Source organism: Mesoplodon bidens (assembly GCF_964165515.1).
Source record: "Mesoplodon bidens genome assembly, chromosome: 6".
In the NCBI taxonomy this organism is placed as follows: Eukaryota; Metazoa; Chordata; class Mammalia; order Artiodactyla; family Ziphiidae; genus Mesoplodon; species Mesoplodon bidens.
This window is the reverse complement of record NC_138162.1, coordinates 13567521-13689416: the sequence shown is the minus strand read 5'-3', so window position 1 is coordinate 13689416 and position 121896 is coordinate 13567521. Positions and strand designations below refer to the sequence as shown.

At 39.5% G+C, this 121896-nt stretch overlaps 2 protein-coding genes across 7 annotated transcripts; one reads left to right on the top strand and one right to left on the bottom strand.

The window, feature by feature from the left end:
• Window positions 1–2303: 2303 nt before the first annotated feature.
• Window positions 2304–87189, top strand: CNTRL (centriolin). Of its 5 annotated transcripts, none has more exons than XM_081237398.1 (45): window positions 2304–2419; window positions 5500–5575; window positions 9181–9428; window positions 11975–12105; window positions 15468–15598; window positions 17411–17552; window positions 19512–19698; window positions 23718–23911; window positions 30025–30144; window positions 31126–31354; window positions 32702–32811; window positions 35247–35441; window positions 40198–40351; window positions 41570–41790; window positions 44850–45026; window positions 48155–48289; window positions 51864–52009; window positions 52617–52824; window positions 53567–53746; window positions 55361–55540; window positions 56309–56425; window positions 56719–56863; window positions 57329–57477; window positions 59167–59347; window positions 61016–61329; window positions 62803–63008; window positions 65131–65323; window positions 67919–68049; window positions 68189–68329; window positions 68433–68559; window positions 69335–69499; window positions 70269–70428; window positions 71819–71934; window positions 72017–72234; window positions 74855–75012; window positions 76135–76208; window positions 78081–78269; window positions 78709–78934; window positions 80240–80445; window positions 81428–81568; window positions 83185–83457; window positions 83634–83696; window positions 84826–85032; window positions 86432–86515; window positions 86784–87189. In XM_081237398.1, the coding sequence occupies exons 3-44, from the start codon at window positions 9212–9214 to the stop codon at window positions 86486–86488; spliced, it is 7014 nt and encodes a 2337-aa protein (XP_081093524.1). In that variant the 5' UTR covers window positions 2304–2419; window positions 5500–5575; window positions 9181–9211; the 3' UTR covers window positions 86489–86515; window positions 86784–87189. The 5 variants fall into 5 exon arrangements, with proteins under 5 accessions (XP_081093524.1, XP_081093522.1, XP_081093523.1 ...); XM_081237396.1 differs by having other exon boundaries at window positions 23715–23911; XM_081237397.1 differs by lacking the exon at window positions 5500–5575 and having other exon boundaries at window positions 23715–23911.
• A 1731-nt stretch (window positions 87190–88920) lies between these two features.
• On the bottom strand, window positions 88921–114786 carry RAB14 (RAB14, member RAS oncogene family). Of its 2 annotated transcripts, XM_081236585.1 has the most exons (9): window positions 114510–114786; window positions 111954–112048; window positions 104894–104952; window positions 103725–103778; window positions 102040–102217; window positions 96311–96377; window positions 92597–92684; window positions 92214–92244; window positions 88921–91217 (listed from the first exon to the last, which is right to left on the bottom strand). In XM_081236585.1, exons 3-9 carry the CDS (start codon window positions 104943–104945, stop codon window positions 91040–91042), a joined length of 648 nt encoding a protein of 215 aa, XP_081092711.1. In that variant the 5' UTR covers window positions 104946–104952; window positions 111954–112048; window positions 114510–114786; the 3' UTR covers window positions 88921–91039. The 2 variants fall into 2 exon arrangements, with proteins under 2 accessions (XP_081092711.1, XP_081092710.1); XM_081236584.1 differs by lacking the exon at window positions 111954–112048.
• Between the last annotated feature and the right edge of the window lie 7110 nt (window positions 114787–121896).

Sequence of the window (121896 nt, the reverse complement as noted above, 5' to 3'; positions counted from 1 at the left end):
AAGCAAATCTGCAAAATTATTAAACTGGATTGTGAAACATGAGGCAAGTGACAATAAACAGAATAGCTTTCTATCATTTGGAGAAAAGAACTGAGGGATAGCTAAGTCACTCTGCTATGGTTAGTATCTGTATTGTAAATGCAACTCAGAAGAGTAACAACTTCATATTATCAGATAAATACAAATTAGTGTGGAATCAAAGAGTTGCCCTCACTCCTTTCCTATTCTCACTCCTGCTTTGGGGAAAGAGGTTCTTTTAGCATGCTAAGAGAGGCAGTTAATATTCAAATTAGCTAGAGAAAGGTTTCACCTCTGACTGCTCTAAGGCCTGAGGTCTATCCAAGGCCTTCATCGTGCTAGACACCAGCAGAGGATCTGGTTGAAGGAGGAGAACTGGCCAAGAAGGAACTGGCAAGTAGCCACCCAAGGTTAACTGGATAGGGAGTGAGAGACTACCCAAGGGAAAAATAAGTGTTTTGCACCATCCTCTGGATTTTGTGTATATTTTTACCAGCTACTTATCAGATTGATAATGAACTACACCAGCATACCATGATTTGATAATGGATCCCACCTAAATATCATTACAGACTTTGAGGGACATAGCAGTGAGGTGACACCATAAATCCAATTCTCTGTTGGAAAAGAGAAAAAGAAACGAGTGTCAAAACAAAAAGACAAAAAATAATAGAACTGAAATTCAGCAAGGTACACATTCCAAATAAATATCATCTGAACTTAGATTTTTTTAAAAAAAGGATACATCTTCCTTTCAATTTAAAACGTGGAGCTTTTAATGAATTTTGACTTTTCTACAACTCCAAGGGCCTCCTTCCGTGTTGCATAAATAGTGGGGGAGAGGGGAGCATCATTCACATAAATGTGAGTGTGAATGGCGCCCCCTGTTGGAAGCCACCTGAACTTCCTATTCCTGAATCCATCTCTGCCTTCAGGAAAAATTACAAGTGCCTAATATGGTTCATAAGGTCCCTCTTCCTGCTTTAGCTTCTACACTCCAGATTTTTGGCTGTATCCTGATCTGCTTAACGTCCAGCTCATTGCCAAGCTCTTTTTTCCCCCTTCTCCTGGGGTTTGCAGAAGTTGTTCCCTTTGCCAAGCAAATTCTTCCCCACTCCCATACTCCTTGAACTAAGTTCTTTGCTTCTTCCAGGACTTAGGATGAGGCGTCACTTCTTCTGGGAAACCTTTGCCTAATGCTAAAATAACTGAAACATATTGAGAACATATTATAGGGCATGTGAGAGAACTTAGAACTGTTCTAAGTTCTTTCACATACATGAACATTTATAACTATCAGGATAACTGTGGGAAGTAGGTAGGATTATCCCATTTCACAGATGAGGAAACTGAGGCACAGACAGGGGAAATTCCTAAAATAGTGTTACACAGATGGGCCATGAACTGTGAGAAAACGGTAAGAACAAGGGATTGGAGGTCACAGTGAAGTGAATTGTGCTGGGACGGGGGTCTTCCGAGCAAGCAAGCTGTTAAGATTGGAGAACTATGGTAAGGGAGAGGTGGTGCCTGCGTTGGCGATTTCTGGAGATGGTGCAACCACTGATGGTGACACTGTCCAGGGTACCAACTTGGAAATGGGAGGCTGGAGTGCAGGAATGGTGTCCTCGGCGACAACGTTTTTTAAAAGAATTCACTGTATTTCCCTGGCATCCAGCACAGTATGTTCTAAATTCTCAAACTATCTGTTGAATATACGTGGTGAAATGCAGCCCTTCCAGGCAAGCCCCAACCGAAGTTTCTTCAACCGCTTCTGGCTTTGGCTTCCCTCTCACAACCAGAGCACTAGTCTCTGCCAGGACTCCCAGGTTGCTCTCTCTCCCTTAACCTCGGGGGCAGCTGGAGCCCAAGCTGCGTTCCCTCAGCGGTTTATCCACGTCTGCCCCCTGAAGCAGAGAATTCGCCTCAGAAATGGGCCTCGAGAAGGAGGAGCGTGGGGCGAGGCACACTAGTTCAAACCCAGACGGCTGGCACTGGAAGTAAGGGAGCTTGGCGACAGCGCCACATCGGTCTCTTAGGTCGTCCTCAGGCCCAGCCCCCACGGAGCGAGTCGAAGCCTGGCCTTGAGGCGGCCGCTTCGCCTCAGAGAAAAGCGCTAGGCCTCTAGCCAGCTACCACAGGGAACCTCCTCTCCCGCCGACTCCCGCGCGCCTTTGCGCGCCCGCGGCCCTGGTGTCCTAGGCGGCGGGAAGCTCGGCCCCGCCCCCATGCTCCGGGGAGGGGCGCGACCGCAGCAGGCCCCGCCCACGCCGCACGCACTGCCCCTCGGCAACCGGCACAACACAACAAAATGGCCGCCGCGCCGCTGAGCGCCTGAAGGGAGCGACCAGCGCCTCTCCGTCCGGCGTCGGCCCGCGAGCTCGCTCGGCCCGGCTCCTCCGTGGTGAGTGGCCCTGGTCGAGGCCGTTCTCCGGCATCCAGACGGAGCGGTGGGGGTGAGGGGCGAAGGCGGGAAGGCCTGAACCGAGCGTGGGATGGATTCGGGGCGGGGGCGTGTGCCTGGGAATTGGGATTGGATGGGAAGGAGGGGAGGGCCCGGAACGGGCGTGGGGAGGAGGAGGAGGATGGAGGGAGGTTTGGATGGGAAATGAGGAGGTCAGGGGTGGGGTGCGGCGTGGAGGAAGATGGGGTCCCGCCACCGAGCGGAGGAGGGAGGAGGTGTGCCAGGTGTATGCGGGGAATGACAGGGGTACAGGATGGTTTGAGTATCCTGACGGGCGTCCTGGGATCGGGCGGAATACAGTACATGGAGAAAAATGAGAGTTAGGATATTGGGAAGAAATATTTGAAGGAGGGGAAGAGCAAATACTTTGTTGTATAACGGTTAAGGGACAGGTGCATTTTGAAGTCAAAACTTGGCTTCACGTCTTGATTCGGCCACCTGTGTTACCGGCTCTGAGATTTGGGCGTGGTCCTTAACCTTCCCGAGCAAATGTTTTCTTGTTTGTAAAAAATAATCGCTAATTACTTTCGAGTGTACACTGTGTGCCAGATTCAGTTCTGAGTCCTTTAGTCCTTTGCGTTAACTGATTTAGAATTTAAAATAACTTGTATGAGGTTTTCATCCCCATTTCAAAAGTGATGAAACTGTGGATCAGAGAGGTTAAATAATTTGCCCGTGTCACACAGAAAGTGGAAAATTAACATTTGAACTCAGGTTGCTTAGTTCCAGAGTCCAAGCTCTTAATTCTCAATGATACCCTGTCGCTTATCAATGAGGTTAATAATTTTGACCTTACACACCATCTGCGAGAACTTAAATTTGGTAATGTCTTTAGAGTGCTTAGCACAGTCCTTTCTTCACTCATTCAACAAATATTTCTTGTGCGCCAAACAATAAACAGATAGAGTCCTTACTGTCTTGTAGCATAAACTCTAGAAGGAGAAACAAGCGATAATCAAGTCGTTTCACAAATAATCATTTAATTCTAATTGTAAGGTGTTGTAAAGGATGCTATTTGGTGCAGAGACCTAATCCTGTTGTGCGTCTTGAGTGTAGAAACCCTGCCTTCTCAGCCCTGTATTCTTAGAGCCTAACACAGTTCTTGGTGCATAAAAGTTGCCGAATAAAATTGGATGACTGAATAAATAAAATACTGGAAAGGGATGGGGAGCTTGATTTTTTGGGTACCTGAGTAGAATGGAGAGAGATGTGAGAGGAGAGTTCAGGATGTTAATAGGATGCAGAGGGACACAGATGTCAGGGTGTTGGAAGAGAAAGGCAAATAGATAGGCAGTTGGGTTGAGATGAAGAGGAATGGGTGGAGGTTTGATTATTTTGTTTGAAGAGGGGTTAATTAGAAGTCAGAGTATTGGAATGGATTAGGATGTTAGAATATTTGCTGTGATGAGCAGTTTGGGAAATCAAGATGGATATAGAAGTGTTGAGTCAGGGTACTGGAAAGAACTATAGAGAAATGGAGGAGACTAATACAGTGTTAGGGAATTGGAACAGAATTTGTGGGAGAATTTGGCAATCGGAATAGGATGAAGGACGGGAGGCAGAGGTTGACGAGCACAGGATGGAGAATTGCCATTAGAGAGGAATAGGAGTCAGGATATTTGAAAGGACTAGTTAGAGAGTAATATGTTTAAATGGGTGAGGGTATGGGATGAAGTCGAATTGTAGGGAAAGTACTGAGATGTGATTAAAGGGCTAAGGGATGCAGTGGAGAGGATTTGGAGGTCAAGAAATGGGGATGGATATTTGCGTATTGGAGTGGCTGGGAAGAGAGAAGGAAGGTTTGAGAATTATTGAGGTCTGCTTCATTGGAAAAGATCAGAGAAGAAGGTGGAAAGTTAGGAATGTTGGGAAAGGCTGGATAGAGGTGGAGGTGCGGTCTCTACTAAGCTGTGATGGAGGGGATTGTTAGATCAAGGCAAGTATCTGAGTCTGAGAATGACAGGATGCCCGGTCATATGATTCGGATGATCACATCATCCAACAGCTTTCCTTACTCTGCAGACTACCTTCTGGACCTTCAAAATGTGTCTCCAGCTCTGGACTTGTTTTGCTTGTTTTGTTTTCTCTTTATCCTGCCCTTCACACACTCTAACCCTACATCTCAGCTCTATCTTCTCTTTTCTATTGCTTAGTCTTTGTTTATATTATTGCAAACTACAGCCTAGGTCAAACAACATCCATATCTGTCTCTTTAAATTGTGGTTCAAGGTGTCACTACCCGCAGGTGATCGTCTCTGAAATAATGCCAGCCTTTCTCAAGCACAGTAAATCCCTAACCTCATTTCACTGAGTTAGCTGTTGTATGAGACCCTATGTCCAGGCTTTACAGGAGCTATGGCAACCAAGGGAGGGGGTCTGGCAATGCACTGTGACTTTGGAACCATCATTTAATCTTTCAGGTTACAGTTCATTAAAGGAAAGAGTTGATTTCAATTTCTGGAATCCATTCTAATATATTTCTTTAACTCTATAAATGAGTAAGGCAGAGTTTTTCTAATCAGGTGAGGTAACAAAGGACTGCATGATATTCTAGTGAGGCCCAAAGAGTCTTGGTTATTAGGATGTTCTGAGAGGAATTCAGGATGGTTCAATATTTTAAGAATTTAGAGATAAGACTAAGGTGCAGGATACAGAATAATTGCATTGCATAAAAATATAGGATGTGCATTTTTAAACCAAGAAACTAAAAAAATATGTAAGCTATATCTCTGTAACATGTACCATACTATCATTCTAATTTTATAATTTTCTATCATGCTATGGGATAGAGAAAGACATGTACAAGTGGGAACTGGGCCCTGTGCCTCTCCTCTTTTATCTTTTAAATCTCTTGCCTTTATGAAAACTATATTTAATTCAGGAATGAATTAAATTATACTATTAAAGTACATGCCTCTTAGCTCTTCTCAACCTTGAGTATATTATTATTTAGAAAGAGCGCACCAGTGCAGCTTAACACAGAATGAGGAGTATTACTAAGAGACTTTTTGCCTTGGCAGAATGGTGAGACAAAAATTGTTTACCACGCTTCTGAAATTAAGACCTAAAACCTTGTGGCTGTGGCATAAATAGCAGGTACGTGAATTGGGGGAAAGCTTTTCTGACCTATGGGGATGATATGACATGAAAAAGTGAAAGAGAAAGTAAAGAAATAGATTTGCACTTTAAAGTGACCTAGACTACTGGAACAAGGTAGTTGGCCATGTTGTACTGTATACCTGTGAAATAATAGTCACTTTTTAAAAATTTCGCAGGTTTTTGTTACCTTCAAACTAGTCACCTTAAGAAGCTAGATCATGAGTTCAGTGATGCTATTATTGTATTAAATTTTCTGTTTTTCCTTCAGGAATAGTTTTTATAGTGTATGTCGTCCATTAATCAAGGTTGTTTAGTGGCACTTGTTTATGATCTGTTTTGTCTAAGGCACTATCCTAGGCCCTACAGAGTGAATCAAACATGATCTGGCCTCCAGAAAACTCAGTCAGCAGTATGACATGGTAATGAAGTCATGGGCTTTGGAATCAGATCAAGATTCAAGTCTTGGCTTAACCAATTAGTTATGGGACTTTGAACAAATTATTTAACCTCTTAATCTTTAAAATGGGAGATAATAACACCTATTTCATAGAGTTGTTTTGTTTAATCCTTCTAATGTGATGATACATACAAGAGCTTATCACAATATTTGGCACATCGTAAAGTTAATAATCAAACTGGGAAAATAAGAACAAAATGTAGTTGAAGTGATGGATCTAGTTTTCTTGTGAGAATTATAAATTAATTCTGAAAGCAGGACCCAAAGAGGAATTCCAGAAATGTTTTGGGCAAGATCAGCATTCCTAGAATGACTATATAGTCATTGAAAGGTACTAACATCTGTTAAATGTTGGTTAATTGATTCAATATATTAATGGCAGCCCTCCTTTACATATATTGTATGTGTTCTAAGCATTTAAAAAATAAGTTTCTTTAAAATCCCAGCCTGTATAATAATACCCATGTACATACCTGTGAAGGTGTATTTATTATATATGAAGATGTTCACACATCAAACCACTATAATATCTCTTTCTAATACCAATTTATATGGCATTAAGATTTTTTTTAGACTTTCGTGGTGGTTCAATGGTTAAGATTCCATGCTTCCAATGCAGCAGGCGCGGGTTCGATCCCTGGTTGGGGAACTAAGATCCACACGCTGCCACACTGCGCGGCACAGCCAACAACAAAAAAATTAAAATAAGATTTTTTTTTTAAGCTACGATTTATTATTATTATTTCTTTCTTTTTTTTTTTTTGGCCATGCTGTACGCAGCATGTGGGATCTTAGTTCCCCAATCAGGGATCAAACCCGCGGCCCCTGCAGTGGAAGCATGGAGTCTTAACCACTGGACCACCAGGGAAGTCCCTGGCATTAAGATTGGAGCTATCCAAAAACTTTGGATTGCAAACTACTTTTCTAAAAAAAGAATTTGTGTTTTATCTTCACATTTTAAGTAGTGAGAGTAGGGGAGATTGTGGATATTGAGCAAAAATAGAATCATTGTTAATGCAGCTTTGTTCAAGACCTATGCTTCTTATAAGATTTTTTGGTCTAAAAGTTTGTCAAATTTATAATTTATGCAATGTACTTATAAGAGCAATTGTATAACATGAAAATGTTTTTTGCATAAACCTAACTTGTAAGTTAGGGCTCTTGGTATTGAGAACTAATACTACTCATGAAGATATCCTATGGCTGAAGTACTAAATAGCATTTTATTGGTTCCAAGTTCTTTATGAATAAATCATTCCATAAGTAGTAATTATCTACTATCTTTAAGGCTCTGTTCTAGGCCTGGAATACATCAGTGAACAATATCCCTACTTTCATGGAACTTATATTCTACTAGATTAATTATGTGATTTGACTTACAAATTAATTTGAGAGGAGAACTGATGCCAGCTAGCATTGTGTCTGACCAAGTCATTTACCATTCTGGGCCTTAATTTTCTTACATAACAAGTAAAGGAATTTGGTCAAATGATTTTTGACAAGGGTACCAAGATCATTCAATGGAGAAAGGGAAGTCTTCAGAAATCGTGCTGGGAAAACTGGATATCCACATGCAAAAGAATGAATTTGGACCTTTACCTAATACCATGTATAAAAATTAACTCAAAATGGATCAAAGACCTAAATGTAAGAGCTAAAATTATAAACCTCTTAGAAGAAAACATAGGGCAAAGCTTCATGGCATTGGATTTGGCAGTGACTTCTTGTATATGACACCAAAGGCACAGGCAACAAAAGAAAACATAGACAAATGGGACTTCTTAAAAAGTTTTAAATGAGCATCAAAAGACAGTATCACAGAGTAAAAAGGAAACCACAGAATGGGAGAAAATTTTTGCAAATCATATATCTGATTAGGGTTAATATCCAGATTATATGGAGAGAATTTCTGAAAAGTTTTAAAAAAGGAAAAGACAAGACTGAGGACAAGCATTTACAGCAGAAGAAATTAGATGTAGAGGTCCGTATGGCTGGAGCCACAGAGTTGAGGGAACCAGTGACAGATGTGAGGCTAGAGACAAGGCTGTATCATGGGGGACCTCATAGGTCATGTTAAATATTTCATTTATTACAGACAGATAGATTAACTTTTAAAATAGATCAGTCTGGCTGCAATGTAGTGATGGAGGAGGAAGGCAAGAGAGCTTGTAGACAGATCAGTTAGAAGCTATTATTAGTAGTTTGATGAGGGCGTGGATTAGAGTAGACGACAGTGGAGATGGAAAGAATGGACTATTTTGAGAGATATTTAGGAGGTCGAATTGACAAAACTTGGTGATTGTTTGGTTATGGGAAAAAGGGAAAGGGAATCATCAAGAATGACTCCCAGGTTTCTGTCTTATTCCCAAGAGCATTGTTCATAGTTAGGGAACAGTGGAGGAGGAACAGGATGGGAGGAAAATGAGGAAGGAGTGAGAGAAATGATAAATTCAGTTTGGACATGTTGATTCAGGATGCCAATGAGATATCAGGTAGCAGTTGGGAATAGGTGTCTGGAACTCGGAGAAAGGTTGGATTGAAAATATAAATATTAGTATACAGGTGGCGTTGGGAACCATGGGTGTGCATTAGATTGTCTAAATTAAGATTAGAAAGACCAGAAGAGACTTGAGGAGCTCTGACATTTAAAGATTGAATAAGAGAGCCTTGGCCAGCAAAGGAGGCCAAGGAGTGGCCAGGGAGACGGGAGGATACCAGGAGAGTATGGTGTCCCAGAAGCCAAAGGAAAAAACTGTTTCAGGAAGGAGAGACTGCCCCTATATTTCATTATCAGTATGAAATACTGCTGGTTGCCAAATATTTCCACCTTCCTGCAATCTAGGACCCCTTATGGGTAGAAGAGACATTGTGACCAGTTTGGCCCAATAAACTGAGAACTGTAATGACAGGTAAGGCTTCTGTCTGGAGTATGTGTCAGTACAGGACCCTCAAGAGGTCTCTTTTCCCTCTGGTAAAGTAATCAGCAATGTCTGAAATAGTGTCTTCTCCCATCACCTTGGAGTAGTTTAGGTTCTAGCATCTATAACTTCTGAGTTTATAACTTTGTAGTATTGAAAATTCTAGAAATAAATAGTTTGATAGCTCTAAAAATTAACCTTGTTAAATATACTGGAAACTCTTACAGGTTTTGATGGATACCTGGCTTTATTCTTGCAATGAAGAAAGGTCCTCAGCAAAAAATTTCCAAAGCAAAGATGCCACCATCATCTCACTCTCCTAGTCCATCATCTCTTACGTCCAATATGAGATCTAGGTCACTTTCACCTTTAAGTGGATCCGAGACTCTACCTTTTCATTCTGGAAGACAGTGGTATGAGCAAGTTGAGATTATAGGTGAAAACACTATGCTTTTGGACTACCAAGACCATCAAGGTATTGCTTTTAATCTAAGAATTTCACCAAATACTCTTAAGTACAGATGGAAAATATTCAACTTACATTTTTGGTCCAAATGTAACATATATCCAACTACTAACTTGAACCATTGTTTTTATTGACAGAAATTGTGTAGGGACAGTGGAGGCTGGAGGCTTCTGGGTGAGGGTGAAGATGTCTGAAAGGGTTAGGAGAAGGGAGTTTCCTGAAAGAGGAAGCTTTATTTCCTGTGGTGGGAGAGTGCCTTAAAGCTCATATGCCAAATTTACCATAATCCTTGTCTGGGGGGAGGGCATATCTGTTCACTTCAGAATGGAGTGCCTTAATTCAGTATAAAAATGCTATCCACCCCTGGGCTATTCCAGTCTGCTTATTAGCATCTTGCTTATTAGCAATCTGTGAATGGACTGATTTCCACATAAGGGAGATATAAATGTTCCACCAAGGTTTTTATTTTTTCTTAAAAGCGTTCTGTTAGTCTGGGAATCTATAATGTGATTAAGTGTGAAAGAACACTTTGTGATTTCTTTGCTAAGTCATGAAATCACAGTCATCAAACTGTTGACCTGAATATTGATCAGTGTTTATTAATAAACATTATCAGCCTTGAGTTGACTGTACCCTTGCTGCCTGTTGGTACATTGTTATTTCTAATTTGATTAATATTTTAGAATATGTTCTTTCCTAGAATGGCCCAAATTTTAAAAATTATTTTATTTTGAACCAAAATAAATGTAATATTAACTTATTATAAGTAATCATAGGGAAACTTTGGCCCACAGCCTGGATCTGAACCCAGGATTAATTATCTTTGATTCATAAAGAAAGAACCAAGAGGCAATTTTCTTTTATTGGATGCTTTTGCAGAATTTAACATAGCTTTCTTTAAAATAATTTTTTTAATTGGAGTATAGTTGATTTACAATGTTGTGTTAGTTTCATATGTACAACAAAATGAATCAGTTATTCATATACATGCATCCACTGTTTTTTAGATTCTTTTCCCATATAGGCCATTACAGAGTACTGAGTAGAGTTCCCTGTGCTATACTAACATGGCTTTAACAAGCTGTGACTGCAATATCCAGGAAGGTCTTAAGATAGGGTGTGCTATCCACTAAGTTAGTACTTTATCTCTATAAAATATGTTATGATCCTCTATATTTAAAAGAGCAACAAATTTGAGTTTCCTACCGTAAAAAAGAAATAGGAAAAGAGGTGTCGTGGTCTGAACGTGGGTTGGAAAAGAATTTCCAGACTCAAGGCAGAGTGTAAAGAAGATAGAATTTATTAGAGGGAAGGGTTGCTGCCAGAACAGCGGGCCGACTTCCTAGTAGTCTGGGAGAGTCGAGCCCAAACATGTGCTATCGATCAGCTTTTATAGCCAGAAAGCAAAGGAATGGTCCGAGGTGAAAATTTCATTTACTGATTGGTCAAGGCACATCTACCTTCCTTCTATAGGGTGGAAGTGGGAAAGGGCAGATGCCTTTCCTTATTTGGGACAGGCCCTGTAGCCCAGGTGGGCGTCGCCCAGGTGGGCTCAGGAATTTCGTAACCATGGCAACATGGTGGGGAAGGAGATTAAGAGTCGGTAGAGGGTATAACGGGGTATAACGCTGAAACTTTCTGAAAGAGGGTCATTCTTTGTCCTTGAAGCACCATTGTCCTTGGAGCACCACAAGAGGATTTTTAAGAATTCCAGTGTTTTTGAACTGTAGATAAGAATTTTAAAAAACAAACAAATAATGCCAATATATATATATTTTTAAAATAGCTAACATTAAAATACTGTTAAAAACCTCAGTGCTGCATATAATTAAAAGTATAAGTTTTAGATGCATCTGCCTAGGTTCAAGTCCTAGATTTGCACATTTCTAGCTGCAAGATCTTGAATAAATTATTATAATTTCTTTTATAAAGGGGAACAGTAATTTCTATCCCAAAAGTTTGTTGTACAAATTAAACTTTTTAAATTAATTAATTAATCTTATTTTTGGCTGCGTTGGGTCTTCATTGCTGCACGCGGGCTTTCTCTAGTTGCGGCGAGTGGGGGCTACTCTTCGTTGCGGTGCGTGGGCTTCTCATTTGCGGTGGCTTCTCTTGTTGCAGAGTATGGGCTCTAGACGCACGGGCTTCAGTAGTTGCAGCACGTGGGCTCAGTAGCTGTGGCGCGCAGGCTTAGTTGCTCCGCAGCATGTGGGATCTTCCCGGACCAGGACTCGAACCCGTGTTCCCTACATTGGCAGGCAGATTCTTAACCACTGCGCCACCAGGGAAGTCCCTAGATTAAATTTTTAAATGTAAAGTATTTAGCACAAAGCTTGCACACAATATTTATAGAGTATAACTGTTATTGTCATTATTATGAAATGCTACATAAAGTAAAATATTATTATTAAAACGTTGCAATTAGAACTAGCCAGCTGTTTTTACATTTGCATGGCTTAAATTTTTTTTTTTTTGTTATATAACATCAAGACAATTTGTTTTTCAAAGTATTCGTGTCTTCTTCTACTGATAATGATCTGTTTGTGTAATTTCAGAAGCTGATTCACATGAAGGAGTTCGATATATTACTGAGGCCCTGGTTAAAAAACTTACTAAACAGGACAATTTGGCTTTGGTAAAATCTCTGAACCTTTCACTTTCTAAAGATGGTGGCAAGAAATTTAGGGTAGGTTACCAACATTTCTGAATACAGACATTGTTTTTAATTTCTATGTGCTTTAAAATTTTTTTAAAAGAGTATATTAGATTTACAGCACCCTAATATCACCGAATTTGTTGCAGATCTTTTATTGCTTCTAGTAAAAGTTCTCCATCAGAAGTGTGACATCTTCAAATTCATAAGCTCCTATTATCCTACACATTATTGATTCTCTCTAGAATGAGTCAGCAAACTACAGCCTGTAGGCCACATTGGGCCTACTGCCTATTTTTGTTAATAAAGTTTTATTGGAGCAGAGCTACACTCATTTGTTTACATATTGTCTGTGGCTGTTTTTGCACTACAATGGCAGAGGTAAGTGGTTGTCAAAGAGACTGTCTCACAAAGCCAAAAATATTTACTATTTGGCCTTTTACAGAAGTTTGCTGATCCCTGCTCTAGACTGTTTACTACTTTATTCAAAAACTATACAACATGAGCACATTATAATGACAACTTAATTTTTTAATTGGAAATAATATAAACTTAGATGCCTACTACATTAGTCAAAAAATTAATTCCAGAAGATTGAAAATCTTAATGAAAATGAAACAAAAGTCAACCAACAAAAGTGCTATAAAATTATTAGGAAAGAATATAGGAGAATATATTTTTAAATCTTAGAGTTGGGAAGGCCTTTCTAAGCAAACACCAACCCTAATACCACAAAGAAAAATATTGACAGGTTTAGCTTACTTAAAAAACTTAAAAAGTTGTGTTTAATGAACGATGTCTTTTAAAAAGTTAAAGCAAAACAACAAGCTGGGAGATAGTGTTTCCAGCCTATGTAACAATATCCACATAATATATACAGTACCTACAGTTCAATAGAAAGAGACAGCTAAATGGAAAATGTGCAAAGGATATGAACAGTTTGTTCACAAAAATATTATAAATGGCTAATGTTAACATGAAAATATGTTCAATTTCATTAATGTCAAGGAGATGTGAAATAGAACAATAGTTTGATTCCATTTTCCATCTTGTATGTCTGATGGACAATAATTAAAAAGATTATTTCAGTGTTCAAAAAGGTGTGAGAAATAGGTATTCTCATATGGTCTTAGTGGATGTATAGATCAAATGTATTTGTTTGATCTAGCAATTGAGTTTATACTTACTGAGTTTATACTCACCAACACAGCAGTTCTACTCCTTGATATCTATTAATATTTGCACACGTATCCAAAAGTGTCTGAATAGTCATGTTTATTAAGCATTATTTAAGGTGGAAAAATTGGAAATAACCGAATGTCTGTCAATAGGGGATTGCTTAAAAAAATTATGGTGCAATATACCATGAAATACTATCAAGTTTCTTAAAAGACAAGAACAAAACCCAAAAAACCCCAGAACTCTATGTATTAATGAGGGAAAATGTTCCAGTATATTTAAATGCAACAAACAAATTCTAAAATATTTTGTGTAGTAAGGTCTCAAAATATATTTTTAAAAATTCTGTTTTTCTATATATGTATATATAGATGTAAATGAATAGAAAGGCCTGTGTGTATATACACCAGCCTCTTAACAATGGTTACTTTTGAGCACTGAGATTTTTTATGGGGGCTTGGAGACCTGATGCAGAGAGCTTTTTATGTTTTGTTTGAAATTTTTATTAGAATATATTTATGTCTTGTGTAATTAAAAAGGAAAAAAGGAGACATCCTGGAGTTTAAAGGGTGTGAAAATGAAATATCAAGTTAGTAAATCTTTACTGTGTGGTTATTATATGCCAGGCATTATGTTTGGCTGTGGGAATAGATACAGAAGTCAATAAGCTTAAGTTTCTGATCTCTGGGAATGTAGAGCTTAGTGTGAAGAATGCCTAGGATTAAGAGGAGAAATAGTGAGAGGGAATCAGAGAAAGAGAGTGAGCCCGTGGGAGAGACAGACCCAGTGAAAAAGTCCAAAGGGGCTGTTGGAATAGAAGATCCAGGAGTATGATGAACGGGGGCCAAAGTTGAGAGAACGTCAGGCAGAAAGGATATGCTATCAAATGTCACCGAATCAGCAAATAGGATGAAAACTTGGAAGAAGTTACTTGATTTGGCCGTTAAAACAGCCCTTCCTTCTATTTCTCCAACCAACCAGGTTCATTCTTTTAGGGTCATTGCATTTGTTTCTCTGCCTGGTATTCTCTGTCCGCAGATGTTCACGCGACTGGCTGACTATTAGGGTCTCAACTCCACGCACTTCCTCTCCCTGTGAAGCCTTCTCTTACCAACCCGACTGCAGTTAGCCACCTTCTCCTCAGCCACACCCTCTCACTCTTTCACTCAGTAGATAGTTCGCACCTACCCTGTGCCAGGCACTAGTACTGTGGCCGTGAGCGCAGCAGACAAAATCTGCCCTCTTGGTGCCTTGCACTCTGTCACATCACGTTACCTTTATTTTCTTGTTAATGTGCTTCAGTGCCTGACAGTTTTGTTTCTCTATTTGTTTATTGGCTTCCCCTGTGAATGAGATCAAGAACCTTGTTTTCCTTATTCACGACTGTTTTTCCATGTTTCCAGTACCTAGAACAGCTCCTGAGTCATGATCAATCCGTGTTTGATAAGTATTTGTTGCAATGGATGAATGAATGGTGATCTTGGAGAGAACTTTTTGAATACATAGTAAGGGTGGAAGATATATTTGCCTTTGCCAATAGAATAACAGTGAATGGAAGGCCTCAGAGTGAGCAAATAGTCACAACTTTTATGAGACCATGGTGGCAAATAAGGGTGATAAAATGAAAGCTTGGTAGGAAGCAAGTTGGGTGTGAGGTGATTTGTATTATGTAGAGGAGACTGAGCATGTAGAACATAGGCTCCTGCAGCAGGGAAATTGTCTGGTTCACCGGTATATCGCCATTGCCCAGTGCCACATCTGACATGGAGTGAGCGGGAAATGAATATCTGTTGAAAAGTGACTGTTTTTAAACTTGAGGGGAAGATCCAGGAGAGAGAAAGAGGTTGGAGATACAGGAACACAAGGAGAAGAGATGGGTAAGGTTATGCGAGAGCGGAAGTACCTAGTTGAACTCTGAAGAGGGGAGGAAGGGAGAGGCATAGAAAAGTCGAGGTGGAGAAAAGGACTGATGGGGAAATTCTCATTGGATAGTCTTCAGTTTCTTAGTGCGTAGGAAGTGTTGTCCACTGAGGGGCAAGGAGGGTTTGGCGACCTGGGGAGAGTGGCCACCCCTGGCCAAGGAGAGCCACACCAGGGGATTTTCCGGGGAAGCAGTAAAGGCTTAGTCTCCAGTGACTGATCAGCACATGCTTATATGTCGTGCTTACGTCGAGGCATCTGTTATATAAAGTGTTTATTCATTTCTTTCCAATTAGTATATCGAAAATTTGGAAAAATGTGTTAAACTTGAAATACTGAATCTCAGCCATAATCTAATAGGGAAGATTGAGAAGGTAGACAAGCTGGTGAAATTACGTGAGCTCAACTTATCATATAACAGAATCTGGTAAGTAAATACTTCTCTGGGTGGCACTGCAGGGTCGTCCTCTTTGTTAAAGAGGTAGATTAATGCCGCCGTGTTACTGAAAGAATCCTTTGAAAGAGCAGGCACTTTGATCCTTATTCATTTGTAGTCTAGTCCTTCACATATGATAGCTGTCATATTTTGGCATTACTAAGGTACAGAATAATGTCTGTCATTATCAAAGAAGGAGATACATTTTTTGAGTACCAAATTTTATCTTAATTCCATTTTTGACAGGAAGTTTTCCCAGATATAGTCTGATTAACTGCTTTATTTCCTTAAAAAAGGTAGCATGAAGCACAATGTTTTAACCCTGTCATTTTGATCCTAAAGATATTTCAACCTGTTTTGAGCCTATGTATTTATCCTAATGTTCTTTGCTCATTGCTGTAATAAATACACACTACCTTGTTTCCACTTCATAATATATATTACTCTGAGAAATAAACATAATAAAACTGACAGTTGGCTAAAAGTGCACATAGAAAACTTGTTATAGGCAAAATGATACAATTATCAAATCTTGAAAATCTTTATATCTATGTATTTTCCCTCCACATAAGACTTGGTATATATAATGGCCAGAGAACAAAACAACTAACAGTAGCAGAACCTCTAATATGGCAAAAATGAAATGGGAAAAAAAGTGATTAATGAATCAAATCCTTAATGTAAAGTATGTATAAAAAAATTGATCCTGATGAAAATAATTTCAACAAAATAAAACTGAAAATAAAGAAGCTTGGAAATATTTGCCTAGTATAGAGAACTGACCAAGGAATTAAATTGGAATCAACTTGGGAAAATATTTCATCAATAAAAATTCATCAATATGTGTGATAATGTTTTATTAACTTAAATATTCTGATTAAGATATTTTTGGGGCTTCCCTGGTGGCGCAGTGGTTGAGAGTCCGCCTGCTGATGCAGGGGACACGGGTTCGTGCCCCGGTCCGGGAGGATCCCACATGCCACGGAGCGGCTGGGCCCGTGAGCCATGGCCGCTGAGCCTGCGCGTCCGGAGCCTGTGCTTCGCAACAGGAGAGGCCACAACAGTGAGAGGCCCGCATACCGCCAAAAAAAAAAAAAAATTTTGTTCATAAATACAGTATCATTCTGGGGGTCCACTAGCTCAAAATGGCAGCCATATCCTGCTGGCATAGCTAATCTTTTGGTGATGATTTAAGGTAATAGTTAAGGACATCTTGTTCTTATGCAGGGCTGTAGCACATAGCACAGTGTGTGCTGTTGAACTTTCTAGCTTTCCCCTTGCTGTCCACTAGTAGTCTTCACAGTGGTTAGTGAGAATGCTACGGACAGACTCTTCTGTGTTGTGGGATCTTAAAGTCTGATAGTAAGATAGGTACGATTCCTGGGCACAGACAGTAATGAAGAGTTTACCAGAGCTGTTCTGGTAAATTTGTTTTTAGCCACTCTTTTTTTTTTTTTTTTTTTTTCGGTACGCGGGCCTCTCACTGTTGTGGCCTCTCCCGTTGCGGAGCACAGCCTCTGGACGCGCAGGCCCAGCGGCCATGGCTCACGGGCCCAGCCGCTCCGCGGCACGTGGGATCCTCCCGGACCAGGGCACGAACCCGTGTCCCCTGCATCGGCAGGCGGACTCTCAACCACTGCGCCACCAGGGAAGCCCTAGCCACTCTTTTAAAATTCTCATTTATAAATTATAATTATGGAAAGTAACTCCACATAAAACCAAGCCTGTTTATTTTTAAAATACAATGGAGGGGCACTGTCGTTGTACTTATTACTAAGTTTGATTTTACCCTTTGGTTTCCAGCAAAATTGAAGGTATAGAAAATATGCATAATCTGCAAAAGCTAAACCTTGCGGGAAATGAAATTGAACATATTCCAGTATGGTTAGGGAAGAAGTTAAAATGTTTGCGAGTCCTCAATCTGAAAGGCAACAAGATATCATCGGTAAGTTATTCAAAGTAGCAAGAATACTTTTAAAATTTTTGGACTTGTTGAAGCAAAAAATTAAAATCTAAGTTTTTTTTAAAAATGGGACTTCTTCTAATGTCCTTGGTCCTTTGACGAAACATCAAATTCAGACATAACCTAGTATTCTCTATGGTAATTAAATATAGGCAGTCCTGGTTTTGCGTGGTTCCATGGTAACTAAAAGTTGACCTCTTAGCATTTTCCCATCTTTCATTTCATTTGAGCCTCAGAATACTCTTGTTAAGGAGACAGTGCAGGGATTATTTTTATAATTCTGTGAGTTAGGTACCATTGTCTTATTCCCATTTTCAAGTAAAATCTCAGAGAGGGTAACTCTCTTACCCAAAGTCATTCAACTTGTTCCAGAATCCATGTCACTGAATGCCTAGAGCAGAGTTCCTTTTTTTCAAACTTGTGAATTAATCTGCATTAATCTTGATTACAGTGTTAGGGGTTACAAGAAGTGTTAATCACTAGCTTTTTATAGTAGGGCAACTTTGTTTTCGTGGTTCACATAAGCTCATAATGATGTGTATTTTTCTCTGGAGTATATTTTATGATTTCCTTGTGATATTTATACAGTTACATATTCAATAAGCATTGAAAAGTAAAAACATTAATTTACTTAAATATTAAAATTGGTACAATCCTGCTATAATTTAAAGAACTTAAGTCTTAGAATAGAAAATAAAAGATGTGACTTCCAGTATGGGTCTAGACTTTGCTTCTGTGACCTTTGGAGAATCTTTCATCTCTCTAAAACTCACTGTTTAAATTAGAGAAAACAGTTCCTGCCCTGCCTTCTTTACAGAAGTGGTATGGGGCTCAGATGAAATGATAGATGTGAAAATACTTTAAAAACTGTAAGGAATACAGCATTAGAGTTTTTAGTATTTTAAACTTTCACCAGTAGAAGCCAATAATAATAAATAACATTTGTTTAATGCTGTGCAATGTTTATGCTTTCTCATTTCATCTTTATAAAGATGTGGTTAGGTGACTCTACCATGTCACTGTGACAGCCCAAGAGCCTCAGAGCCCAAGCCCCATGCCATGTTACACAGCATCACCTTGGAGCTCTTGGAGCTTATGGGGTGATGGGAGGAGGTAGCCATGAATCTATTTAAAATTTGCCACACATGTTCCAAAAGTAGTTGATCCCTAGATAGGACTGTTAACAGGAAAATCATTTATTAAATATTTATTATTATTTCTAATTTTATAAGACCTTCTCATCCCAGTTCATATTTGACATTGGCTTCAGTAAGAGGGCACATCCACTTGAGAGAGATTTATTTATACTAGCTATTAGTAGTAGTGTTTCTCAACCTTTTAAAATTCCTCTTTGGGTAAATATAAAAATCTTACTTCAGAACCGTGAGTGTCTCTACATATCCTTATTTCTTTTAACTATCAAGTATAACTGTTACCTGAAGATTTACCAAACTCCTTTTTTATAGCCATTTATATTTTTGATTTGTTCAGTCAGCATACTGAAAAGATAATAGGATTAGAGTTTCACAGTCTTGAATTCAAATCCTATTTCATTCACATATAACCTCTGAGCTTTGAGCAAGTCACCTAAATTCTTTGGACCTCAGTTTCATCATCTAGAAAATTAAGATGGTTCTTATATCATAGGTTTTTGTGAGGAGTCACAGATAAAATGGTATATGGAAAATGCCTAATATTGCCCTTGATACATTTTAGATTCTCAAATATTCCTTTCTTTTCCACCCTTCAAATCACTACTTTTGGATAATAGGTTTCATGAATAGGTTCCTTGCCATGTTAATAGCAACTTCCTTGATTTATTACTTCCCTTAGGTATGTTTATGATTTTTATTTTATTTATTTATTTATTTGTTTTAACATCTTGATGTTTATGATTTTTAAATACAGTTATACCAATTATAATGTTACCTATCATTTCAGCTCCAAGATGTAAGCAAATTGAAACCACTTCAAGATTTGACTTCTGTGATCCTAGCTGAAAATCCAGTTGTGACCCTTCCTCATTACCTCCAGTTCACCATTTTTCACCTCCGTTCACTGGAAAGTTTGGAAGGTCAGCCAGTAACCGCTCAGGACAGACAGGAAGCTTTTGAGAGATTCAGTTTAGGTGAGGTGACATATTTTTAAAAGACTAAATTTGGGTGGGAGAGGAATTTATTTTCAGAAATTATCCAGAAAAAATATATTTATTATGACCTTTATAATGCTATTAAAATTTGCATAGACAATGGCACCATAAATCAGTGAACTCAGCAAATATTCATTAGGCATGTACTGTGAGCCAGGCACTGTATCTGGCACTAAAGATATAATGATGATCAAGACATAAGGTACTGGCCTTCGTGCAGCTTGTGTTTTAGTGGAGAGAAGATAGACAAAAAAAACAAGTAAACCCAGATAAAGTAACAGAGGAGAACCCCCTTTTTGGAAAGTGGTGTAAAGGAATGGCTCTCTGAGGAAGTGACATATAAGCTGAAGGCAAAGGCAGGAGAGGATTAGTCATGTGAAGAAAGGCCTGAGGGAGAGGGAGCAGCTTGTACTTTTAGATGGAAAGACCCTGGTGAGTTGAGAGACAGAAAGAAGATCAGTATGACTGGAGGATAGCCCAGGTAAAAGTTTGGAGAGATGGGGAGGGGAGAGATGGCACAGGGCCTTGGGGTTTGGATTTTATTCCAGGTGCAGTGGAAAGCCACTGACAACTTTTAAGCAGGGGTTTATATATTAAGATTATTTTTGATGTTGGATGGAGAATGATTTGAAGCAGGGCAAAATAGAGATAAAGGGACATGTTAGAAGGCTATTGCCTTAGAAATGTTGGTGGCCTGTATTTAGGTGGTAGATGTGGAACAGACAGATCAGCTTTGGGAGTAGAATCAGCAGCACTCTCTAATGGATTGGATAATCCTCAAGCTTCTGGCTGGAGTAAGTGGTTGGATGGTAGTATTGTTTTGGAAAATGGGAGAACTCAGAATGCTGAGTTTGAATGTCTGTGAGACAACCAAGAATAGAATCAGAAATATGAGTCTGGAGTTTAAGAGATCTGTCCTAGAGATATAAATTTTGGATTCATCAGCATAAAAATAATATTTAATTCCACCGGAATCAGCTAGCTCACTCAGGCAGGGGTTTGGAAGAACATGAAGAGGAGCCAGTTAAGAAAACTGAGAAAAAGAGGCCAGCAAAGTAGGAGAAAACCAGGAAATAGTAGGTTGCAGAAGCCCAGGGAAGATTTCAAAAGAGAAAGTGGTCAGCTATGCTGAATGTTGCTGAGACATGAAGAAGAAAGATGATCACAGAGAAGTGCTTTAGATTGACAACATGATGATAAGCTTGCCAAGAGCAGTTAAGGAGTGGCTGGGACAAATGCTAGATTATAGATTGAAGACTGAATGGGAGGGAGACATTTGGGTCAAGATTTGAAATTGCCTCCTACAGTTTCCTCCCCTAGTACCTAATAAATGAATTTTTTAAAATAAGTTTAAAAAAATTTCACCTGTAGCTTCCAACCAGGAAATGGAGGAGCAAGTGCAATAAACCTCAAAGCTAGTAATCAAAGCAACAGAAAATATTCAAGAGCGGAGTGGAGAGACAAATCATGGCTTAGTTCTTTTGGTCCCTAAGAAGACAAGGAGATGAGATTAGAAAAAAAGAGGAAAGATTGTCTGTTGATAAGAGGGATGGGACACTTTCTCCGTCAGAAGGGAGAGAAGATGCGTGTAGGTATGGGTAGTTTTGTTGCCTTGGTGGTAGGAAGATGAGGAAGTTCCCACTGGTGGGGTCTGTTTTCTCAATAAAATAAGAGGTCATCAGCTGAGAAAGAAAATAGAAGGAGTACAACATTGCAAAGCAACTATACTCCAATAAAAATTAATTTTAAAAAAAGATTGGAAATAAAAGAAAATAGAAGGAATATGGGAGGTTTGAAGGGAAGAGGAAGGCATGAAATAGCCTAACATGATAACGTTAGGGCATGAGCCTGTATGTTCAACCATTTGAAATTGATGTTAGTCCATTTTGACTTATAAAAACAGCAGTTTCATATGGTTTGATCCAATACTTGAGAAATGTGGTAGATTTTTATTTGTTTCGGATCCCCCTAACTCAACATTTGTTACCCAGAAGTTGATGTTTTGGAATCACTAAAAAATATAAATAATGCAAAGGGAATTCATTATATAAATATACTGTTGGGGGAAATGTTTAAAGTACTTATAATTCATTCACAACTTTGAATGTTAGTTAAGAGCTTTTAGTTATGCTGAGCTCTTGGGATCCAGTGCTAATACAGATAGATGCAGTTTCTGCTTTTGCAAAACTTTAGTGGAGAAGGCAGACAGCCAAGCTATTTGATCACATTTTCCAACTCCCTCTGTGAGGAGGACTGCAGCAGAGGTGCAGGGTGGCATCATAGCATCCCTGAGGAGCATCCAGCTGGGGGAGGGTAGAGTCAGGGCAGGCTTCTCAGAATGGTTTTTAAAACTAAGACCTGGAGGATGCAAAATAGGCCAGGAGGAGATAGAGGAAGACAATTCCAGGGAGAAGGTGTGAATAAAAGCCTGCAGGTGGACAAAGTTTTCGACAAAATTCAACACCCATTTATGATAAAAAGCTTCTAAAAAGTAGGCATAGAGGGAGCTTACCTCAACATAATAAAGGCCATATATGACAAACCCACAGCCAACATCATTCTCAATGGTGAAAAACTGAAACCATTTCCTCTAAGATCAGGAACAAGACAAGGTTGCCCACTCTCACCACTGTTATTCAACATAGTTTTGGAAGTTTTAGCCACAGCAATCAGAAGAAAAAGGAATCCAAATTGGAAAAGGTGAAGTAAAGCTGTCACTGTTTGCAGATGACATGATACTATACATAGAGAATCCTAAGGATGCTACCAGAAAACTGTTAGAGCTAATCAATGAATTTGGTAAAGTAGCAGGATACAAAGTTAATGCACAGAAATCTCTTGCATTCCTATACACTAATGATGAAAAATCTGAAAGAGAAATTAAGGAAACACTCCCATTTACCATTGCAACAAACAGAATAAAATACCTAGGAATAAACCTACCTAAGGAGACAAAAGACCTGTATGCAGAAAACTATTAGACACTGATGAAAGAAGTTAAAGATGATACAAACAGATGGAGAGATATACCATGTTCTTGGATTGGAAGAATGAACATTGTGGAAATGACTCTACTACCCAAAGCAATCTACAGATTCAATGCAATCCGTATCAACCTACCAATGGCATTTTTCACAGAACTAGAACAAAAAATTTCACAATTTGTATGGAAACACAAGAGACCCCAAATAGCCAAAGCAGTCTTTTCTTTTTAAGAAGTTGTTTTTTTTTTAATTTTACATTTATTATTTATTTATTTATTTTTGGCTGCATTGGGTCTTTGTTGCTGCGTGCTGCCTTTCTCTAGTTGCAGCGAGCGGGGGCTACCCTTTGTTGTGGTGCGCAGACTTCTCATTGCAGTGGCTTCTCTTGTTGCAGAGCACGGGCTCTAGGCATGCAGGCTTCAGTAGTTGTGGCACACAGGCTCAGTAGTTGTGACTCATGGGCTCTAGAGCACAGGCTCAGTAGTTGTGGTGCACAGGCTTAGTTGCTCTGCGACATGTGGGATCTTCCCAGGCCAGGGCTCAAACCCGTGTCACCTGCATTGGCAGACAGATTCTTAACCACTGTGCCACTGGGGAAGCCCCAAAGCAATCTTGAGAAAGAAAAACGGAGCTGGAGGAGTCAGGCTCCCGGACTTCAGACTATACTGCAAAGCTACAGTAATCAAGACAGTATGGTACTGGCACAAAAACAGAAATATAGATCAACAGAACAGGATAGAAACCCCAGAGATAAACCCACGCACCTATAGTCACCTTATTTTTGTGTTATCTTTTAAAATTGTTATCCACATGGTAATACCTTCTTACATCTAAACAGAAATCACTTTCTAGCTCAAAATAATCTTTTTTTCCAAAACCATAGTGAATAATTTTAAAAGTAGAATTGTATATATACTATTCTAAGACTTCTTTTGCTATTATTTGAGAAATAGTCTTATGTTTCTTCAAATAGAAAATATAATGATCAATAAAATATTAAATTTGTACTAGCAGAAGAGGTAGAAAGACTGGAAAGAGACCTGGAGAAGAAGGTGATGGAAACTGAAGAGCTTAAAAGCAAACAAACAGGGTTCCTCGAGGAAATTAAAAATCAAGATAAGTTGAACAAATCATTAAAAGAGGAGGCCATGTTACAAAAACAGAGCTGTGAGGAGCTAGAGAGTAACCTAAACACGAAAAATGAACTGGTAAGTCCGTATTTTACATTGCTTTGACTATATTCTCTTGAAATAGAAAATTCTTTGTTCTTAGGTCTGAAAACACAACTTCCTGACTATAAAATGGGGAAGATGTGGTTTAACAGAAATATGTGCAACAGGTTTGACAGGTTTCAGTTGACTGCACACTGTATGGTATGGCTGCCCAAAAGATGCATACTATCTTGAGCCGTGTTATGTGAAAGTATGATATCCAGAACAAATGAGGAAGATGAAGCCCCACACCATGGGTAGTTGGTCAGACTGCCGTTAGATGTCTGTATTTTTTTAAACAACAACACTGTTGGTGAGACTGTACGTTGGCAAAAACTTTTAGAAAGCAATTTGGCAAAATTATCCAAATTTAAATGGATGTACCCTATGTCCTGTATATTGGAAATATTGTATATAATATTTATATTATTTATTGGTTAGTATGTAATAGTTATAGTATAATATAATATATTTCTAATAATATAGTCTGTAGAAATGGTAGCAAGAATGTATAAAGATATTATATATGTGGATACATGCATATATGTATATAAATATACATATACACATATATATACAAGGACATTGACTACATTATTGTCTATATTAGCAAAATATTGAGAATAACTAAAATGTCCCTCAGTGGATATCCATGTGGTAGAATAATAGTGTTCTTATCAAAGGAAGGTAGAGCTGTATATCCTCATATGGAAAGATGTCTAACATATATTGCTATATGAAAAAAAGCAAGCTGTATATCAAGTATGGTCCTATATATAAAGGAAGTATATAATAGTATAAGTATGTGTAAGTCAAATGGTAGAATGTCTACCAAGTTCTTGACAGCAGTTATTTTAAGGGAGTAGAATTATAGAGCACTTTCAAATTGCCATATATGCATATCTTTAATGTTTAACTTTTAAATAATTTGGCTTTACGGTTGAAATAGGTAGAAAAGATATCCTAAAAGAGAAAGATTCAGACAGACTAGATAGCATATCTTCAGAAGGTACCTGACCCAGAGGCTTCAAAGGTCTTGAGACCATGTCTGAAAAGTGGCCAGAGCAACAGGGGTGTCCAGGCTGGAGAAGAGGAGACCCAGTGAGCTCTGACGATTGCCTTCAGATAGTCAAAGGACTGTTTCATGGAAGAGGGACAGGAGTTATTGATGAAGGTACCAAGAGATAAAATTAAGAAATGGCAAATAGAATTATAGGAAAACAGTTTTTCATTTAGTAATGTAGAAGAAATCTATATAATAGCTGTCTTGAGATAAAATGTGATAACTCTGGAATGTGTTTGCTATCGCTGAATCAGGCCATGTGCTCAGGGTTTAGGGAAAAGATTAAAAAAAAAACATTGGTCAGGGAGATGGACTAAATCACCTTAAAAGCCCTTTTCAACCTAGATAATTTGATTCCGTAAAATTATTAGTCTACTTTCCTTGAAGAAAAAAATAGCTATTGGTACTCTCTTTTCTTTTTCTTTTGACAGTTCTTCTTCTGATCTGTGCATAACTTAGAGAATTGTATTTCTCATATAATTAATAGAATCCTTGATACAGTTATCTTTTTTTTTTTTTTTTTGCATCCCCCTTTCAAGATTGGCATTCTGGCTTAATTACTTGATTTGTTGACAAGAATCCTGCCTAAGCACTTATATTTTTAAGCAAGACAAAAGAGCGTTCCCTCCTCTGTATAGAGAGGGAAATTGTTACTTGAAATCCAAATACTACTTAATTACCTCTTTCTTGAGCTCTTCTTTGTCAGGGGGACATGATAAAAGACAGGGCAGCTTTCCCAGCTCTGTTAGTCAAACATTCGGAGCATTTGTGGCTTCCTTCATATGCCTCTTATTTGAAGGTAGTTTTCAAATTTGTCTGCTGTGTTCTGAAGGCATATTATATATGATGTTAATAACCCAGTGATTATCAGTGGTCTTATAATATGCATAGATCTGTTGCACTCCATTCCATAATAGAGTGGACTGATGAGTAATTAAATTATTGAAGACATATTACAATCAGTTTTATTTTAGCAGTGAACTCTTTGTGCCATCACTTAACAGTTGTATTTAAAATACAAAAATAAAACAGTACTTAAAAAAAACACAGTACTTACTTTGGTATCACTTGATATTTGTGAACATTTAATAAATTTTCCTGAGTTATTGATCTTTTTTGTAGTGTAGAATTCATCTTGTATTATTAAGACAAAAAAACATTATGATTTCCATATGCTGACTCCCTGGTGCACGTTAAGTCAACCGATTGAAAATCATGGCAAAATATTTTATTTTATATTTGTGTGCTATCCCAAAATTATGGATTATTATAGTTGCCTAGTTTTCTCTTTTGTTCGTTTATTATGTTGATATGTTTATGCTGTAAATAAATGTTTTGTAAATTGTCAACAGTTTTTGTTCTTTTTTTTTCCTGTAACTGTTTTCAGTTAGAAGACAGACTGTGCTCTTTCTGAGTCATTATGTTACTTTTATCATTAACTATTTAAAAACACTTTATATACAAAGTTACTATATGTTTATTATAACAAATTCAGATAACACAAATGTATACAGTAGAAAATGAAGGTTTCACTCTTCCCCTGCCACATTCCTTGGAGGTTAGTATGTATCCTTTTTGTTTTCTATGCTTATACAATATATATATATAATTACATAGTGTATATGTAATTAAATATATATTTTTTTGAATGTTTTGTGATTAAAAAAAATTTCACTATATGTTTTTTTTAATTCTGCCATCTTATTTTTTACAAAACAGTATATCATTGGACAGCTGTCCAAGTTAAAAAAATACATACACGTGTGTATGTGTGCACACATATATACACAAACACATAAATTCTTTTCAAAGTCTATATTGTGTTCCACTATACGGATTTTCCATGATTTATTTAACCTTCTCTTATTGATGAATATTTAAGTTGCTTCCACTTTTTTGTTATTAGAAACAATACTATAGAGAAAATCTTTATATATATGTATCTTATGCATTCATACTAGTACTTCCTTAGCATAATCACTATAAGTTTTAAATTTTTAAATTTTGATAGCTATTAACGTTACCACTCAAAAAGCTTATAACTGCTTCACACTTCTATAGCAGTGGGTGAAGGAGCCCAACCCCAACTTGATAGTATTATTTTGAACTTGTAAATAGGATAGAAAAAAATGGAATCTCATTGCTTTTATTTCGCATTTCTTTAGGTATTGGAGAGCTGAGTACTGCATATGTATTTCTTAGCTATTCTGTATTTCTTCTTCAAATTCATATTGTTTTGCCAGTTCTTTTATTATTCCAAAGGACTATTCTATGTTAAAAAAAAAAGAATTCTGTGTCTTATTCTAAGAGCCTACATTTGAAAAACATTTTCCATTATCTTATGCAGAATATCTGGTGATAATATCACCTATAGTTGTATAATGTTTTCTAGTTTCATATAATAATTCCTCATGTAGTAAGTCAATTAACTTATAAATGAAGCATAGTAACGTTGAAGGAAAACTTCTGGTGGCCATTTAACCTGTAGTAGTCCCCCTCTTCTGCCACCAACAAATGTTAACTTTAATATTAATGTTACTCATTATCTTTTTGCAAGTTATTTAAACTCCTGTACTTGTTTCCTCATTTTTAAAATGAGGATGATTTACCTGTCCTGCCAGCCCCACAGAGTTGTGAGGACTAAGTGAGGTTATGAATGTGAAAATGATTTGAAATGAATCAAGCTAAGTAATGGAAGGTGCTAAATATGAAACTCCACTAGAATGATGATAAAGTGTGTCCATGTAAGAATAATGCAGGTATTAATAACCATATCTTCCTAAGGTAAGTTGTCAGTAAAGAGCAGCTTACGTTGTTATAGCCTCGCTCTCTAGAATTCTCCAGGTGATGGTATCTGTTTGATTCTTTCTCCTTTTAGCCCTTGTTTTGGTTTCTTGCAGACCCTTTTCTGCTGATTCTTTATTCTTCCTTAAAGGTAGTTTGTTCAGGACTGAATTGTATACTATGTTTTTCATGGTTTGCATGAAAACTTGTATGAATATCCTTATGTACATTTTAAGTTTTGAAACTGGCTTGCCTTTTGAGAAATGTGCTTGTGTGTATGTATAATTTTTTTTAATGATTGTTTACATAGGAGAGTGAATTTGAATGTGGGGGAAAGAATTTGTATCATTTTTCCTATTGGTAAATATGTTAACTGCAGTCAGCTCTTGATTATCCACAGCTAATACTGTAAGTAGCCTACTTTCCCGGGCTTTGACTCCCAATTTGCTCCCATTTATGCATTTCTTCAAAGGACATTTATTGAATGCTTACTATATGCTAAGCCTACTGCTGTAAAAGACACAAAGGTACTTTAAGATGCACAGAGTATTCATTATTAGAGTTGAGCCTTGAACAACACAGGGGTTAGTCCACGTATAACTTATAGTTGGTCCTCAATATCCTTAGTTCCTCGGCATCCACAGATTCAAACAACCACCGACTGTCTAGTACTATAGTATTTACTATTGAAAAGTATGAGTAAGTGAACCTGCTCAGTTTGAACCCACATTGTTCAAGGGTCAACTGTATTTGCCTGCGGAGACCAGTCCCTATAGCCTTCATGGTTCAGTCACATTTGCCTTTGTTTGTCCCCACTGCCACCGATCTTTAGGGAGAGAAGCGCAAGATTAGTTGACATAGTTGGTTGTGAGTTGCCTTCTAGAGAGTCAGGGACTTGTGAGCATTCAGTGAAAGCATCAGTGTGGGTAATGTGCTTGACACCCTGCAGCAGGACATCAAAGGCAGTGTAGTATAATAGAGTGTCGGATTTGAAATCGGGAAACTTGGAACTGAACTCTGCCTCTTCCACTACCAGCTGTGCAATTGGACAAGTTATTTAACCTCTCTGTACAGCTTTTATCATCTCATAGGGTAGTTGTGAAGATTCAGTGAGATAACATATGTCAAATGCTTAGCGTGGTGTCTGGCATACAGTGAGTACTCAGTCAGAATTACCTGTTATCCAGGTTAGCCTTACTTCCACTCAGATGGATAATCAGGAGGTGACTGAAAGCTAAATGCACGACTTTGATTTCACGGGCCTTGTAAAATGTTCATGTTTGTTTATGTTTTATTTTCTTCAGCTTGCATTTTTATATTAAAGAAGTTTTTCTGCATGCCTTTTTTTGTCTGGTATCTACTGTCAGACGCTGGGGGGAATGAAAAAGCAGAAATCACTTAGTGGACCTTTGAAATGAACTCAAGGATTGCTTTAGTAGAAAGGGGACTGGTACTGGTAGTTAATAAAATATTTAACTTGTGCCACCAATCTAATTATGTAACTTTTGACAAGTCAGTTCACCAATCTGGGACTCAGTTTCTTTATTTATAAATTCAGGGGGTTAGATTAGATGATTTTTCTTCTAGCTCCTAAAATTCCTAAGAATAACTAAAAAGTTGTAATTACAGTAGGATTACTTTATTAAAAATTTAATATCCCACATTTGGATCTGATTGAGCTTATTCACATCGCTTATCCTCCATTACAAAGAATAATGTTCTGAACACTTAAAACTGAGATGCCATTAGCCAAAATACTACAGCAACATCAGTACAACAATTAAAACCAATCTCCTATTTTCATCCTTCTCACTCCTTCTAATTTCTTAGTAATAAATGTCAAATATCATTTCTATCCATGATTTGAAACTATCATGAGTCAGTTAAATAAATTAGTACCAGTTATTGGGAAATCAGGAAGCAGGTACTTAGTAGACTAGTTACTTAAAAATAATTGATACAGAGTTATTTTCATGTTTGGATAAAGCAAATTTAAATGATTTTTAAAACTTTTATTCATTGTATCCTGAAATAACATATAAACTTCAAAGGTCTTTTATGTGATCTCTTATGAAATGATAATTTTGTATTTCATTCTTTGTAATACTTTAGAATTAAGATAAAATGCTCTTAATGTTATTCTATTTGCTGTGGGATTTCTAAAAATCTAATTATCAGTTATGATTAGAGCTTGCCACACCACTGTACCTTTATACTAACTTACTGAATCTGTGTGTTGTTTCATATCAAATTGGGCCAATAGCTAAGACAGAAGACCATGGAACTAACTCGAGCATGTCAGAAACAGTATGAACTGGAACAGGAATTGGCTTTTTATAAAATTGATGCTAAATTTGAGCCACTGAATTATTATCCATCAGAGGTGAGTTATTTTGATTTCGTAGTAATCCACAGTTAAAGCCAGCATAGAATGGGGCAGGGGAGGGCAGGGTGGTGGAGATGTTCAAATGCTTTTATCAATAACCACTCCATGTTTTTCTTATAAAGATATCAGCAGAGTATTTTGGTTGAATCTGTGAATTATTTGGCTCAGTGAAGTAGAGCAGTGTCCAAAAGAGGTTAAAAGCCCCAAGAGGATATTTGCCCACATCCATATTCGTAACCATAAGCAGCCCTTCTAATCCTCAGTTACCTCACTCAAGAGTGTGGTTGATCAGCTTCGTTAAATCCAAACCTCCAGGAAAAGTGCACTGCCTGCTTCAGTGACCATGGAATAGACATCTCCCTACATCGTTTTTTCAATAATCAGTGGGTTCACTATTAGTCAACCATTATTTGTACAAATACCATAAATGCCACTGCAACAGGGAACTGTTTAACTTCCAAGCTCCAGTCAATATCATATAAAATAATATATGATAATAAAATGTCATATCAAATATGATTTAGTAAAAATTTAGTATTTAGTAAATACTAAATACTAAATTTTTACGAAAAATTATTTTAGTAAAAATTCAACATTTAAAATTTATTAGACTGAGATTTTACTTATATATCAGCCAAGAAACCAAAATAAAACATGTAGATTTCTGATCTGAGAGATATAGCAGTGCTAAAAACAACAACAACAAAAAACACATAACTGTAGGCACTTCCTTAGTCAATCCAGCTCACTGTTTGGGGATAGGAGGAGTAATCCTTTTGAGACCATTTTTTGTTCTAGTTCCTTTTTAGTATATTAAGAATAAGATAAAAGGATTACATATATTTTTTAACTTCTGTGTATGTAGGATTACTGTTTAGGCAATTCTGTGATATATTCTTCATTAATAAAATGAATAATGTCACTTGACTGCATAGCAGTTACTTATTAAGTCACAAGATTTATTTATTTTGTTTTTAGTATGTTGACATTGATAAAGCCCCAGACGAAAGCCCTTACATTGGCAAATCCAGATACAAGAGAAATATGTTTGCCACAGAGAGTTATATTACCGATAATGCCCAGCTAGTAGAGATCAAGAGGATGGATCCAGATGAAGGGGAACAACTTAGAAACGAACATGTGAACTTGAGAGCCCATACGCCACTGGACACACAACTGGAAGACAAAGAAAACAAAATAAGTGCAGGTTAAAAAAAGTTACTTTTAATTCTTTAAAAAGACAAAAGAATTGAATATATAAGCAAATTTTGTTTTTTGATTCTTCTAGTTAAACATGCTGAAGTTATTTATTATATTGTTGTTTACATGAGACGTCTAAAACAAAAACAGTGATTCATTGAGCAGATTATTTTTTAATGATCCCTGTTATGAAGAATGGGGTTTTTGACTGTTATTTGATAGCAGCATGTCCAGGGGCTCCAAGAATGTTTAAATTTCATCCTGCCAACAGGTGCTTCTCACCATTGGACTTATACATTCAAAGGCATCATTAGTAATAATTGAAGCAAGTAAAGTTATTGATTCCTATACATGTCGCCAAAACCTAAAGTAGTGCTTTGGATAAACTGGATCAGAGTGTACTCTCCTTAGGCTTAGGCCTGAGGATGGCCTCTGACTCTTCTTGACCTGCCCCACACTCCACCTCGTCAACCGCACCCTGCCCCCAGTCATCTAATTCAAGGAATCTTACTACTTCCTGGCAAGTCACAAAGAGGAAGAAATCAATCCAAGGGGACACTTAGAGACCTTCCAAATGGCAAACTTTGGACACACTTCCCCACTTAGCTGTATGCATATGGCGGAAGGAGAAAGCAGACCTGAGTTCATTCATCTCACTAGTAATCGTGGCCCATTGTGGGGATCTCAAGCAATGAGATTAGTTGCCCATCCCTTGGTTGGCAGCTAAATGGAATACATGGAAGGCCAATAGAGGTTGACTTGGAGAGGGGAGAAAAGAGGCCGAGTTGTCCGTGCCTGCGTATATATGCAAGGCTCTGGAAGGGGAAAGCGAAACTAAATCACACCAGCCTCAAGGGGCTCATAGTTTTATAGGAGGCAGGGAGGGAGAGAGAAATCAGGAATTTGAGGTGGAAAGTCACTGATTTGGGATTACCAAATCAGTAGTGAATTTCTTGATATTGAATCCCATCATAAAGCATTTGCTCTAACACAGGTTTTTGTTTAATACTCTAAACCTAATTATAACTTAGTGACATGTAAGCACATATTTACAAATAAAATCCTTATTCTTTCAAAAGAGTTCTTTAATGTTGGGAGTGTCAAGTAGAGCCCCTTTTATGTTAGGAATTTTACAAATAAATGGATCAATTATAGCTCTATGGCATATCATGAAACTATTCTAGAGATTAACTAATAGAGAGGAAAACAATCATAAGAAATTACTTTTTTTAATTCCTGTGTTGTATAATTGCAGAATTTAATTGGAGGAAGTTATTGCTAAGAAAAAGGTAGAAATTTGAGAATTCAAGATTTTTCTTGTGTGTGTCTGTGTGCGTGGTTTTTAAATTTGCAGCACAAGCTCGACTATCAGGACTGCATGATGAAATAGAAAAGGCAGAACAACAAATTTTAAGAGCTACTGAAGAATTTAAACAATTGGAAGAAGCTATACAACTTAAAAAAGTAAGTAAAAGTAAAGTTGCATTGCTAAGAGAAAATGCCAAAAATGAAATGTGTTTCCCTCTTCATAACCGTGTAAAACAATCTTTAAATCAGTGCTGCCTAATTAATTACAGAATAACAAATTTCAGAGTCAGATATGGTTCTAGCATTTTCCAATTTCATTTCCTTCCATTCACGATGACATCCTATTAGCATTTAATAGAGTGTATAGATACATGTTACTTAACCATTTATGTAAAAAGATATATTCGGTCTACTCTATTATGAAAGTGTCCAATTTACCCAGGGAAGCTGCTTCCTAATATATCTCTCCTAATTTAATTAAGCACTCACCACCTTTAAGATCCTGGAACCTAGATTAAGAGCCAGAAAACACCTCTACAATGAACATTATTAAACATGAGCAGCAAAAATATAAATGATATAAGATATGGTATACAAAAAGATGATGTCATGAAGAAGCAAGCAGCTCAAACCCATGATGTAGTTGCATAGGGAGAAAGTTCAAGAAAGGAAGTATTTTGACATTTTAGTTTTTAAGTAAGTAAAAGGTTTTAGTTATTTGCAACTTTTAAAAATCAGTATTTCAAAATTGTGATGGTAATGTATTCATACCATAGTAGGAAGAAAAGAAGGTGAAGTCCAAATTATATATTCTTTAAAAAAGATAACCCTGTGTCATTAGTTTCAAATTACTTAGTAACTAGAAATTGATTCAAGTTTATGTGGCAGTTGCTGACTGAGCTGGGCCCTGAGTAATGAAAAAAACAGATGTGTTCCTCTCTTATGGGCAGGAAGTAGGCAAAAAAATAAGTAAAAATAAGTTTAAAAGAAATGTGCAGTTAAACAACATAAGTTCTAGGGGGGAAAAAAAAGAAAATTAGGAGAGACAGTAAAGAGGATGTAGATTGCTGCAACCCACAAAGGCCTCGCTGAGGAAGTGACATTTAGGCTGAGACCCAAAGGATGAAAAGAAGCCAGTGAGGCAGAATTAAGGGCAAGCTTATTCCAGGCAGAGGTGACAGTGTGTGCAAAAGACTTCAGACTAAAGATTCCTCTGCAGGGTGAGGGAGAGTATAGTGGAAGATGAGGTTAAAGCTCATGCCAGGCACCATAGGCCATTTTAAGGGGTTTGAATTTTATTCTGAATGTAATGGGAAACCTTTGAAGGACTTCAGGTGGTAGCATGGCTGATCCTATTTGTATTTTTTTTTTTTTTTCTTTTTGTGGTATGCGGGCCTCTCACTGTTGTGGCCTCTCCCGTTGCGGAGCACAGGCTCCGGACGCGCAGGCCCAGCGGCCATGGCTCACGGGCCCAGCCGCTCCGCGGCATATGGGATCCTCCCAGACCGGGGCACGAACCCGTATCCCCTGCATCGGCAGGCGGACTCTCAACCACTGCGCCACCAGGGAGGCCCCCTATTTGTATTTTTATAAGGTCACTCTGGCTACTTGATGAGAGTGAAATGGGTTGAGAGAGATGGAAAAAATGGAGATGTGTACATCGGTTAGGAGGCTATTGTTTAGTACAGGCAAGACATGATAATGGCTTGGACTACAAAGGTGATGGTGGACATGGAGAGAAAGAAGACTAGGTAAAATCTGGCAGTAGAATTGACAGGACTTAAAGATGGATTGAAAATGGGAGATGAGGTGGATGGAGCTATTAAGAATGATTTTAATAAATAAGAATGTTTTATAACAGTACTGGCGAAAGCTTTATATAGATAAGTTGGTAGAAGTAAATAATGTACATAATTTTTAAGTAAATGGATGCTTACAAAATGTGCTTGGAAAAAATAGTTATTTTAAATGAGTAAGTACAATATAGCCTAAATTTTTCATTACATTGTCAGTTGGCTTGATATTCTAGTACAAGGGTAAGTGCTGTGTAAAGTCAGCTACCATTAATATTATGGTTATTATTATTAATAATTTATAAATTATACTAATATGACAACTTCATTTCTACCTGCTATTGTTTTCATAAGCTTTTATAAAATAAAATTTTCTATATATAATAAGGATAAAAGTATAAGATATGAATGGAGTGCCTAGGTATCTCCTGCATTTTACTTTATTTTTTTTTATTTTTATTTTTTTGCGGTACATGGGCCTCTCAGTTTTGTGGCCTCTCCCGTTGCGGAGCACAGGCTCCGGATGCACAGGCTCAGTGGCCATGGCTCACGGGCCTAGCCGTTCCACGGCATGTGGCATCTTCCCAGACCGGGGCATGAACCCGTGTCCCCTGCATGGGCAGGCAGACTCTCAACCACTGTGCCACCAGGGAAGCCCCTGCATTTTACTTATATTATTAAAAAAAAACTGATAGGGCATGGAATACCTTTTTAAATTGTACTAGTTGTTTTCTGTAAATTTGTAAATCAGTGTTGCTGTCCTCTGTTAATTGTATGTTGGGGTGTGGGGGGAATTAGATTTCAGAAGCGGAGAAAGACTTTCTTTTCAAGCAGTTGAGTGGTAGGATACAACTTCTAAATAAATTACGCCAAGAAGCTCTGGATCTAGAAATGCAGATGGAAAAGCAAAGAGGAGAAATTTCTGAAAAGCAGAAGGAGATCAAGGACCTGCAAATAGGTATTGATAGTCTGGATTCCAAAGACCCAAAACATGTAAGTAAATGAAGAGATCTTTGGCTTGTTCTATGGGGATGAGCATATCATTCTTTCTAGGTATTATGTCTTATCGTTTTTAGCTTCAGAGTCCTTTCTGAAAATCTCTTTTAGTTTGATGCACAAATCTGAGCGATACATATGTTTATATGTGTGTGTGTATATATATATAATATGAGTGTATGTATGTGTATTATATATATACATATGTGTGTATATACATACACACACATATATATAAAGTGTGTGTGTGTTTAAAACAAAACAACCTAGGGCTTGATGGAGATAGCTTTCAGTAGAACAATTGATGAATGATATACTTATTTTTTTTAAGTAATTGAATTTCATTATATTTCAGATCAAGAGAAACCTGCTCTAAGGTGCTCTCCAAACCTCTTACTCTTTCTCTCTCCTTGTTTTATTTTCTTCTTTCTTAACAGCAAGGTGGCAAGATGGGAGAGCTGAGGGGGTTCAGAATCCTTTTTCTACCTCTTCTTTAATCCTTTATGCAAATATTCCACTAAAGCTATTTGTTGTTTCATATTGTTTTGTTTTGTCCTTAAAAAGAAAACATTTCTCTAGAGTGTGTCTTCCTAAAAGGTGGCCAGAGGTGGTCAGGTGGCTGGATGATGGAGTTAGGTTCTTGTCTCTTTCTGTCTCTACTCTGAAAAGTCTTACTAATGGTTTATATTTTAGCCAATATTTGTAAAATAGAAATAAGGATATTTCCTGCATATTTTACTGGTATACTTTGAATAATAAGGTTATTTTAAAAAAAAGCTTTAAAATCTCTGGATTATGAGAAACCATAGTTTAACATGGTAAAGACAATGCACTAAAATTGCTTTATGTACTTGACAAGTTATTTAGTTATCCCTTTAAACATCTTAGTAAAATATCATAGATATTTTTTGGAGGCCAGCTAATTTTGACAAAGGGTGACCTGACCATATCATCACAGATATAAGGTCTTTTCTAACAAAAGCCTAAGACTTAGTATTAAAATTGAAACCAGGGCTTCCCTGGTGGCGCAGTGGTTGAGAGTCCGCCTGCCGATGCAGGGGACACGGGTTCGTGCCCCGGTCCGGGAAGATCCCACATGCCGTGGAGCGGCTGGGCCCGTGAGCCATGGCTGCTGAGCCTGTGCGTCCGGAACCTGTGCTCTGCAACAGGAGAGGCCATAACAGTGAGAGGCCCGCATACCGCAAAAAAAAAAAAAAAAAAAAAAAAATTGAAACCAAAAGTAGTCTTGATTATCTTGAAGAATTTTCATTACATGAAAAATTAGAGATTTTAAATAATATATAATATGGTCTATGATATCTTCGCATATCATATTTATTTGTTCAGAAGTCAGTGCTATGTTTATGAATGCTTGCATTAAGGAAAGTAGGGAAGAACTGGCCTATAGGCACTACCCAAAGCTCCTTTACTCCCTCTTGTAGTTCTGTGATCTATGAGTGTGATCAGAACCTAGATTGTCTGTTTGCTTTCAACTTAGGACTGTGATAGTCTTGGCATACAGGGAGTCTAATACACACTGGATTTCTGTAAAGAATTACATATAGAAAGGAGTTAAATGAGAAGTAGGAAAGGCATCCAAGTTTTGAAGGTAGTCAAAATCAATCTGTAATAGTGGAGATGAAACGTACAAGCCAGATTTTGAAGTTCCTTTTTGGTATTGTTAAAACTCGTGAAGGTTACTTCTTAGGATTACAGTCTTAGTCTGAGCACCAGAGGATGTCTCTTTTTAATTTGTTCACCTGGAAGGCGCATCTTTTTCTAATTTGCACAAAGCCACCTTAATGCCTAGTGTTAGGCACCCCATTTTAGGCTGCAAAATGTGAACATTTTAGCAAGAGGGAAAGAATCAAGAATGGTATTCTGCATATTTTTCTGCAGATACAGGCTTTTATTTAACTTTTATTATCTAATCAGATGAAGTATCTTTCTGAATAGCAAATAGAATTTAAAGTAAAAGCTTGAGAGATTAGGAAACAGTAAATGACTGAGATATGATGGAAAACAAGTATGTTAAGTGCCAGTGATGTGTCTTGCATTGCACTTGGTTTTAGGCACATATGGTGAGGAACTTTATTTTATTACACTATCCAAATGAGATTGGTGACTTTTTAAATTTGCATAAAATGAAAATGTGATTTAGAAAGATTAAATGATTTCCCAAAGTACCCTTTTTAGGAAGAGGCAGAGCCTCACAAAGGAGTTACAGGTCTAAAGAGATTAATTATTTTTAAAATTAGCTCAGAGCCAAGCCTAGTCAAGTTTTCAACAGACATAAGCATTTAACTAGTTTTCAAAAGGAAAAGGTACTATATAAAAATCAACTCCCATTTTAGTTCTAGAAAACATTCACAGTTAGAAGCAGAAATACCACAGGAGCAAACATAATAAAGGAAGATTTGTATCCCTGTTCCCTATCTAGCGATGCTCTATGGGAGCAAACTGTATGCTAAAGGCAATTAATCTGTAGTAATCTGTTGCAAAGGTTGTGCGTGATTGGCCTGTGGGAGCTTCCTGTGTTGTGATTTAAAGCGCAGAGGGTGTGGCCTGCCTGCAGAGGCTGCTTGTGATTGGACGGGCTGGGCTGCCGCTCAATCTCTGCCAGGAATGTGGTTTGAAGCGCTGGGAGGTTAGAGGCTCAGAGGCGTTTACAAAATTGTGGCTGTCAGAGAGGGAAGTGCACATGAATTTCAAGACAGCATTAGAAAGCGTTCCGCCCACAGTTCCTCTGTTCTCAACGGCTCAGTTTTAACAGGACAAATTCTAAATTAAGGTATGATCATTTTCTCTCTCTGTGTATAAAGGATTTAAAAAGGAGGAGGAGTGAGAGATGTAAGTTCCTGTTTTTACAGTACCTCTATTGTGAGCTCCATGGTAGTGAAAATCGCTGAATCTACTTTTGCTCCCATGTGTTTAATGCAGGTCATTGGTGTATTGAACTAATTTTTTGTCCTGCATGTAGAGGTTTCAGTGGAAGTTTTAATGGTGAATTTTTAAGATTTATTGATACAGATATGAGTGTAGAACTTTTTGAAAATTCTTTCTTGAGCCATAAAAATCCTAAATTTACTTAGAATTTAAGGTTTTATCTGCAGTTACCTTTTCAGAAAGACTTCAGATGGGTGTTTTGGGAGAGTAGAAGGGTTTTGAACATCCATTACGTTTTACCAGTAGTAAAATAAAAACCTTCCAATCAAGCTGCCTCTCATTTATTCTTCAGAAATGAAGAGACTTTCTTTCTTGTCTTTGGAGGCAACAGACTTGTAAAATTGAGAAATGTTCTTTTATAATCAAATTATAGTCCTAGACTTGAGACGCGTGGAGTTCATTGTTCAGACGAATATTGTTCTTTCTCCTGGTAACTTTCTCTTGATTTATTATTGTTCTGTTCCTCTGATCCTGTGGGGGCAAACTAGAGCTGCAAAGGTGTGATGTGAGTGGGAGGGCACAGGTTCTCTTGGGGAATTATTTTGTCTCCATATGAACAGTTGCTTAAGGAGACCTGGGCAAGTCATTTGATGGATCTGAGATTCAGTTTTCTCACATGTAAAAGGAAGAGTTAGACTAGGTCATCAATTTTCAGTTTTTTCCCCCAGCACACCTGAGAAATACAATCCAATCCTTTCAGTTAACAGTAGCTCCCTAAAGCGATGACTGTCAGAGTGTGTGTGGGTGTGTGAAAGCTCTTTCCACCAGGGGCATATGTAGTGGTTGCAGTTGTATGTAGTGGTTGTAGGGGTGTGCCTCCATAGGGCCCTCCATCTTGAGAATCACTGGGCTAAATGGTCTTCGAGGACCCTCTCAACTCCCAGTTTATGGAACTTAAAAGCAAAATGTTTCTTTGCATAAGGAATTGAAAATAAACTCGTTGAGGACACGGAGAGGGGGAAGGGTAAGCTGGGACAAAGTGAGAGAGTGGCATGGACACATATACACTACCAAATGTAAAATAGATAGCTAGTGGGAAGCAGCCACATAGCACAGGGAGATCAGCTCGGTGCTTTGTGACCACCTAGAGGGGTGGGATAGGGAGGGTGGGAGGGAGATGCAAGAGGGAGGAGATATGGGGATATATGTATATGTATAGCTGATTCACTTTGTTATAAAGCAGAAACTAACACACCATTGTAAAGCAATTATACTCCAATAATAAAGATATTAAAAAAAAGAAAATAAACTTGAATTCTAAGGAAGTATTTATTTCATGTCGCTATTTCCCCCAAAAAACCTTTTTAAAAATTATACTTAATGTTTTTTAATAAAAAGTTATTACTTGTCTATTATAAAAATTTTTAGCTAAAAAAACTTATTAAAAATCTCCTGTAATCTTTCCACCCAGATATAACCTTTGTTAACATTTTAGAATATAGCCTTTTCCTATGGGTATATGTATATATAATCAATTAACTTCTTGGAAACCTTTTGGAAAGATACATTTTAGTGCAGTGCAGAGAACACTGAAATTGGCTACATTAACTACTAGCTGTTACCTGGGAAAAATCACTTAACCTTCCTGAGCCTCAGTTTGCTCATCTGTAAAATGGAGATGATTTCCACATCAAGTTATCATGAGGTTTAAATGAAAACTATTCATGTGAAAACAACAGTGTCTGACACAAAACAGATGCAAATTGTTACAGTTTCTTTTCCACTCTTCCCTAGAAATGTTATTAAGGATTATTATTTTTATAAGAGTGTAAAGAATTTGGGCTTTTAATTTTTTTTTTCAATTCAGTGCCATATGAAGGCTCAGAAAAGGGGTAAAGAACAACAGCTTGACATTATGAACAAGCAGTACAAACAACTTGAAAGCCGTTTGGATGAGATACTTTCTAGAATTGCTAAAGAAACTGAAGAGATTAAGGACCTTGAACAACAGCTTACTGAAGGTGAGAATTTAAGTATGATTTAAGGTAAATCAGATTCAGTGTTAATAAAAGACAAATAACAGGCATTAATCAAGATATTAGCTGAATATGCTTCAGCTGTTAGTACTAGTATTTGATAGGGAAATATTTGCAGAGTACTCAAAAATGTTTAATAAAATTTAAAATTTTTATTTTAGTTTTCTTGGGTTGATGTCCTAGTGAGTCAGGTCACTATGGCAAGAAGTCCATACATTATCATGATAAACTCTGGCATGTGATTGTCTTCTTCTAAGTCCTAAAATCTTTTCAGGAGCGAAGAGTCCGTTGATATCAGGCATTCGGTGTCTGGTTATAAGGAGACTGTAGAAAGAATTTTAGGATCTATTTTTGCAGTGCAAATTTCAATTGTGACATTGCTGGGAATTCCCGGGTGGTTCTGTGGTTAGGACTCTTTTGCTTTTACTGCCATGGACCCAGGTTCAATCCCTGATTGGGGAACTAAGATCCCACAAGCTGCACAGTGTGGCCAAAAAAGAAAAAAATTTTAGTAAATAAATAAATAAATAATAAAAATAGATCTTCCACCCATTTAAAAAAATTATTTTAAAAAAATGTGACATTGCCATAATAGTGGAAGAGGAAGATAATAGACTGTAGTGGTGAGAGCCTTGGCTTGTGGTAAAAAGTCCCCAGTCCTTGTTTTGCCATTATCAGCTGTGTCACCTGGGACAAATTATTTCTGTCACGATCATTAGTTTGGGGGAAGATTAAATGAAATAGTGTTCATAAAGTGCCTGGACATAGTAAGTACCCAATATATGGTTTGTTTGTTTTTTTAAGTCTTCAGGTTACAGGTTAATGCTGCTAGTCTGGGATTTTACTTGGTTTTGTTTTGTGTGTCTAGCAGCAAGAACTGTTTTGTTGCACATTTTTCATTATTTTATTTGGAAATCACTACTTTAAACTTTTTTTAGCATGTATTAAGCATTTCATAAGCAATGCCAATGAATATACTATTTTTATTGTGTACCTGCTTAATACTCCTGTACCATGGATAATGGGGGGGAAAGCTATTACTATATCCTGAAAATGAAAACTAAGATAGTAGGAAATAATTGGAAGCTTATAATTTCATTCTTAGCTAGTAACAATAGCTAAGGAGACTAAATGCAGTAATTATGTATCTTGAAAGCATTTTCTTATATATATTATTGCCTTCCCTTTCTTCGTCTTGCTTAGGCCAGATAGCAGCAAATGAAGCCCTGAAGAAGGACTTAGAAGGTGTCATCAGTGGGTTGCAAGAATACCTGGGGACTGTCAAAGGCCAGGCTACTCAGGCCCAGAATGAGTGCAGAAGGCTACAGGATGAGAAAGAGACATTGCTGCAGAGATTGACTGAGGTCAAGCAGGAAAGGGACCAACTGGAAATAGTTGCCTTAGATGCAGAAAATATGAGGAAGGTATGATTTGTTTCTTCTTGTCTATTTTCCTTACCTTCAGAAGTAGATGATGTCCAAGTTAAGTTAGTTAAGGAAGTTAGCAACAGTGCAATTGTAAGTGACAAAAGTGTTAGGGGCTCTTTAGTGTTTTGGGGTTTTTTTCCCTTTAGTTGTGATACACTTGGAAACGTTATTTTTCCCTTACTAAGAAAAGGAAGATTATTTTAGCTGAATTTCTATCCCTGAAAAGTATTGTGATCAAATAACTCTAAAGAATAAGAAACTATAGCTATTACAAATACTGTATTAGATGTTCATATTTTGTTATTTGTGTAGCAAAATTAAGCATAACATAATTTTTCTTATTCTTGTTGCTGTTACTTCATAATTGTAATATTATTTTACAGATAACAAAACAGACACAGTATTGTAAATTATACCTTTCCATGCTTGATTTGTTGACATTCATTTGGAGATTTCACTTGCTCTGTTTTAGTTGTTTGGTAAACTTTACATTGCAGGAGAACCCAGATTCCCAAACCTCATCCTCAGTAGGGCTGGCTTTGGAAATTTGAATTAATTTGTTTTAATGTTATGAAATGTATCAGACATATAAGAGTATCAAAAATATTTAATACTATGTACTCACAGCTTAAAAACTAAGACATACAGATATATTTGAAACCCTCTGTGTACCCCTCCCAGAGGGAGCAAAATCCTGAATATGGTTATTATTTTCCTCTATCTCTCTTCTTTTATTATATGTGTATCCATCTATAAACAATACGTATTATAATTTTGCATAACTTTAGGATTTATATAAAAAGTACGTAGTGTATTCTTTGGCTACTTCCTTTCTTCATGTTTATGTTTTTGAGAATTATGCAAGTTGATACATGTAACTCTATTTTTATTGATGTATATAGCATCCCATTGTATGTGCCTACCACAAATTTATTGCTTATTCATTCTCCTCTTGGGGGATATTGAGGTGGTTTCCATTCTTTTGCTATTACAATATTGAGAGTGACATTCTTACACACATCCTGAGCATGGGGACTGTGTTCACAGTGGAACTGTGAGTCAGAGTGTACGTGCCTTCTCAGCTTCACTAGATATTGTCAAATTACTGTCCATAGTGATTTTGTGAATTTCTCTTCCCCCAGCAGCAGTGTGAAGGGCTACCATTACACCACATCCTTGACATCACCTCAATGTTATCTAACTTTTATTTTGTAAGCCTTAATTTTGAAATAATTTCAAGCTTACAGGAGAGTTGCAAGAATAGCTCACTATACCCTCCATTCAGAGTCACCAATTAATATTTTGCCACATTTGCTTTCTCTCTCTCTCATATATAATTTTACATGATTTTATATACATTGTTATAAAAAATTTTTACTAATCATTTTAGAATTAGCGGTAGACATCATGCTCTTTAGCTTCTAAATATTTCAGTGTGTTTCCTAAGAACAAGGACATTTTCTAAGATAAACACAGAATAAAGATCAAATTCAGGAAATTTAACATTTTGTCAGACTTAGTGTTTGCCAATGTGCTGAGTTTGAAATGATGTCTTTTTATTATGAAAATTTTTACATTTACAGGAAAGTTGAAAGAATAATTCATTGAGCATCTATGTGCTCTCTTAGATTCAACAAATATTTTTCTATATCTGTTTTTTTTGCTGGGTCGTTTGAAAATTGCAGATGTTATGACATCATCCCTTCAGTACATATCTCTTAAAAATGAGGACATTTTCCTACATCAGTGCAATACCATTATTATACCTAGGAAAATTAACAGCAATTCCCTAATATCATCTAATATCTGAGCCATATTCACATTTTCCCAATGTGCCAAGAATGTCTTTCATGGCATGTGTGTGTGTGTGTGTGTGTGTGTGTGTGTAGAATCCAGCTGGTAGTTCTGTAGAGTGTCCCATGTTCTGGATTTATCTGATTGTTTCCTCATGGTTTGTTTAACTTGTTTCTCTATGCTCTGTGCAAAATTGTGTCTTGTTTTAACTGCATTCTCACTTGATTACTGGAGAGGTTAAGTACTTTTCATCTGTTTATTTGCCATTCACTTTTTCTCTTCAGTGAAATCCCTATTCATATTCTTTGCCCATTTTTTCTATTGGATTGTCTGTCTTTTTCTTAATGATTTGTAGGAACCTTTTATATATTCTGGATATTAATCCTCTGTTGGTTATATGTAGCATCTGCATTTTGGACAAGCAACCCATATGATTCAGATGCCAGGTGGTCTTTTGATCACTTACTGAGAAACTCTTCTATAGAAGTCCTTATCACAGGATTCTCCTCTTTAATCAGAATAGTTTAATTCTTCAAGATTCCAAATAAACAGATGAAAGCTATAATGTTTAATCATAAAAAAATAAATAGACAGGCTAAAATGAATCAGAACTGTGGTATGCTAATCAATAGGTACTTATATTCTTGTTAACACTTGTTTCTCTATCATCCTTAATATTAGAGAGTGCTAGTCCCGTTTTCTTCTTCTGGTAAGTGAACATACTATGGTTTAATAGGGAGAGTGTGGGCTTTTGGGTCAGAAATCTCAGTTCATATTCTGACCCTGTCCTTTTTTTAGCTGCACAGCTCTGTGCTGTTTACTTAGATCTTCATTCTCCATTTCCTCATCTATAAAACGGGGATAATACCTTGCCTTACACAGTTACTGTGAGGATGTAATTAAATAATGAACGTGAAAACATTTATTCCAGTGTCTGAAGGAAAATAGGCCTTAAATTTTATCCTCCTCTCATTTTTTCTTCTTATGAATACATAAGACTCGTTTAAAGTATCACACAACTGGTTACTTTGGAAAACATGTTGTAGCTTACTGATTTTTCTGATTACATTTAGTCAGTGTTTTTGTTTTCCAGCCTGGATTCACACAGCCTGCAGCTTCATCGTATTGCCATTGAGTACTCTGTGCCTGGCCAGCACTGGCTGGCCAGCATTTGCTTTAAGTGCTCAAGTTACTTATAATGACTTGCAGATGCTTAAGCAGCACACTGAGGGCTCTGTACTTAAAACACTGAATCCTTGCAGGAGCTTGCAGAGCTAGAAAGCGCCCTTCAGGAGCAGCATGAGGTGAATGCATCCCTGCAGCAGACCCAAGGAGACCTCAGTGCTTACGAGGCTGAGCTAGAGGCTCAGCTAAAAATAAAGGATGCCGAAGCCAACCAGCTCAAAGAAGAGTTGGAAAAACTAACAAGGCTCAGCCAGGTAAGTAAGAGCACAAAGCCATCTAGAAACCAAGTAGGCTGGGCCTTAACATAACAGCTTTCCTTTAATTTAATCGAAGATTAAACACTTTTTAATATAATGTATGTGGAGTGATGGGAAGAGCACATTTTTGGAGTCAGACATTCTGAGCTTAAATATGACCCCTGTGTGAACATGGGCAAGTCACTTCATGGCTCTGAGCCTCTGACAAATGCCTCATCTTCTGTAAAGCGGGTTATGGTGAGGGTAAGTGAGACAATGGGCCTGAAAGCACCTAGCAGTTGCTAATCAATAAATTCTAGTTGTTCTTTCTCAAAACAGCTTTAAGAGACCTCTTTTAAGTTGATATTAAATTTTACTTTGCTACTTCCTATTCTGGTTGGATGAAATACCCACTAGTTTAATTATACTTGCAAATTAGTGAAATAGTTATTCATCCAATAAATACTTATCGATTGGCCATTAAGGGCCAGGTGCCATGGATGCTGTAGGGAATAGCACACACATGGTTATGTCATTGTGAAGCTGACAGTCTGGTAGGTAAAACAGGTGTCGGACAAAGAAAACGATAGGGTTCTGTGCTAGGGCAGTGGTGGTCAGGGAAGACTGCCCTATGGAAATGGTGTTTCAGCCAAGACTTCAAGGGGAACTAGGATTTGGCTGTGCAGAGGGAGCAGAGGTGAGAAGGTAGAGGTAAGGGATGTGTTCTAGGCAGAGAGGCAAGGAGAGAGAGCTTAATGCATTTCAAGTGCTGAAAGTATGCCTCCAGTATGCCAGGAGCGAGAAGAGGAGTAGGGAATGAGAGTGAGAGATAAGGGCAGAGAGGAAGACAGAGGCCAGTTATAATATATTCTTGATCACATTAAAATACAGTTTTGTTTAGCTATTAGCCAAATGGGTTGCATCTTCCTCCAGGAAGCCCACCCTCACCTTCTGTTATGCCTACTGAAAATCTGGATTCAGGACTCTACTTTGATTTTCTTTTAACCTGTGCTCAGTCAAAGCATTTTAGCTTGTGTATGAAATCATGTTTAGATTGTCTGTCTCTCCTGCTAGACTCAGAGCACAGTGAATGCCCAGATTGTAGATGCCTGTTTCAGTGCCTGGCACATGAGGAGGGTCAATAGGTTCTAACTGGATGATAGTTAAATAAAATAAGATAGTTTGAAACAGGCACATGAAAAGATGCTCAACATCGCTAATTATTAGAGAAATGCAAATCAAAACTACAATGAGGTACCACTTCACACTGGTCAGAATGGCCATCATCTACAAATAATAAATGCTGGAGAGGGTGTGGAGGAAAGGAAACCCTCCTACACTGTTAGGGGAATGTAAATTCGTGCAGCCACTATGGAGAAGTGGAGGTTCCTTAAAAAACTAAAAATAGAGTTACTGTATCATCCAGCAGTCCCACTCCTGGGCATATATCTGGAAAAGATGAAAACTAATTTGAAAAGATACATGGACCTCAATGTTCATAGCAGCACTATTTACAATAGCCAAGACATGGGAGCAACCTAAATGTCCATCGACATATGTATGGATAAAGAAGATGTGGTATTTATATACAATGGAATATTACTCAGCTGTAAAAAAAAAAAGAAATAATGCCATTTGCAGCAACCTAGATGGGCCCAGAGATTATCATACTAAGTGAGGTAAGTCAGACAGAGAAAGACAAATATCATATGATATCACTTATATGTGGAATCTAAAAAAATGATACAAATGAACTTATTTACAAAACAGAAATAGACTCACAGACATAGAAAACAAATTTGTGGTTACCAAAGGGGAAAGGGGGGAGGAGAGATAAATTGGGAATTTGGGATTAACATATACACACTACTGTATATAAAATAGGGAAACAACAAGGACCTACTATATAGCACAGGGAACTGTATGCAATATCTTGTATTGATAATAACCTATAATGGAAAAGAATCTGAAAAAGAATAGATATATATTTATGTAACTGAATCACTTTGCTGTATACTGAAACATTGTAAATCAACTATAATTTAAAATTAATTAATTATTTTAAAAAATAAGATAGTTTGAATCCCAGGAATTCATGTAAAATGGCATTCATATGATTAGAAAAGGATATAAAAATAGGCTTATTGTAGTAATTATATTACTTTGTGGTCCTTTACATTAGATACCAAATGATATCAAATGACCATTTGCCAGTTGTCAGTGTTATATTTCTTAAGAGTACCAAGTTTTATAAAACTGTAGTTGACCTGATCAGAGTGTGGAAAACAAGAGGTTGGGACGGAAACAATTAAAATAACAGTAAATACATATTTTAAAATAATAGTAAATACAATTTCTGGTTAGCATCTCCTTTGAAATAAATTTTCTTCTTTCAAAAGTTTTTAAGCCAGCCCTTACTGGCTTAAAATCCATTGTCTTTTGTACTTCCATTGTCCTTTTTTTTTTTTTCTTATAAGTCTTGACAAAAATATTACAGCAGCCTGGCCTTTTCACAAATTCATATAGTATTGAAAGGGACATTCCTTTCCTTGCATCAGGACTACCAGGATTGGTCTTCAAACCACACATCGAGATTGTGGAGCATAACAGATCTTCTCTCTCTGATTTACAGATCTATGATTGGGACCCTTTAGTTATAGGAAATCACTTGTGATGCCTGTTAAATGCAGATTCCTGGGCCTTGCCTAGAAATTCTGGCCCATCAAGTCTGAGAGGGAGTCCAGGCATCTGTATTTTTAACAGGTGCAGCAAGTGATTTTGATGCAGGTATTTGAGGACCACAGTGTGAGAAATATTGGTCTAAGGGGAAAGAGAGCAGTAACTGTTGAATCACTCACAGAGCTTTTAAAGGTAGGTATTTAGGCTCACTCCTGGAGATTCTGAATTGGCGTACCTGGGCTGAGCTGATTCTGATGCTTGCTCTTCCTTATGTATTAATAGTTTAAGGAGGCGTGTGAAAAGCTTACCTTGGGCTTTTAAACTTGGGGGTACAAATGTAAAACTGAGTCGTTATAAAACCAAAGCTCCCAAGGGATTGCATGTGTATGTAAATTGATTTATGCCTTATTAGATCATAAATTATTGCTATTTTACTTTTTTTGTATCATCGCTTCCTATGGCAATAGTTAGAACAATCAGCTGTTCAAACAGAACTTGAGAAAGAAAAGCAAGCCCTCAAGAATGCACTCGGAAAAGCCCAGCTCTCAGAAGAAAAGGAACAAGAAAATAGTGAGCTCCGCACCCAACTTAAACAGCTGCAGGTAGAGACTTATTGGCTCCCAATACATTCTTATATGGGACACCCAAAGATGTTGCCATCTTTATGTCAGATACTTCACAACCTGCTCATATATGTAGTAAGCTACTTGAGTTATTAGAAAAAAGAAATTCTGGATGGGATAGTACCATAGCCTCTGTTGCGATCATTTTAAGATTATTAATATGCATATCCTTTGTGTTGTTATTATGGTGCTAAGAGATAGAGGCAGTGTCGATAGGAAACAGAGAACACTAGGTAAACTCGGGGGACAGCAGTACCTTGCATTTCTGCTAGAAGCGGCTTTGTTACCAGACTGAGCTAAAATTATAAGATTGATGCATTCTTCTTCCACTGAAATATCTTTGTAATTATCCAGGAATTTAACTAGAACTTCTTAATTGTAAAGTTTTCAGTCTCCTTCTCAGAAGGAATGTCATTAAAAATGCAGTCATTTTACATTTACGAGAGTTTTCTTTGGCAGACTATTTTTATAGCTATTGTCACAATAATCTGCCCAACAAACTGCCCAAGAAGCAAGTGGACAGGATTTTCCAGGTAATTAAACGCTCTCAAAGAGGACACATGTCTGAACAAACAAGTACCTGGATCAACACATAGGTTTCCAGATCTGTGAGGTCAGGGGTCACTTAGCTGACCGAGGTGGCAGCTGTTATACTTCACCAGAAATCAAGGGGCAGAGTTATTGTGGTTTGGGGGAAGGCTCCAAAAATTCATCTAAGGGGGTTTGTGACAAATAAGACTAAACTCACCCAAATTCTCTCTCTCTTCTTCCAATGCCTTGAATATTTTTTTTCTCAAAGTTTAAGAAAATCTAGTTAGGGTTTCCCTGGTGGTGCAGTGGTTGAGAGTCCGCCTGCTGGTGCAGGGAACACGGGTTCGTGCCCTGGTCCAGGAGGATCCCGCATGCCGCGGAGCGGCTGGGCCCGTGAGCCATGGCTGCTGAGCCTGCACGTCCGGAGCCTGTGCTCCGCAACGGGGGAGGCCACAGCAGTGAGAGGCCCGTGTACCACAAAAAAAAAAAAAAGAAAATCTAGTTACCTAGAATTTAATTTTTACTGCTATCATTTTAGCTTCTGAAGTAAATATCATAAAAGATATACATGTTTTCCATTCTTGTGTGTGTTGTGTGTATGTATTGGGTGTTCACTGGATTATTATTTTTTATTTTTACCTTGGAAATTTTCAAATAATCACAAAATCAGAGAGAAGATAGCCTTATGCCCTTTCATTTACTCAGCTTAAACAATTGTCAACATTCTGCTGTTCTTATTTCAGTTAATCCACATTTTTTTTTTGCTGGAATATTTTAAAGAAAATCTCATACAACTTTATTTCAACCATAAATACTTCAGTACACATCTATTAAAGAAAAGGACTTCAGGGGTCTCTCTCCAAGGTAGAAATTGAGGTCAGCTTTCCAGAATGCTGGTCCATGCTGTAAGACTCCCTTAGTTGGACCTAGGTCCTTTGGTTACTTGGCCTACTGACCTCCTGATGCAGAGTACAAGTTAAACTCACTCTACATTTATCTTTGTCAGAAATCATTTAGTTGCAGTGAACCAAAACCTACTAATACTAGCTCAAGGAAGGAGACAGGCAGCTTGCTGGTGACCAGAGCTGCTCTGTTAACCTTCCAGGGCCTGTGCGGCTCTCATTTCTCCTTCTCTGTCTCCCCGGGTATTGCATTTTGGCCCAGCATCAACCCCAGCCCCAGGCTCGCATAACTTTACAGGTCTAGCTCTCATACAGACTTGCTGGACTGGATCTTGGTTCACATTTTGGAGAGGGAGAGAACTTGTTTTCTGGCTAGTCAGTGGATTGGCTGTCCTTGGGTCAGATCACCTGTGGCCAGGATTAGAAAGTAGTGCAAATGTGGGTGGACAGGCACGTTCATTGCAATGCTCATTCTCCAATTTAGTTAACAGTGTTAAAAAAAAAAACCCAAAAAACAAAAAACCCAATGTTATACCAAGTTTGAAGAAAATCACTTAAGTAGAATATAGGTATTCAGGGGAATATAGTCAATAGCTTAGGATATAGAACTATTTTTCTGTACAATTTAGAGAAATTTTAGCAGTTTCTTTTTACTTGAAAGAGGTACTGTCTGGATTTAATTCTGGGGTCTAGTTATGTTCATTAGTTTCTTAGTGAAAATATCCTAGCATATAACAAATACTCCCACAGAGAATTGTAAGCTATTAGAGAACTTCAGTATTAGATGTTGCATTTTTCAGTTGATTGGCAAATAAAGCTGAGTATTATGGGAAGGTGTTTTTTGTTTTTGTTTTTTCTAAGTTTGAATTATATATATTCTCAAGCATATACATAAATAGAATACTAAAATGAATCCTTATGTATATATCACTCATCTTCAACAGTTTCAACACATGGACTATCTTACTTCATCTGTAACACATGGCCAGTCTTATTTCATCTATAATACCCTCCACACCTCATGCCTCACACTTGTTCACACACTGAATTATTTTGAAGTAAATCCAAAACATCTGATTTTATCTGTAAATACTGTACTATTGTATGTATCTCTAAAAAATAAGGCTTTAAAAAAGAAGCACAGGGTAGTTCCCTGGTGGCCTAGTGGTTATTAGGATTCCGAGCTTTCACTGCTATGGCCCGGCTTCAATCTCTGGTCAGGGAACTGTGAGCCCACAAGCCATGCAGCACGGCCAAAAAAAAAAGAGGCATAAACACGGATACTATCGTTACACCTTAAAATTACAATAACTCCCAGGCTTCCCTGGTGGCTCAGTGGCTGAGAGTCCGCCTGCCGATGGAGGGGACACGGGTTCCTGCCCCGGTCCGGGAAGATCCCACATGCCGTGGAGCGGCTGGGTCCGTGAGCCATGGCCACTGAGCCTGTGCATCCGGAGCCTGTGCTCCACAACGGGAGAGGCCACAGCAGTGAGAGGCCCGCGTACCGCAAAAAAAAAAAAAAAAAAAAATTACAATAGCTCCCTAATATTGTCAAATACCTTAAGTATACAAAATGTTCAAATTATAAATTTTTTAGAAGTGTTATGTTGGAATCAGAATCCAAATAATGTGCACACGTGGCATTTGGATGACTTGACTCTTGTCTCCTGTAATCTATAGTTTTGCTCTTTTTTTTCTCTTTGTTACATACTAAAGAAAACCAGGTCTTTGTCCTGTAGAGTTTCCCATAGTCTAGATTTTGGTGGTTGCATCCCCATGGCATTGATTAACATGTTCTTATGTCACATATGGAGGCTTATTTAGGTTCAAGTTATTTACTCTTTGGCAAGAAGACAGTCTTAGGTAGTGTTCATACGTACTTCTTTTTTGCATCACATCAGGACACATCATAATGCCTGTTTGTGTCTTTTGTGACTTCGGATTAATCAATAGATTCAGGTATTGTTGGCCATAGTGCAAAGGGTTTTTAAAAAAACTGGTAAACGGAGTTGACTGGAACTGTTATATGGTAAATAATATGGGCTGTGTGTGTGTATTTGGGTGTGTTTTTTATTTTGTTTTGGTAATTTTTACCCCTCTCCATTTTACCCCCTCCACAGGATGACAATAACCTGTTAAAACAGCAACTTAAAGATTTCCAGAATCACCTTAACCATGTAGTTGATGGTTTGATTCGTCCAGAAGAAGTGGCAACTCGTGTAGATGAGCTAAGGAGAAAACTGAAATCAGGAGCTGGGGAGATGAGGTAATGGAAAATCAAGACCTCCAGGTAGAGAGTGGGCTGAGTTGTGAATGTGGGGTTCAATGATGAAATCACCTTTCCAACTACTGTTAATGGATGAGTTCTTTTGTAAGGTTTCCCTTTTCCCTTATCATATTACCATGATTGAGACACAGGTTGCTTAATTCAAGTTGCCTGTCACTGATTTTTTTAATCTTTTATACTTTTTGGTATTATTTAATTTAAAAAACACAAAGGCTTTACGAGTAACTTGTTCTTGAAAGTTTTCTGCAGATGGTCAGGAAATAGAGTCACATTATGCATTTTAAATAGAAAACAAATATCAAAAGAAAACTGAGGCTAATTTGAATATATGAAATGGACATTTATTCTTTGAACACACATTGTTAGCCTGACAGGAGCCTGTGCTTTCAGAGTGGCAACAGTCATTTAATAAAACAATGATTTGCACTCAGGAGGTGCACAGTAATTTGCTACGGATTGACACCAGTCCCATTCCTCACAACTCTTTTTACTTCTGCACTAATGTTACCGGCATGTTTGCACCCAGCATCCAGCATCAAAAATAAAATGTCACACTTATACCATTTTTTTTTCCCTCCCTTACCAGAATCCATAGTCCTTCCGATGTCTTAGGGAAAAGTCTCGCTGATTTGCAGAAACAGTTCAGTGAAATCCTTACACGTTCCCAGTGGGAAAAAGAGGAAGCTCAAGTGAGAGAGAGAAAACTCCAAGAAGAAGTGGCTCTGCATCAGGAGAAGCTGGCCAGCGGACAAGAAGAGTTCAGGCAGGCCTGTGAGAGAGCCCTTGAAGCAAGAGTAAGAGAAGGGCAAGAGGCAGCTAGAGGGAAGTGTTTAGAAAACATTCATATTTTTCAGCAAATTACAGTGCTTCCTTTCTCATGTAAATACAATGTAGGGAATTCCTGGGTGGTCCAGTGGTTAAGATTTCTTGCTTTCACTGCCCAGGGCCAGGGTTCAATCCCTGATGGGGAACTAAGATCCCACAAGCCGTGTGGCACAGCCAAAAAAAAAAAGAAAAAAGAAAGAAAAGAGTGTCTGTTATGTAGATTATACCTAAATAAAGGTATACCTTTATAAGGTATACCTTTATTAAGGTATAATTAATAAAGGTATAATTTTTTAAAATACAGTGTAATTGTTGTTAGTTTCACTCCTAATAAGTCAAACTAGGTGTGACTAAAATTCAACTCTAAATGTGGTTACTGATGTCAAAGTCACGCTTCTTTGTGACACTGTGTTTTCCTTGTTTTGGAAGCAAGTGAGAGATGTTTCTTAACGTGCAAGTGGATAATAACAACATCGCTAGAGTGTAGTATAGTGCCAGAATCTGAGTTTTTGATGTAATTATTTTAATGATCAGGCAAACATTAAAATGGATCCTAGAGGACAGTTGTGATAAAGCCATCCCCAGTAACTCATTAGCACAGCATTTCATTTTACTCTTTAGTAAAATGAAATATAATTCTCTAGAAGGTTTTTATTTTGCTCAAAACATATTTTGCTTAAAAATCATCTTTGAAACTTGATTTCTTCACAGATTAATTTTGACAAGAGGCAACACAAAGCAAGAATTCAGCAGTTAGAGAATGAAATTCACTATTTACAAGAAAATCTAAAAAGTATGGAGGAAATCCAAGGCCTTACAGATCTCCAACTTCAGGAAGCTGATGAAGAGAAGGAGAGAATTCTGTCCCAACTCCAAGAGTTAGAGAAGAAGGTGGGCAAGACTAGGAAAGAGACGTATGAGTCCCCACTGCCAGGGTCCTGCACCCAGCAATGGGGCAGCTGAGAGGGGTGTGATCCACGGTCACCTCTGGCTGCATTGCTGGTCCAGAGGTGGACCTGACCTAGAGAGACCTAGATGCATGTCATCGAATCAAGAGCCCGAGACAAGGGTGCCATGCTAGATGGAAGCAAGAGAATTGGGATGTAAGGAGTGACTTGAGAGTCAGTTAGGTGGGGCTTAAATGCTATTGGGCTGAGTCATGGTGACAGGTTTTCAACCTTCTTGATAATCCCAGTGCATTACCCCCACCTTTTCTGTGTGTTAGGCTTTCCTGTCTTTACTTTCTTCCTTGTCCAACTTAAATTCCATGGTCTCCCACTATCGCTCTTTTTTGCAAATATCCTCAGATCCCTTGCTCTTTTCTCCTATCTTCTATGACAAAACTGCAGCTATCTGCTTTCTTTAGCCCTGCACCCATGGCTAAGTATTCCTGAAGAAAAAAGTCACCCATCCAGGCATAGCAGTAACACTATAAATGTTTGCCAGCCTCAAATGGGCAGCATTACCCTTTTCTCTGGTAAGCTCATTCCCTTGCTGCACTGTTTCGTACCTTCTCACGTCTCACACCTACCCTCTCCCTTCTCCCAGCCCCAGTGAATGACTTGCTTCGTGCTTCACTGAGAACCCATCAGTTCCCAAGTATTATTGAGTCTGCCTCCAAAATCTCTCTGGAATATTTGCACTTTGTCCTTCTCCAGTGCCACCACCCTCATCCAGCCATCATCTCACTTCTGGACAACTGCTGTGGCCACCTGACAGTCCCCCACTTCCACTCATGACCTGCTCCACAGAGCAGCCAACACGCTCTTCCAAAAACGTGAATAGGCTCTTGTCAGTCCCTCCCCATCTCCCCTTGTCTCCAGCAGCTTCTGTTGTCTTTAGGATAAAGGCAAAAATTCTTCAGCCTCTGAGCCCTTGCATGATTCGCCTCTGTTGAGCTCTCTCCTTTTCTTACTGTGCTGCTGCTTTCAGTTCCTGAGACTTCCCAAGTTTTGTCTTCCCTCCTGGCCATTCCTACTTCTGGACCATGCCCCTCCCCCGTTCTTCTTCCTGAAAGCCCTCCCCCCAGCAATCTAGGTCTCCCCTGCTGGCCTCTCACATAGTACCTTGTTCTGTCCCTGGATAGCAGTGATCACAGTGTTAGTTACACATTTGTCTGAGTGTTTGTTTAATACATGTCTCTCATAAGCTTCTTGAGGGCAGCAGCCAAGTCTGTTTTGTTTACCACCCTATGCCCAGTGCCTGACTCCACGATCACAAGGGGCGGGCCCATTGCTTGGTGATGGCGCCAAGAAATGTTTCTACAACAAATGAATGGATTTATGATCACGAAGATTCTTGACTAAGTATACTGATTTCATTCTAAGTTATCATACAGCTTTGAGATGTTGTTATTTATTTATTCACTCAGGAGCACCTGCTGAGTACCAGGTATGGTTCTAGGCATGGGGTGTGTGAACAGAGTCCCTGCCCTCATGGGGCTTATGTCTTAATTCACTGCTACCAAATGATTCATCTCCTTAATTAGTGTTTCTTTTATTTTAGAAGAAACTTGAAGATGCCAAATCTCAGGCACAGTTTCTTGGTTTAGATAAAGAACTGAAGAAACTAAAGAAAGCTGTGGCCGCCTCTGATAAGCTGGCCACAGCTGAGCTCACCACTGCCAAAGACCAGCTCAAGTCCCTTCATGGAACCGTTATGAAAATTAACCAGGAGCGTGCAGAGGTGAGTCCCCACGCACAGAACAAGTTTCCACCAGGGCTGCCCCTGTCGAAAAACATAGCAACTTGTATTATTGATCTCTTGTTATAGACTTTGGCTCTTTTATAAACCACCATAAAGTTGTCTGTTCCTCTTCAGACCTGAAGATTGTATTTCCCCCGTCACAACCCTACCATGGGTCCTGTACTCTATTGAGTCCCAAAGGAGCCATCAAATGAAACATACTATCCTAATCTCAAAGCGTAGGGGTCTCTGCTTAGGGAGGCACCTGTCAATACACATCTGAACAGAGGTCTTCAAGGCTCGCTGTATAACCCTTCTGAACCTCAACTTTTTGTTTTTGTCATCGTGTGCAGTCTGATGATAATATGTCGCTTCACAGGGTTATTTTGACTCCTGACTGAGATAAGTCTCTTATAGTCTTTATAATATGCAAATGCTATGAGATTAAGACAGTAAGTCATAGGAGGGAAAATCTAACCATGGGGGTCCTCAGAGACACCAGTCACGGAAGACTGTAGAACAGAGAAGAAACAGTTAGTCCTTGCTCTTCCTGATGCGGAACCCTGCCCACTTGGCCCCCAAAGAGTGCCAGAGTGAGCTGCCAAATCATAGGAACAGCACAGATAAGGTGGGACTTGGCACTACGGGTGCATGGGGTAGCCAGGCGGGCGATCTGATGAAAGCAGAGGACTCATTCCAAGGAAGAAAGAAAGAAAGAGGGCAGCCTGCAATAGCAGTGGTGCCTTTCTCACACCTCCATCCCCTTAGGAGCTGCAGGAAGCAGAGAGGTTCAGCAGAAAGGCAGCGCAAGCCGCCAGGGATCTCACCCGAGCAGAAGCAGAGATCGAACTCCTGCAGAATCTCCTCAGGGATAAAGAGGAGCAGGTCAGTGCTGGTACCCCCATGAGACCGCCTCCTTATTGGGTACTTATCAGTTCCTAAAAGACTGAATTACTGTAGGCAACATCTCAAAGAATTTTGAGGTACAGCCAATAGTCAATCAGTCCTTGATTCTCTGCTGTGTGCCAGGCATTGCATGGTTTAAATGTAAGGAGTAATGCAGTTCCTCATTAGTAAAGTATAAGTAAAAAATTATAGAATTATAATCTTACTGCAAGGAGACATGCATCTGGGAAAGAATATTCATTGACAACTTTGTATATGTGATTTTTTAATAGTTTCGAACTGAGATGGAGAAAGTAGAGGTAGGCACCAGAGGAGCAAACTCACAGGTGCTAGAAATCGAAAAACTGAATGAGACCATGGAGAGACAAAGGAAAGAGATCGTAAGACTGCGGAATTTACTAGACCTCACCGGGGCTGGTAAGGTATTGGGCTTTGATTTTGGTACTGGTTTTGTAGTTCTAAAATTAAATCATCGTGTTTGTTTTTTACCTTTAGCAAATTTATTTAACTGTTACAGATCAATTCCATGCTCGATTTATAGAGCTGTGATAATTAGCTTGATAAATAAAGCACTTTTTTAAATTTAAGTAAGTACAGTATCAAGGGACTTGATTACAAAGAGAGGTTTATTTTTGTATTTTCAAAAGAAATAATGTTTACAAATCTGTTCTTTCTCTGGCTCACTTTATAAGTGAACAGCAGTAGGATATGTCTATCCTCTTTAAGTGCCAACAAAAATTTATTACCAAAAGACAGGCTGAACGGCAGCTTTGAGGAACTGATAAAAGTCATTGGCTCTCGTGGAATCACTTTTGTATTTTGAGAGAGAGAGGAAGTAGATGATTTCATACCCAACTTCACAGAATGGCTTTCCTTTTACAGATAACAAAGGAAGCTTTGAAAATGTTTTGGAAGAAATTGCTGAACTCCGACGTGAAGTTTCTTATCAGAATGATTACATCAGCAGCATGGCAGATCCTTTCAAAAGACGAGGCTATTGGTACTTTATGCCACCACCATCATCATCAAAAGTAGGAAGTCTGTGGTGCTGGGAATATATACTAAATTTTCTTTAAGCAAGTGTGACGGTGTTGCCTTCCCTAAATCTGTGATCAGGTCTCAAGAACAACATATCTAGGCTAAGCCATGCATTGAGGTTCTTAAGTACTTTGTGCTGTGTGAGATGGAAATAGGGCATTCCCAAGCAATGTGGCAGTTGCCCACTCATGCTTAGGTGGTATGTGTGGGGTCCCTGAACAAGGATCCTATAAGGGTAGATTAAGTGACTTGAGCCCAGAGAGCCTTTTGAAAATGGCAGTAGGATTATAGAGTCTCAGACAGAAAAATAGGCACCTGGATTGCATTTCCTTTTAACACATTCATTCAGTACTTACTGAGGTCTAGGTCAAGTACAAGGCTTTGGTGGGGAACCATGATGTATCATATAGCCCCTGCTCTCAAAGAGCTCATGGGCTGGTGGGGAAGACAAGCACACCAATGTAATTATGGAACAGTGATATGCATGTGACACCAGACTGGACTTCCGTGCCCCAATTGCAGAGAAATGTTAAAGATTTACCTCATGGGGATGTTTAGGGAAGAAGCCTTCCCAGACAGGGGCTTGAAGTCAGCACTTAGCACCCCCTCAAAGGATGGGCTTTCAGGAGGGAGGGAACAGCTTGTGAGGAAGAGGAGAGTTGGCTTAGCCCCTCGTGGGGCTGGAGGGCTGGATGGGAACAGTGAAAGGTGAAACAGAAAACGTAGATTGGGGTCATGCTTTTTTTTTTTTTTAAAAAAAAGGGCCTCAAAATCCCTTGCACTTAATTATTGTAGGCCTTGAGAAACTGCAGTTGATTGTGCTATGATCAGAGCTGTAGTTTAGGAAGAATAATCAGGCAGAGTGTGGAGGCTAGACTTGTAGTGGGTGAACTCTGCGTGGGGCTGTTTGAATTTGTTCGGGTGAAGGATGGAAGAAGCCAGAGCCAGAGCAGTGGAGCTAGAGCAGAGATGGATTGAGGGGTGTTCAGGGAGCAGAATGTCAGGGCTTGCAGCCTGAATGTGGGAAGGAAGGAGAGGACTGTAAGGGGTTCTTATCCAAAGCAGAGGGGCTGGGCAACATCCTGCTAGAATCAGCTGACAACAGCAGTCAGGAGAAGCACCTCCCACACGCTAGGATCCCCGGGCCGTTCAGACTTAATCAGAACCCCGAAAAGCAGAATCTGAAATCCTCCTCCCAGAAATCTAAGGGAAGCAGACATCCGTGTCACAGCCAGGGCTGCAGGTGGAAGCAGTATAGGTTAGAGCAAAACATTGTAAGCCTGAGCTGGATGAGGGTTTGGAGGGTCGACTTACAACTGAAAGGAGAGGGAGAGTAACAGAGTAGAGCTCTAAAGCCACTCCAAGCTTCTGGCACAACAGGAGACTAATATCCCAGCTTGCCTTGAAAGCTCCTGTTTCCTTGATCTTAGTTGCTGGGCCATCAGGGACTAGGCAAAAGAAGAGAAACCACCAGGAAAGATGAGTACGGGAGACGGGAGGCTGACACCCATGCAGGTTATATGACCACATAATCACGTCTCGTTTCTGCCTGTGAAAAATGAGAATTACGATATATGAAAAAAAAACAGTTCTTTCTCAACTTCGCTGTAGACTTCGACATTTCTCCACATCGGCCTTTTCATTTGTTAAGAGATGGTATGCTCTGCTCTCATTTATTTTAGGTTTCCAGCCACAGTTCCCAGGCCACCAAGGACTCTGGTGTCGGCCTAAAGTATGCAGCCTCAACTCCTGTTAGAAAACCATGGCAGGATGGGAAGGAACGCAGTGCACCTCCACCTGCTTCAGGATACTGGGTTTATTCTCCCATCAGGAGTGGGTTACATAAATCATGTTCAAATAGAGGTAAGTTACATCAGGGAAGTTGCATTTCTCTTGCCTGTTTAATGACCTTTTATTGGTTCCCTGAAATCCGTAAGACACAGTCCAGACTCCTTAGCTTGCTCTGCAAGGCCCTCTGTGACCTGGTCTTGGCCAACGGCCTCTTGTCTCACCTTCCATCACTCTCCCACATGTCAGCCATACCCACTGCATGCCACGTTTCTCGTACCTCCATGTTCTGAACCCTCTGTTCAGAATGTCCTGCTTCCTCCTTTCTCTCCCAAACCTATTCCTACTCATCCTTCAGCAAGACCCAGGTCCTCAAACAACACTCCTTTTCTGGACCCTTCCTCCTCCCTGCCTTTCCCGGCAGACTGAGCGGCATCTTCACCTCCACTCCTGGAATGTGGCAGTTTACTTCCTCGTGTTATGGCACGAATTAGCTTGACTGAAATGAAGTGTTACAGGTCTGTCTTCCAGAGCTCCAGGGGGAAGAGTCAGACCTGGGGTAAATCCTGGCACTTTCACTAAGTAACTGTGTTATCCTAGGGGAATTATTTAGCCGCTCTGAGACTGTTAATCTGTAAAATGGGAATGTTACCTTCTGAGAATTTGTTCATTCAGGAACTATTTATTGAGTGCCTGCTGTGTGCTAGGCTTTCTTCATCAGTGGGAAAAAGAAACCTAGTTCCTGCTTATAGGGGAGATAAGTAAGAGAACCAACACCTGAGAGAGGCTGTGTGTCCTGATAGTGGTAAAGCTGGGAGCTGTGGTATCTCACAGCACTCCTCTGTTGGTCTTTTACGTAGCACAAAGCAGGCACCCAAATGTTGCTGAATGAATGAATGAATGAATGAATGAAGATGAAAAAAAACAACAGATAGGTATAAGCAAAACTCAGGGGACTTCCCTGGTGGCACAGTGGTTAGGAATCCACCTTCCAGTGCAGGGGACACGGTTCGATCCCTGGTTGGGAAGACCCACATGCCACGGAGCAGTTAAGCCCATGTGCCACAATTACTGAAGCCTGCGGGCCCTAGGGCCCAAGTGCCACAACTACTGAGCCCACATGCTGCAACTACTGAAGCCCATGCACCTAGAGCCCATGCTCCGCAGCAAGAGAAGCCACCGCAATGAGAAGCCTGCACACCGCAACGCAGAGTAGCCCCCGCTCACCGCAACTAGAGAAAGCCCGCTCACAGCAACGAAGACCCAATGCAACCAAAAATAAATTTTAGATTAAAAAAAATAAATAAAGTTCATTCGTTTAAAAAAAAAAGAAAAACTCAACTTCACCTCGTGAAAATAATTTGCATCCCTGTTTGATCCACTTTTCAAAACTGCTTTTGACCTTTTTTTTTTTTTTTTTTTTTGCGGTACGTGGGCCTCTCACTGTTGTGGTCTCTCCCGTTGCGGAGCACAGGCTCCGGACGCGCAGGCTCAACGGCCATGGCTCACGGGCCCAGCCGCTCCGCGGCATGTGGGATCTTCCCGGACCGGGGCACGAACCCGTGTCCCCTGCATCGGCAGGCGGACTCTCAACCACTGCGCCACCAGGGAAGCCCTGACCTTTTTTATAGAATTTTATTTTCACATCTCTGGTATCTTGGCCTAAACGCTGCTATTCTCTACTGAACATGTTTACATAGTGAGCCATGGGAGTAAAACGCTCTTCTGTTTTTTTGTTTCAAGATGCAGACAGTGGAGGAGATAGCCAGGAAGAGAGCGAGCTGGATGACCAAGAGGACCTCCCATTTGTGCCTCCTCCTGGATACATGATGTATACCGTGTTTCCCGATGGTTCTCCTGTACCCCAGGGCATGGCCCTGTATGCACCACCTCCTCCCTTGCCCAACAACAGCCAACCTCTCACCCCTGGCACTGTTGTTTATGGCCCGCCTCCCGCTGGGGCCCCCATCGTATATGGGCCTCCACCCCCCAACTTCTCCATCCCCCTCATCCCAATGGGCGTGCTGCACTGCAATGTCCCGGAGCACCATAACTTAGTAAGTGGAAAGACACAAGACCCCTATCCACACTGCTTCCATGGGAGACTGAGTAAGGTTATATACTTGATGAGTCGACCTACTTATGCATGGATTATATCCCGAAAGTGTGTTAAAGGCTGATGTTTAGAACTGAGCAAGCATCCTCTTATTAAAACACTGTTCTGGACAGGTGTTAGGGTACCAGGCCATTCTACGAACCTGGTTTAACCATTTTATAACAAAAATGCTTTCAGTCCAGAAAATAGCCATTTTTAGAAAGCTTTTTATATATTTTTCTATTGACAAGTACTATATTAATGTGTATGAATAGGTATATTCACATACTAGTGCCTGTACCTGTACATACACATATTATGTGTGCTTGTGTATGAACACATGTAAGAGCAGCATACAGTAAGGTTTTGGTGGGGTTATCTCTGGGTGGTGAAATTAATGATTATTCTTTCTTTCTTTTCATAGTTCTTAACTTATTGTGCGCATAATTTTGTGTCCTGTTTTTCCCACTTAATGTTACAAGCATTTTCCCCATGGTTTTACAAGTGTTTTTAAGCAGTATTTTTATGACTGCATAACATTTCTTTATTTGTAGGCTGTGTAGTTCATTTAACTGTGTATAAATTTTTACTGTATTTCATATTTTCCTCTAGGCTAAATTCTAAGAAATGATTACTTCCTAATCACTAGCTTCCTTTATAACTTTTTTGTTTTAAAGAAGTAAAATGCATTACAAGGGCCTCCTTCAAACTTAAGGCACCTGGAGCTCTTTATTTTTTCCTTTTCCTCTCAGCAGATTGAGAGGAAGATAAAGGACTAGGATACCTGGGTGCCAAGCCACCAGCCCCATTTTAGTAGGCCAGACTAGTTTCAGAGGGACTGTGGATATTTACATGGTTAAAAATGGTAGTTACTCGTGTTATCCTGCAGTTTTTCAGTGCACACTGTTTTCATAGCAATTCTGTTGGTTCTTTTACTCTCCACCAGTACCCGGCTGTTCCTGTAGTTTCCCAGGTGTGCCTTTATACCTCCCTACATTTGCACATTATTTCTTCAGCATAGTCATTTCCTATTTCATTTATTCTTCAAAACCAGGCAGAACACCACTTCCTCTAGGCATCCTTCTCAGCCAACTCCTCTCACATGCGCAGAGGAGGGAGAGACCTCTGTCTGTGTCTTCTGCTAGATGCTGAACTCTGGAGCCAGACATTATCCACAGGAGGTGCTTGGTGACTGTTTATCAGCCATAGCTGGACTGATGGAAGAGTCATATAAGATCTATTGGTCCATCAGTTTCATCTATGGCACGTGAAGAAATTGGCTTGACTTAATTTTTCTTTTCATACTGAAGTCTTAGAAGCTACCACTATTAACAGGTCAAAGATACCACTTTAATCACTGTGAATTTCAGTTTTTGGCAGGAAGAAGGGGAAACATCATGTGGTATTTCAGTATTGCATTTCTTTCTTTGCTCAGGAGAATGAAGTTTCTAGATTGGAAGATATAATACAGCATTTAAAATCAAAGAAACAGGAACAGTGGATGAGAGTATCCAAGCAGCAGTGTGAGAAAGAAATAGAAGAACTGCATCATAATATTGATGATCTTTTGCAAGAGAAGAGAGACTTAGAGCACGAAGTAGAAGAATTGCATAGAACCATTCAGAAACATCAACAGCGAAAGTAATTATTAGCCATTTTATCTTTATAATTCAGATGAATATGATATTAGTTCATTAAGGTAACCTAAATCAGTGTTGTCCAATAGAACTTTCTGTGATCTTGGGAATGTTCTAGATCAGTACTATCCAAAACAGTAGCCTTAGCCACATGTGGCTATTGAGTACTTGAAATGTAGCTAATAGAACTGAGGAACAGAGTTAATTTAATAGCCACGTGGTGATTATCATATGGGACAGTACAAGTCTAAGTTCTTTTGGCCAATAATCCATACCAGCTCCTCTTGTAGTCCCTCTTGGAGAATGGCACAACCGCCACCCCTCCCCAGTTACCCTGGCTGAAAACACGCTGGGTGTCCTCAACACCTGCCTTTCCCTCACTCCCCCAGGCATCCAGCTGCTCTCCAAGTCCTACTGACTCTATACACAAAGAGCTCTCAAACTGGTCCCCTTCTTTCATCTCCACTACCCTGGCCTTTAGTCATCCTCATCCTAGGTCAGGCCTTCCAGATCTAGTGTCTTTCTCTCCATCCCACCCTCGACATGGCTGGAGATCTAACTGTGCACTCTGCCCTGTGTCTCTCATTCCCACCAGCATACATACTGCCCTCCAAGATCTGAACCCTACCTCTCTTTTTTTTTTTTTTTTGCAGTACGCGGGTCTCTCACTGTTGTGGCCTCTCCTGTTGCGGAGCACAGGCTCCGGACGCGCAGGCTCAGTGGCCATGGCTTACGGGCCTAGCCACTCCGCGGCATGTGGGATCTTCCCAGACTGCGGCACGAACCCGTGTCCCCTGCATTGGCAGGCGGACTCTCAACCACTGCGCCACCAGGGAAGCCCCCCTACCTCTCTTTTTTATCCTTCTCTCCCACGTGGTACTTACTCTGGCCCTACACTTTGCTGTGGTTTCCCCGAGCACCACGTTTTCTCCTGCCTCCCCACCTTTGCACATGCTGTCCTTTGCCTGAAATGGCTTCCCCCCACCTAACTCCAGTGTGTCTTTCCAGATGAAGGTTAGGGATCCCCTCTGACAGAAAAGCTTTCTCATCTCAGGCTCCCACAGTTTGGAGTTGGCAACCTTGGGCATAGTGTTGTTCAGACCATGTTGTAAGATACCCAGAAGGGCAGTAGCGGGGCCTCCGTCTCTGTGCCCCAGCATCTGGCATAGGGTCCGTTAGCTAATGCTTGTATCTGCTGCGTGGGTCAGTTATGCAGAAGCCCATCTTCTGCACTAGACCATGAATTATGACAGTTCCCCAGTTTTTGTCCCTTAAGCCAGACTGGCCCAGGTACCAGGGTTGGGGGGAGACCTGTGGAGTACATAGAGGTGAGTGAGATATGGTCTCTGCCTTCTAGGAGCAAACGCAAGAGTGACTGATAGACCTGGCAGGGAAAACCAAGGGTCATACCGAGAGAAGGTTGGGACTAGATGTTTGAAGGCTTGGGGGATGGTTATTTCATTTTTCTAGGTGTATATGGGGGAGGTGAAGTTTTTTGAGGGAGGTGTAGTGCAGTGGGAGAACCACTACTTTTCCTAGTTATAAATGTATAATAAATGATCATTTTAGGGAATTTGGATAACACAAAAATGTTCAAAGAAGAATTAATCGGTTAATATGTTGATGAATTTATTTTCATGTTTTTCTGTCAATGATAGTCCCGTTTTCAAATAATTTTGACTTTAACCTTGAGTTACCAAGTCCTGTGTTACGCTTTCTGATTTGTCAAATATCGTCACCATAATTTTACTCTAGTAGAAACTTAGGATAGTTTTGAGGGAATGGATGATTATTGAGGCAGTGGTTTGTTTTATTTTTATACCACAGAAGAATTGAAGTATCAGCATTGTCTTGACCAAGTGCTGATGAAAAAATAATCTTTATATTTAAAAGGACAAAACAACTGCCTCATACATTATACATACTATCCACTTATTGTCAACAGTATTCCATGTTGAGTAAAAAGGTAAGCATAGACATTGAACTTAATCAGATGTAGCTGTCTGTCCAGTCCGTTCTCATATAAAATTAGAAAATCATTGTGCCTCTTTTTATCATTAGGCTACAAGTATCTATACTGTCACGTTTAAAATCTCTTGATGAGTGTGTATATATGATTTTTTTAGAGACTTCATTGATGGAAATGTTGAGAGTCTTATGAATGAACTAGAAATAGAAAAATCACTCAGGCACCATGAAGATATTGTAGATGAAATTGAGTGCATCGAGAAGACCCTCCTGAAACGTCGAGCAGAGCTCAGGGAGGCTGACCGACTGCTGGCGAAAGCTGAGAGTGAACTTTCACACACAACCGAGAAAGTATGTGCTGCTGTGCTTGGGGTGAGACGGCTTGCTGGCTTGCAGTCCTCGGTGGAGGCAGGAAGGGTTAGAAAGAAAACGTGAAGAGCACAGTGGTCCAAATCAGGCTGTGCTCTGCTGGTTAAGGAGCTGTGAGGATTTGGGCAAGTTGCTTAAGTCCCCGAGCTTTGCTTTCCTCCTCTGTAAATTCAGGCTAAGAAAACCTAGGCTGTTCGGTATGAATTAAATGAAATATAATTAACCTAGATTATACTAATTACACTAGAATTAACCTAGTATAATTCAGTATGAATTAAATGCAGTAGCATATTTAAAGCTCCTGAAAGTCATTTAGTTCCTAATACACCCCACCTCCTTATCCTGTGTGTGTCTTTTAAAAATTATTCGGGCTGTGATATCTGTGTCTGTTAAATAGGTCAATCTTATATTCTTATAACAATGGACCTCATAAGACTCTTATTCCTACTTTGTTCTCCAAGTTGATAGTAATATAAAATCAAATATTTTTTGGCCTGAGGTAGTATTCTTAAGACTGAAACACAGAGGAAGTTGGGGAGGAAAAGGAACTGCCTTTTATGAGCCCCTGCTATAGCCACACATTGGCTATTTTATAAATACCACTTCATTTAACCTTCCTGGCAGTGTTGTAAGATGGTCGTTAGCCCAGTTTGCACATGTAGCTCAGAGGCTGGTCTAGCCCAGGGTCACACAGCTAAAGTTCTGACTCACCAAGAGAGCTTTAGATGGGAATTCCAGGATTAAAAACAAAAGTCCCGAATCCATATGGGGCACATCAGGAACTACTATTTTTATATTGTTATTTCAACGTGGATCAATTTAAATGAATAGAAATCTATTACCCAGGAACTGAAATGAAAGATTTATTAAAGAAATTCTGTGAGTGATGGCTTTAATAAGAACGGAAAAGTTTCCTCATCTCTTTCCAGGTGATCAGTTCCCTCTTCTGTCACATGTTAGATTACTGTGAGAGAAAATAGGTGTGAGCAGGACCAGAGAAAAATGTATCCCTGGTGTATAAAAGAAAATTGCTAAGACCGGTAGTTGGCAGAGATAGTAAGTGAACCGAGACTAATAAGCTCTTCCTCCTTCATCCTCCCAAAATGACTCAGGGAAGCAGCTGGCTAAAAGGGAAGAGGAAAGGAGAAAGTGCTGCATTTTGTAAGGAATGTGCCAGACTTGTTAAAACCTGACCTACAAGGGGATGAAAAACTACTTAGAGACGTGGCTGGCTTTCTGTAGTGTATAGTGAGTTCTGTCCAATGCTTTGCTGATGAATCTGGTAGAAACCAGCTCTCCGAAGTGGAAAGAAGTGTGGTGAAATATCTAGCTCTCTGGGAGCTGGCCAAACCCTCTTGCATCCACACGGGGTATTTACTAGACAAGCTTCACATACAGATGCCTCTGACTTGAGTGCATCTGCAACACGGAGTGTTTTGGCAGAAAAGTGAGTCACTGCTGAACCAAGTACAAACCATACTCTGTTTTTGGACCTCTCATGACATTATTTTAAGCCTCTTATTTGAGACAGAAAAAGAAACCAAGGTGACAAAAAAAAAATGATGTTTTTGCCAAATCATATATAGGAAGATTTTGAAATACTTCAAAAGTATTAAATATTTGTGTTTCTCAGCCATAATTAAATCATCCTTAGATTAATGGGGTTTTACTTAACAAGATAATATCTAGAGTAAAGGAAGAATATGTGGAGGGAATATTGGTAGAATCACTTCCTTGCCACTTAATTGGGTAGATATTTGTTTGTTTTTTCACTCTTTTCTTTTTTAAATTTCTTGTTTTCCTTTTTTTTAATTTCTTTTTTTCCTTTTTTTTTTCTTTTTTGTGGTATGCGGGCCTCTCACTGTTGTGGCCTCTCCCGTTGCGGAGCACAGGCTCCGGACGCGCAGGCCCAGCGGCCACGGCTCACGGGCCCAGCCGCTCCGCGGCATATGGGATCCTCCCAGACCGGGGCACGAACCCGTATCCCCTGCATCGGCAGGCGGACTCCCAACCACTGCGCCACCAGGGAGGCCCTTTCCTATTTTTTTTGGTTGTTGTTTTGGGGTAGATATTTTTAAGTGAAAAAAATAACATGTAATAATATTACAGATTATTTTTAAATAAAACATCATCCACCATCTCACCACCCTCAGATGACTATTTTTGTTTTTGCATAACCTTTCTGTCTTTGTTGACAAGATAGTTTTCTATAGTTGCTCTTACAGTGCTTAAACCATTTAAAATTTTATTTTCAGCCAACATTTTATCATTAACATTCTTCTATGTTACTACATTGTCATTATTTTAAAGACTGTACAGTATTCCATTATGTTGATGCATTATCACTTACTGAATCGATTGTTTGTCAAGTCTTATATTATTTCAGTATACAATGAGCATTTTTGTGTAATAGTTCTTCTGAATTCTTTTTTGAGAATTGGAGAGTCTAAGTGAATGAACATTTTTATCAGTCTTTCTGTATTGTCTTGTTTTCCAAGAGCTGTGCCAATTTACGATACCAGTAGCCGTGAGAGAGTATTGTAACTGAATTGCTTTTAACGACAGTTTCTTTTCTAGACAAAAGATGCTGTTGAAAAGTTCACTGATGCCAAAAGAAATTTATTGCAAACTGAGAAAGATGCTGAGGAGTTAGAAAGGAGAGCTCAGGAAACTGCTGTTAACCTTGTCAAAGCCGATCAGCAGCTCAGGTAGGTGGACTCCCTCAGCCATTGATGTACTCGGTGAGATGAATGAGAAGTTTGATTCTAAGAGGACGATAATTGCTCGATGATAAACAATGCACGTCAAGTCTAAGGAGTCTAGGGGAAATAAAGAGATGTGTTTTAGGTTGCTCCAGGCTGACACAAAGGATTTGGAGCAGCACAAAATTGAGCAAGAAGAAATCTTGAAAGAGATCAACAAAGTTGTTGCAGCAAAAGACTCAGACTTCCAGTGTCTAAACAAGAAGAAGGAAAAACTGACAGAAGAGTAAGTACGGCCTCTGCAGGCCTTCAAGGGGCTTGTGCTGGAAGGCGGCTCCTGGGGCTCTGTCTCCCTTCCAATTTGCTCTAGTACCGCTGGTGCTTTGTAGGCTGCAGAAGCTGCAAAAAGACATCGAGACCGCAGAACGCACTGAGGATCATCACCTGCAGGTGCTTAAAGAGTCGGAGACCCTCCTGCAGGCCAAGAGAGCAGAGCTGGAAAAGCTGCAAAGCCAGGTATGGCAGCAGACACCTTGAAAACCAGTTCATGCTGCTCTGAAACCTACATTTGTGTTATGATTATAAGAAGTAATACATGTTTGATTGTAGAAAAGACTGGAAAATACAGAATAAAGTATAAAGCATAAATGAGGCTATATATCCTAGTGGTTAAGAAGAGTCCAACCCAAATTTGAATCTCAACTCAGTACGATATATTATTGAATAAGTGAGTCTCAAAACACAATATGCTCTGAGATCATTTATGTTAAATGTGTTTATGTATACTTGTGTTTGAATTTTTAGTCTATACCAGAGTACAAACATGGTCATCTGATAAGGGGGGGATTGTGAATATTTTCTATTCCTTTTGCATGTCTGCATTTCCTGCTTTTCTGTAACTAAATATGTATTGCCCTTAAAATTGTAAGTTTTAAATTTACAAAATGAATAAATTTTTTAAATCCTTGCCTAACTTCCATTGCCAAGGTGGTTGCCAATTGGAGTAAAATATAGATAGGCAAGTTCTTTGAAAACCATAACCTGAAGGATAATCATTATTATCATATTGTTGTTTTTGCTGTGATTTAAGTGTTTTTACCTATGTGAGCTCAAGGCCTTTCTTAGGCATTTTATGCCTGCAGCCCCCCAGCCTGGCCTTCCTGACTCTTGCAGCTAGGATTGTGAGAATTAGACTACCTCCTTATTTCCCCACACAGCCTTTAGCTGGACTAAATATTCCCCATCTCAGCACTTTGTCAGGCTTCGCGTTCTTTACTTTTCTTTAATGCAGGTAACAGGTCAGCAGCAGGAGATGGCGGTCTTGGACAGACAGTTGGGGCATAAAGCGGAGGAGCTGCATCTACTCCAGGGAAGCATGGTCCAGGCCAGAGCTGACCTCCAGGAGGCGCTGAGACTGGGAGAGACTGAAGTAGCTGAGAAGTGCAGACACGTCAGGGTACATGTTTCAGTCGTTTTTCTCGAGAGTCCTAGTATAGTCCTGTCGATTTATTCTGAGATATTTTCATTGGTTTCCCCCTAAAATGCAAATATAAAATTCCTGAATCTTGATGCCTCTGTAACGAGCTTGGTGTTGTGCTATCTATCCATGCCGTGGCTGCCGTGCACAGCTCTCCCCCCGTGTTGTTTTCTGGACATGCCCAAGGTTTTATGCCTCTGTGCCTTTCTCCTACTGTTTCTTCTCTAGGAATTCCCTTTCTGGGAATGTCCAGATCCGACCCAGCTTTCATGGTCCAACTTCATGCCACTAAGAAGACTTCCCCAACTTTTCCTTTACCCTGGAAGGAGTTTCCCTCGATTCTGAGTTTGGTAGCACTCTGCACATTTCCTAGGGCACCTTAGCCTTTCGTGATCATGTTTCTGTTCCCTGCCTTATTTCCCCACCAGGTGCTAAGCCCCTTGAGGGCAGGAGATGTGTCCGAGTCAGCCTTTTTTCTCTGCAACACATGGCTTTGCTCATAGTAAATATTGCCTATAAATTTTAAATGAAGATAACGTGTTACTTTTTTACTTCTATTATACTGAAATATGTTAGTGTAAAATATAGTGCTGTTCTTGACGTAAAACTCAAACATGAGCTTGTTTCCAAATGAGAATTTCTATGAAATGAGACAGTTAATAACAGAACTGATTTTAAAGTAATTTCTATTCATAACTTGGTGAAGGTGGGTTGACTTTTTTCTTTTCTTTTCTTTTTCTTTGCACAGGAACTAAAATCTCTTCTGGAAGAACTGAGTTTTCAGAAAGGAGAACTGAATGTCCAGATTAGTGAGAAAAAAAATCAACTTTCACTTATAAAGCAGGAAATTGAAAAAGAGGAAGAAAATCTCCAGGTAGTTTTAGGGCAAATGTCTAAACATAAAACTGGTAAGTTTAAAGTTTAACCTTATTTCTAATCAAAGAAAAGCAGATTATAAAAGGAATATAATATTTTCTGCCACTCAGATTGACTAAAAGCAAAATAATCATCTTCACTGCTGACCAGGGTGTGATGAAAGAAGAGCGCTTGCAGGCTGTTGATTGAAGTATAAAATGGAACAACCTCCCAGTGTCTTAAGACTAATAAACTCACACCTGTTAAACCGGGTAGCCCATTTCCAGTTATCTAGAGAGGGCAACCGTTTATGTACATCGCAGCAATATTTATTTTATTTCTCTCTCTCTTTTTTTTTTTTAAGAAGTAAGCCTTTATTTCCTTGTTTTACAAATTAAGTTGACTGAGTCCGTTACTTACAACAGAAATTATAATGACAAAATTTGGAAACAAATGACTAATTTAAAAACCATATTTTGGGCTTCCCTGGTGGCACAGTAGTTGAGAATCCGCCTGCCAATGCAGGGACACGGGTTCGAGCCCTGGTCCAGGAAGATCCCACATGCCGCGGAGCAACTAAGCCCATGCGCCACAACTACTGAGCCTGTACTCCAGAGCCCGCGAGCCACAACTCCTGAAGCCCGGGCACCTAGAGCCCGTGCTCTGCAACAAGAGAAGCCACCGCAATGAGAAGCCCGCACACCGCAACCAAGAGTAGCCCCCGCTCACTGCAACTAGAGAAAGCCCACGCACAGCAACAAAGACCCAACGCAGCCAAAAATAAATAAAATTTTTTAAAAAAGCATACTTTAACATTTAATGACATGTAAAAATGCTGATGAAAGAAGAGTGAAAAAATAGATTAAAAACTGAATATTGATTGTAGTCCCAATTTATTTTAAAATAGATATATGTGTGTATGTCTGTCCATGTGCATGCGCTCCTGGTAGGGAATACATCAAAATGCTATTGCAGTAGTGATTGTCTTTGGATGGTAGGATAATGATGGGTTTTCATTTTTTTCTTTTATACTTTTTTCAAATTTTCTATAATGAATACATATTTTTATAATCAGATAAAAGTAGTTAATATTTAAAAATCTGTATTTCAAAGGACAAAAGAATTGTTATATAAATCTCTGCTGATATATTTTAAAGTTTTTCCTATTTATTTTGATTTAAATTCTTTTAGGTAGGGTAAGTAATTTTTAGAACTAGATCTCTGTTGAATGTTTTTGTTTAAATGTTTATAACAATGTTTAGCAATACTTTTAAAGGCTTTTTACATTCAGAATACAATTAATTAGCTCCATTAATTCAGCACAACAAATATATTTTTATTATCTTTTGTTTCTTGTATCAGCCAGTAGCATTATTTTCTGTTTCATTTTGTAAATGTTTCAACATTCATTTAATAGCCTGGACCATGCTTTGTTTCTGTTAGAACTAAAGAATATTCTGGACATGTTGCAACTTGAAAACAATGAGCTGCAAGGTTTGAAGCTACAACATGACCAAAAGGTGTCTGAGTTAGAGAAGGCTCAGGTTGAAGTGCTAGAGGTAATAAACAAAGCTGTTTTACCGGTAGTGAACCGCGGTCTTTCTCAGTTTGCATGGTTGACTCCTCTTTTATCTGCTTTAGGAGAAACTGGAGTTGGACAGTTTGCAGCAGACAGCCCTGCGACAGAAAGGGGAAATGGAGTGGCAGAAGCAGCTCTTGGAGAGGGACAAACGAGAAATTGAGCGAATAACTGCTGAGACCCGAGCACTGCAGTTATGTGTTGAGTCTTTGTGCAAACAAAAGGAAGATCTCGAAGAGAAATGTGATGGCTGGGAGAAGAAGTTGGCACAAACCAAACGGTGAGAGCAGGAACAAGTAAGCTTGTAAAATCCCATCTGGAAAGCTAAAGCATTATTAACACACTATTCAAAAATTGGAAAATTGAGAAAAGGCAAAAAAATACAAAATACGCCACAAACTCAGTATCACAGTACAGTACACCAATAGCATTTTGGGGTGAATTTTCCTTTTAGGTTTTTTTTTTTTTTTTTCCCAAAAGCATTTTTTAAAATAACTTGTTGTGATTTTTTTAATAAAATAATATATGCTTGTTCGTGTGTAGGAAGACCCAATCTTAACCAATTGTTAAGATTCAGTTCTCCTCAAATTGATCTATAGATTCAAAACAATCACAGTCAAAATCCCAACAGGTTTTTTAAATAGAAATTGGCCATCTGATTCTAAAATTCATATTGAAATGCAGAGGACCTAGAATAGAACCTAAAACTTTTTAGATATGACACCAAAACAACTTTGAAAAAGAAGAACAAAAGTTTAGGGCTAATACTATATGATTTCAAGACAGTATACAGGTATGGTAATCAAGACACTGTGGTATTGGTATAAAGATAGACAAATAGGTCAATGGAACAGAACAGAAGTCTGCAAGTAAACTCACAAATAATATGCACAACTGGTTTTGACAAAGGTGCAAAGTAGAGAAAAGTTGGTGTTTTCAAAAACTGTTGCTAAAAGCACTACGTATCCAAAACCAAAAAAATGAAGCTTTATCTATACCTCACACTACATATAAAAATTAACTCAAAATGGATCATAAACATAAATGTAAACCAAAATATAAAACTTGTAGGAGAAAACATGGGAAAAAATGTTTGTGGCCTTGGGTTAGGCAAAAATTCCTTAGATAAGACGCTGAAAGCATGATCCATAAAAGAGTAAATTGATAGGGCCTCCCTGGTGGCGCAGTGGTTGAGAGTCCGCCTGCCGATGCAGGGGATACGGGTTCGTGCCCTGGTCCGGGAGGATCCCATATGCCGCAGAGCGGCTGGGCCCGTGAGCCATGGCCGCTGAGCCTGCGCGTCCGGAGCCTGTGCTCCGCAACGGGAGAGGCCACAACAGTGAGAGGCCCGCGTACCGCAAAAAAAAAAAAGAGTAAATTGATAAAGTTGGACCTCATCAAAATTTAAAACTTCTGTTTCTCAAAAGACACTGTTGAGATAATGAACAGACATGTCACAGACTGCGAGAGAAATCCTGGCAACCATATATCCGATAAAGGACGTGTACCCAGGATATAATGAACTCTCAAAACTCAGTAATTAGAAAATGAAGAACCCAATTTTTCATATGGGCAAGAGATTTGAAATTTTATTTAAGAAAATATATGGATGGCAGATAAGCACATGAAAAGATGCTTGGTATCATTAACCACTAGGGAAATGCAAATTAAAACCACAATTAGATATCATTACACACCTAACAGAATAGCTAAGATTAAACACTGACCATATCAAATGGTAGCGAGGAACTTTCATACACAATTGGTGGGAGTATAAAATGTTAGTAAGACCACTTTGGAAAATAGTTTGGCAGTTACTTAAAAATGCAAGCATACACCTAGCAGAAGATCTAGCTTTCTCGCAGCTAGAGGTGAAAGCATGTGTCCATACAAAAACTGATGTTCATAGTGGCTTTATTTGCAGTAGCCAAAAACTGGAAACAACCTAAACGCCCATCAGCTGGTGAATGGATTAGCAAATTATAGTGTAGCCATACCATAGAATACTACTCAGCAATAAAAAGCAAAGGAGGATTGATACAGACAAATTCATGGATGAATCTCAAAGTAACTATGCTTACTGAAAGAAGCCAGACAAAAACCAGTCCATAGTATATGATTCCATTCGTGTAAAGGAATGCATGCTCATACATATCTGTTTTTTGGGCAAATCCTATTATACATACAGTGTGTTTCCTGCTTTTTCACTTATCAGAAGTTAGTGATCCATTTTAATCACATTTTTTAAAATTAATTAATGTATTTTTTGGCTGCGTTGGGTCTTCGTTGCTGCGCGCAGGCTTTCTCTAGTTGTGGCAAGTGGGGGCTACTCTTCGTTGTGGTGCGCGGGCTTCTCATTGCAGTCGCTCCTCTTGTTGCAGAGCACGGGCTTTAGGCACGTGGGCTCAGTAGCTGTGGCTCAAGGGCTCTAGAGCACAGGCTCAGTAGTTGTGGTGCACGGGCTTAGCTGCTCCGCAGCATGTGGGATCTTCCTGGAGCAGGGCTCGAACCCACGTCCCCTGCATTGGCAGGCGGATTCTTAACCACTGCGCCATCAGGGAAGTCCTTAATCACATTTTTGGAATTATAAGTGCTATCCATGTTATCCCTGATTTTTATAAAACTTCGGTTTAGCAAGTCACTTTTTGAAATGATAAACATTTCCAAATGTTCTGTTTGGAAAGCTGAAAATAAGATTTCTTTTGAAAATGAGTTGAAGAGCCTTACATTTTGTTAATATTTAATAACATTTAATAATTTGGTAAATTGTTAATATTTATTTATTAATATCATCCAGACTCCACAACTACATTGTGAAACATAACACTATTCCTTGTCACGTGTGTGTGCTTAGACATTTTGTATTTGACAGTCTAACTTATTCTCCATTTGTATTGTAGGGTTTTAGCAGCTACAGAGGAGAATAGCAGAACAAAGCAATCAGACTTAGAAAAGTTGGAAGTGGATGTCAGAAAACTGCAGCAGGAGCTGGACCAGCTGAACAGAAACAAACTCTCACTGCATGGAGACATCGCAGCCATGCAGCAGCAGCTCCAGGGTATGAGGCAGTACAACAGGAGAGATGGGACTTTCTTCCTTTTGCCAGATTCTTTCTTTTGTTTGCTTTCTTATTACAGAAATAATTCATGCTACAGGGCATGGGGTTTCTTTTAGAAGTGAGAAAAATGTTCTAAAATTAGGTATGGTGGTGGTTGCACAACTCTGTGAACTTACCGAAAGCCATGAAGTTGTATACTTTAAATGGGTGGAAAATGCATGGTATGAGAATTACACCTCAGTAAAGCTGTTTTTTAAAAAAACTAATTCATAAATTGTTTAGAGAACAATTTAAAAACATAGCAAAATGACAAAATAAAAATTACTATTCACCTCACTCCTCAGAGGTAATTTCTATTATCAATTTAGTAAATGTCCTTCCAGATTTTTCCTTGGGGAGTGTGTGTGTGTGTGTGTAGATTTAAAAACAAAAACAGAGATGCAAATAACATCTTAATTACCAACTCTTTATAAAGCCTCATGATTGGTTATTTATAAGTTACTAAGTAATTCTAGCCAACAATATACTGTTGAGCACTTACTGTGTCCTGGACATGATGCAGGTGTTTTCATATGCATTTTGTCACTTAATCCTTGTAACATTTTTATGAGGTAGAAACTATTATTTCACCCATTTACAGATAAAGCAACTTAAGCCTAGTTTCCTTGCGACTCGCCTAAGCGAGAAGTGACTTGCTCAAGCTTACACAGCTAGTAAGTGACAAAACCAGTACAGATATAAAATTTATTCCCAAATTGTCTTCCTGAAAGGTTGTACCAAATTTATATTTTTATCAGCAATGTGGAAGGTACCTGTTTTTAAACCATGCACCTCATCAACATTAGGTATTATGTGTAAATTTTCATCATGAGGTTTTGAACATGTAACATGTCTTTTTTTTTTTTTTTTTTTGAACATGCAAGTCTTTAAAAACGTAGGCTCCAAGTCCAGATCTGGATTGCGCATGTACCTCTCTTTTGGCCTTTAATAAGATAGGGTGGCATAGTCATACATTTAACAGAAGGAAGTATAAATTCACTTCTACTCTACTTCTCTGAGGGGACTGATAGGAATCTGGAACATGTATACATATGTATTTTTATGTAAATGTTATTTCTGTAGAAAAACGAGAAGCAGTAAACTCATTACAGGAGGAACTAGCTGATGTCCAAGACCACTTGAACCTAGCAAAACAGGTAAGCCTCACAAAGGTAATCTTCTAGTAGTGTCCTGAAGGCATGCAGATAATTGGTTGAAATAACAAATCAAGTAGGCTGGTTCCTTTTCACATGAGCAGGTCCCTTAGAACCATTTATAAAACACAAATATAATATATACAAAAATTTTGATGCAGAGCAGTGATTTTCCAGTTTATTTTAGCCCTAGAATTCTTTATTCAAACAACGTTTTACTCGAAGCTAATAAGTAAGGTCGTGGCTAAAAGAGCCCAGGGGTCCCTCAGCAGCCACTCTGGGGGCTTCAGGGACCAGATGGACCATCTCTTACCCATGGCACAGTTGAGGCCTGCAAAGGCTGGGCTTAGATTTGATCACTCGTTGAGCTGCAGAATAATGGCCAAATCTGGGCCTTCATCTTGTCAGATGTTGAATAGAGCAGATTCTTTTTTTTTTTTAATTAATTTATTTATTTGGCTGCATTGGATCTTTGTTGCTGAGCACGGGCTTTCTCTAGTTGCGGTGAGCGGGGGCTGCTCTTTGTTGCGGTGCACGGGCTTCTCATTGTGGTGGCTTCCCTTGTTGCGGAGCACGGGCTCTAGGCGCACGGGCTTCAGTAGTTTGTGGCATGTGGGCTCAGTAGTTGTGGCTCGTGGGCTCTACAGCGCAGGCTCAGTAGTTGCAGCGCACAGGCTTAGTTGCTCCGCGGCGTGTGGGATCTTCCCAGAGCAGGGCTTGAACCCCTGTCCCCTGCATTGGCAGGTGGATTCTCAACCACTGCGCCACCAGGGAAGCCCCTAGAGCAGATTCTTTTTACCCTTGTGCTTCTGATCATCTTCTTAAGGTAATTCAGTGTTGTCCTGTGAGATGATTGCCAAAATTTGAGTTTCAGAGAAACTCAAGTAAGTTTTGGGCCTCAGTTTCCACTCTGTAAATTACAGGTTAGATTAGACATCTAAATTCTCATCCTTCTACCTTTAAGATTCTGTGTTTCTAAGATATATAAAACTTAAATTATTCTGTCTTTTAAGAAGTCTTATTCAGGTTCGTATGAATATTTTCTGTGTTGTTAGAAATATGGTAACTTTTTCTAAAGTGCTTAATTTGGGTTCCTTGAAGAAAGAAGTATTTATTGTTGTCTGAGTTTTTTTTTTTTTTTTTTTTTGGCTGTGTTGGGTCTTTGTTGCTGCGCGTGGGCTTTCTCTAGTTGTGGCGAGCGGAGGCTATTCTTCGTTGCGATGCGTGGGCTTCTCATTGTGGTGGCTTCTCTTGTTGCGGAACACAGGCTCTAGGCACGCTCGGGCTTCAGTAGTTGTGGTGTGCGGGCTCAGTAGTTGTGGCTTGCAGGCTCTAGAGCACAGGCTCAGTAGTTGTGGCACAGGGGCTTAGTTGCTCCGCGGCATGTGGGATCTTCCCAGACCAGGGCTCAAACCCGTGTCCCCTGCATTGGCAGGAGGATTCTTAACCACTGCACCACCAGGGAAGTCCTGTTGTCTGAGTTTTTTAACCTGTATAAATATTTCAAATAGTAACAAAACCATGACTTTAGGTTCATTTTCAGAGTTAAGCCTTATTCACAGCTTTTCTTAATCTTAGCAGTCCTGTGAAGTGGGTGTTGTTTATTCCCATCTCAGTGACAAGGCAGCTAAAGCTCGGAGGAACTGAGTCTCTTGCTGAGGTTCTGACATCTCTGTCATCCTAGGTACTAAAAAGAGGGAAGCCAGTGATTAAATTGAGTTCCAGGTACCTTTGTATGTTTGTTGAAATAATAAAGGATATGGAACTTTTACGCTTTAATTTTGTCAGACTTAGTAGATAGATGTAGCTGTGGCACTAGCCACCTGTAATGAAGGTGGCTTTGTCCGTAGTTTCAATTTGTTCTTTCACCTGAAGGACCTGCTCCACACCACCAAGCGTCAGGATGTACTGCTCAGTGAGCAGACCAGGCTCCAGGAGGACATCAGAGAACAAGTAAAGAAGTTGGAAGTCTGCCGAAAAGAGGAGGAAACAAAACAACAACAACTGCAGGTGTTTCAGAATGAGGTTGAAGAAAACAAGGCCAAACTAGCCCAACAGGAAATGGTACCGCACATCTATGACGTTATATAAGAGGAAACATTTTATCACTTGTGTGAGCTTTTTTCCCCTGGCAGAAAGCTGCTGAGAAGCATCCCCCTTGGGATTAGCTTCCCTTACCTGCCCTGTGTGACCAGAGGGGATTTTACACCAACTCTTTGACTCCCTTGGTATTAATATTACGGGCCATTAAGACCATAGAACAGGCCCGGTAAGGAATCTTGAAGGCCACGTGCCAGTTCCTGCTTGAATCCCCTCCTCACATGCTGGCCAAACAGTTTTCCAGTCCCTACTTGATCACCTTTGTAAAGAGAACTCACTCTCTGTCCCCATGGGCTGTTTTCTACTTTCTGTTGAACTGGAATCTATCTAGTGTCCATGAAGATTCCCTCAGGACACTGGGTATTTTTTATTTTATGACTAACTAAGGTTGTTCTCTATTAAGATGTTTCAGAGACTCCAGAAAGAGAGAGAAAGTGAAGAAGAAAAATTAGAAGCCAGTAGAGTGACACTGAAGGAGCAGCAGCAGCAGCTGGAAAAGGAGATAGCAGGCCAGAAAAGCAGACTGGAGCAGGTGCTGACCAAGGTGTCGGTGGCTGAGGAGCGCATCAGGACTCTGCAGGAAGAGGAAAGGTGGCGTGAGACCCTGGAGAAGACGCTCTCCCAAACCCGTATGTATTCTGGAACATTGCACTGAGGGCGGGGAAATCTGCTGATTGTCGTGTGAAATGTGCAAAGGAGTCCCAGGCCCCAGCTATAGCCCAGACAGGAGGCAGGATGAGCACGGTGGGAAGAATGGTCCCTCATCTGAACCTCCCAGCCCTGTGAGAGGTGAGGAAACAGGCTCAGAGGGACAGAGGGCATTTGTCTTTATGGAGATAGGATTTGATTCCAAGACTGTTAGGTCTTTTTACTTTTACTGTATTGCTTTCTTCGAGAGTGCTGTCTCAAGGAAGTGGAACATTAAGGCAGAGAAGTGCCAGAAGGTGCTCTGAAGGCTTTCTGAGCTTTGGAACAATGATCCATTTCATCTCAATCTATTAAAAGAAAAAACCCACAATATGAACAATTCTACTTCTGTCTAAATTTGACATAGTGAATGATACCAAGATACAGATGTTGGCCTTTGGGTTTGTTTACTCTCTCGAGCCACACATAGATGAAGTTGACATGGGAATCCAGGGTAAATGATTGTTCTCACATCAATAAATGAGTTTTCTTTTTCTTAGGCTTTAGGTTTTAATAATGCTCAGAAAATGTTGTTCTACCTTGAGTGAACTCAGTGGACTTGGGACCTGAAAGGGTTATTATTCCTTTTTCCCTGGGAACTCTTGATGCATTCAGACCCAACCATTTCATTATAAAACTGAAACTTAACAAATATGCTGAGTGTGACCATGCCAGAGGTGTGAGAAGTGAAATCTGGGCGGGGTGTTGCTTTACAGAGGGTGATGAGAAAAATCTGTTTTAAATATCACTGTTGTGCATAAGCATTATTTATTGAGTACTCACTATGTACTAGGTGTTTGCGTACACGATTCCCATTAAACACCAGGAAATACGTTTCTTCTGTAGAAAATAAGATGTGTGCCATTCCAAATCCTGTGTGCTTTCCTCTGCGCTGCCTCCCGTGAAGGAAGAAACACTGTGCCCCCCTTTATTAACATTAGGTTTATAAGAAACATTTCAGCAGTCTGTCCCATGTTCCCTGCACCGCAGGGTTGGTGCTCTCTGGTCTCAAAGACCCAAAAGAGAAGACAGTACCTGTCTGTCACTTTGGGATCAGGCCTCTGGGAACAAATTACATCAAGAGGCACACTTCTCTGGGCCTTTTTCTGGGCCTCTGGTGTGGGCCAGGGGAGATCCGGACGACTGAGTGATGGAGGAAAGTGCCTGAGTGGGTGGCATGTCGTTGTGGAGTCTGCCCACGGCCAGCCCAGAGCCTCAGGCTAAACTGCCTAACACGCTCATTTCAGAACGACAGCTTTCAGAACGGGAGCAGCAGTTACTGGAGAAGTCAGGCGAGCTTCTGGCTCTGCAGAAGGAGGCGGACTCTGTGAGGGTGGACTTCAGCCTCTTGCGGAACCAGTTCCTGACAGAGAGAAAGCAAGCCGAGAAGCAGGTCGCCGGCCTCAAGGAAGCACTTAAGATCCAGCGGAGTCAGCTGGAGAAGAACCTTCTCGTGAGTATCCACCGCCCTGGCAGTTTATGAGGAGATGATGCCTTTAAATTTTTAACTAAAATACTTCTTCAATGTAGAGAAAATAAATGACCTGTCAACCAAGTCCCTAACCCACCTGTGGTTTGTGGTGCATTTACGCGTGATTTGTTCCTGAAGCTGATGTTAGATTTTTCCAGAGTCTGGGCTCAGCCCTAGGGGACCTGTCTGGCTGGCTGGAACGATGGTCGTGTGCACAGACAACGTCAGCACTGAGCAGAGAGCACCCTCAGTGGTCCAGCCTCTGCTCACATCTCCCCAGCAGGGTCGAGGAGGGGGCTGGGGAAGGAAAGCCTCTAAAGACATTCTTACCCAGCTGCAGTCTGTGCTCACAGGTTTTTCTTGTCGCACCCTTTTCGGTTAACGTTAGTTTTAATTAATCATTATCCTAAAACTGGGAAGCTCAACCTACCATGGTTTTATCCCTGGAGATAAATTGTGGGAGGTGACACTCAGATGAGTTCAAAACAGTGTATGGTGGGTGGAGGCCAGTGGGCAGCAACGGGGGCTGTCACAGGAATGGATTTTTCTAACACCCTTTGGAGGAATTAATGTAGCCCTGTTGAATGGTACTTTCCAACCAGGTGTGTTTCCCTAAGGGTGATACGCTTACAACCAGTGATGGGCAACATGATTGTGAAGACAGTATGTAGATGTCTAGATTTTAATCCTCCCAGGAACCCTATGACGGTGGCTATAGTTAACATCTTACAGACAAGGGAAAGTAACCTAGTATCAATGGTGATGTTGCAGATCTAGGATTCAGACTCTGGGCTGACAGACTGACCACATGTTTACTCCCAGCTCTACCACAGCTGCTGAAGAAGGCAGGTAGATTATCCCCATTTTATAGCTGAAGCCTAGACGAGAAATGAAGTCACGGAGCTAGTGAGTGCGTAAGCCAGCAACGCACACCTCCAGAGTCATTCTTCTCCTCTGGTGCTAGGAGCAAAAGCAGGAGAACAGCTGCATGCAGAAGGAAATGGCCACCATCGAACAGGTGGCCCAGGACAACCACGAGCGGGCCAGGCGCCTGATGAAGGAGCTCAGCCAGATGCAGCAGGAGTACACGGAGCTCAAGAAACAGGTGCGCCCACAGCCCACGGGGCTCGGCAGAGCTTTACTTCTTCAATAGCTCTTTTAACAGGGGTATTTCTTTGGGAAAATCGTGAAAAGCTCATTAATCAAGTCTGTTTTTCTAGTTTTGAAATGTAGAAATGTACCTCCACAAGAAAAAAAGTATTTGTTCAAAATATACTTTCTTTTAAATTAATTTTTCTTGGAGTAGAGTTGCTTTACAGTGTTGTGTTGGTTTCTGCCGTACAGCAACGTGAATCAGCTGTACATATACACGTATCCCCTCTCTTTTGGATTTCCTTCCCATTTAGGTCACCACAGTGCATTAAGTAGAGTTCCCTGTGCTCTACAGTAGGTTCTCATTAGTGATCTATTTTATATATAGTATCAATAGGGTCAAAATGTACTTTTAAAATGCCCTTAAGTTCAACAAGGTTTTTATGTTAGTTTTTGAAAGAAAAATGGCAGCTCTTCAGCATAAAATTTTATCATGTCCCAAAGCACTGTATTGAAATGTTAGATTTTATGTCAGAAACAAGTCTATAAGAGCCAAACCCCTGGGGAAGGAAAAAATGACCCCCGGGGAAACCTTTGATAACCTATAATGTTGCCAAGCTGAGGGTGGGAAAGCAGTTCACACTAGATGGAGAGTCTAACCCTAGACCCTCCTGGTGTCCCTTAGCCATTGGCAGCAGCTGGGCCACCCCAGAGCTCTAGTCTAGTCAGGCTGCTGGGGCCACTCAGTTGACCCTGCCACACCTTGTCCTTTGGATAACCCTGTGTGGCCATTCAGTTTCATCTGTGCCTATAGCCACCCACCCCCAGCCCTGCCACACACACACACACACACACACCTTTTATTTAAAGGCCCCCCCCAGCCTCTGCAAACTTGGAAGGGCAGTTAGAGGTGGGTATGACTGTAATATCTTCACTAAGCTCTTTATTATGGAGAGGGCCACATAGGGTAGTCTCAGGTCTTAAACACAAACTGTAAAACCTGAGGAAACCTCCAGACTGCCAAAACCACCAGATTCTTCATCCATAAAATGAAAACCTTGGACCAGATCTTTTCTAAGTCCCCTTCCAGCATTAACATTTATAATCTAGATCACTTACGGCTTGTTTAGGTAAATGGCCCTTTTCTGATTTGGGTACCACTAAGGTGCTTTGTATAAATTCTCACCTAGTTCTTGCATTTCGGGATGCAAGGTATTATCTTCATGTTAAATGAGGTAAGAGAGGTGCAGAAGTTAGCTAACTTGCCCTAAGTCATACTGGTAATGTTTACTGGAAACGAGATTGGAATCCAGCTCTGTCTAGCTCCAGAGAGACTGACTTCTATAGAGTAATGCACCTTCAAGGAACATGGCACCCGTGCTTTTCTAAATGGAAGTTGCTTCAGTCAAATGTCAGTAAAATCGTTTACTTGGTAGCTTATAGATACTTGAATAGCTGAAAAATCACAAGTTTTTACCATTCTAATCATAGTAATTAACATTTGTAGGTCTGTAAATATATGACACATGTATTTAAAACATTAAATTTAAATCATTAACAATAACAGTTCAATTCCAGGTAAGTCCCGAACTTTACCTAGTAGTTATTTGACTCTCACTCACTCCTTAGATGGAAAACCAAAAAGATTTGGAAAGAAGACAAATGGAAATGAGCGAAGCAATGAGGACACTTAAGTCTGAAGTGAAAGATGAAATCCGAACCAGCCTGAAGAATCTTAACCAGTTTCTTCCAGAACTACCAGCAGATCTGGAAGCTGTTTTGGAAAGGAACGAAAACCTAGAAGGAGGGCTGGAAAGCTTGAAAGAGAACTTTCCATTCCCCGTGAGTGAGAGACCATCACCTTTTGAAGAAAAACTGAATTTTTCTCATGTTCACATAATGGTAAGGGTTTATCCTGCTATTCTGTGGACTTCATAAAAGGATAATTTGGTTCCCACCTACCCTAGATAAGCTCAAACACAGACTTGAGGATGGAAGAGGGTTAGAGGAGGGAAAGGTGGGTTGGTTACTGATGGTGGTCCTTAGAGACTCTTTGTTTCCCTTTCCCTCTGAAAAAGGACGAACACTGGCGTGGAGAAGCACTCCGAGAGAAACTGCGTCACCGTGAAGATCGACTCAAGGTTTTGCCCTTTTAAAAGAAAAATACAGCATAAGATACTGGGCATACTGAGGAGTGTGGGGGGGAATTCTCACGGCAGCTTTACAGATCACACACTCGAAGCTCAGAGAAGGACCTCTTTCTATAGGCAGCTGAAAACAGGTGTCCAGAATAGGTCACTGTTGACCTAAAAACTTGGAGGTTAAGAGTTTAGGTAGGAGGGCTTCCCTGGTGGCGCAGTGGTTGAGAGTCTGCCTGCCGATGCAGGGGACACGGGTTCGTGCCTCGGTCCGGGAAGATCCCACATGCCGCGGAGCGGCTGGGCCCGTGAGCCATGGCTGCTGAGCCTGCGCGTCCAGAGCCTGTGCTCCGCAACAGGAGAGGCCACAACAGTGAGAGGCCCGCATACCGCAAAAAAAAAAAAAAAAAAAAAGAGTTTAGGTAGGAGTTGGAAAATGAGAGTGAGTTAGAACAAGAGAGAACAGGATGCATCTTTGGAGAACGGCCACTTACAGCGAGGGCCGAGAAGGAGCCATGGGCAGTACAAGTGAGTGGAGGACCTTGACATCAAATAGCCTCCAGCCACATGTGACTGTTTAAATGTAAATTCACTTTAATTAAATCAGGTTAAAAATTCAGTTCTTCAGTTACCACATTTCAAGTGCTCAAAGGCCACACATGACCAGTGGCTACTACGGTGGGCAGCACAGATAGAGAACATTCCCATCATCACAGAAAGTTCTATGGGACAGCGCTTGCTGTTGACTTTAATAAGAGAATCATTTCAGAGGTACGGTGGGGAAGCCAGAATGCAGTATGGGGTTGAGGATTACATACATTGTGAGAGACCAAGTATAAACCAGTCTTCTAAGTCTGGGCAGTAAAGAGAGAGAGATGAGGCAGTCATTTAATGGGGAGGCCAGGGATGCTGACATCCTAAGTGTTGTGACAGCAGAGAACCGGCTGAGCTAAAGGCCCACTTAGTGACAACACAGAGTAGCCATCTGGCACCTCTTTTTTTTTTTTAAGGACAAGAAGAGGAGTTTCAGCAGCCATTCCTATTTTATGATAGTCAGATTTGCCTATCAAATGTTCAACATGAGGAAGGTAGCCAGTGTTCGTTCTAATATATTCTACCGTAACACTTTCAGGCCCAGCTTCGACACTGTATGTCCAAGCAGGCAGAAGTGTTAAGCAAAGGGAAGCGGCAGACAGAGGGCACTTTACACAGCTTGAGGAGACAAGTGGATGCCTTAGGGGAACTGGTCACCAGCACATCTGTAGATTCCACGTCATCACCCAGTCTGTCTCAGCTAGAGTCTTCCCTTGCAGAGGACTCCCATCTTGGACCAAGCCAGGTAGGAGGAAGCTCTTCACAAGGGGTCTGACTTATACATGGAAAGTACCTGAAAGCTTTGGGGTCCATAATCTTGAGGAGACTCAGAAGGATATGAATGCCACCTTCAAATCTCTGAATAACTTGTCTTAGGAAGGACTTGCTTTTTCATGATCCCTGGGGAGACTGGAATCAACTGGTTGGTAGATGTATAAAGAGGATAAGCTGATGATTTAGGGAATAGCCTAGGAAACTGGGTGACCTGTCAGGGACATAGTTAATTCTTCTATAAATGCCTTCCACTTCTGGATATCCTTATCGTCTACTTGGTCAATATAAAGAGTTTAGGGAATTCCCTGGTGGTCCAGTGGTTAGGACTCTGTACTCTCACTGCTGCAGACCCCGGTTCGATCCCTGGTTAGGGAACTAAAATCCCATAAGCTGGGACTTCCCTGGTGGTGCAGTGGTTAAGAATCTGCCTGCCAATGCAGGGGACACGGGTTCGAGCCCTGGTCCGGGAAGATCCCACATGCCGCAGAGCGGCTGGGCCCGTGAGCCATGGCCGCTGAGCCTGCGCGTCCAGAGCCTGTGCTCCGCAATGGGAGAGGCCACAACAGTGAGAGGCCCGCGTACCGCAAAAAAAAAAAAAAAAAAAAAAAAATATATATATATATATATATATATACACTCATGGAATCAGTAAATAACACAGTATTACTGTCAGAGATGGATAATAGCTACCATCTTGTGTGCCTATTGTGTGTACTAAACACTTTACATGTATTATCTCATTTATATCCTGGGAAATAGGATTTATCCCTCTATATAGATAAGGAAATTGTATAAAATGAAAAATGATGTCAAGGTCACAGCAAAAGACAACACCAGGACTTAGAGGCTAATCTTTACCACAGAGTGGTATATTGTATGGTTGAGCCACGAGAACATTCAAGGCCAGTTGCATCATTAATAGACACACACAGCTCGCTCATTAGCAGCAGAGCCAAGATTTGAATGATTGATTACCTTAAAACCTTCCATGGTAGGATCCAAGTCAGATACAGGCCAAAACCATCATGGGCCTCAGGGCAGGCCTTGAGGAACAGTGTGTCAGAGGCACAGAGCATTGAAGAGCAGATGCCTCGAGGTAAGAGAGCCCAGAATAGTGGGAGAGGAGGAGACGGGTTTGGGGGCCAGGTTAAATTCTTAGCTCATGGTGACAGCCAGGAGAGTTCAGGTGCTCTAAATCCAAGAGGTTATTAACAGAGGAATGTTTGAGGCACAATGAGTAGAGGTGAGTTTGTTAGAATTATTTTGGACTCTGGAGTCGTAATCTAGGTCTACGTGGGATAAAAGTCTGAACTAGGTTGGAATTAAGAGACTGGCTTCTGAGCCTAATGTTTTATCTTCCTTCGTTTCAGAGCTCCTTCCAAGTTCTACAAGGTCCGTCACAATCACTAGACAGTTACCGACACTGATGCCATTCCGAGCCTCCTGCTCACAGGGTACATGTTACAAAGAGTTCTTTTAACCTGCACTTTCAATTGGAAGATCTTGAATTCTAGTTTATCGTACAGTCTTAAGAAAAGTAACCTTCTGACTTTTCTCTTGGAAAATTTCGTACGGTGGTTCATCTTAAAACATTTTTCCGAAGAGGTACTCAGTATGTATTTTACCTGTTAGCCATGATGCTATCATTTAATTCTGGGAATCTAGTTAAAACCTGTTTTTACTGTTGCAAGGGTTCATCCTGACTTTCTCATCTTGTTGTAGGAAAAGAGTGGCTCAGCCAGATGGAGGAAAACTGTCTTGCATAAATATGAGGAAATACCTTTTCCACTACCTCACCAACTTCATAATTAGAATGCCACTTGCTTTTTATCAGGAACCAGTGAATTCAAATGCTGAAACTCCACTTGTACAATTTCCGTCAGGGTTTTTGTAAGTCACCTGTACATATGGGAACAAATGTATACAATTGAAACCAGGGTCCTAGATGGCTGAGGGTTTTTTCACTTTGAAATGATTATAAAACCAGTACTGATTTGAATCTATAAACTGGTAAAACCTATAGCTAGAAAGGTTAAAAAAAAATGTACTTAAGCCCCTCTTCATTAACAGTGCCAAGTTATTTTTGGATTTTGTCTAAAATCTGTATTCATATAAAAATAAAAGATAAAGTAAATTTGGGTCTGACATCTGACTTTACACTTCACATATCTACAGTTAAGCCATAAAATTTTTACCTAAATGTCAGTCTTTCAAGTGATTTTTCCATCTCTGCCTTCAGGTTGAAATATGTTGTACCTATCAATGAATATATTTTATCACTTGAAAACATGTTATAAAACTATTATAAATACTTCAGGTGCTTTTCCTTAACCAAAAATATTCTGTGGTAGAAAATTAGGAGAACTTTGGACTTTGGAGAATCTGACCCAGTGGTAAATTCAAATTGTGTTCAGTCAGACTTTGTTTTAAAATATCCCCAAGGACTCTTCTAGGCCCCTATACAGCTTTTGAACCATAACAGGTATTATATACCATGTTACTATACACAGTATAGCACAGTGAGTAATCTCTCACCACCTACTGAGGTTTATATTCCTAAAAAGTTGTTTGGCTAGAGCTGGACCATTAAGATATGGAGATATGGGATAGGGACTTCCCTGGTGGTCCAGTGGTTAAGACTCCACGCCCCAACTGCAGGGGGCCGCACAGGTTCGATCCCTGGTGGGGGAACTAAGATCCCTCATGCCACATGGCACAGCCAAAAGAAAAAAAGAAAGATACGGGATAAATACGATTAAAGACAATGAAAATGGCATAAAATTTATTAACACACATTAAGTTCTAGAAAACATCTACTTCCAAAATAAAACTGATTTGGTAGTTATATTCTTCCATTTTCACAAGTCTTAGCAAAATGCTTAAAATCCTGGCCTATCCACAAATACTGAAATCCTTCAAGGACAGTTTCCTGGTCTGTCCATGTGCTGAATGAGGGTAAGATATTTTCTTCCTAAACTGCCACATGAACCCTCTCTATATTCCCACATGAACAGGAATCATTTGGTCTTCTGTTAAGGGGAGTAAATTGAGCCACACATTTATAAGAAAAGAGAACACTTAAAACATGTGTGGGCAAAAAAGTTCCCAAAACTGTAGTCTTCTGGAATTAGAGGTGAGGTAATTAACGTGTAAAGCCAAATAAACACCCAGTTCCAAAAGACATCTTTCCAAAGAAACTTTACTACCTCTAACTAGTATTATGAAAACACCACCAACCCCCCCGCCCCGGCCAAAAAAAAAAAAAAATCAAAGTTACTGCATCAAACACTTTATTGTCCATGAAAAATACTTGAACATCATACTGGAATGTCTAACGCATAGAGTACTGAGCACCAATTACTAATCAGGAGGGCCTCATAGGTGCAAGGGCAACGAGTAACCCAGAAAAGCAGGTGACCACACAAGTAGTAAGCTCTCCATGGATTAAAAATTAAAAGAATTTCACATTCTCTCCAAAGTGTACTTGCCCAATGTCTGGCACACAGATATTACAATATGACAATTTGCTTCTCTATTTTTGAGCACCCAAGTTTATTATAGGGGATTACACATGCAAATAACAGAATTTGGCCCCAAGTACAGTCAAGGGAGAACACTATCAGCCACCAAATGTGATCTCACACTGAAAAAGGTTGAAAAACACTGCAAGTGTGATCTGAACACAAGGATAAGACTAGCTCAATTACTGGGTGATGTGGATTTATATGCTACTTATGTAGACTTTTCTTTTTAAACAAAAAGGACAATTCTGAAATAAAAACTGGCAACTTATGCCAAATAACTGTTTGCCTGAAAAAAATATGAAATCCTGTTATAATTCAGAAAATAATGCGAACAATTTTAATTTAATCTAGGTACAGGTACTTTATTTACAAATATTTAGATTAATAGCATTTTGTTACATCAAATGAAGAGTACAGCAGTCTGAATAACTCCTGTCACAAAAACAATTAAGACCCACTGTAACTAACTTTGGGAAATCAGGGCACTGCACCTAAACAAGCCACAGTCTTTAGTTTGTGATTGCTACCTTATATCCCAATGGGTGGTTTGTTTGTTTTGTTTTTGTAAATATATACACACACCAGCAGGTCATGGTCCCTGGGCAAGTCCCTTGTGATGCAACAGTGTAAGCAAAATGGATCACTGTTAAGTCTTTAACAGAATACACTGATCTACTTCAGGTATCTTGTTTTTTAAAAAGTTAAACAAAGACAGAAAGGTGAGTCCACAAATTAACCAAATCCTATTTTCTGCACATTCCAGTTTTGGCTTTTATTTAACACTGACTATACAATACTCTGGTACTACCACATGTTTACAACCCAGAAAGCTGTATTTTTTACGTTAGTGTCTGTAAATAGGGATTTAAAATGTGTATTTTAAACACAACAGTTGAGCTGAGAGTGCATTGTATATAACATACTGAGGTTTACCTATCCTACTTCAAATAACTTCTCAGTTCCCAGCCTGAACCATAAACTCAATTAGAAATCAATCAACAGAAGTAAAGAGCTTGGTAAAACATAAGTTTGCTTTCTAAAGAAATAAAAGATTGTTTCCCTTGCAATACAGTATTCTTCTGTCAGTGGCCAAACCACCTAGTGCAAAGTAATAACTTACTTTGTATCAGCACAAATATTGGAACACCGTTAGAAACACTTTCCCTTTTACAAAACAGTTTATGCCAACATGACATAAAATAGCCCCTCATACTAAGAACACGGGGGATATCTTAGATTATTTCACTGTAGTGTTAAAAATGCACAATTTAAAATCCCTTAACAGCAGACCTGCAGTTCTGGCTGTCTGGTTCAGAATCTCACCATTCCAAGAAGATACAGGTATAAAAGCTTAAAATGTGCAATAATAAACCCAGCCTTTTTTCTTTTTCTATATAGTAAGGCAAGAAATGCAGCCTGTAATGCAAAACAAAAAGAGAAAAGCAGGTTAGCACATTGATTGCACAAGAACAGTTAAGAAAATCAGCAGGGAAGCCACAGTGCAAAGATGGAACAGAATCTACTAGTGTTAATCCTCTCACGCCAGGAGCTCCTTCCAGCATAATGTCCCCAAACACTGCCAGCACCAAAGGGTGGAGCCAGTATATCCTGTGAACTGCAGTTGTGTCTATTTCTTTATGTGAAATGGAAGGGAGTAACATAGTCACATATAGGTCATACTGTACAAACTGGTATTTTATACTGTTCCAATGCCAGTAATCAATTTATTTTCTTCATTAAAATAATATACACAGAATGTATTGTTAGTTCGGTTCCTTCAAATTTTGTACATATTTACTTTCTGCTAAAGAGAAAAAGATAAAATGGTGTAAAAAAAAACAGGATAAAGCTATTAATTACGCACAAGAGAAAAGATAAATGGATATTTTCCCTGTGCAAGGCTAAGACAGAAGCAAACCGCCTCAAGAGAAATGCCACCCACACAACAGGGAATTTATCCAACAAAAACAAAAGGCTTTAAAGGACCCCTTCTCTATCATCAGAAGTCACTTCACAGCAATAAACTTATGGGTTATAACAGACATACCTGAACAGTTAAAAATGGGAAGAAAGGCTTAAGATATCATCAAATTAAACCGTACAATGAGACAAAGCCTTGCCAAAAAGAGGGAGGGGTAAAACTCAAGTCCAGCATCAGTGCTCAGTTTAAATCATGTATTGGTGACATACCTATCACGAGGACAATCAAGGGGGAAAAAAAGTCTAGATTTACCATGCAGAAGAGATTTATTACTCTACTTGCCTTTGATAACCTGATTACATCTAGTTGTTTAGCAGTTTAGTATTGTGTTAAACTGTTTTTACAACAGAGTTGTTTTTTCTTTTTAATTAAACCCAGTAAGATGTACAGAAGACAATGAGGCAGCAAGTAAAAAGTACTGCTTCCAACAGACAGAGGTGAAAGGTCAAATGAGAGCCACGGCAAAGAGGTCACTAGCAGCCACAGCCTTCTCTCTGGGGTTGGGGTTCACTGGTTAGCCGGCCTCCCTGTGGGGCTGAAGGTTTGTGTTGTACGCCAGACTCGGCAGCGTTCAGATCCAAGCTTCCATCCTGAATGTTCTGATAGATTTTCTTGGCAGCCTCAAGGAAAGCATCTTCTACGTTCTCTCCCCTAAGAGGCAATTGACAACTTTATTGGCGAACCACAGCTTTCTACAACAGATAGGACATGATACACTGACCTTTTGCTAACCTTTAATCAACTGGCATGATGTCTTCGACTCAGCCACTATCATCTAATAAGGGACTACCAGAAGACTGAGCTAAGAGAACAACATGGGAAAATATTTTCTGTGGAAAGCATATAAACAATACTAACAGCTCTTTCTACAAATCCTATTTGAAACTATGTGCTCTAATCATTAAAATGCTATATATTAATATATAACAATAATTAAGACAGGCCATTATAGTGGGTATTCCAAACAGAAATGAAGTTATCTCCAAACATATGCAGAACAGTATTCCAGGATTTGTATGGTCTGATTAGCCAAGCATGAACTGTACTGTTCTTATCATGCTTAGCCATGTTCACACTTGAGTTCATCTCCCTTAGGACTAACAGTACAGATGAGGCTAAACGAAAAGGGGCTAACTTTTCACCACTGCAAGGAAGTTTTGGCTTAATAAATGAAGAACCATGACAGCAGTCCTGGGGTTCGATAAGGAACATGGAGTAACAATTAGGAAATGTTAATTATGCTTCTGATTATTCTTACATTGACTATTTCCTTAAGTCATGCTTTTTACTATAAGAAGAAGCATTAAATCAACAGGTTGACCAACCTTGAGTCCAAGATGCCAAATTCAACCTTGGTTGTAAAAGTCAAACACTTCTGAAATGTTAACACAATTTCATTTATTAACCTGGCTTACCAACGGGTATACGCAAGGTATAATATTTTAGGGAAAATAACAAAAAACATTATTTTGAAATGTGAAACAGGAAGCAAAGGGATGTCTGCTGACTGTTTTCCCTGCCATAAGCATTACACATTTATATATTATACATTACATGGATATACATTATACATTTTTTAATGTATGGTTCTACTTTGAGAAATTTGAATGTAATTAAAAATGATCTACTAATTTTAGCCATACTTACGTTTTTGCACTTGCTTCAAGGAACAATAAGCCTAAAAATAAAATTCAGACTATGAAGGATATTTCCAATTAACTTTCACAAGGACACTCTCTTCAGTAACATCTGAATAAAAGTTTCCCAACAGCTTTCAGTACTCCTTCTATAGTATTTTATTAAAGACTATATGAGTTTGAGATGGAGGGAATCTTTACATTTGTCATTAAATAACTCTACTGCCCTCAAATATTTCAAACACATTTTGTTATTTCCTCATTCTTAGATTTGAGCAGTTTGTATTTTTAAAAAACTGTCAAATAATCTGCATTGTCAAAATCCCACCTATCCCTAGAAATTCTCCCATGTGTGACCCAAAAAAGCCATTAAAAATCTTAAAAGAAACCCACCATTTTCTTCAGCAAACTGTTTGGCTTCTTCATATGTAACATCTCTCTGTGCCTCCAAATCTGCTTTATTTCCTATGAGAATTATTACCTAGTTTGTGACCAAAAGAAAGACATCTTAAAACGAAAGAAACCATTTAAATCACACATGAAAATTCTGAAATCTAAAAATCTTGAAGAAAAAACAAGTGGGTCTAAAAAGGAAACGAAATACTAGCAATTATCCATCAGACAGAACTACAGAATCATGAAGGTATTAGTATGAAGAGGGATGTCAGCAATGACCTAGGCCAGGGGTTGACAAACTCTGTGAAGGGCAAAAAGTATATATTTCAGGTTTCTGGTCGCTTTGCGTATACTTCTTTTTTGACTTTTTTTTTTAAAACAACCCTATAAACATGTAAAAACCAGTCTCAGCTCTCAAGCCATTTAAAAACAAAACAGTCGTGTTTTGTTTTTGTGTGCCTGAAACACATCTGGTCTAGGCCAAAGATTATGATTTATCTGAGTAAGACTACTAAGGGTCCATGGACAAGCTCCAGGGTATCTGTGAATATACTGAAATTAAGCACAAAATGCTGTAAACAAGGACATTCCCTGGAAGAGGAGGTTTGTGGCTTTCATCAGATTTTCACCTGGGACCCTCAGAAAACTTTACAACTACTAGTTCAACTTCTCAGGCTACAAGTAAGGAATACTCAAATAAGGACTTGTCAAAGGTCACTCAGTGAGTAGTGGTAGGTGGACATTAGAAGTCAGGTAGAAAATCCAAACTGTGACCATCAAAAACTGTCCTCCCCTACACTATCCCTAGGCTGGACTAAGTTTGTAGCAACTGATAACAAACAAATGACTGTGTATCCATGATAGAGGACAGTGGGGGTGGGAGGACGTATATGCAGTGGGTTCAACTTCAAGGCAAAATATTACACACCTGTACCAACTCTGGAGCCATTTATACCAGTGAAGTTAGGCTGAAGTTAAAGGCTGCTCTGAAAAGCTCTAAGAAAAACACGTGCAGCCTTGGGAAACAGGGCTTCGGCCTTTACTGGAATGAGCCGGGGGATAAACTGTCTCTACCTATGTATTTTTTGACACCAACTGGCAACTCCCCCCATCCCCCCGCTTTTCCCCTTCAGAACAGATGTGGTAATCCAGATACAGATACTTTAGAAATGGACGGTTTCAACTAAAAGGGATTTCCACCATTAACTCTTTTTCATGTGAAATTTCAGGCCCTGGCTGACCTACTTTCAAAAAATGCTGTCCATGCAGTATAACCATTTTGACCCGAATGTAAACCTTCAGCAAGTGAGCATTCTTCAATCAGTGTGGACAAGTGCCCACTGAGGAGAGAAAGAAGTTTTCATATATAGTCCACTAGTCTTCTAAAGAATAAGGCAATAACACTTAAAAAAGGAAATCAATTTTTCAAAAAATATCAAAGTTGGTCAAGTCACGATGGCTTAGTAGTACAGGGCCATTACAACACAGGTGCTCAAAGCAAGAAATGTTTGCTTAATGAAAACACTGCCTGCTCTCCACTCCTTAAGAATTTCCAGGGCTTCCCTGGTGGCGCAGTGGTTCAGAGTCCGCCTGCCGATGCAGGGGACACGAGTTCATGCCCCGGTCTGGGAAGATCCCACATGCCACAGAGCAGCTGGGCCCGTGAGCCATGGCCACTGAGCCTGCATGTCTGGAGCCTGTGCTCCACAACGGGAGAGGCCACAACAGTGAGAGGCCCGTGTACCGCAAAAAAAAAAAAAGAAGAATTTCCAAAATGCTTCCCATCATCATGAAAGGGGAGGCATAAAAGTGGCATGCTAACAAGACAGAGGTACAAAATATACCACCAACAAAATGAGAAAGTATTTAACTTCCACACAAATCAAAGGCAACGTTACAGAAAATGTAACATTTGCACTGGACCTTAAGAGATTTTCTTTTTTCTAAAGATCCGGTAAGATTTTAAGAGGCATAAATGAGGCAGGAAGGACACGGCTAATTTTTTTATTACACTCCTCTAAGGACCCTGTACAATAAGTTGTTTTCTTGCTGTTTTTAATATTTTACCAATACCTGAACATAACTATAGAACCACAAAAAGCTTACAGAAGAGTAGAGGGGTCCTATATACCCTTCACCAAGCTTCCCCAATAGTAGCATCTTACATACTTACTGTACACCCTCAAAATGAGGAAAACTGACATTGGTACAATCTAGAGTCCTTACTCAGATTTCACCAGTTTTACAGGTTCTGGAGTGTGTATAGTTCTATGCAATTTTATTGCAGGTATAGATTTGTGTCATCACCATCAGGATACAGAACTGTTCCATCACTTCAAAGAAACTGCTCTGTGCTGCCCTCTTTATAGTCAACTCACACTAACACCTTTCACCCCCATCGCTAACCCCTGACAACCACGAATCTGTTCTCCATCTCAATAATTTTATCTTTTTGAGAATGTTTTATATAAATGGAATCATACAGTATGTCATCTTTTGAGACTGACTTTTTCATTCAGCACAATGCCCAAAATCTATCTAATGTGCTGCATTTATCTACAGTTCATTCCTTTGTATGGCTGGGGAGTATTCCACAGTATGGACGTACCAGATTGTTTCACCATTTACGTGTTGATGGCCATCTAGGTTGCTTCCAGTTTTTGGTTATTGCAAATAAAGCTGCTGATGAACATTCATCTATAGATTTGTATGTATACCTACAGAGGGTTTAATGTGATAATGGAAAGTTCCAGACACAGTCCCTGGCATAATAGGCAAACCATGTTAACTGACTATCAATATAATTAAATTGCTGTTCCCTGATGAAAGCCAATCTTACCACTGATTACGTATTTACTAAACCAGGCCACTGCCAGGTGCTGGGGTACAAAGCTAAGTGAGACACAGGCCTTACTCTCAAAAAGCTCAGAGTCAGTCACAGATCTGTGCTTTTCCTCACTTGTTCCTGGAATACCCTCAACAGAATCTACTGAAACTTTTTTACCCCTCAAGTCCCAGCTCAAACAACACCTCCTCTGTAAAGCTGGTTTCCCCAGATGGCACTGCTCATACTGGGTCCTCACCACCACCACCAAGTAACTCTATTTCTAACCCATATTCCACTCTGCTTTTCAGTATAGTTATCTGTATACCCACAGGTAATCTCCCTGCTAGACTATAACCTTTTATGGGCTAAGGACCCACATTCATTTTTGTATATTGCAGAGTCTGGCATGGTGGCATGAATATCTCAATAAATAAGTATCTTCTCAGACTGGCTAATTTTTTAACGCATGCAGAACTCTTTTTATTTTTAATTGAAATTTTACTGAGACTTACATGCAGTTGTAAGAAATACAGAGATTCCCTAGTACATTTTGCCTAGTTTCCTCCAATGGTAACATTTTATGAAACTAATGCAGATTAAAGTGATAGTTTCAGATTTCAGAGTCTCCACTTGACATGAGATCACCACCCAACTCATAACTTTCATTTTTTTTAACCACAAACATGAACAAACACCAAGTATAAGACACAAAACCTGGCATAATCCATATTTGAAAAGAACGTTTTTTCCTCAATTAATTTCAGAATAAAGATTCTCTCATTCTTAGTACCCAAATACAAAACAAGCCCACTTAGCAAATGGCTTTCCTTTCTGGGTCAACTGAGATCTTAAGTTTTCTGTATAATAGATGTCATTTAACTTACAGTATTTGGATTGGTGAGATTCCTTGCATCTGTCAACCAGCTGCTTAAGTGATTATATGTACTTCTTCTGCAAAAATTAAAGTTTACATTTGTGACTGCCACAGATGCCATTTCAACAGAAAAAAAGAAACTTCAACAAATATTTTAAATATACACTTTAATCAACAGATCCTAAAGAAGTATTTTTGATTTGACTAGATTGTTACACTAAAGTACAACTGTGGAATGCAAACATATACTTTTCAAAAATCTAGAAAAACCTATTATTTTTAAATAAATAACTCGATAGCCAGCAACTTTGCTAATTACTTACACGTCAGGAGTAAATGTTTTACATTTAAAAGAACATCCATAAACAGACCAATAAGCAAGCAAGGAATAACTTTAAAAAACTGATGGAAGGGCCTCCCTGGTGGCGCAGTGGTTGAGAGTCCGCCTGCCAATGCAGGGGATACGGGTTCGTGCCCTGGTCTGGGAGGATCCCATATGCCGCGGAGCGGCTGGGCCCGTGAGCCGTGGCCGCTGAGCCTGCGCGTCCGGAGCCTGTGCTCCGCAACGGGAGAGGCCACAACAGTGAGAGGCCCGCATACCGCAAAAAAAAAAAAAAAAAAAAACTGATGGAAAACAATTCTAAACTCAGAGTTTTAAAAATTGCCTTTAAAAAGACATTTAAGGGCTTCCCTGGTGGCGCAGTGGTTGAGAGTCCGCCTGCCGATGCAGGGGACCCGGGTTCGTGCCCCGGTCCGGGAAGATCCCACATGCCGTGGAGCGGCTGGGCCCGTGAGCCATGGCCTCTAGGCCTGCGCGTCCGGAGCCTGTGCTCCGCAACAGGAGAGGCCACAGCAGTGAGAGGCCCACGTACAGCAAAAAAAAAAAAAAAAAAAAAGACATTTAATACATTTGACTGGAAACTGAAATCCCCAGGTATATCAGACAGTGAGCTTATCCTAACTCTGTACTCTTATTTACCAGCAGCTAAATCATTTGGGGATTCAGACTGCCTTATTTCTCCATTTTCTCTAATCCAAGAGTTTAAAAACTTATAGGCTCCTTCGCACTAGCCAGGTAGGATCTAAGATAATAAACAAATCCAAATAATTTACAACAATATACAGAGTATATACTATTACTATTAATTAGACTTTACCAAAAAGGTCAAAATTTTAAAAAATTTGTAGGTTAAAAATATTTCTGACTTCTACAGACTCACAGAACATTAATCTATCTTACTCATTTATCAGATGAGGAAACAGAAGCCCATAAAGATTTTAATGATTTCAGAGCTGCGCGTAGAACCCTGTACACACACTGTGTCCTTGAAGTGTTTCGAGTTCAGCCTTGTGAATATATTCCATGATCTCCAGCTGCCAGTGCTCATATAAAATCTGATATTCGAAACCCTTAATCCTTTCCCAGTGAGAAGTGGAAAGAATTCCTTACTCAGACTCTTTTTTCTGTGCTATATTACATTATACACAAATCACCACCTAAATGTCAAAAAAAAGTCACATAAAACTTTTTTCCCAATGCTTTAAAATTTTCTAAGCAAACAATGGTCAAATATAATTCTTAAAAAGCACAAGCCTTGGGACTTCCCTGGTGGCGCAGTGGTTTTAAGACTCTGCCTGCCAATGCAGGGGACACGGGTTAGAGCCCTGGTCCGGGAAGATCCCACATGCCGCAGAGCAACTAAGCCCGTGGGCCACAACTACTGAGCCCACATGCCACAACTATTGAAGCCCACGCGCCTAGAGCCTGTGCTCCACAACAAGAGAAGCCACTGCAATGAGAAGCCTGCGCGCCACAACTAAGAGTAGCCCCTGCTTGCCCCAACTAGAAAAAGCCCGTGTGCAGCAACGAACACGCAATGCAGCCAAAAATAAATGAATACTTTTTTTAAAAAAAAGCACAAGCCTTATCACTCTTTTTTTTTTTTTTTTTTAAAGGCACGCTCTGGGTGGATCTTTTTTTTTTTTTTTTTTTATTTATTTATTTTTGGCTGTGCTGGGTCTTGGTTTCCGTGCGAGGGCTTTCTCTAGTTGTGGCAAGTGGGGGCCACTCTTCATCGCGGTGCGCGGGCCTCTCACTGTCGCGGCCTCCCTTGTTGCGGAGCACAGGCTCCGGACGCGCAGGCTCAGTAGTTGTGGCTCACGGGCCCAGTTGCTCCGTGGCATGTGGGATCTTCCCAGACCAGGGCTCGAACCCGTGTCCCCTGCATCGGCAGGCAGATTCTCAACCACTGCGCCACCAGGGAAGCCCCTTATCACTCTTTAATACTTGTAGTACTAGCATACCTTGCTTTTACCCAACACATCTATCTTGCTTTGTGCACAAAACCTTATACAACACAAGTCCAAAAATATTTATACTGATTTAGATCAATTTTTAAATGTCAAAGCTGGCAGCAAGAGTGAATTACAAACTGCCAACACTTTGGTAAACAGAAAAATCTACACATCCTTTGTAAGTAGTATCAAGATCACATAAACTGAATCACTTACATGTACATAACTTCTGCTAATGCTTTTGGTAACTGTCTCATTACTAATTTAAAATTCACCAACATACTTTCAAATCTATAGATATAATATCTCTCTATATATTGACCCAAATATGCATTAACTGGTGTTACTACTGCTAAAAAAAAAAAAGGTGCTAAAAGATTCCCTAAATTTGGTGTGATGTTAGATATGATATAGCAAACAATTGATATAGCCAAATAAACGACCATGATAAACTATGATGTCAATTTAGGCAAGTACCCTGTGACAATGAAGAGTTAATGCTAATGGACTTGCCTGGTGGCGCAGTGGTTAAGAATGTGCCTGCCAATTCAGGGGACACAGGTTCGAGCCCTGGTCTGGGAAGATCCCACATGCCGCGGAGCAACTAAGCCGTGCGCCACAACTACTGGGCCTGTGCTCTAGAGCCCATGAGCCACAACTACTGAGCCCATGTGCTGCAACTACTGAAGCTCACACACCTGGAGCCCGTGCTCTACAAGAGAAGCCACCGCAATGAGATGCCCGCACACTGCAACGAAGAGTAGCCCCCACTCACCGCAACTAGAGAAAGCCCACGTGCAGCAACAAATACCCAACGCAGCCAAAAATAAATAAATAAAAATTTTAAAAAGTGTTAAAGCAGAGAATTTTCAGTTTGCAAGATGTCAATGATTAATAATAGGAAAAAAAGGGGAAAAAATCAGTGTCATAGCTGCCACATCAATGTTGCTATGAAGTATCACTTTAACAAGAAAAAGTAGCCATCTAAAACCTGAAGTACTGTTTTTTTTCAGTAACAGTTTTATTGGGATATAACAAATATCACAAAGCTCATCCTGTTAAAGTATACAATGTAGTGGTTTTTAATATATTCATAAATTTGTGGCATGATCATCACTCTAATTCTATAACATTTCGTCACTCCTAAAAAGAAACTCTATACCCCTTAGCACTTACTCCTCATCCCCTGGCAATCCACTTTCTGTCTTTATAAATTGGCCTATTCCAGGTATTTCATATAAATGGAATCATACAACATGTGACTGTATGTGTCTGGCTTCTTTCACTTAGTAAAATGTTTTCTAGGTTCATCCCTTTATAGTATGTATCAATGTTTCCTTCCTTTTAATGGCTGAATTATATTCCACTATATGGATATACCACATTTGTTTATCCATTTGTCAGATGATGGGCATTTGGGCTGCTTCTAGCAAAGTACTTTTGATGACTTGAATAGACACAAATTTTCTCAAAAGTAGTTACTATGCTTAAAAGCTATGTTTAAAAGCAAGATATATACACGTATCAAATGATCTTAAACTTATACAATCTTCTACGTTGACTGTATCTCAATAGGCTGGAATTAAAAAAAGAACACACAGAGAAAGCAAAACAAACTACAACACTATAGATAGATAAACTTAAGCACACATCACAGTATTTAAATTTTATTAATAATGAATGCAGGGCTTCCCTGGTGGCACAGTGGTTAAGAATCCTCCTGCCAACACAGGGGACACAGGTTCGAGCCCTGGTCCAGGAAGATCCCCCGTGCACCACAACTACTGAAGCCCATGTGCCTAGAGCCCATGCTCTGCAAAAAGAGAAGCCACCACGAAGAGAAGCCTGCACACCACAATGAAGACTAGCCCCCGCTCGCCGCAACGAGAGAAAGCCCACGTGCAGCAATGAAGACCCAACGCAGCCAAAAATAAATAAATAAATTAAATAAATGCAAAGTCTTATGCCAAGTCTTCAGGAATGTATCTCTCATAAAAGGATGTCTGTACAGATGGACAGGTTCTTTAACAGTCTTCCCACAAAACTATTTACCAATTGTCTGGCTCTAGTGAAGAGCATTAAGGCTGTTTCACTCTGTTTTGCCCTCAGACCACCCAATTCTAGAATTTAGTAAAACTTCAAGCACTATAATTATAATCATCCACTATTTTTATTCTAAGGCAGCATTTTCCAAAGGGTGTTCCTCAATAAAATAACCTTAGAAAACACCAAATTAAACAAACTTAAAAAGAGTTCCTTTACTACAGAACTTCTCAAGGTCCTATAATATGCTAATGTGACTCTTCAAGAGGAAACAGTGTAAAGCATTTCCCAAAAGGAAATAACTTGAAAGTCTATCACTTGGTCCCACTCACCAATTCCTACCCCCCCAAAAAGTGAGACAAGAGTCACACTAATTTAGACTGGAACTTTGCATTAACATTAAAGGTGATCCAGTTCATTTTCTAGCTTACAGTAGATAAACGGCACAGAGTTTAATGAAGTGGCATAGTATTTCAAAGTCAAACATTTAGGATCCAGTTTTGTTAGTTTGTATCAATTGCTTTGAGTCTCCAGAAACAGAGTTGAAATAAATTTAATCTTGCTACATGAAGTATCATGAGCTACTTCAATCCATTTTAGGACAAAAAAGAATTTAAGTAAATAAACAATAAAATACTTCAGATGCAAGTATGAGAACTTTTTATAATCTACCATGGTGGGTTAGCAAAACTACTTAATTCCTTGCTTGACCTTATTTTGAAAAGGTGTGGGGACTTCCCTGGTGGCGCAGTGGTTAAGAATCCACCTGCCAATGCAGGGGACACGGATTCGATCCCTGGTCCGGGAAGACCCACATGCCGCAGAGCAACTAAGCCCATGCGCCACAACTACTGAGCCTGCAAGCCACAACTACTGAAGCCCGCACACCTAGAGCCCGTGCTCCACAAGAAGATAAGCCTCTGCAATGAGAAGCCCGCGCACCACAACAAAGAGTAGCCCCTGGTCACCGCAACTAGAGAAAGCCCGTGCGCAGCAACGAAGACCCAATGCAGCCAAAAATAAATAACTAGAGGCTGAATAGAGTAACTCCTCAAGATCTGCTTGCTTTCTACTGAAGTGAAAATATGTGGTGTAAAATATTATTTCACCTCAAATAATTCAACTGATACTGCTTTTCAAAACAGTATTCTTTCACTCGCTCCACCAGCATCTCCTGAAGTTTTTCTTCAGTCATACTCACTTTCAGAAAGGGAAATCAACATGTTATATCAAGTGTTACACATGGCAATTTAGAGAAAAATCCATAAAACCCAAATAAGCTCATTTACAGACACGCAATTACAAACTATAGAACGCCTAAATCAATAAAAAAAGAAACCGCACTGCCTAAAATAGATTTCTTTTTTCAAGTATGAAGGTTGAAAATTATTAATCTCTTACCTAGTGATATCATACACCATAAGTGCTCCCGCAGCTCCTCTGTAGTAGCTTCGTGTGACAGCCCTAAACCTCTCCTGTCCTGCTGTATCCCAAATCTGCAGTTTGATTTTTTGGCCACTAACTTCAATTATTCTTGTACCAAATTCAACACCAATTGTATGAGGACAGTCAGCCATAACTGTTAGGGAGGAAAAGAAACAGAACATTCCAACTTGCAGAAATCTTCAAATTAAGACCAGTGGGAAAATAATCCACTAGTAAATCAAATGACTTATTAATGCTTGTAGGCTATAAACAGACTAAAGCTTGCACTAAAAAAAAAAAAAAAAAAAAATTAGCAAAAACCCAGAGTAAGGAGTCACAGAGATGTGATTGGAACAAGGGTCAGCAAACTTCTGTAAAGAACCAAATAATAAGACTTCCCTGGAAATTCCACTGGTTAAGACTCCATGCTTCCACTGCAGGGGGTGAGGGTTCGATCCCTGGTTGGAGAAGATCCTACATGCCAGGGAAGATCCCGCATGCCGCACTGTGCGGCCAAAAAAAAAAAGAACCAAATAACAAGTATTTTAAATTCTGTAGGCCAAAAAATCTCTGTCACAAGGACTGCATTCTGCTGAAGCACAAGAGCAGCCATAGACAATACGTAAAAAATGGGCATGGTTGCATTCCAATAAAACTTTATTTCTAAAAACAGCCAGTGACTGGATTTGGCCCACAGGTTACTGTTTGCTGACCTTTGGACAAAAAGAATCTGCTAATGAAAAATAAAGATTTTAATAAACTCTTCATAATACCAACATTACACTATTTAGCCTTCTGACAATTCTTACATATAACAAATCAATCAATGGTTTTAGGACTCTGGTTTTTGGTCAAACAAATATTTATCTTGTAAAATGTTATCAATATCTCAAAGAAAGTCACCATGTTTAATATATATTTATAATTATATATTGTCAAGTTATATACATCTAATCCAACAGAACAATTTTATTAGTCTTTTCCTTATAATTAGGCCACTGAAAACCTAAACCCACTATTATTCTCTTCTACAGTACACACAGACTGCTGGACACTTCATAAAGTGTTACATTAAGCCAAAAAATGCCATAGAAATGATTTCAACTACTGGAAACAATTTCAACTATATTTAGCCTATCGGTTACATAAAATAAAATGCCCCCTCCCTCTACCACCCAAGACAGAGTAGTACACTTTGAATCTTAACCAGTCATGAATGTAGAAAGAATTCCATCTTAAATATTTCCAATCTATTATTATTTAGTTATTAGCAAATGATATATGAACAAATTTCCCCCAATAAGATAATTTCTATAATGGAAAGTCAAGAGAACAAGAAAAAGATTACTTAAATTTGACACTGTAATATTTTTTTATTTTTTATAGTATACATTTTTAAAATTTCAGTTTATATCATCAAAAAAATCTAAACAAGTCAATCAAGTTATTTATGGCATAAAAAGTCAACACTCTATACATACAGGTATATTTCATTTTGTCTGCACCTATTAAAAAAAAAATCACTTCCTAAAGACAAAAGTGCATATATAGGGAAAGGTTATATTTAATTGCACAGAGTACACTAAAAATGACACTTTTTAAAAGGTAGGAAAGTGACAATAAAGAATTTACTAATGTTTTATCTTACATATTGAACTTACACTTTTTTTCTGTAAATTGATGAAGCAAGCAAGATTTTCCTACTCCCATGTCCCCTGTTTAAAAAAAAAGTTTCAAGTGGTAATTATATTTCTCAATTTTATACTCTTTATAATTTTATACTCTTCAATGATTGCTATACCCCTTTTACCATATCACATCACAAACTTCTGGGGCACTTAAAAAAGTTTTATTTCCATAATTTATAATGAGTTCAAAAGATCCTAAAGGTCAGTTTTCATTGTGATATATAAATTGACTATTCCCAGCCTTCACCAGTGACAGAATCTGGTTATGAATTATGTTAATAAATAGACACCAGCTGGCAAAAGCTTTTTAACAGAGAAACATAGTATTTTTTACTTTGAACTATTTCAACTTTTTTTGTTTTTTTCCCTTAACCCATGCAAAAAAGCCAGAAACTCCTAGGAGTGACCAAAAGGGCAGCATATAACAAGTAGAAATAATAAGTTTGGGAAGGTTGATTCACTAGATCCCATCTTATCTCGTATTTCTTGTAGAATTCCACAAAAGAATGTACATCACATGAAAATCGTAACAGAAGAGATATCATCTCTAACTGTACTAACAGCAATTTAACCTTTGATGAAGGAAGCATTACAATACAGTCACATAAGCTCAACATTAAACCAAACTGTTCTAATATGAATTAACAGAATACTATGTATACTTTCAACTGTGCTCTTAAAACTGTATCTGGATAAACAGCATTGTCTTAATTTGAGCTAAATCTCAAAACTTATTACGAGAAAAACCACCATTATATTTTATGTATCTTACACAATTACTCTGAATCTTTATCAACTGTTGGAATCCAGGGGGCTCTGAGAGCTTTCATGTTATTTCTGGAATGTATCAGCACTCCTACGAAGTTAATCTCATTCCCAGTATTAACAAACTTTCAGGTAGCCCTCAAGAAAAACCAACATCACTTCAAAGGTACCCAGCTTTGTACTACAGAAGTACCCAGGGTCACAAAGCAAAAGGTACATCATTGGTACAAAAATAAACCTTATCAAAGGAGCTTTAATTTTGCAGTGAGAAAGAAAATCCTTCACTTCTTCTGGAGTACTACATTAAGTATTAGCATATAAATATTTTGCATTTTAACCTATTTTGGAGAACAAGAGTATAAGTTAAATAAACTTACCAATAATAATATATTTAAAGATGTAAGAGTAGTTGTATGGTGCAGTTGCCATTGTGGCACTAAAAACAAAGAAAACTGCGTTACTTCAGAAAAAAAGTATACACAAGTCACCCAAGCTGTGTATCCTTTAAAGATATATAAAATAAAGCACAGTGATTATAAACAAAATGTTGGTTACAGTATCAGAGCAAAACTGCATTTTCCAAAATGATCAAATTCACTTAGCTGAACACGCTTTAACGTTCTCATGTATTATCCCCAGAAATATAAGAACATATATAAAAACAACTCCAATATTCCACTTTAGGAAATACCCAATAAGAAATGCTACTCTGAAAAATTTCAAACAAGAAAATCTTTATAAATTTAAGTTAAATAGTATCATCATTATAAACAGTCCTCCTCCCCTATTAAGGTCTCCATCCCTGTTAACTGATCAAGTGAATACTGATGACCTATTTGTTTGGAACTCTTTGATTTTACAATAGAATGTTATAAGAACTAACCACCAACTTATAAACACAAAATAACCTTTTTACTCTACCTGAAATTATCAATTAGCATAGCATCCAAAGAAAGAGTAATCATATTATTTCTAAACCAAATAAATGTCAAAATTAGAACCAAATGAAACTGTTGTTCTTATAGGTTTTTTAAAAAAAGTCAATTGTTGACAATTTCATATAGCTCAACCTAATATAGGATTTGAAGATAAACAATATACCAAATGCCTGCTATATATTATTCTAGGAGCTAAGAGAAATAATGGCATATTGTGGTTGTAAAATTTGGAAGTTTATTAGAAGGTATTCTTAAAGATCACAGCCCATTTCTTACCCTCAGAGAAGACTTAACCTAAAGAATTCTAATTTATCTTCTACTTTTAATAACTTAAAAAAAACTCTCCAATTTATTCAAACAAATGCCTTGAATGTGTCAGACACAGTGCTAGGTGCTAGAGAAATAAGAGGTGAATTCTAATGCTGGTAATAACTTACAATAAATTTTATTCCCCAATAAAAGTGAAAGAAAAAAATTTATTCTCAAAGCAGTTTTCAGGGAATTCTCTGGTGGTCCAGTGGTTAGGACTGCACGCTTTCACTGCCAAGGGTCGGGATTCGATCCCTGGTTGGGGAACTAAGATCCCACAAGCCACACGGTGTAGCCAAAAAGCAATTTTCAGCTTAAGATAAAAATTCTTCATAAATATGAAGGTTTAACCCTATTTTTTTAAAAATTTATTTCCAGTATTTTTTTAATCTGGATTTTACTGTTTTGGCCAACTGTCGCATACACAAGCCATACAATTACTATGATTGGGGAAACTCATTTACTGAAATTAACACCTTACTGTATGTCATATTTCAAATAAAATTTCTAAGTAACTAATAAAATTTAACCTGTAGAAAAAGTACATATTTAGAATAAGTGAATTATTGTTACCAGGGAAGAGGAAGTTGTCAATTACAGTAAATTATTAGATAATCATTTCACACAGTATAGTCTTCCCACTTAGCTGTATGAACTACATTCAACAAAAGTGGGACATGATGTAACACACTTATAATCAGTCACATCACAGAAAACTCCCTTAACCAGTTCTTTCAGGAAAGAGTTTCTAGTTAAAGTAACTCTGATTCTGAACGTCATACTAATTTCATTCCCTTTTTCCAGAAACAATAATGAACTTGGTCCTGAGGCTCAAACTGGTCTGTATTATCTACTACATCTCTGAACCAGATCCTAAACACAAGGAAAACAATAATCTCTCACAATAAAAATGATATTTAAAGGTTATTAATTTCTTCTTGGGCTGCATTTCTCTCAGGTTCTTCTCATCTAATTCTTTTTTTTTTTTTTTTTTTGCGGTACAGGGGCGCCTCTCACTGTTCTGGCTTCTCCAGTTGCAGAGCACAGGCTCCGGACACGCAGGCTCAGCAGCCATGGCTCATGGGCCCAGCCACTCCACGGCATGTGGGATCTTCCCCGACCGGGGCACGAACCCGTGTCCCCTGCATTGGCAGGCAGACTCTCAACCACTGCGCCACCAGGGAAGCCCCTCAATCTAATTCATTTTTAACTCCTCTTTTAACTTCTTTTTCCCTATTCAAACTTGGGGGAAGGTAATTAGTCACCTTTAAATTACTGTTACTCTCAAGCTCTCCCTCTTCTGATTTTCCTATTTCTTTTCTCTCTTCTAACTGAACATTGTAGCTGTACATACTTTGCTTCCCTTCATTTTATGCTAAAACTGTGGCCTCTAACAATCCCAGTTTCTACTTGAAATGCTCTAAAGGCTAATCATGAAATTATAAACCAATTCTAGTTGTACTAATTTGTGTATTGCTAATTATCACACAAGCATTAATTAATTAAATATCTACTGAGATGACTAATTTTGAATTTTTTAAAAATTTCCAAGCATTAATTATTATAAACTATTTCCAAATAGAAGAGAATGATCCCTATTTCAAACTGAATACCAGCACCCTGTCTCCACCTCACTACACAATTTTCTGGTCAAGTTTCTTAAAAATTACAATAAAAATCCTAAAAGCAGAGTTAAAGGAGAACTACTCAAACTTACTAATTTCCGTAGATAGGAAAGCAAAAATATCTAGCACTGTAGCCACTAACACAACAAGTCCTCTTTTTATTATTCTAAGGTAAGATACTAGTTAGGTTTAAATAGACTCCCATAGTTTATTGACAGCGTTCACTCAAAACTACGTATTTGCAGTAGAATCATGTTCAAGTGGCACCTTTTAACTATTAATTATGCTTAATACTGCTTTAACTAAGGATTTCTCAATCTCATTTCTTGAACATGAAACATACCAATGTTAAGGTGAGGAATATATTTTTAACTAGCTTTTGGAAGGGAGAAAAAAGTTTTTCCCCTATTACTTAAGTGTGCTTCTGCTTTACTTACTTTGAGAACTCAAAAAGTGAAAAAAAAAATGTGGTATTGGGAGAGCAAGAAATGTTGGTTGAGTTCAAACACTCTGAAAACATGAGTCCACTCAACACTACAATATCCACTAATTTTTAAATCTTGGTAATATTCTGTAATTTGTGCACAGCAGATGTGTGATTGGTGTGATTAAAATGCACCTTCTTACATGTTTTACAAAAATCATTTGAATAAAATTCACATATAAATAAGATCTCCTTTAACACCTTTTTCTTAAAGACAAGAAGCAGACAAGTCATTAAATATGTGATGAACAATTTGTAAACTAATAACAAACACAATTGTTATAGTTACCATTTATTGGGCACTTAACATATGCCAGGCAATGTGCTGAATACTTTACATGCTGTTTCATTTAATCCTCACTACTACCTTTATATAAAATGGTGACTATTATCCTCATTTCACAGGTAAGACTCAACAGGTAAGTAATATGCTCACGTCACAGAGCTAAGTGGTCAAGTCTATACTGAACCTACAACTGTTCTGACTGCAGAAAACCCTCTCTTAATCACTATATTATCTGGCCTCCTCCACAGCTGAGATGCACCATAAAATCCTACAGCGGTACTTTGGGACACAAATCTTTCTCAGTTCACTCGCTTGGTTCTAACTTAATATTGTGAATAGGCGTTATTAAATAACTACATTCAGAGGATGCACTATGATCAGGATTTGTAGATATGGATAAGTGATAATACTAGTAACAACGATTCATATTATATCTACTTACAAAAAAGTTTCTGAAGGGAACTAACATTTGTTGAGAGTAAACCATGTGAGAATGTGCACTACTTTTCCCTATATTGTCTTGTATAATTCTTACTCATGTCTACAACTCTGCAGAGTCATTACCATTATGTCCACGGAAAAACTGAAGGAATTGAGGTTTGGGGAAATTCACTGATTTGGTTGGTTTACAAAGTTAGCAAATAGCAGAGTTGGAACCTGAACCCAAACCTGACTCCAAAGAACATGATTTTCTCTATCTAAAGTAGCTCATTAAAAACATATATACGTAGGTTGATAAAATAAAAGCAAAAAATCAAAATCAGAGAAAGATGGAGGTTAATTAATACTCAAAGTTCAGGTAATAGTTTTACTATCAGTCCATGTAAAACTTAGTCCTAAACTTCCTGGTTGTCAAGAAGAATGTTTACCAAACGCATATTAAACACTATTATTATTCTGTGGCCCCATTTAAATACTAACTGCCTAATGATGCTGTAACAAAGGATTTCTCAACCTCATCTCGTGAACATGAAACATATACCACTGTTAAGGTGAGAAATATATTTAAAATGGGGTATGCTATTGAATGAAACTCTGCAGCGTGCTTTTTTCACTTAACAATATCATGGATCTATTTCCAGGCCAATACATATAGATGTAAATGGTTACTAAATGCACATTAAACACTAATCATTGCTGGGCCAAAACAGTATCACATAGTCTCCATATACGGCATCAGACACCTTTCCAAATAAAACTATACATATAAATGACTAATTTTGAAATGTGCAGATACAGATGTGAAGGTAGGTACTTTCATATACTCTGCTTGTGGGAATCTGAAGTGTCACAATACTTTGGGGAAGTAATCAATATATTTTAATATTTAAAAAACAACCCGGGCTTCCCTGGTGGTGCAGTGGTTGGGAGTCCACCTGTCGATGCAAGGGACGCGGGTTCGTGCCCCAGTCCGGGAGGATCCCGCGTGCCGTGGAGCGGCTGGGCCTGTGAGCTATGGCCGCTGAACCTGCGCGTCCGGAGCCTGTGCCCCGCAACGGGAGAGGCCACAACGGTGAGAGGCCCGCGTACCGCAAAAAAAAAAAAACAACCCAAATTACCCTTTGGCCAAGAAACCCACTTAGAAGTAGTCTACAGGGCTTCCCTGTTGGTGCAGTGGTTAAGAATCTGCCTGCCAACGCAAGGGACATGGGTTCGAGCCCTGGCCCGGGAAGATCCCACATGCCGCGGAGCAACTAAGCCCATACGCCACAACTACTGAGCATGAGCTCTAGAGCCTGCAAGCCACAGCTACTGAGCCCACATGCCACAGCTACTGAAGCTTGCTCGCCTAGAGTCCGTGCTCCACAAGAGAAGCCACGACAATGAGAAGCCTGCGCACTGCAACAAAGAGTAGCCCCCGCTCACCGCAACCAGAGAAAGCCCGCGCACAGCAACGAAGACCCAACACAGCCAAAAATATAAATAAATAAATAAATAAATTTATTTTTAAAAAAGTAGTCTACAGAAACAAAAGCATCAGTCCATAATTTACAGGTGCAAGTGCATTTAATGCAGCATTTTTACAGCAAAAAACTGGAAACAATCTACACACGCGTCAACAGGGAAATAACTAAAGTACATCTGTACTATGAAATAATATAAATCTAGTTTAAAAACCATTTAGATATAAGTATTAACCTGGAAATATATCCATGATTTTAAGTGAAAAAGAGCATGCTGCAGAGTTTTATGATAGCATATCCCATTTTTAAACACATACACACTCAATGCTATATGCATATACTATGGAAGGATATACACCAAGCTGTGAAAAATTACACAGATTGAGAGAGAAAAAAGGAATATTATTAACTTTCTTTATATATCCCTGTGAGGACACTATAAGTATGTACTATATTCATTAGTAATATTCTAAAATATTAAAAGTAGAGAAAAAAAGACAAATATTTTTAAGCATTTTTATATATAATTCTAATACAAAACAAGAACAAACAAAAAATCCCAGTCATAATACTTCCAACATTACTTCCACATTTACCAATAATATGGGGAACATCATATGAAGTGACTCGTGATTAGACTCAACAAACAAACAGGAGGGCTTCCCTGGTGGCACAGTGGTTGAGAGTCCGCCTGCCAATGCAGGGGACATGGGTTCGTGCCCCGGTCCGGAAGATCCCACATGCCGCGGAGCGGCTGGGCCCGTGAGCCACGGCCGCTGAGCCTGCGCGTCCGGAGCCTGTGCTCCGCGGCGGGAGAGGCCACAACAGTGAGAGACCCGCGTACCGCAAAAAAAAAAAAAAAACAGGAGAATTCCCTGGCAGTCTAGTGGTTAGGACTCTGTGCTTTCACAGCCGAGAGCCCAGGTTCAATCCCTAGTTGGGGTACTAAGATCCCACAAGCCCCGGGGCGCAGACAAAAAAAAAAAAACCAAACACACAAACAGAAAACACCCCAATAATGGAGGGTATATTTTCATTTTCTTATGGTTTGACTGCTTGCTGTGTTAACTTATGCACTTGTCTGACTAATCCTTTCACAACTGTTACACAGCTATTTTATTCCACTCTTAGAACATAAGATGTTACTGTGTAATTTTTACGTAACTGATTCAAGACAACACAGGAAAAAAGCAACCCCCTGAATAAAAATATTCCCGGTGATTTAAATTCTTATCCTTATTGTTAAAATTAAGTGGTTTTTTTTTTTTACATGAAAAACACTGTTAAAAGCACCTGAGCCAGGATAAACTGCGTTTGTGATTCCAATATAAAAAAATTTTTAAATTATCTACTAGGCACAAAGCCTTATGCTAGGCTTTGACAATACAGTAATGAAATTATACAATACAGTAATGAAATACATTACAATACAGTAATGAAATAAAGGGGTCCCCCTCCCTTCACAGAACTCAAGAAGAGAAGCATTTTGGTGTGCTTACAAGCCCAGTAAAGTGGAATGCTACTTGACTTGTCAGTTAAGTGGACACAAAACTTTGGGAGTTAATCTACTAAACTAATCTAATCAAAATGTATGCTCAATTTCCTTTCCTCAACACTAATGCAACCTCTGAAAATAACCCGCTCATTTCTGAGACGCACTTTAAAAATCACCTCACTTTTGACAAGATATTTAAAGTCACACTTTTCTATAAATTAATAATGTGATAAGAAAAAAACAGATTTCTCTTGTATCACGAGAAAGACAAAATTTTCCACCTAATTATGACAGCATGCTGTGAATAGGAAATAAAGTACTTTACTATTGTACCTCTGTCCACACAAGGAAAGTACTTAGGAGGAAAACAAAACTAAACTAAAACCCTGCACTTACCGTTGGAGTTAAAAGGATTAGCAATAAGTGAAAAATTTACTGATGAAATGATGTCTGAGACTTCCTTCAAAATAATTTGGTAGATGGAAAAGAATCTAAAAAAGAGTGGATATATGTATATGTATAAATGATTCACTTCGCTGTACAGAGGAAACTAACACAACACTGTAAATCAACTATACCCCAATAAAAATCAAAACAACAACAAAAAACAACAACAACAAAAAATAATTTGGTGGAGAGGTACAGTTGTATATAGATGAAAGGAGACTGATCACTGATGACACTGGCTGATGGGTATATGAAGGCTCAATATACTACTCTACTTTGTATATGTTTAAAATTGTCTAGAAAAAATAGTTTCTTAAAATAATAGTATCTTTGATACCTCTATATGTACACTGCTGACTCCCGGCATGCCCAGCATTTTTAATCACATAAAAATGTTTCATGCTTTTTTAAAAAAAATGAAACCTCTCTCAATAGCCCTAGTTTTAAAATATCTCATTTGCCTTAACCCAAAGTTTCCTCTAATTGTACAATATCTTACTGAGATTATGCAAAGATGTTTAACACTGATAATAATCAGTTGTAAAAACACTCCACATTCTGTTGCATAGCTGAAGTATGCAACAACTATAAAGTGTAACATGAAATATAAAAAACAAAATTTTTAAAATGTAGCTTTAATTCCAAGGAATTTTTTAGGTTATTAATACCTAAAGGTTTTACTTCTTTACAATAACTGCCATTTACTGAGTGCCTATTATATGCCAGCTACTTTATAAGCAATCTCTAATTCCAAAAACTAACTCATTTTACAGATAAGGAAACCAGCTCAGAGAGGAGATATACCCATGGTCATATACTACTAAAGGGAAAGCTAAGATTAAGGCCCAGGTCTAACTCTACAGCTCTCTAAAGCCATGCTCCTCGCAATCAACAAATATTAAACACCCACTACGTGCCTGGCACTGTTAGAGACAACGGGGCACTTACCATATTCCAAGCAATGTGCTAAGGGTTTTAAGTCCCATTTAATCTTCACAACAACTCTAAATTGTAGGTGCAGTTATCCCGTGAACAAATAAGGACACTTAGTCCGAGAAGTAACTTAAGGTCACTTAACTAGGAAGTGGCAGTACGGGCGTGGGAACCCTCCAAACTCCTAACCATTACATGTCTCAAAGGCATGACCAAGTAAATGGGTGTAAGCAGAAATCTGAAGAAACGTTTGGGGAAGTCTTGGGGGGTGGGCGAGTGGGAGCTGGGTTATTGCAAGGTCAGATTTGTCCTCAATAACCACCCCTAAATAAAAGGCAGTTGTGACAGTAATGGAACCGAGCGGTAAACTTTGCAAGAGTCCAAATCTGGACTCTGACACTTGCTGTGGGACCACCAGGAAAGCATTTGCTCTCTGCGAACCCCAGTTTCTCCTTCAAATATAAAATGGAAATCTTGCTATCTCTCCTCTGGGGTGGTGAAAATGAGGACTGGCAGTGTAGTGGCCGACACGACGGACTCTGGGTTCTAAAGGAGTAATCAGCTGTTGTTACCCAAATGCAAACATAGCAAAAAAGGAATTAAGCTGTAGCTACACTTTAAATGGTCCTGTCTGTAACCCTGGCCTAACCTGAGTTTGCCTGTACCATCATTAACCAGCCACATCACACCTTCAAGCCTCAGTTTCCTCACTTGGGAAATGGAGAAACTCTACTTACCCCCCAGGGCCCCGTGAAGCAAGATAAACCTGTGGGAAGACACCTAAATCCGTGTTTGGCACACGGTAAAGTGCAAACCACCGAAACACGCTTCTTCCGCCGTCTTTTCTTAAATTCTAGAAAGGCCAAAACTTTTTGTCTTCGTTATTTCTAGATGCTAGCTAACATCGGGGTCTTAGAGGATCTTAGAGTCTTAGAGATCTGTGATCTGTAAGGTCACAGACCTTACAGGGCTTCACCCAAACCAGAACCTCGGACGCCCAGACCCCTGCCCAGCCCGAGTCCAAGAGAGCCTACCCACACCGACAAGGACGCCGGAGACGGTCCAAGAGGCCGGCGGGGCTGCGGGCTGCTGCGTTTTGTGCTCGGGGCCGGACGCGGCCTATGGGCCGGGGAACGCCACGTCCGGGGCTCGTGAGCTGCAGAGCGGCGCGGCCCGCGTGGACAAACCCGGCGGGGGAGGTCGGCGGCCGCCGAGAGCCGCGACAAGGAGACGGGGCCCGCGGGAGGTGCGAGTCGGCCCAGGCCGGCTGAGGAGGCGGAGAAGGCGAGGCCGAACACACCCTTGCCCACGCCGCGCCCCGGAGCCCTCGACTGGGCGGGGAGGACCGGAGCTTCGGCGGGCACCGCGTGGGGACACCCTCGCCCCCGCATGGACTCCTGTCAGGCCGCCGCGGCGCCCACCGCCGACTCCGGGCTCGCCGCGGCCTGACACGGCCCACCCTGCGACGCCCCTCGCCCGCGCCCCGGGCCCGCCGTCGTCCCCACCCCCGGCCCGGGGAGAGCCCGGCGAGGAGGCCCCGGCCCCCCGGACACTGCGGAAGGCCTGGGTTACCTGAGGGGTTGCTGGTGGCTGGGCAGCTTTCCGGGAGTGAGGGGGGCGTCAGGACGAGGAAGAGGAGGGCGGGCGCAGCAGGAGGGGGGCGGGGGCGGTCGGCCGAGGCGCCGGCAAGCAGCGGGCAGGCCGAGAAGCTGCAGACGCACTGGCGGCAGTAGCGGTGGCAGCGGCGACGCTCCTGCGGCTCCCTCAGGGTCTTCCTCGGGCACGTCCAAGATGGCGGCGCTCCCTGCACAGGGTTTCCTGTCACCCTCGCAATGGGCCGGACCACAAAAGAAGGGGGGAGGAGGATGCGCACGCAGCTGGAGAAGCCCGGAAGAGTGTGGCCGTGGCCCGGCCTGCTGGCCACGCCCCTTCCTCAGTCCTCCCCTCTGGACTCGTCGCAACGCCGCCGAACCCGCCCCTCTGGTCCTCGCGCCCGAAGGGGCGGAGGAAAGCGCTTATGCGCAAGCGCAGTTGCGCGTCCTCGCCCCCTGTGGGAAGTTACTGCGCAGGTGTCGGTAGGACGCTGAGGTACGTCTGGGTCCTGCAGCGCTAGGGTTGGCAGCGCTAGGGTTGTAACTATGGGGACTTTTTACTATTTTTAATGCTAGCAGCTACCACTTACTGGAGGCTTACCTTACACCGACCACTGTGCTAAGCACACGTTTACTGAATTCATTCAACATGTATGTATCAAGCGATTCGTACCTAACGGTGAACACGGCACCTAGGTCCCTGTCCAACAACCTCAGGAGGTACATATCTCCATTTTATTGATGGTGAAACTGAGGCTCAGATTGATCAAGTCACCTGTCCAAAATCATGCAGCTAGGAAGTGGCACTTTCTGCCCTATGTTTCACCTCTGTCCCTTACAACCTCCCTTTGGGGGGTGACTTTGATGGGAGGAGAGAAATTGTGATGGGAGGAGAGAAATTTGATGGGAGAAATTTGAAGGGGGGAGAGAAATTGTGACATTTTTCAGAATCTGGCCACCACCTTTTCCAACTTAGTCTGCTATATCACCTCCCCAGAAAGTTTAGCGCACCCCGGTACAAGGCCGCATTCTGACTTTCATGGGCCCCGGGCACTTTTGCTTTGCGCTTGTGGATATATAATATATATATTTATGTAGTAGATAATATTTATTTAATATATATTTCATATTTTACAAATGCATTAATATACAGATAAATATATTAATGTTATATAGCAAGTCATTTTCTTCAACCTAAAAGTCCATTTTTCTCTTCTGATTTTGAACTTAAACATTTTTATAGACCCCTAAAAGTATTGTGGACCCTAGGCACTGTGCCTGCTGTACCTAATGGATAAGACAGCCCTGGCTCAATCCACCAAAATGAAGTTCAAGCCTGCTTTTGGCATTCAAGACCTTTCATAAACTGTTTCTGCCATGCGCAAGTGAGATTTCATTGGAAAAATGTATGGGAATTTACAAATATCTTTTTTTCAGAACGATCTGAGAGTGAATCCCTGCTCTACAACTTACTAATGATATCTTTGGGCATGTCACTTGATTTGTCAGATCTTCAGTCTCGTCAGAATAAGAATAATAATATCTATCTCACATGAGTCCTTGTGAAAATTAAATGAGATAATATATGCAAAATGCTTGGCATATGAGAATTTAATACATGGGATGGTTATTACATGATAATCTAATATAAGGTAATACTAATCTATAAGGTAATCTAATATAAGGTAATCCATTCCAGCCCTATAGGTCTGTGCTTCTATTTCTATATTCTTTAACTCCAATAAGTATAGTTTGTTTGTTGTCACAATTTAACATCTCTGAAATCAGGAAATTTGCCTGTACCAAATAAAGGAGAAAGCTGTGAACCAACTGACACTGCTTGTCCAGCTATGAACTTATGTCTGGCTAGAAAGTTTGTATATATACAATTGTCACCTGAATTGAAACCTTTATGTATAGCTAATGCTTACTGAACACTTATGGTGTTCCAGGAAATGTCCTAAGAATCTTGCATATTTTCTTATTTAATCCCTACAACATCCCCATGAAGTCACTACTCTATTCACCCCATTTTATGAATGAGAAAACTGAGTGTCATACAGGTCTAAAGTCATATAGGTAAAAACTGGTACTGGGATTTGAATTCAAGCACATATGACTTCAGATCTCCCATCCTAAGCATTACTTTGTAGTTCAGTCTTTATTTGCATTTAGCAGCTTAAATGTAGATCTCTAAATTTGCTTAAATCTGTGTCAAAGTCATTACACTTTGAAGCTGCATTAAAGAGAAACATTGTGAATGCAGAATGCCTATCACATGCTAAGCAGTGCAATTAAAGAGTAGAAATTGTCAATTCTTGTAATAATTCACAGAATTTTCAAAGTAGGAAGAGGTTGTGTGACACTAATTGCAGCATAATTAAAATGGACTGTCCTTTGGATGACAAACATCTGTCAGGGTTTCTAATTAAGTTTTTTTTTAAAAAAAGCTATTTATATGAAAAGAGTATATGCAAAATATTCATTGTAGCACTGTTTGTAATAGCAAAAGACTAGAGACTAACTGTCACTAGAGAGCTGTTGTAATAAATTTTAGTACATCCATATTGTGGAATATATGAAGCAATAAAAAAGAATGAGGCACATGTACATATCCTGATATGGAACAATCTCTAGGAAATACTTCAAGTGAAAAAAACCAGATATGGAAAAGTAAATAGTATGCCAACATTTATTAAATTATAAAAGGAGAGGATAATAGACATATATTCTTGTGTAATTGGACATTAAGAGAGCTTTTTCCTATTGTCCTGAAACTGCTGCTGAATCCCAAATCTGAACCAAAAAGTCCATAAGGAGCCCACATTCTATATTTAAAGAACTGCCAGTGGTTGGAACCAGCTATCTTCCAGCAGGGCATTTGAAGGGCCATTATTGTTCTTCTACCAGCCCTTCCATCAATTCCTACTTCACTACTCCACCTATTCCCCATTCCCACCCTTCTCCCACAGACAAACCATCACCACTAATCAGTGGAAAGAAAGAATGGAGAGAAGGGAGGGAAGCCAGCCTTGAGGGCAAATGCAGTTTTCTGAAAAGAGACCCATCCCTTCCTCTCCCTCCATGGGGAGTTGTAGTCCCTCTTAGAGGCAAAGGAGAAGGGCTCCCAGGGAATCACTAGTGAAGACTGGGTGTGCCTGCGGGAAGAGGACACTGGCAACCCCCGGATATCTGTTACTTACTAATCTGCTCTGCCCATTGCTTCTTCAGCAAAGGAAAACACAAATGGAGAAAGACCACATGGAAGGGGACTTTGGATGGCATGGTGGAGGGCTTTAGATGGAAAGGGACTGAAACTGCCCCCACCATGCTGACACACAGCTTAACTTCGCAGTCCTAGACTGAATAACACAAGCTGGCACTCAGCTGGAAGATACAGCAAATGTATGAGGGGTCACCCATTCCAAGAGGAGATTCATGAGATCGATCACTCCGGTACTGATTCTTTTTCATACCTACTTATTCTTGTTCCATTTACACCTGTTTATATTTTTATAATTTCTTTTGTAAAAATAGATGTTCTTCTATTCTTTATCTTTTTCCAGAGCCCAAACATTTAAATTCATTTTCAGATCTCTCTATTGTGTTTACTTAAACCAAAATGATTCATCTCCTTACTGGTTTTATAGGCTTAAATTTGTTAAGTTTCTCATATGTTTTAGAATTTTGGCTCATAGACGTATCTTGGACTGTACATTCTTTTTCCTCTATCTCTCTCTATGCTCACCCTTTTTTTATGTAGTGGTTTTGGAGTTGCCATCAATCCAGAACCAGATATTAAAATATTGATGTCCCAATCCCTGAGGTAATATTGAAGATATAGCAGAACTAATACAATTTGTACTCTGGTATTTATTACCATGTACTACTACCTAATTTAAAAAAGTAATATATGTTCAAATGTAGTTGATTAACTTCCAGTGATACATAATTCGATTGAGCAAAAACAAACAGTAATAAAAAATACTAGTTTAGAGATTGGTTCAGCCGAGCAGAAATTGAGACACAGAAGTAGAGAAAAAACATATGGACACCAAGGGGGAAAAGCGGCGGGGGTTGAGGGTGGTGGTGTGATGAATTGGGAGACTGGGATTGACATATATACACTGATGTGTATAAAATAGATGACTAATAAGAAAAAAAACCCATAAATAAATAAATAAATAATACTAGTTTAATCAAAAAAGAAATGGCAATTGATATACTGTACTTCAAACTTTAGCAGACTAAGAAGTCAAAATTAAGTTCGTGGGACTCTTTAGTCTCTGGATATGGAAAAGGATTAGATTCAAATTTATGGTACTAAAGAAGAAAGTGATATACAAATGTAAGGATAAGTACATGCTATATTCAATCGTAAAAGAAATTTTGTGACCATTAACATATCCCCCCTCCACCTTATATAATCGTCTGGAGTCATAGCTTATGAGGGTGGAACATTCTAAAGTTGATCCATAAGAACAACAAAAATCACATGAGGTGAAAGATGTACTTGAGGGAATTTCCTGGCGGTCCAGTGTTTAGGACTCTGTGATTTCATTGCCAAGGGCCTGGATTCAACCCCTGGTTGGGGAACTAAGATCCCACAAGCCACATGGTGCAGCCAAAACAAACAAACAAACAAAGATGTACTTGAAAATTTCTTAGGAGAGCTTCGAACTGGAGACAGCTTTATCATCTCTGAATTTTCCTCCAGCATTTGACCTGATAACCTTCTCTTTGGCTGACCATCCACAGTGGGTGGTTTAGATTTAGAGGCCACGCTGCATGAAAAAATGTGCGTCTTGGGGGCTTCCCTGGTGGCGCAGTGGTTGAGAGTCCGCCTGCCGATGCAGGGGACGCGGGTTCGTGCCCCGGTCCGGGAGGATCCCACATGCCGCGGAGTGGCTGGGCCCGTGAGCCACGGCCGCTGAGCCTGTGCGTCCGGAGCCTGTGCTCTGCAGCGGGAGAAGCCACAGCAGTGAGAGGCCCGCGTACCGCAAAAAAAAAAAAAAAAAATGTGCGTCTTTGAATCACACTCAGTATGGCAAAATGACCATGCCATGAAAGCCACACGAAAACTAAGATCTACTAAGAAAATAGCAGATTTAACTCTTTTGTCACATGCTTCCTCCATGGCATGCACTTATTTAGAAAAAGAGAAGGCAGAGTGGTATTTAAATTTTCTTTATTGCTTTGTTGACCTTATACATTTAGTCGAAATAATGTAAGTGAAGAGCATGGGTGATGTGACACAATTGGATTAAACATGGTAACTCTTTCCATGGCACAAATATGGCAGGTGCTGTCAGGAACTAAGATCTCACCCTAGTTGTAAGCCAACAACTTAGTGTAACGCGGTTTCATGGATATGAGCGGAGGACATGAGACTTCCGGGTCAGAGACAAAGGACTTTATTATCCACAGCACCACATGCAGCATGAGCATCGGCATGTTGACATCAGTTCCTGGATGTCAGGAACCCTGAACTTAGGGAAACCAAATCTTTTATAGTGGGGAGCAAGCTTTTCTGTCCTTTGCTCTGGAGGGAAATACTCTATCTTCGAAGGCCGTTTGCTCTACAAACATCCTTGTGAAGATGCTCTGGGACAAATGATAGTGCCTCTGCTCACAAGATGTGCAGAAACACAAGAGGACAAGATTGTGTTATGTTGTATTATATTTGGTGGAAGGGCACAGTGAGTAAATGGTTTGCTATGGAGGAAAGAATATGGTTTTCACAGTCACACTGACCCTAGCTCCATTTCTAGCATAAGTTTTTATAAGCTAAATGACCTTAGTCAAAGCGGTTAACTTCTCTGAGCCTCAGTGACATAATGGGATAATAGATCTTCCCCCATAGAATGGTTGTTTAGATCAACTAAGAAAGTGTAATAGAAAGGATCATTCACGGTATCTGGAATATTCTAAGCATTCAACAGATGCCCAATCCTTCTATCCTTCCCTCATTCACTGATTTCCTCATTTGTGTGAATTGGATGCACAATTAGGCCTCTGCCAGAGCCCTAAATCCCTCCCCCAAATTGAGAAGCAACTGGCCATTTCTGCCACACCACCCTCCTTTGCTTAGGAGGGGGCAAGCATTAGAGCTCAAAGGCCTAGGGAAGCTGGGTTTACACACTGAAGCCACAAAGACTGGAACAACTTTGTGCCACAACTACTGAGCCTGCGCTCTAGAGCCCGCGTGCCATAACTACTGAAGTCCACGTTCCTAGAGCCCGTGCTCCACAGCAAGAGAAGCCACCGCAATGAGAACCCGTGCACCACAACGAAAAGTAATCCCCACTTGCCAGAACTAGAGAAAAGCCCTCGCGCAGCAATGAAGACCCAACGCAGCCAAAAAAAAAAAAAAAAAAGTTTCTTAACGTCTCTAAGTCTTCATTTTCTTGCCTCTAACATAAGGAAATAATAGGATCTAATTCCTCAGGTAGTTGTGAAGAGAAAATGAGGTAAAGCATGAAAAGCTCTTAACGAGTGCCTGGTCGTCAGCAAATCCTCAGGAAACAGTAGCTACAATTATTATTTCTGAGAGCCAATCAATAGCTCCTGAAGCAGTTTCTCCATATAATTTGGGAAAGAAAAAAACCTTTATCTGCTATCATGGAATTCAACAGAGATCCAAAGTTCTGTGCCAAATAATAAAAATAGGGAGAGAGAGAGGAGAGGAGAAGGATGGGAAGCAGACCCCTGTATACATAGCTGGTTTGAAAGACTGACTAGAATAGGATACAGGGCAACTCCGCTAAGCCTTCCCTTCCCTGTACCCACTTTGCCACCCCAGAGAGAGAGAGAGAGAGAGAGAGAGAGAGAGACACACACACACACACACACACTCTCTCTCTCTCTCTCTCTCTCTCTCTCTCTCTCTCATAGACCAGCTGATACTTATCCAGGGTCTGACATCACTATTCCCAGGAGAGGATACTGTCTTTATAGATTTATTAGCTAGGTTTTGCTGTGTAACAAATAACCCCCAAATCTCAGTGGTGTACAACCCCCAAGGTTTATTTCTTGCTCACCCCTATGTCCATGATGGGTCAACTACTTCCCTGTTCCATGTTATCTTTACTCCAGGACCCAGGCTGAGGGAGCTCCTCTCTCTCTCTCTCTGGAACATTGCCAGATTTCATGGCAGAAGGAAAAGAGACATGGTGAACAACATGCTGGGTCTTCAGCCTTCTGTTCCCAAGTGACATACATCACTTCTTCTCACATTTCATTGGCCAGAGCAAGTCTTATGGCTTCATGATGACAGAGTTGGGGCACATAATTCTGCTCCAGGGAGGTTATATAGGGGAAGAGTAATCCACTCTTCCACAGTGGACTACCTCCCCATCCAAACATCC

Excerpts from the sequence above, each read along its gene's own strand:
- RAB14 (XM_081236585.1), bottom strand. The coding sequence starts at position 104,945 with ATGGCAACTGCACCATACAACTACTCTTACATCTTTAAATATATTATT. Across the intron at positions 103,779-104,893 it reads CTTTAAATATATTATTATTG|GGGACATGGGAGTAGGAAAA; the intron begins GTAAGTTTATTT and ends TTTTTTAAACAG. Across the intron at positions 92,245-92,596 it reads ACAGTTTGCTGAAGAAAATG|GCTTATTGTTCCTTGAAGCA; the intron begins GTGGGTTTCTTT and ends TTTTATTTTTAG.
- CNTRL (XM_081237397.1), top strand. The coding sequence starts at position 9,212 with ATGAAGAAAGGTCCTCAGCAAAAAATTTCCAAAGCAAAGATGCCACCA. Across the intron at positions 78,935-80,239 it reads GAAGACGCTCTCCCAAACCC|AACGACAGCTTTCAGAACGG; the intron begins GTATGTATTCTG and ends CGCTCATTTCAG. Across the intron at positions 81,569-83,184 it reads ACACGGAGCTCAAGAAACAG|ATGGAAAACCAAAAAGATTT; the intron begins GTGCGCCCACAG and ends CTCACTCCTTAG.